General features: G+C 38.9%; 1 protein-coding gene across 7 annotated transcripts; it reads right to left on the bottom strand.

Annotated features, from left to right (window-relative positions):
• Nucleotides 1-50,385: 50,385 nt before the first annotated feature.
• On the bottom strand, nucleotides 50,386-136,947 carry LOC142155431 (transducin-like enhancer protein 4). 7 transcript variants are annotated; one of them, XM_075211025.1, is made up of 21 exons: nucleotides 135,977-136,947; nucleotides 133,859-133,956; nucleotides 132,389-132,452; nucleotides 132,131-132,175; nucleotides 117,666-117,728; nucleotides 112,104-112,178; nucleotides 95,731-95,935; nucleotides 95,586-95,602; nucleotides 74,569-74,688; nucleotides 72,645-72,698; nucleotides 72,348-72,500; nucleotides 70,459-70,588; nucleotides 69,919-70,109; nucleotides 69,467-69,540; nucleotides 68,560-68,809; nucleotides 66,645-66,892; nucleotides 58,774-58,921; nucleotides 58,045-58,195; nucleotides 56,886-56,962; nucleotides 55,343-55,816; nucleotides 50,386-51,127 (listed from the first exon to the last, which is right to left on the bottom strand). In XM_075211025.1, the coding sequence occupies exons 1-20, from the start codon at nucleotides 136,019-136,021 to the stop codon at nucleotides 55,709-55,711; spliced, it is 2,316 nt and encodes a 771-aa protein (XP_075067126.1). In that variant the 5' UTR covers nucleotides 136,022-136,947; the 3' UTR covers nucleotides 50,386-51,127; nucleotides 55,343-55,708. The 7 variants fall into 7 exon arrangements, with proteins under 7 accessions (XP_075067126.1, XP_075067129.1, XP_075067130.1 ...); XM_075211028.1 differs by having other exon boundaries at nucleotides 69,919-70,106; XM_075211029.1 differs by having other exon boundaries at nucleotides 95,731-95,932.
• Between the last annotated feature and the right edge of the window lie 7,232 nt (nucleotides 136,948-144,179).

Genomic DNA, 144,179 nt, shown 5'->3' with positions numbered 1-144,179 from the left:
CAGTTTTCAACCTGCAACCCGTCTGTGTTACATCGTGACTGTTTAGCTGATTCCTATCCGCTGCCTCTGTGCGCTTCAGTCTTCAGTCCTTGTCTACTCTACCGTGTTTCCTTGAGTCTGCTGCCACTATTGCTACCCGCTACTCTCCGTGATCATCTGTTCCAGTTCAACTCTGCTCCGGTGTCCCATCGTTACTGCACCTGCTGGTTGCTATTGGTTACCTCCGTGTTCCCGCAGAGACCCGCTGCTGTTACTTCTCAGCGCTACTCATCCATCTACTGCTGATCCGCTCTCCACGCCTTCCTGTGTTCCCTGCTGGTCTACCTACCTGTGCGCTGCACCTGCTAGACCCCTGCTTCACCCATTCAGGGACTTGTATCCTGCTGGCCTCCTGCCGTTCAGGTATCTCTGCACTCCTGTCTGACTGCCTTCTCCTGAACCACGGTATGCATACTTCCCATTGACTGTGCTGTGTATTGCATACCTTGCTGGACTGTGTTGGTTCTCCTCTGGAGTGTACTATCCGCTGAGTCTATTGCCATCATTGACTGTGTTATCTCATGCTGGATTACTTCAAGAGACTTTCTATATTGGCAGTGTTGTTCAGTCATTTATACATTTATATTGTGCATATTACTGTGGATCAAAGTCAAGGTGCCCGTGTATATATTGTGTTGCAGTCTCTCCCCGTGCACCTCCTCACATATATATTCAGTGGTACAACTTGCTAGTGGCAGACCACTGACCCCTGTTTTCAGTTTCACCTGCTCCAGTATCCTCTCACATAGCAGTGGTACAACTTGCTAACGCAGACCACTGACTCCCCGGATACCTCCACTTGGATTCCATTCCTTCACTCAGACAGCGGTACAACTTGCTATCCGCAGACCGCTGACTCTCATCACCTCCTCGTTTCTGTTGGACATTCCTCCTCACTATAGCAGTGGTACAACTTGCTACCGCAGACCACTGACTACCTTTACGTGTCCTTTGTCCATACAGTTCCTCGTGTATTACTACCTCCATATTGCCAGTGCTGCTAGTCATAGACTTTCCTGAGCATCTCATCATCTGCTATTTCCTGTTCCGTGATCACCCTGCTACCAGAGTACCATATTACCACCTATACTGCTCTGGTAAGCCTATCACCTGGTGATCCCTGGGTAAAGACTCCTAGTGCCCGTGACAATTCCGAAATTTCAAACAATTTAAATCCTGAAAAGCCGCTTTATAAAATGTATCGATAAGTGATCTACAGGCATATTTGGGCTTGAATGTTGAGGCAGGTTAAAAAGATCTATGAAGCCATAGGTTGTGGGAAGGGGTACCATCTCCTATGCTTAATATCCCAAACTCCATCTTGTTTTTCAAACTAAAATATCACTTTAATGTTATTTTGTCAACAAATGTATTTACATTGATGAAGTTTTCAAATGTATCCAACATCTTAGTCTCCTGTCCCTCGTTCGTCCTGTCACCTTTTTTGCTGCACTCTCTGTGAGTCACCATAGTATTACTCACACTCATCTGTGCTGCTGACATGTATTACATCATCTATTTTTTACTTGCTTCTGTATCCGGCGCAACGGAATCTGTTGCGCCTTATAAATAAATAAATAATAATAATAATAATAATAATAATAATATATGAAAATCAGTAAGACTTAATGGTGAAAGCTTAAATATCCCCATATCCTTTAATTCTTTATCGTGAAGCTTTTTCTTTCTAGAGGAGGTATGTCTGCCTCCCCTGCAACCCTTTTTTACATCTAAAGTTTTTTTGTTTTTTTTATATTTTTCTAAAAAAGATTGATTAGTACGATTAGCAAACATCATGCACTGGACCTTCCACTGGAACGTGATCTCTGAGTTCCCCTGTTGGGAAACAAGCTCTTCTGTGTCTCCAGCTCTGTGTTTTTGCAGCGGCACCTGAGCATGTGAATGCCCGCATTTTATAAACTTCCATAATGCAGCTTTGGCTGCTGGCTTCACATCCCTTATACCTCCAGACTATTCCAACCTATTGCTCTGGTAAAATGGTGCCAGATCTTTGTGTCTAGTGTGCTCTCTGGTATCTTCAATTCCAGTATATTTGTGGTATCCATATCATTTCCTGCATCAGTTCCTGGTATCTGATCCAACATTCTTGGTATCTGTTCTAGCAATCCCAGCACCTATTTTAGCATTCCTGGCATATGTTCCAGCATTACTATAGACATCGACATCAGCATTCCTGATATCTGTTCCTGCACAAACTGCAATTCTAACCTGGTACTGCACAAAGGGGCATGACCTGTGTGTTAGAAGCAAAGTCCATATTTCCTTGAGGGGGTTCCTAGCAAAGAACTACACCTCGTAAGAATCCACGTTTCCATTGTAGGCATGTTAAACCAGACAGATAGCTTTGAATCCAGAAGTTCTAGTCCTTGTTTTCCGACAGCAAAATCAAAAGAGAGTGTATTTGCTACTGATTGTGACAATGGTATCAAATTGAATGCTGCTTGTGCAGACAGTAGTGAATTAATTTGTCCCCACTGTATGATATGTATATATATGTATAACTAGATGCAGTTTGTTTGAAAGCACGTGAATTCCTCAAAAAAAATCAGTGCTATTTTGATAGTTTGTTGACGGATGAACTACCCACAGAGTTTTTGATAGTATTTGAAGAAAGTGATATACTAAGGGGCATATTTAATTGTCCGCGGGATTGCCGAAAATCCCGCGGACCGCGCAGGATTACCGTTATTACGGTAATTCTGCCTGGAAAAACCGTTAATACGGTAATTTACTCGCTGGATTTCAGTTCGCAGCTCAGGGAGCTGCGAGCTGAAATCCAGCTAGAGATGACCGTATTAACGGTAATATTTTTTGAGCGCTCGAACTTTGGGACAATTGAATATGCCCCTAATAGTCTGAAGTAATGAGCTATTTTTTGTGAAAAGGGAAAGGTTTAGAATTAGCCTTGAAGGTGGAAGGATTGGAATCTACCATATAATTTTTGCCTCATGCATTTACTCCAAATGTAAAAGTTCTATCTTATTTCCCTTATTTCTGAAGTTATCCCATTTATTTACATTTGGGGTCTTCTGATTCTTTTTTTGTTCAATAATCTCATTTTCCAGTCATGATAAATAATCAAGGACTTCAGGATATAAGTTATGAATTTTTTGGGAAATAATATGGGGTCTCAATATATTACCATCCAATTCTTTCTCAACTCAATTAAGAGCTTTTATCATTTGATCAATCAAGACGTTGTTGAACTGAAAATCACATTGATCAAGGCCACCAAACCAATTATCCATAAATTCCCTTTCATTTTGAGCATGTGCTGGCATTTTAAAAATCCTTTACGCCCTAAGAAAAATATGATTATCATGAAAATTAAAGAGTGCATACTTGTCCAACAACACTTCAATTCTTTCTCTACAAGAGTAGAACATTTTCTGAAAGCACTATCCAGATCTAGACAAAATTCTTCATTGCAATATGAATGAAATTGTTTATCATAAAAAGTATAATTTGCCTTAAGTTCCATATGGGATGTCTCCGAGATGTAAGGTCTAGATCAGTATATAAAGTCTCCAATATTTATATCTAAAAAATACTACATTTTCATTTTCTAAACATCTATATATATATATATATATATATATATATATATATATATAGTAAGAAAGTACAGCATTCACAGGAACACGACACAGGTATACTGAACCATTTAACTGTTTATTGTCAGGATGGTAAACAGTTCCAAGGCTGGTTTAGCAATTGTATTCAGTAACAGTACACGAAAAATCCCCACCGCCTACATCTGGCTAGACATAACTTCCCTGTCTGCAAGCCGGCCACTTACTGGCATCGGTGGTCCCACCCACACATACAGACAGTGTCTTTATCCTCCACCCCAAGCTGTGTGTGTGTGGTGAAAGAGGAATCTAGGGAACCTTTAACCCTGTCTGCAGCCTGCTGCTGCAGACTGGCTGTGTTTTTAACTGTTCCCTTATAAAGTACTGTGGCAAATATAACTCTTTGCCACATACCCATCCCCTTACCGTTGCCAACCTTGGTGACGCTGACACTGCGGAGGGCGTGTCCCCGCCCTGAGGACAGATCATTCCTTTTGGGAACTTTGTTTCAATGCACAACTGCATTTACCAACGCAGCTTGTGGCTCCTCCCTACCATGTCAAGGTGTCAGCAAGTTGACATGATATGTCTGAATAGGTTTTCTCCTGCCTTCCTGCCTATAATAAACAGGCCACTTAGCCTCAATCAGCTCATTTGGCCCCTCCACACAAGAGAGCTTACTCTCCTGTGTGGGTACCAGGACCAGAACTTTGTCACCTGGTTGGAAAGCCCTAACTACAGCTGACTTATTGTAGTTTCTTTGTTGTCTTGCCTGTGCCTCATGCATATGGTGTTGCACCATAGGGATGGGAAATAGTGGGGCCCGGTAGTCTGGCTTTGGACATGTTCACTGACATACTGGACATGTCCGGAAAAACCTTTTTATTGCCTTGTACACTCCTGGCCAATAGAACTTGAGCAATATCCGCTCCTGTGTTTTATCTTCCCCCCAAGTGCCCCCCCACACAGATGTGTATGTGCAGCTTTGAGAACAAATAATGTATGGATTTGCGGCACCAACAATTGCTCTACAGTTCTACCCTGTACATTAGCAACTCTATACAACTGATCATTCTTTAAAATATAATAGGCAATACATTCTGCAGGCTTTTTAGCCTTCTCTTTCCCATTAATCTCAACCACATTCTTATAGGTATTAGCTAAGGCAACATCTCCAAGTTGGTCTTGGCCAAAGTCTCTTAGTGGAAACAAGTTAGACAATTCTGTCCAGTCCTCATTGGGAGGCGTAGACTATTCACCTGAGGTCTCGCCAATGAATGATGCCGGGGTCTGGTTCTGCGTTGGCACTTGTGCAGCTCTCCTTTGTCTATGCTCCCACCTCTTGGAGGTGCATTTTCCTGAATTGTCTGGTTCAGGTTTCGCAGTAGATCCTGGCGCTTTCCATTTCCTGTTCCCTCAAGCTGCTCCATCAAGGCTGGACTTTCGTCCGGTGCTTCAATTGCCGGCGTGTCCGGCTGGATTCACTCCTGGAGGATCTGCTTAAACAGTGGAAAGTCTCTGCCCAGGATTAAAGGGTATGGCAGTTTTGGGGCAACAGTCGCTACCCCTGTTACTGTCTAGGCAGTACCATGGACACAGAGTACCTTCACTTTGGGCAGATTATGCATCAGTTTCTCTGGTAATATGGAGCTGGAAACCAAGGACAGTTCACTACCCGAATCTACCAGAGCCAGCACCAGATGGTGATTCACAGACACAGTCATTCGGAACAAACAGGACTTCCCGGTAACCGTACTCATTGTACAGCGGCTCAGATAGCTTGGTTGTGTTTGCGCTAGTGAACAATCCATAGGCTCTACTAACATTGGTAACTGAGCCCTCAAATGTCCAGGCTCTTGAAGCAGATTGCACTTAATGCAGGTTTGGCTGCCTTTTTATCAAGCAATCTTTCCTCACCAACCTTTGTTCCACTGTTCCATATGCCAGATTTTGACCAAGGCACAAACTTTGGAGCGGGCAATGGAGGTTTGGGCATATGCTCAAGGCGCTTTATCTCTCTACTACAGCAGCCAATTCCTCATATGACTGAGAATCTGCCTGCAGTGCCCACCTTTAGAGTCCTCGGTCCATACCCCGGATATAATGGTCAATGGCCAGAATTCTGTGTTCTACCAAGTTCAGCAAGCTGAGCGCGAACCATCTGAGTTTTACTGAGTCATGACTGCTATTTTGGATCTCATAGAAGGAAAAAAGGCTTTTCCGGGAACTTTTCCATGCAAAATTCATGATATATATATATATATATATATATATATATACACATATATATATATATATATATATATATATATATATATATATATATACACATATATATATATATATATATATATATATATATATATATATATATAGCCCTCCATCAGTTTCTCCAGTGCCATTTTAGAACAGACAACATGTAGAGAGGGGGTTAGCTGCAGTGCTATGCTCTGAAAATAGTGTTCAAGGTAAAAGAGGGACATTAAAATCAATAGAATTGTGTGATAATTGTAGAGCATTACTATAGAGATCAGTCAGCTAAAAAAGTTTGCTGATCAATTGCTTTTAACTCAATCTTTCAGAGAGATGGACTAGTGGCTACTGATTATTATTAATGCATATATAATTATACTAGTATATAGACTGAGTTAGATATCATTCTGAAGTACTATATTTAGTGAAGGAAAATAGTTGCTGTATGATTATTAGCAGCAGAATCCAAAAAACAAATTTATTTACTTATTTTAAAATTTGAAATTTTTCTACTGAAAGTAATCTTGTGTGGGGCAGTGACATCTGAAGTTATTTTGAAAAACCTGTATGTTTCCTTGTGAGTGTCAATGCAGCTGCACACCCCAAAAACTGCTATATATTCAAAAAATTTTCTATTTTTGCAATACTTGTCAATTTTCATATATAGTGACATTTTTATATATAGTGACATCTATATATAAACTGGGCAATTGCGTGAGAGGGCTTTTTCTGGGCATTTTCAACATTCAGCGACTGCATGTAGAACATTGCAGCGGCTGCTAATAATATGTCCTCTGCCATGCCACCAACGGAAGCAAACCCATTGGATGAATTGAACAACAAAACCAATTTAGTGTAAGGTGCAAAAGATAAAAATGTTGAAGCGCTATGCACACACTAAATGTGGAACATTAGACAGCATACATCATGCAGAATGAATAGGCAGTAACAATTAAATGTCATTAGATGGACAGTGGCATCAGTAGATATTTAGACACCCAATTGTAAACCACTGCGTAATTTGCTGTATATAAATAAATGATGATGCTGATAGACGAAGGTGGCCTGCACCCATACCAAAACCTTCAATGACTAGTGTGACGAAATAATTTGATAACACTAACCAGCTTGTCCTTCATTTCTTACAATATGTGGATTATAGCATGTACTTTTTAAAGCCCTTGCTTTTATTCCCCAGCTCAACAGAGTACAACTGCAGTGTCTAATTACATTTGGATAAGAGGACATTGTAGCTCCTTGTAAATATGTATATTGTTTATTGTACCTTGTTGATAGTGCATGGAAGCTGTTAGTCATTGTCCCTAAAGTGAAGCCAAGTGGGTTATGGGTAAGGATCAGGTTGCAAGATACTGGTGACGGGGAAGGCTAATTAGTAACCATTGTTCTCACAAGACTAGTCCAGACGACAATTGGTCTACAATCTAGCAGAGGAATTTCTGTGGAAAAACAACTCATCTCCACTCTCCTCTCCAACCCCCAATTCAGAACTCACAAATGTTTAACAAGGAAAGGAAAGGGAAAACACTGTGTAAATTTGACCCTAGATAAAAGGAGCCACTCCAGGGGGGAGGCAGGGATGGATTAAGGAAATGGAGGCCCCTGGGCTAAGGGTGCCACCATTCTCCTGTGAGGCCCCCCCCTGAAAAACCGCTCCTCCCCGTGGGCCCCCCACCTGTGAGCCGCCCGCCGCCCTTCCCCAAGCACCTACCTTTTTCTGTATTCCACCTGTCACTGTAGTCCTTCCGAGGTGCGCTGTATGCTCCTTACTGAGATCTCGTGAGAGTGAGACTCATGAGATCTCCTCAGTAAGGAGATCACTGACGCCGCAGAAGGACTACAGTGACAGTGCTTAGCAGCATTGATTGGGCCGGGGGCGCCCATGCCCCTGCACTGATCAATAATGCCGCTAAGCACTGTCAAAGGCCCCCTGGATGCCAGAGGCCCCTGGGCTGTAGCCCAGTTAGACCTCGGGTTCATCTTGCCCTGGGGGTAGGTGATGGGAATTGATGACTGGAAGCTGCAGGGTGGCTGGTTTCTGAGTTGCCATTCTCTACCAGTGAAATACATCAGCAGATCCATGGGTCGTTAAGTCCGGACAGCCAGGTGACTAATTCCTTAAGTTAGTAGAGAAAGGGACCGATTATGTAGTAAACCTGACTGCCATTTATTTACTGTGTGTACATAATACTCTAGTGTTGCAATAAATATACTTTCTAACTGCATTTTCCTGATTGACTAATAAAAATCATAGACGGTACTGCTTAGGCTTCCCTGGCATAGGAAGCACCCCTGAGTGGTCTGTCAGAGTGAAATGTGTTGCACTGGGCCAGATAAACCCGGTATTTTTACAACTAGTACTATGCAGTCCCCGATGGGCAGAGAGAGCATTTATTGGTATCCAGGAGCAAAGCTTTTGTAACCTTGCCGCTATAGAAACAAATAAGGATGATGATACACAAAGGTGGCCTGCAACCATATTACAAAAAATACACACACAATACATTTTGAATGTTACAGAGCATGCATCACAGACAGTGAAGCTACAGTAACAGGCAAAGGTCATTGGATGGACAATGGTATGAATGAATAAAGTTAGACATTTCTAACAGTAAATAGATGAAGGTGGCCTACAAAATTTCAAAGACTAGTACTATGAACTTCTCGATGGGCAGAGCATACGTCAGTAACAAGACCAAAACTTAAAAAAAAACCTTGTCGCTATAGAATAAGTATAGATGATAATAGACGAAGGTGGCCTGCACCCTAACCAAAAACTTCAATGGGTAGAGTATTCATCTGTAGCCAAGAGCAGAGCTTTCATACCTTGTTTTACTTATATGCTCTGTGCTCTAATGCTGCCCTTCTGAATCAAACCATCAGTCCGGAGACTGGATAGGAGCCCAGTAGCAGGGAGGAAGGCTGGCTAACAGGAGATGAGATGGAAACAAGGTCAAACAAGCCGGGTTCGGTACACAGAGAGGCGTAGAAGTCCAAAGGTTGAGGCAGAAGCGTAGTGGAGGGCAAGCCGAGGTCGGTACACGTGTAGTAGATGCGGGTAGACAAGAACAGCAACAGGAGCAGGAGCTAGATCACAGGCACAGAGCACAATAATCAGGCACTGGAGACAGGAACTAGCTAGGCTTTTATAGGAAGTCAAGGGGTGGAGCTAAGGCATGCTGGAAGATCAGGAGATCACTGGAACTGATCTAGAGCACTGAATAAAGGCAAGGAACTGTCCAGCAGCCAGAATAGCTCAGTCAGCAGAGCAGCAGTCCACAGAGGCAGAAGCCCTGGGTTCGAATCCTGACTGTACTCCCCTCCTTCCAGTACGTCCTCTGGATGTCTCAGGCGCTGGCTTACCAGGATGTCTCTGGTGATACAGTCTGGTGAATCTGGAGGCATGGACATTATCTGCAGGCTCCCACGAATTTTGTTCTGGACCACATCCCCTCCATTTTACCAAATATTGTAAATCTATTTCTGTGCATTCTGGAGTCCAAGATCTCTTCAACAATAAATTCTTCTTCTCCTTCCACCATGACTGGTGGTGGTGGGGCTGAACTCCGGCCAGCGAAGGGGTTGTTTCAAAAGGGTTTGAGCAGAGAAGTATGGAACACCGGATGTATTTTCATAGAGGCAGGAAAATCTAAGCGGAAGGCAACTTGACCAATTTGGGATAGAATTTTGAATGGCCCAATAAACTTTTGACCCAATTTTGGTGAGGGTATCCGCTGTTTAAGGTTTTAAGTGGATAGCCAGACCTTGTCTCCAACATGAAAATTGGGTACAGCTCTACGGTGTCTGTTGGCAGCTTGTCTGTAATGCTCCTGGGCTTCTCTTAAAATTTCAATAAGCCTTTTTTGAACTTCTTGTAATGTTCAGATTCTATCAGTCACCATTGGAATTGATGTGGAAACTGGGAGATTTGGAATAAACGTTGGATGGAGTCCAAAGTTGGCAAAGAAAGGTGTCTGGAAATTGAACTGTGTTCAGAGTTATTGTAAGAAAATTCAGCAGTGGGTAGAAAATTCATCCAATCATCTTGAAGGTAACTAATAAAACATCTTATATATTGCTCAAGTGTCTGATTAGTCCTTTCAGTCTGCCCATTAGACTGTGGGTGGAAAGCCGAGGACAGATTAATTTTTATTCCCAAAGCGGTGCAAAAACTTTTCCAGAGTTTAGAAGTGAACTGAACACCTCGATCAGAGACTATGTCATCAGGGATGCCATGAAGCCTAAATATTTCCTGAATTAGAAGCTCTGCAGTCTGTCCAGCAGTGGGTACTCCTCTAGCAGGAATAAAATGAGCCATCTTAGTTAGACGGTCCACTAACCCCAGAATTGTTGTCATCCCTTTCGAAGGAGGTAGATCAACTATGAAATCTATCAAGATAGAGCTCCAGGGACGAGATGGAATGGGAAGAGGTTGTAGCAAACCTAGTGCTGAGGAGCGAGGAGTCTTTGTTTCGGGCGCATGTCAGACATGATGAAACATATTTTTTAACATCGCTTTTACACTTTGGCCACCAGAAGGAATGTGTCAACAATTCTTGAGTCCTGTATACTCCTAAATGTCCAACGTGTTTGGAATCATGAACCAATTTCAATACTTCAATTCGTACTGACTCGGGTACATAAAGGCGATGAATCTGAGTCCAGTAGCCATACTTAAAAGTTAAATTAACATCTGAAGAAGGACTTCTGAGGAAAGGATCAGTGTCATAACCTTTTGTCAAAAGAGAGAGCAAATCCGTAGGAACAGTTGCCCCTAAGAAGTTGTGCTTAGGTAGAATAGTCTTTCCAGAATCTTCTTCTAGATGCAGCTCGGAAAACATTCTTGAGAGTGCATCTGCTTTGCCATTTCTGTATCCGGGTCGGTAATAAATTATGAAGTTAAAGCGAGAGAAGAATAAAGTCCATCTGGCCTGTCTAGGAGACAATTGTTTAGCAGTGCATAAAAATTCAAGATTTCTGTGATCAGTAAGGACTGTCACGGGATGGATAGAACCCTCAAGAATGTTTCTCCATTCTGAGAAAGCACACTTAATGGCCAGTAATTCCTTGTTCCCAATATCATAGTTTTTCTCAGCTGATGTCATCTGGCGAGAAAAATAAGAACAAGGATGCAAGAACATCTTCTCGCCAACACGTTGAGAAAGAATTGCTCCTACTGCAGAATCAGAGGCATCAACTTCGACAATAAAGGATAATTCAGGATTTGGATGTATCAGGATTGGTGCTGATATGAAAAGAGTCTTAAGTTAGGTAAAGGCTTCTTGAGCTTCAGGTGACCATTCAAAAGGAACGCCTTTCTTTGTAAGTTGCGTAATAGGAGAAATGATTCCAGAAAAGTTTTTTATGAATTTTCGGTAAAAATTGGCAAAACCAATAAACCGTTGTACTTGTTTTTCGTTCTTAGGTACAGGCCAGTTAATGACTGCATCGATCTTACTGGGATCCATGCTCAGACCATCAGGGGAAATTATGTATCCCAAGAACTGAATCTTGGCTTGTTCAAATTCACACTTTTCCAAATTGATATACAATTGGTTCCTCCGCAGTCTTTCAAATACAATACAGACATGTTTGCATTGTTCCTCCAGATTATCAGAGAATATAAGAATGTCATCCAGATAGGCAACAACAAATTGATCTGATAAGTCTCTTAAGACATCATTGATGAAATGCTGAAAAGTTGCAGGGGTATTACATAGGCCAAAAGGCATGACCAAAAACTCAATATGTCCATATTTTGTCCAGAAGGCGGTTTTCCACTCATCCCCGGGTCGAATACGAACAAGATTGTATGCCCCACGCAAATCAAGCTTTGTAAAGATCTTTGCTTTCTGTAGCCTCTCCAACAATTCAGGAATTAAGGGGAGTGGATAACGATTCTTGACTGTAATCTTATTGAGTTCCCTATAATCAATACAGGGGCGTAAGGTAGAATCTTTCTTTTCAATGAAGAATAAGGCGGCACCTGCAGGAGAAGTAGAATGGCGAATGAAGCCTTAGTTTAAGTTTTCATCCAGAAATTCCCGAAGGAATTTTAACTCCGGTTCGGATAGAGAATAAAGTCGCCCAAAAGGTATGGATGATCCTGGTAACAGCTCAATGGGACAGTCATAAGGGCGATGAGGAGGTAATATATCTGCATTCTTTTTATCACAGACATCTGAGAATTCACTGTATTGCGGAGGCAATTTCAAATCTTTAGATGGAAGTTTGGTGACCTGCTGTTCTACAGATACCACAGTTCTAGATGGGCAGTTTAGTTTGCAGTGCTCAGAAGGAAAGGATAAAGTGCGAGTATCCCAATTGACAGAAGGATTATGGGTAGACAGTCAGGGGATTCCCAGTATAATGGGAAATTTAGGTGAAGCAATCAAATGAAAGCTTATAGCCTCCTGATGCCCTGGTTTAATAGTCATTTGTAGCTGGATTGTTTTATGAGTTACTGGCCCAGAAGACAAAGGGGATCCATCTACAGTCTCCAGATTTACAGGAGCTTGTTTACTCTTCGATTCAATGCAGTTTTCCTGTGTAAAGGTGATATCCATGAAATTGCCACCAGCACCCGAGTCAAGCATAGCCAAACTGCAAATTAAAAGAGACCCGGATGAAAGCGTTATTGGGAGAACAAAATGTGATTGTTGCAGCAGAGGATCTCCGTTTTCATGAGCCAAGGGATTAAGTGATTGCGAGATGGAACTGGATTGACTAGACTCTTTGGAGTCCATTTGCTTTAAGTCAGTCATAGCGATGGTCTGGCGAATCTTATTTGGGCAAGTGAAGGCATAATGTCCTTGATCACCACAATATAAACAAATATTCTCCTCCCGACGTCTCTGTTTCTCATTGAAACTGAGTGGTTTCCTAATTACATCAATTTGCATTGGTTCGGGAGAGATGCTTGGATTGTCTGATGGTGCAGATTTGAACATTGTAGGTCTATTAAACTGATGCAAATTACTGCTCATCCCGAAGGCTCTTAATCTTTCATTTTTCCTCTCACTTAGTCTTTGATCAATATGAATGCACAGCTGGATAAAATCATCCAGATCATCAGGGGTGTCTACTCTGGCCAGTTCATCCTTTACTTGCTCAGAAAGGCCGCGACGGAACTGACTTTTTATTGCAAAATCATTCCATATAGTGACTGTAACCAAGCATCGGAATTCAGCTATATATTCAGCCACCGAGCGTCTTCCTTGTCGCAGTCTATGGAGTTTAGCTTCAGCGGTGGGCACATCGGTTAGGATCATCAATGACTTGCCCCATAGCAGACGTAAATGATTCCAGATCTTTCAGAATAGCACTGTCTTGCTCAATGTAAGGAGAGACCCAGGCTAGGGCTTCCCCTATCAGGAGATTGATTATGAAGATCTTCATCTTATCATCTTTGAACTGTGTAGGTAGCATGTGAAAATAAATATTGCACTGGTTTAAGAAGCCTCTGTATAAACGACGATCGCCACTGAATTTTGTAGGCAATGGTCGACGCAAAACTTGTGCAGCAGTAGCGTCATAATCTTTAAATTCTTGCTGCAATTGAGCTATTTGTTCCTGCTGAGCATTAGCAAGGGCTTCTAGTTCTCTGATCTTGTTCTGAGAAATGCAGGCAAACTCTTGCAACTCCTTTACTTGGTTTTTCAGTGTATTTAGCGCAGCTACTCCCGCGGGATCCATTTTTGGACCTGATTATTCTGTCACGGTCTGGAGACTGGATAGGGGCCCAGTAGCAGGGAGGAAGGCTGGCTAACAGGAGATGAGATGGAAGCAAGGTCAAACAAGCCGGGTTCGGTACACAGAGAGGCGTAGAAGTCCAAAGATTGAGGCAGAAGCGTAGTGGAGGGCAAGCCGAGGTTGGTACACGTGTAGTAGATGCGGGTAGACAGGAACAGCAACAGGAGCAGGAGCTAGATCACAGACACAGAGCCCAATAATCAGGCACTGGAGACAGGAACTAGCCAGGCTTTTATAGGAAGTCAAGGGGTGGAGCAATGGCATGCTGGAAGATCAGGAGATCACTGGAACTGATCTAGAACACTGAATAAAGGCAAGGAACTGTCCAGCAGCCAGAATAGCTCAGTCAGCAGAGCAGCAATCCACGAAGGCAGAAGCCCTGGTTTCGAATCCTGACAGGTGTAAAAACTGAAGAGCTCAATGACTTCAAGTGTGAAATTTCATCCCTGCTGGATATTCCATGGTCAACTGTAAGTGATATTATTGGGAAGCGTTTGGGAACAACAGCAGTTCAGCCACGAAGCGTAAAACCACATAAAATCACAGAGTAAAATCACAGAGTGAGGTTAACGACTGCTAAGGCGCTTGGTACTCTGCTGATTCCATGGCTGAAGAGTTCAGAACTTCCGTTGACATTAATGTAAGCACAAAAACTGTGCCTGCGGGAGCTGAATGGAATGGGTTTCCATGGCCGAGCAGCTGCATGTAAGCCTCACATCACCAAGATCAATGCCAGTAGTAGTGTAAAGCACTGGACTGTGGAGCAGTGGAAATGTGTTCTGTGGAGTGACAAGTCACGCTTCTCTGTTTGGCAGTTAGATGGGCGAGCCTGGGTTTGGTGGATGCCAGGAGAACGTTACCTGATTGACTGCATTATGCCAACTGTGAAGGAGGGATAATGGTATGGGGTTGTTTTTCTGGGTTTGGGCTAGGCCCCTTATCTCCAGTGAACGGCAAGCTTCAGCATCCCAAGTCATTTTGGCAATGCTATGCTTCCAACTTTGTGGCAACAGTTTTGGGAAGGCCCTTTTCTATTCCAACATAAATTTGCCCCAGTGCACAAAGCAAGGACTACAAGGACATGGTTTGATGAGTTTGGTGTGGAAGAACTTGACTGGTCCACAAAGTGCCCTGACCTCGACCCCATCGAACACCTTTGGGATGAACTGAAGCGGAGATTGCGAGCCAAGGATTCTCATCCAACATCAGTGCCTGACCTCATAAATTCTCTACAGTATGAATGGACACAAGTTCACACAAAAACACTCCAACTTCTTGTGGAAAGCCTTCCAAGAAGAGTGGAAGATGTTATTGCTGCAAAAGGGGGTCTAACTCCATATTATAGTATATGTATTTGAAAATAATGTCATTATAGTCCATGTTGGTGTAATGGTCAAGCTTCTGAACACCTTTGTCCATATAGTGTTTGTAAAACAGACAGATCAGATACACCAATAGTTTCCCTTCCCACACAAGGAAGTATGTATAATATTAACATTGATGCAGATTTGGTTGCCCAAAAATGTCCTGACAATTCAATTGTCCACATTCTGAGAAATTAAGAGGACACAAATTTTGGCCATGGCAAAGAATACATGTAGAGATGGAGATAAGATGGCTGACGATTTACATTAAGTGATGGACTTAGAGAACCATATAGACTGATCAATAATTTTGAAATTAAATTGGTGAAAGCAAATGCAATGATGGCAAAATTACAAAACTTTTCCTTAAGACAGCTTGCTGCAAAGTCCAGACTTTGGCCAAAATTGGTGACAATCGCAACAGAAAATAGACTGGAAATGACTGGAAAAGAATGCTAATGCTGCAAATAATAATATAGGAGCAAAAACAGCTCAAAATGACATTATTTTACCTATTTTTCACAATTTTTAATTAAATCCAGCTGCAAAATCAAAACCTTTCTTAATTTTTTTGCAAAACCTGTCATAACACCAAGATGCAAGCAATTGGTTTTAATGATAATTTTGATTTTAGTTTTTTTCCTGGAAGGATAAAATATGTTTATTTTATTTTATTTTTTTATTATTTTTTCTGATATTTTCATATCTATAGATCTCTTAACTTGTAGTTGAGATGTCATAAGTTTGGTATATTTTATCACATGCTGGGAATTTGTTAAACACATGTTAATGTTAATGTAAATTAAGATCTCACCTTGTTAATTGAATTACCTGTAGGGTTGCTATTTAAATTGTGCTTGTTATAGTGTTCTCCATTTGCCTGTTGAAGGGAGTCATATCCAAAAGGTGTAGCAGGAAGGTGCAGAGAGAATTACCCCACTACATGCTTGTATTATTACTGATTTTGTTAGCGCAATTTGTTAATTTTTCTTTTTTTGTAAATTGTGAACCCGCTTGATCTATTGGAAGGTGTCCTCCTGTTTTACAACTCTGCCTTTTCTACACAAATGAGTATTCAATGACAAAGGCTATTGGCAACTCCTCCTCATCAAACCCAAATCCAATTCTTTCATTCAGATTATGTCAACATTTGTGCATTCCAACTAGCTGTTCATGAAATTATACAACTACAGCCCCTAAAGCAATGCAGGCAGTAAAAGAGAAATTATTAAACCTACTATTGTTTTTTACATGTCATAGTTGAATATGATAGTGGATCTGGCAAGCACACAAAAAATTATAGACTAGTAAACCCTACTAATTCATAAAATTCTTGGCTTGAAGTGAAAATGATTATACTCCACAAACATTGTAACATTTAATATAATGTGCAATAATTAATAAATTTTTGTGTATGTGAAAAAAATATATTAAATATAACTAAGAAATGAATAATATATTAATAAAACAAATACATTTAATTATAATACATTTGGAAATATAATTATGCTAATAAGATGCCAACCACAAGATGGGAAATTATGAAATAATGGATAATGGAGTAGCCATCATGATATTTGAACTTTTTGTAGTGTTTAGGACTATTGTGGGGAATCTATGAGCACATTTATTTCACATTGCCATTTTTTGATCTTTAATATACAAAGGGGACACCCAATATATACATAATATACTTTAATATGAATGTACACTCCCTCATTGTTTTCCTTTCTACAATTTGAATAACATCACACTATTGTATGACCCCTCATCCCTTCTTGTTTTTCTTTTTCCAATTCCTGTTACTCAATCCAAACATTTTTTTTGTTGTCTATTTTTTTTGTCTTTGGATTTAATTATTCCACCTCTGACATCTTTCTCTTTGTTAGTACACTTCAATTTTTTAAAACATGTCATATATAATTTGTGTTCTTTTATGACTTGTCTATGCTTTCATTAACTGCTCTTCCTCCAAACTACAACAATTATCTATTCATTTATTATTTATATTTTTGCAAACTCATGCAGATGGTATCCACTAAGGCTGTTTACTTATCAATAACTGCACAATATAATATATATATATATATATATATATATATATATATATATATATATATATTCTGTTTCCCTGTTTTTTTAATTATTTAATTAGGCTTTTTCATCTTCCAAATGTATGATGTATAATGTTAATCTGTAATTGTATCTTTTTTTTCTTCTTTAGGTTTCTCTATCGGGATGTAAACATTTTTCTATTTCTTGTCTTTTTTGATAAAGGTAGATAAAACGTGATGCCATTTTTGTCTGAAGAATATAATCACTTTTTAAACTTAAATCTTGTCAGTATTATCATTCTATTTTTGCAAACATATTTATCTACTTGGAAATATTGTTCTTCTTGCCACATGTTTCTCAGACCACAATTCTTCAGTCTCTTATCTGATGGCAGGAAAGCACACTTGACTGCTTCTTTCTTGTGGTACGTGAATGGAGGACCTAGTTCTGTTTATTCTACTGTATATATCTGAGTCACATATATACTATCTGTTAGTGGGATCACTCCAGCTTATGAATATATGCTCTTTACTGCTGAAATCTATGACATATATTTATTATTTTATTTTAAGAAATATCATGCCACATAGTAGAGCCCCCTTTCATATTATGCTAAAGTGACATGATCTATATTTTATCTGTAAATAATAATATATTAAATACATACACATATAAATAAATATATAATATAATAAATAAAGCCATCAACAACACTACTGCTGCATACATCGCAAATCTCATTTCAAAATACTTTCCCTCCCATCCCCTTAGATCTACCTCTGACCTGCGCCTTGTCTTGTCTCTGGTAACCACCTCGCACTCCCGCCTACAAGACTTCTCTTGTGCTGCTCCCCACTTATGGAATTCCCTACCACGTCCAATCGGACTTTCCCACAGCCTTCAAATCTTTAGATGCTCTTTCAAAGCCCATCTCTTTTTTAGAGGCGACTTTATTCCCAATAACATTATTTACACTAATGGACCCTCACAACTGTCCCAATCTCCACTCTGAGCCACATTTCCTCCTCTTGTTTCAGCTGCGCCCTCTTCCACGTAGAATGTAAGCTCTCTAATGAGCAGGGACCTCCATACCCTTTGTTTTCATGTCTGCATTTATTTTGTCTACCTTGTATGTCCTTGTTTTATGTGTGTCCTGTTTTCCCTACTGTACAGCGCTTGCGGAGCACTGTGGTGCCTTACAAATCTACAATAATAATAATAATTGTTGGGCTTTATCTCTTACATTAATTGGATAATTATCAGAGATAATAAATTAAGTACCTGTAAATGCCAGACATAGAAGGATAAATATCTGATGTACATCTGGAAATAGTAAGGTAACTTAACTTTAAATTAGAACAATTTAGGGACATTAGCACTTTTTATGAAATTATGCTGAATTACTGGATTTGTCAAACTATTTATGAAGGAAGACTGCAATCCGTTTATAAAAGTAAGACATACTCAAGAATAAACATAACGTATTGAAAATAACACTAAATCTAAAATACAAAATAATTTAATATGAAAATGCTACTTACAAACAGATTTAAAAATTACCATAATAACTGTATGTCAACGATTCTATGTTAAGGTAAGCTTATTTTAACTGTAATCATCATCATCACCATTTATTTATATAGCGCCACTCATTCCGTAGCGATGTACAGAGAACTCATTCACATCAGTCCCTGCCCCATTGGAGCTTACAGTCTAAATTCCCTAACATACACACACACAGACGGAGAGAGAGAAAGACTAGGGTCAATATTGATAGCAGCCAATTAACCTACTAGTATGTTTTTGGAGTGTGGGAGGAAACCGGAGCACCTGGAAGAAACCCACACAGGGAGAACATACAAACTCCACACAGATAAGGCCATGGTCGGGAATTGAACTCATGACCCCAGCGCTGTGAGGCAGAAGTGCTAATAGAAGTCCTTGAATTTATTACTTACTCTCTGGTTTGTATAAAAAGTGCCTCCCTGAAATATCTTTAATTCTGATTAGCTTGAAACACATGTACATATATAGATGTCTTCTTACTAAACATTTTTTTGTGATCTGCTATTGCATGTTGCTGCTGATTGCTGCTCATCTCTGCTTATCACAGAGCTATTTTGTTAAACAAGTGACAGCACTGCGTTAAACAGTGATGTGTAGTGATCAGCAGCAAGTTTAACCCTGGTGACTTAAGGATGATCAAAAACAAGATATGGCAGTTGCTATGGAATCCTGAAAAAGAAAGCCGTTTAATAATCTGCTATGTATGCTGCCTGCTGAAAAATTAAAACTGATAGCATTAGGCTACCAAAGGATTTGGGAAGATATAGAAAGAGCTCATTCTTTGGCAATGAAGAGACTCCACTGGTTCCCAGTGAAAAAAGACTGCATTCTAATGAATATTGGTTCAGATCACAACATGGCTGACTACATGGTGTATAGGTGACAGGAGTACTTTAAATGGTTTTTTTTATCTTTGTCTACAAATGAAAAAGAAATGCAAGAAAATTTAATGTATTATAATAACCTAAGCGCAATATTTGATATTCTTGGTCTAGGACAGGAGGATATGTATGTACGACCTAATAAAACTAATATTAACAATGTAACTGCCCCAAATAGCAACCATCCACATATTCTAAAGGAGTCATAGATAAACCATTGGTTCCCATATGCATTGACTGCTTCATAACCAAGTCAGTGCAAGACTGACAAAAGACAAATGTAGCTCAAATTTAAAAAAGTGAGCTCATTAGATAACTGGCTGAAGGGTAGGAAGTACACAGTTGTTTTAGTATATTTTATATTAAATTAGGCTAAAGTGATTACTGTGTGTGTCAATGATAAGTATTTTATTGTGTACTTCTCAATCATTGACTTATTACATAGATGTAATCTTATACTCAGGGCCGGTGCTAGGGTTCTCGGCGCCCTAGGCAAAATGTCAAAATACCGCCCCCCCCCCCCCCCCCCCCACCCACCCCAAGACACGCCAAATACCCACTTCCCAGACCCTCACACACTTCACTTTTGGTAAAAAAAAAAAAAGCCTTACCTCCTACAGCGGTCTGGCTGCCGTGATGTTTCATAGCGAACGTTGTCCAGACTCTACTGCTGTCCAGGGGCAATCACAAAATTCCTAGAGGGGAAGTATCCAAGTATTAGATATGGGAACAAAAACTTGTGAGAATGACCCATCACACTGCTCCCTGCTCCCCCTGCAGCATACTGCCCCCCCACTGCTTGACCATGTCTTCTCCCCCCCCCCCTGCAGCACCATGTCCTCTGCCCCCCCCTGCAGCACCATGTCCTCTGTCCCGTCCCCCCCTGCAGCACCATGTCCTCTGTCCCCCCCCTGCAGCACCATGTCCTCTGTCCCACCCCCTGCAGCACCATGTCCTCTGCCCCCCCCCCTGCAGCACCATGTCCTCTGCCCCTCCCTGCAGCACCATGTCCTCTGTCCCCCCCCTGCAGCACCATGTCCTCTGTCCCGTCCCCCCTGTAGCACCATGTCCTCTGTCCCCCCCTGCAGCACCATGTCCTCTGTCCCCCCCTGCAGCACCATGCTCTCTGTCGTCCCCCCCCTGCAGCACCATGTCCTCTGCCCCCCCCTCCCCCCTGCAGCACCGTGTCCTCTGTCCCGCAAAGTGGAGTTCACTGGAACTACTTTGGAAAACAAAGTTCTTTAGTGTTGACCTACAAATGCAGCATGATTGATTTAACCCACTGGTGAGATTGAGAGTCTGTCACTAGGCATGCCAATAATAGCACACTGCTCTAATATTGCCTCACTCACATAGTAAAGGTTAGTGAGACAGTAGTCTGCATTTTCTTCTCACTTAAATAGATGCCCAAAACATGCCATTAGTCTATTTGAACCAGGCTCCATATGTAAGTAATATTTAAATAGGTTCCGGGTAATACAAATATTTATCTAACAACCTTTTTTATATTATGGGCTGTACTGGTGACAAGTGAGCATCCATCATTCCCTCTCTACTGATGTGCTACACCGTTTACCTGTACCGCTATCCTACTCACCTCCCCTCGCATTTATTCCCCATCTACATTCTTCCCCACCACATCCTTTTCCTTACCCTCCTCCTCCTACTAGCTGGTGATGTCAACCCCAACCCTAGCCCTTACCTTATCCCCATGATTGACTGCTACTCCACTACTCATACTAGAAATCCACATCCAAAATGCACCTCTAACCCAACCAACCACATCCCCATTACCACCTGCACCTACCTCCCCTTCTTTTATGCACTCTGGAACGCTCCTTTCATCTGTAACAAACTCACACCCATTCATGATATTTCCATTTCTCACTCCTTCAATCTCCATACTATCATTGAAACCTGGAGCTCTCCCTCCAACACTGCCCCTTCCACTCTCCTAGTGATCACCATGGTCATGGTGTGGGCATCTTGCTGTCTTTTGCTGTTTTTTTGGCTGCACCACCAGCATCACTTCCCTTTAACACTCTCTCTCATTATCCTCTTTTGAGGTTTATTGCATTTTCCATCTCTATACCACCCTTGCTCCCCATTCCAATTCCTCAACAACTTTGCCTCCTGGCTCTCTTATTTCCTCTCCTCTGACATTCCCACTCTTATTCTAGTGACCTTCAACATCCCCATAGGTCTCCCCCTTAACTCTACAGCCCCTAAATTCCTCACCTTCACTGATTCCTATAGCCTCTTCCAGTGGAAGTCAACCCCACCTACTGTTCTGGCCCACTCAATTGACCTCATCTTTTCCCTTCTCTGTGATCTCACTACTTTCTTCAACTATGTCTTCACACTCTCCAGCCTTAACCTCCTGCCATTCCACCTCTCACCTCCCACTGCATCACCACCATCTAAAGTTGCCCATACTCAGCATCACTTAAACAAAATCAACCCCTACTCTTCATGGCATCTCTCAAAATATTCCAATCTCCCATCTCCTCCAAATCCTGCCCCAATGCTGCTTTCTTTGCAACACTTAACTCTCTGAAGAACATTAGCTGATGCCTTGGTGACCTCACTTCTCCTCCAATGATCCAAACCCCAACCCTGGCACTCCACACTGACTTGATACCTAAAATGGTGCTCCCACTCTGCCGTGCACCAATAGAGGAATTCCCAATTTATCGCTTCTTAACCCTCTATAGTCCAGCTACTACTCTTAGCTAAACCTAAAGGCCACTTCTTCATCCTAATACAACTTGACCTCTTCACCTCCTTTGATACTTTCTCCACCTTGACACTCACCAAGCAAAAACTTGGCATTTCTCGCACAGCCCTTTAAAGGATCTGTTCTTGGTCGTCTACTGTTCTCTTTCTACACCACCTCCCTAGGTAAACTCATTCAATCCTTCAGCCTCCATTAATACCTCTACGCTGATGATAATCAGATCTATCTTTCCTCTCTCCCCTGCCTCAGCCAATTTATAAACTGCCTTTCAGCCATCTCCGAATGGATGTCCCAACGACAACTTAATACTTTCAAATCGTGTTCCATCGCCTTTAATCCAAAAGCCCCCTCCCCACCATATTATTCACAGTTAACACCATACTATCTTCACAGTGCCCTATGCTCACTGCCTGAGTGTGGTTCTCTATCCTTAGTTTCTCTTCTCACTTCTCACATCAAGACCCTCTCTAAGACCTGTTGCCTACCCCTCTGAAATATTGCAAAACTCCGACCCTACTTCACTCAGAAAGTAATTAAAATTGCTCACCATTTCCCACCTCAACTACTGTAACCTTCTCTTCATTGACCTTCCCTCCTCTTGCCTATTTCCCCTTCAGTCATCATTCTCTCCCAATGTTACTCAACTCTTGAACCCATTTCTTCAAAGCTTATCACCTCCTCCCACTCCAGGCTTCAAGACTTCTCAAGCCCCTCAACACTAGAATTTCCATCCTCTATTCCCCCAATTTTAAATCCTTAAAGCACTCCCTCAAAACCCTCCTATTTTTGCTTCCCTACACTTCTAGACCCTTGCCTCACCATCAAGTCCCTTTCCTGCATATCTGTCCTGTCTCCACCTTCTGTCTTTTACCTCCCTCTAGAATGTAAGCTCTCATGGGCAGGGTCCTCTTTACCCTTTATTTCCTGTCTCTCAGTCCTGTCTGTATATCATTGTTATGGTGTGCTGTTTACTATGTTAGCTATGTGTATTGATCTACTTGTTTTATTCTAATATCTACCTAGGTATTATTTTATTTATATATTATTGTATTTGTGTAGTATAACTGTATGTATTTGTTTTGTTTTGGTGCACTCTCACTGTATGGCTTTCTGCAATCTGTATTGCCCTATAAATAAACATTGATGTTATATTTAGTATAATGTGTTTTTTTCCCCTACCCCTGGTACAAGTGTTGGACTGAGTATGCTGATTAAGTTGTGTTTTTTTAAAAAAACAGGCAGAGTAACGGGAAAGTTACTAGCACATATCCAGTTTTTTGGGGTTTCTTATTGAATTTTCAGAATTATTACAACTACAATCGAGTTAAATCACTATTACATTTAAGCATAAAATATATTTTGAATGCATGTATTTACCTCCTAATAAAAGCTGTTTGTGCTGAAAACAAGTATTGTAAATTATTTCTGTACACTAAGTAATAAAAATAGTGTCAGTAGTTTAATTAAGGTCACTAATTAGTGCTTTTCTGCCTTTTCTCTCTTTTACTACAAGAGTCCAATGTGTTGAGTAGAAAAACCTCCTTTTGCTTCATTTTAGATAATTATTATTAGAACTCAAAAAAGACAAATAACTCTAAGATGTCAAGGTTACTACTAATAAAGTTCATGATATGTAGTAGATGGCTTTTAGCATTTTTCACATTTATTTTGTCAAGAAATCATTACACTGTAATGTAAAATAAACTATAACTTTAAGGTTTTTTTTTTACTAACTAATAAAAAATAGCCAATACTTGATTACATTAGAATGCCCACATTTGGTGAGATGTAATTAAATATACCTTTGTTTAATCAGTTGTTATTATTATTATTTTAGTTGATTTAAAAATAAATGCTCATGCCTGTGAAAGTTCCCATAGTTGGTTAATAAATCAAACGCATCTTTCACTTACTACTCTCTAAGCTTAGAGAGGTGGAATGGGGGAGAGAAGGGACATTTCAACATAGGCCAAGTACAGTAAAGAGGTGTTCTTCTACTTGCTGCCTATGTAGAAGTGTAGAAGTCGAGACAATAGCACATACACCTGTCAGGAAGTGTATCTGTTGCGGATGCTCGACCCCTGATGTAGGAAATGTGCTAAGAATGATGATCATCAACATAGACTTTGCAAGTATTTTAAAAACCGTATTAAATAAAGTTAAAAAATAAAGTCTGCATGCCCCCCCTCCCTATCCCAAAGTGCTACAATAGGAGCAGCACAATCGGTAATAGCAAAGGCTTGTAGCAATTTCAGGGGGACATACATCGTTGGGTCCCCTGGAAAAAGCCACCACCAGGACTAGGCTATGACAGGTGGGTAATAACCAACCAACCCTAGCACATTCAACACTGTACTGAATATCCTAGGGGATCGGGCCAGCTAACAACATCCTCATAGGAAACATCAACCCAGTGCTGAACGCATTAGGATTCTTCCCACACACTGATGTGGTGGGTGTGGGACAGTAAAGAGTTAATTGATAAGAATATATTTATTTGCTGGAACATTGCAGGACCTGGGAAACCCTGTCAGCCATACACCAACTATTTATTAAAGGGGCAAAAATAATTAATAATTATCTTATAGGGTCAAAATTATTTTTTGAATATTTTAGGGGGAGCAAATTAATGTATTAATTCTATAGGCATATAGGTATGCACATGTCTGGTGCATGCACAGTGAAAGCTCAATTGGACTGGCACAGTGCCAGGTTTGGCAGCGGTAGCTCTGCCACTGGGAGTCAGATTGGATGCTTCATCCTTCAGGGATGGTACTAGCTCCTAGTGAATTCAGAGGAGGCTTTAATTAAATATTATTTTAGCCAACAAGATGCCTCTATTGTATGTAGGTAATTATATACTTAAAAAATAATCTGGGGGGGCATAGCCTGGTGGCTGAAGATGGCGGATCATTTGCTAAAAGGCTCCATCCATCAGCTGCTGAATATTGGGCTACATTGCAGTGTGAACGACCCAAATATCTGTACACCCACGGGCAACTGCTCACCATTCTCTGCCCTATCTACTGAGTCGGCTATTTCGCTCTGGGGTCCACCCTGTGCCTCCCAGCATCGACCTCCGCTCTGGAACCACATTGTTGGTGCTACCAGCCTGAACAACTCGGTTGCCCAAACTTACCTCTGACCACATCGAGGACCCTCATACGATACCCGTAGGGCCACTACTCCTATTGCCACATAGGCCTAAGACATCTGTGACAGCATCCTGTTTCTTCCACCCTGCCAGGTATTTGTGGAACTTGCCTGGCACCCTTGTCATACTATAGTCTGTACACACCCAACTGCTGCTAACTTAATGATTGGGCTCCTTTTCTACACCTCTGGGAAAGTCCTCACCACCCGTGCAAAGTAGTCCAGCATTCGAAGGATTTTTTGTACCCTTGGACTGCCTATCTTATTCTAATCTGCCTGGGGGCCCCTTCTGCAATTTATCTATCATTGAACTGTTACTATCTGCTGTCAATCACATTCAGCATACTCAGTCCTTCTCAGCCACATGTACGTCTACACTGATAGCTTGAGGACATCTCCTAAAGCACATTCCTTGTAAAAGAACTAACACCCATGCCTGTGGACATTGAGTCCTACTCACTGTCACAATTCCGTTCCAATAATTAGAATCTTGTATTGATAGCTATAGAGCCAGAAGTATGATGAAAACATAAACTTTTTATTGAAGCAAAACTCAATCCAGATAATGCAGGGAAGGTACAGACCAGGTAAAGCTGAGCATAATAAACAAATATTCGGGTGCCTGGATAACAGGTAAATAGCAGTGAATACAAACAACAGGTCAACTTAGCTAAGAATAGTAAATAGCCAGGACCTAGGATTCACATAATGGGATGTAGTTTGCATGATGTCCAAGGGAACAATCAATGACCAGCCAGGTGCATTGAGAGGAGCAGGCATAAACAGTCAGTGATACAGGTGTGATAATTAACAAGGGACAATAATACAATAGTAGCACCTCTGGTATGCCAGAAGGACTGCAAGCCAGGTACAAATAATAACAGAGTCCAAACATAGTCATAGCAGACATGAATTGCAGAGGCTAAGCAGCACCCTCATAGAGGACGGTGCAGTGTAGCTGGAGGTAGATCCTGACACTCACTACTAGATATCTGTTGTGGAGCAAGCATATTCTTCCACCTTGTATAGCAGACCACTGGTTTCTCCTGCATCCTGTTGATTGTGTCCGCCCTTTGGAACCTGCTCTGTCTTACCATATGGCTGGCTACCTTCTCATGGCTCTGCCCTGCGGAGATTTCTAAAGAATCCTGGTCACATGACCACTTCCATGGCAGACGTATGAACTATACTTTTGACTTCACTATAACCATGTAGCCCAAAACAACACCATCTCTTACTGTATGTGGCGATTCCATCCATCTGGCGACATTATTAATCCTAGCTCTGTGACTTTTTCTTAATTAAAAATTCCTGAGTAAATCCTAATCTAAACAGGCAAAATCATCATTTTTGTCCACTGAAGGGCTGTCCAAGCTTTCAATCTAGTGACCCTACCAAGAAAAAGGCGATCTCTAAAACCCGTCAAATCCACAAAAATGAAGCCGTCTAATATTGCAATAGTCCTTGAACCCTTGCTTGATGAAAAACTAGCTGACATTAAAGAATCTTAGATTCAGCTCTTACACAACTCAACCTGCATGCTCACCACCTTGACGAGACGGAACAACTCATCTCGACTGTTGAATATAAACTTTGCGCTGCCGAGAACAACATCGAATCGCAATCAAAATTGCTTCAGTCTTTTGCTGATAAAGTCAATGACCTGGAGAACTGCAGTGGATGGAATAATTTAAGAATTGTGAGCCTCCCTGAATCCATCTAGGGTCCCAAACTGCTTTCAGTTCTGAACACTTGACTTCCTCAGGTGTTGGCGATGAACACTAAAGGCAGTTTCCTAGCCACTGGACAAGCATACAGGATTGTCCCTCACAGGTGTCAGGACTCTAACCGCCCTAGGGGGGTAATTTGCAAATCTTGAATTATGCAGTGTGATAAGCGTGCAAACGGATGGTTCCTCACACAGGTTTCTGCTGAAGCACTTTGACATTTATTTACTTGTCAGGATGGATAAACAGTCTTGGCAGTGTCTTCAGCAATCAAATGAAACATTCACATAAACAAACAACATAGCCCTAAACTCTGGCTATCACAGTTAGGTCCCTAACTGGTCACTGGCCACTTGTTGGCTTCAGTCTCCCACCCACAACACAAGATAGCTATTCATGCCTCCTCCCTAGCACTGCTCTAGCTGATTCTTTGATTGCTTAGACTTAGGTGCTCCACCTGGTCTGCTGTGCAGTATGTGTGTGTGTTTGTGCAGATTTAACCCTCTCTGCACCTATAGACTGTGGTTTCCCAGGTAACCATCACTCTTTCCTCCACTAAAAGTATCCCAAATGCCACATACCCCTCTTCTTAGCTTTGTCTAGAGCGACTCTGCAGGGAGCACAAAACTGCCCTCTTTGTCATACATCCGTCTCTTTGGCTTCATCAACCCCAGTGAAGCAGATACTGCGAAAGTGCATGTTTATGGGAGAGAGCATCCGCATTTTTATGCATAGCTCCTGGCCTATGCTCTATACTGAAATGAAAGGGCTGCAATGCCAAGAACCACCGGGTCACTCTGGCATTAACCTCCTTATTTACCTGCATCCATTTTAATGAAGCAAGGTCCGTTACTAACGTGAACTCCCTACCCAAAAGGTAATATCGAAGGGCTTCCACAGCCCATTTGATGGTGAGGCAATCCTGTTCAACAGTTGCTTATTTATTTTCTCTTGGTAAGAGACAGGACGGGTTTTTCCTCTCCTTCTACTTTTTGTGACAGCACCCAGACCTACTCCAGAGGCTTCGGTTTGCATATAAAATTTCTTAGTGAAATCGGGTGCTTTTAACACTGGTGCTGTACTCAAAGTCATCCTTAGGTCTTCCCAAGCAGCTTCTGCAGTTTCAGACCACCTTAGTCTGTCGAGACAGGTTTTCTTGAGAAGTTCTTTCAGTGGTGTAGCCCAGGTAGCAAAGCTCTCAGTAAGTCAACGATAGTATCCTACCAAGCCCAGAAATGTCCTCAACTGGGCTTTCCTCTCTGGCTTGGGCCAATTCTTTACGGACTCTACTTTGTCAATCTGGGGTTTGACCTTCCCAGGTCCAACTATATATCATCAACATCATCATCAACATTTATTTATATAGCGCCAGCAAATTCTCAGGTATTTGGCCTCTGGCATGGCTAATACGCATTTTTAGGTTTAGGTCCTAATCTATGCCCTCTCATCACGGTCTCCTCATGCCAGGTTTTTAGTAAAGCGACATGTTTAACTTGTCGTTTTTGACTTCATCCAACTGGTGGACACTTTATCTCTTCTTTCTATTCAAGAATGGGGCCCTGTAGTCAGGTTTTGGAGAGGTATTTTTATACTCTGGGTAGAACAAACAATAACTTTTTACAGCCCTATGTATTCCTGGCCAGTAACAGAGTAGTAAATCTCTTTCCCGATTCTTATTCTCTCCTAAATGACCCCCACAAAGATGTGTGTGTGTGTGGTTTCCAATATTAAAGGCACGTGTACCTGCAGTATTAACAGCTGTTCAACTTTCCTTCCCTGAACAACCCAACCCTATACAACAAATCCCTTTTAATAAAGAAAAACAGTACACATTCTGCTGGCCTGGCAGCTTTCACCATATAAATAATTTTTACCACAGATCTAAATGTCATTTCTAGGTTAGCATCATTATGTTGATCCCTAGCAAAGTCCTGAAATGAAATGAGTCTTGGAACTGGGAACCAGTTCTCAGCTTCCTCTGCTGACCCCAAAGTCTCCATGACAGTGTCACTGGTAAATGATTGGCTCAATTTCACCTTTTGTTTCCTTGGGTGAGACTCGGGAGGAGTATCGGTCGTAGACCCGTATTCAGCATCCATAGGCAACAGTTCTGTTGTCACTTTTCCAGTGCCCAGTGAGAGTTGGACAGGTTCCTTTAAGAATGGACTTTCAACTGGTGTGTCAGTTGCTGATATATCCAACCTGATCCGGTCACTAATAACCTCCTGGAAAATGGGAAAGTCATGATAAGGGGGTTTGGTAGTTTTGGGGCTTTAGTAGCCACTACCTCAACTAGCTATTTAGGGTAATTGGAAGTCTGCTTGCACTCCGCAGTAGCTCCATGAATGCACATCACCTTCACGTTAGGTAATCTTGTAGACACCTCTTTTAGAACAAAAGAACTGAAGACTAATGTCAACTCGCTTCCCGAATCCACCAGGGCCGAAACAGCACGCCTATTCATCAGGACAGTCACTCGGAAAGATAAGGGACTCCCCATGGAGGGAGACCTAGTACAGTAACTAGGAAAGGCTGACCTCTGCTGAACCATAGTACAGTCTATTGGTTCCTGTTACTTTGGATATTCAGCATGGAAGTGCCCAGGTTCATCACATTCAGAACAAGCAGGTGGAGAAAGTTTTCTTACTGGCTACGCCAGCCGTGGTGTCCACTTTGGCTTGAGCAATAGCTTCGGATTCTCTTCTGGAGTCTTAGACATGCATTGCAATTCTGAGTAATGGGCTATCGCCATAGCAAGTTGCTCATAAAACTGTGGATCCGCTTGTAGCACCCATCTCTGTAAGCTTCTTTCTAGCCCACGGACACAATGGTCAATTGCCAGTATCTCCACAGTGTGGCTAATTCTATTGGTATTTGGCTGCAACCAACTCTTTATCACTTTAGAGAAATCAGCCATCTGTAAGTGAATCGATTTACCTGGGAGGTAACGCCAGTCATGGTAACGCTGAGCTCTCCCTGCTCCGGCCACACTTATCCGGGTCAAGATTTCAGATTTTACTTCTTGATAGACAGTAGCCTGCTCATCAGATAAATCATCGTAAGCACGCCGAGCTTCATTTCTCAAATATGGCACCATCTTCTCCGCCCAGGTTCCAGGTGGCCATTTTAGTCTCAAAGGCGAAGAGATATGACACCACATCAACTGAGGCAATCATTTTCTGCAAGACAGGCACATCAGAGAGACCTTTGGTCTCTCCCAATGGACAATATTTCCCACCCACTGTGATGGACACTCCTTTGACCTTGTCTTCTCCAACTACTGCATCATCTTTACTTTCTCCAATTTAGCCTTCCCACTATCCACTCTCCAACCACAACCTCCTTTCCTTCAACCTCACTTTACTTCATGCCCTTCCCCCTGCACTCAAATACACACGTACACAATGAAACCTATTTACTCTTAACCCAATCCACTTCTCATTTTCATTAAAACAACTATTTTCTCCATTGACTGCATTGTCCTGTCCTAATCAGGATACCTCTTTCTATAACAAAACACTCACTTCAGCCCTAGACAACACTAGCCATGGCACAACAAATAGACCCGATACTTTCGAAAGTGCTCCCGCACTGCAGAGCGCTACTGGAGGAAATCTCATTCCTATCCCGATTTCCTCCACTATAAATTCATCCCTTCATCTTACAACACTGCCCTTTCAATTGCCAAACAAACATTATTCACATCTCTAATATCCACCCAGTCTTCTAACCCACATAGCCTCTTTGCCACATTCAACTCACTTATCTGCCCACCTGCACCTCCTCCTCCTTCCTCCCTCACCACCCATGATTTTGCCACCTATTTCAAAGACAAAATTGACACCATTCGACAAGTTATTTCCTAATGCCAAATTCCACTCACTCTACCCACCTTTACCAATACTCTCCAATCCACCTTTAATTCATTCTCTCCAGTAACCGAAGACGAAGTCTCTGGACTCATCTCACCCTACAACCTGTCCACTCAACCATATTCCCTCCCAACTACTCTGCTCCCTCTCCTTCACTGTATGCCCACCTCTGACTCACCTCTTCAACCTGTCTCTCTCCACTGGCACATTTCCATCCTCCTTTAAACATGCGCTCATCTCACCAATTCTAATCAAACCATCTCTCGATCTAGCCTCTCTCTCCAACTACCGCCTTATTTCTCTCCTCACCTTTGCCTCCAAATTACTTGAGCAATTAGTGTACAAACTCCTGTCTACTTTCTTTCCTCTCATTCCATTCTTGACTCTCTGCAATCAGGCTTCTGCCCCCAATATTCCACTGAAACTGCTCTCACAAAAGTGACCATTGATCTACTTACTGCAAAATCTAATGGTAATTTCTCAATACTCATTCTCCTAGACCTCTCTGCTGCTTTTGATACTGTTGATCACCCTCATCTCCTACACACTCTTCACTCCATTGGCCTTCATGACACAGTCCTTTCCTGTTTCACTTCCTACCTATCGAACTGCTCCTTTAATGTTTCTACCTCTGGCACATTCTCCCCTCCACTCCTACTATCTGTTGGGGTCCCACAAGACTCTGCTCTTGGCCTTTTACTTTTTTCATTGTACCTCATGGGGCACTAATAGCTCATTCGGCCTCCAATACCACCTCTACACTGATGACACGAAAATCTATATCTCTTCCCCTGACCTCTCTTCTTCTAGCGTATCTTGTGTAACCAACTGTCTTTCTGTTATCTCCACATGGATGCCTCAATGCTACCTAAAGCTCAACATGTCCAAATCAGAACTTATTATCTTCCCTACTGTCAGAGTCACCACCTGCCCTCAAATCTCCCTCACTGTCAATAACACCACAATTTCCTCAGTCTCCCAAGCAGGGCCGCCATAAAGTGGGTACGGGGGGTACTGTTGTACCGGGCCCAGGCTCACCAGGGGGCCCGGTACAACAGCACAACATATACTTACCTGGGGGCCCACCGCTGGTCTCCGCTACTGTTTCTTCAGCCTGGCTGTCACCGTGACAGCCAGGCACCAGGATGCGATCGCAGGGGTGGAGGAATCATTCCCCCTGCGATCATGTGATCTGTCACAGGCAGATCACATGATCGCAGGGGGAATGAATCCGGGGGACACAGGGGGCCCGTACCGGGCATGATTATTTCTGAAGGCGGCCCTGCTCCCAAGCCCGCTGTCTTGGTGTCACACTTGACTCCGCCTCCCTGCTTTATTCCTCACATCCAGACTCTCTCCCAGTCCTGTCGACTCCATCTTGCCAGAATACGCACTTTTCTTACTCAACATGCTACCAAAACTCTTATCCATTGTCTCATCATCTCCATTCTTGACTATTTCATCCTCCTGCTAACTGGCATTCCTGACACCCATATATCCACAGTTCAATCCATCCTAAATGCAAGACTGATCTTTCTCTTTCACCACTGCACATCTGCTGCACTACTTTGCAAATCCCTACACTGGCTCCCTGTGTCCTCCAGAATCAAATTCAAATTACTCATCCTTACCTACAAAGCCCTCAACAGCAACACTCCTGCATGAGTGGTGCGATTCAGCCGGTTCTCATCGGTTTGCCAGAACTGATACCTAATTTTAGGCTCAGTTCGGCGAACCGGTGACTACGGACTGAGTCCACTCTCTTCGTTGGTGGGGGGAGCAGAGTCCTTTAATAGAAAATACTCACCCTGCTCCATCCGCACTGATTGTCAGGCGTGATCGATGTTCAGTGACGAGTGGCGCAGAGAGAAGTTGGCAAGCAAGAAGAGAAGAAAAGAGAAGAAAGAAGCTGATAGAAAAGGTAAGTGAAGTGATGGAAGCAAGGGGGAGCAAAGACAGCATGGCACAGTGTGAAGAGGGGCAAAAGCAGCATGCTAGGGTGTGAAGAGGATCAAAAGCAGCATTGCACAGTGTGAAGGGGGCAAAAGCAGCATGGCCCAGTGTGAAGGGGGGTAAAAGCAGCATGGCACAAAACTCTTTCTTATAACATAATCTAGTTTTGTGTACCTCTCTTATTGTTCTTATTTTAGTATTAAATGCATGAAATATTAAACTACCTTTCGGTATATCTGTTTGTATACTTAAAACGGTCATTAGAGCAGAGAACCGGTTGTTAATTTATTTGAATCCCACCACTGCCCTGCATACATCTCAAATGTCATATCAAAATACTCTCCCTCCTGCCCTCTTAGATCTACCTCTGACCTGTGCCTTGTCTCATCTCTGATAACCATCTCTCACTCCTGGCTACAAGATTTCGCCTGTGCTGCTCCCCACTCATGGAATTCCCTACCATGCTCCATCAGACATTCCCACAGCCTTCAAATCTTTAGATGCTTTTTGAAAACCAATCTCTTGTTTAGAGGTGACCTTATCCTCGATAATACTATTCACACTAATGCACCCTCACACATATCCCAATCTCAACTCTGAGCCAAACTCGCTCCTCTTGTTTCAGCTGTGCCCTCTTCCCCTTAGAATGTAAGCTCTCTAATGAGCAGGGTCCTCTATACTCTTTGTTTTCATGTCTCCATTAATTTTGTCTGTCTTGTCTGTTCTTGTTTTATGTATGTCCTTGTCTTCCCTACTGTACAGCGCTGTGGAGCACTGTTGTGCCTTACAAATCTACGATAATAATAATAAGAAAAAAAAGTAACAATACAATTGGGGTAATCTATAACAGAGCTTGAGTGAAATTAACGATTTTAGTTTTTGTAAGTCAGATCCTTAAGTGGAGAACAATTTATTTATTGAGACTCCTAAATATTATTGGGCATATTAGTTCAGCCTGTCAAGACCAAAAATACATAAAATTGTTACAGTTTTCTCCCTCTTATTAAATTCTGCATTGTTGGATCACTAAGACTAAATTATACTGTTGTGTTTTTAAATTTGCCTTCCAAAGATGAATACCACAGAGATGATTAAACAGGTCTAGGGATCATTGCTTCTCACAGCCACATGCATTGTCTGTTTCCATATATAGTAGTGCCTAGTGTAGCATGGACAAATGCATAATTATATGGATGTATTATTATTATTTATATAAGACCAGAATATGCTGAAGTACTTTACACTTGGGAACAAATACAGTAATAAAACAAGAGTGGTTATTAACAAACACACAAAGGAGTAAGAGGGCCCTTGCTCTGACACTTAGGGCTAGATTTACTAAGCTGCGGGTTTGAAAAAATGGGGATGTTGCCTATAGCAACCAATCAGATTCTAGCTTTCATTTATTTAGTGCTTTATACAAAATGACAGCTAGAATCTGATTGGTTTCTATAGGCAGCATCCCCACTTTTTCAAACCCGCAGCTTAGTAAATCTAGCCCTAGTCTATATGACTTACTTAAACATACTGAGATAGAAAGGTCTTTATGAAGTATCAACATCCACTTTAGCAAGGATGGTTTAGGAAAGGATTTTCACAATGCAAATAAAACAATGTAGATCAGTAGTTAATGCCTTTCTAACTGCCTCATGAGAGGAAATCTTCACAAAATAGGACAATTGAGAAAATACAGTATATAGGGGTACAAGAAATCATTGAAATGAGACAGTCCAGCTGGCTGCAAAGTGTGACATTGTAAGGAGGAAGTCCAGCCCTAAATGTTATCAGACTGGATGAGCTACTCTTTCCTTTTCTTATAATGTTATTTGTGAAAAATTGTAATGACATGATAAATATCCCCATGTATATCAGATAGAAACAGTTACAGCTGCAAGTTTTGAAATGTAATCATTATGGGCTCCAACATTGAAGATGGTGGACCCTGAATTTGCTTGAAACTGCATTTACATGAATTTATTCATGATGCTTCCAGCTCTACAACAATAACATATGTGCCAGGTTTACCTCTGGAGCAACAAGTGTGTATACCAATGGACTATAATTGCGTAGAGAAAGAGATGAGGCAGTATAGAGATGTGGCATGACAGTGTTTATAGTAAATGAATAAGTGGCATTACCCTATTTGTATACAATATAACAACGTCATGAAGTGTCATACACAAGAGAGAATATTATCTTAACAGTGTTATTCATAAATACAAAAGTCGCAGTTACAATATAAAAGATAATTATATACAAACACAAATACAAAATGCAAATTTAAATTCAATTTAGCTAAGTGAAATGAAATACAAACATCTGTTATTTTCCACTTCAAAAGTCAAACAGACTCTTTACTAAACCAGTCCAAATAAAAATATCAATTAAGTAATGCGAATAGATGGCAGCAACTTCATATTATATAGCAGTCACACGGATCAATAATGTTCTATCAGCTTGAGAGGCCATCTTACAATCAGTGAATAGAAGCAGTGTGTACAGTAGTGTTGCACTAGCCCTCCAGCACCCACAAGAGATACAACTCTTGACAGTTGTATCTGCATCTGCATCCAAGCCTACCTCATTTGCAATTATGATAACATGCCCTTACTGTACTTGGCATACCCTTACCCACCTCTGCCCTTCCCTGTTCTTCCTCTCCAGTCATAAGGTATGTCTGAGCAGAACAAAAGAGCAAATTGTAAAATTGGCTGTATTTCTTCATGTGTCTATTTCCAAAACATAGTCTTATTGTTATTAACATGCACTTGAAATGAAGTCCTTTTATAAGATCCAATATTTTAGAATTGTAGTCAGACTTTTAGCTATTAGAGATGCCAGATATTTTTTTAAACTTCTCCAGTATAGCGCAGTATAATCTTACGATGGCTAGAATATGATGTATCATGTATTTATGCTGAAAACATTTTGTCAGTTTTATTTTTAATGAACAGCTTCTCTGTGGGCAGTATTCACCAAAGACTTCAACTGCTTAAGATTGGAAGCAAATCTGCAAACATGTTCATTATTTCAGAGCCCCTGTGTATGCTGTGCCTCTACTAATATAACACAAGTGTTTAAGCATAATAAACAGCTAATATACTTACTCACATGTACAATTTATATCTGTTGAAGGATCTGAAACATTGCAGTGTAAACAGTTGTGAATTTTCCTATGGCAACGGAAAGATTGTTTAATAGTCTCTAGAAGTGGGAGAGGAGCACAGAGAGGCTTTTGTGTCTGGTTAATATCACTGTTTAATTCCCAATAACAAACCTGTTTTATTATAAGTAGAGTTTTTTTCCATCACTGGAACCTTGACTTTGACAAAATATTTATAAAATTGGCACCATCTCCAAATCCAGTCCTCTTGCAAGCAGAGTTTGCAATTAATCTTAATGTATTGAAATGCACTTCAGTTATCCGATAATCTTATTAAGATTAAAGTGAAGATACCTGGATTACAGAAATCTATTAGAGAGGATCATTTAAAGGGCCAATGAACCTAAACCACAAGTTGGTCTATTATGAAAAGGCATATTTTAATATTCCCAAGTATATTTTTATTAGTGTAATATATTTATATAGCACCAATATGCCCTAAAATACCGTAGTGTTTATTCTGGCTCTGCGTCTACATGCACTGCTCCACCTACTGCTACTTTAGCTATTCCTAAAGGAATATATTGGAGTTCAGTTCTTTTCCATTTGATGAACTCCAATTACCTTTTCCGGAATCCACTATTACTGAAAAGGTAAAATAGTAGTCTGCAGAGTTAGGAACAGCATGTGCAGCTGGCCATGAGTTTATAATAATGGATTGATTTTGGCACCATATAACGTTAATGGAAATGTATGGGTGCACTTCTACTATAGATTGTGGGGTAGGTGCACACTGCTAGTATAATGTGTTGCATGTATTAATGGAGTATTGGCTGGGGAATATACTCCGTTTATCATTTCTACAAAGGGATCTTCTACAGTCTTGGCCCTCCGATCTCCACTGAGAGTGACAAGTGCATTTGATAGTAAGAGTAAAGTAAGTATTATAGGCAGGCTGTGGAAGAATGGCTTAAAACTGGTGCTGGACTGGTTTATATTATGGGGATACCCAGTGGTCGAAGTGGATATTTAGAAGTGGTGTTATGGAAAACGCAAGTAAAAGGAATTTGATAGTTTTACAATGAAGGCAATAGCAGAAGTGGCGTTATGGCATACCACCGTAGAGCAGCCCACTTCCACTAGTAGTACTTAGGAACTTGTAAGAGCACCAAAGCTATTCAGTATTATTTTGAACCATGCCTTTTTAACCTCCCATCTTGGTCTTGCTAATATTTAGTTCCATGCACTGATCCTCCATACTTGCCTTCCAGACTAGTACAGGACTGGAAGTTATTCAATTTACAGAGTGTTACAACTCTGTCTGTTGTTTGTACCTAGCAGCAGTGCCTCATACCAACAGAGGTGCTGCTGTTCTGTTCCTGAACTCTTCTACTTGCCTGAAGGAGTTAATCTCCTTGCATTATGCCTGATTAGAACTGCACATGTCCCACTGCTTTTAGTACCTGCCTCTAGCTGTGCTCTGTGCAGTTCATCCGTTTGTTCCTGGCTGCTGCTAACCTGCTCCTGTGCTATTTGTTTTATACCTGCTGGACTGAACTTCTGTGTATGACCCCTGCCTGTACCTTGGACCTTGCCTGCTTGCCTGAGACCCCGAATTGTTTGCCTGTACATTGGACCACGCTGTTTTTCCTGTTGCCCTGACCTTTTGGACAGACTTCTGGACCTCGCTAATTTGCTTGATCTCTGCCTGGCTATTTGGATTTGTTTGTCTGATCACTGCTCTATCCCTGGACTCTGTCTGCTTTCCTGGACAGCCTTGTGCCTTCTGGACTGGGGTAAAACTTATAATACCTGTTCCTGCCATTTTTACTATACAGTCTCCTTAGGAACCTGTTCTTATCAGTGGATCTGAGTAATCTTTGTTTGTGTATTTACCTGAATAAAGACACTTTGCTTTACACTTCTGTTGCTCTTCGTGAATACACTGGGATTCATAACACAGATACCCAACTTTTGGATTTTGCCATTATAACCAGGCAAGGTTATTTTAGTGCTAACTTTTGAGAATAAAATTGCCAGTTATACCTGTTTATCCACTTTTTACCTTACCAAAAGCAATGGGTGCTACAATAATACACTCAACTGAAATTTTAATGGATTTTAAATGTCTCAGAACTTACACATTTCTGTAACTAACAAAACCTATTCATGTAAAATGATGAGCAAAGACTTATTTGCCGAGAAGATATTTAGTATAGCTTGTTTCCATTATCATGCCAAGGTGAGCAGCATAACCAAAGCAACGAAGCATCAAAAGCACATCAATGTAATTCTGCATTTCAATGTCCTAACAAGACAGATGAACTTTTCTCTACATTATAGCGTTATATTTCATATGGAGTCTAAAGCTGTTACAACCTTGCTGTTCAAGCTATTAGAATTAAATACATTGAGGTTGTGGCTTAATCCATACATGACATGTAAAGTGCATCTGACTGTGAGTCAACCAATCTAGAAATAAACGCAAATATTTTTCAAGGGCTCAGTCGTTACTTCCAAGAAAACACCTGAATTAAAGGCGCCAAAGGATAAAGCAGAGCTTAGTGGTATAATGAGTATGGCGTATACATAAAGCAAAAGCGCATATAATGAGACATTGTATATTTCACACTTTAGTCCTAAAAGATAATAGGAATATAACAAGTAACTGAATTCTACCTGCTGTTTCCGCACTAGTCCATGATCTATAAGTAGAATGAAGGGGTGGGACTTTATGTAAGGGAATGCATTTGCATTCAGAGGGACAAACCACAATTGTGGAGTGATTTAGAGAAGTGATAAAGTGGGGATGAAAAGGAGAGAAGTCTTTAAAGAAGGTGTCTGTGGTACTGATAAAAAGAAGAACAGAGAAAAAAAAGAAAGGAAATGTTATAACTGTGCAGAAAGTGCAAATAGGGTGTTGCAATGGTTTGATTCCAAAGGAAAATTGCAAGGAAGGTGTTCAAAGGGATGATGTAAGGTAGGGGAGTTGATTGACAGGAAGTGGGATAATAAATTATTGAGTGGTAGAAAAAAAGATTTGAAGAATGAGAGGGGTATATGAAAAAGGCATAAAGCTAGTATAAGAAAGCAAAAGGTGGACAATCAAAGCATGCAATAGAACAAGATGTGTTAAGCATAGGGAATGATAGGGGGACATGTAAAGTAGAAGTAAAGATGTATAAAGAAGAAGATTATGGAGTGGTGGGAGAATGATTTTTTTCCAGTCAAACAGTGCTCTATCATGCTGGAAAAGGCATTGTACGTCACCAAACTGTTCTTGGATGGTTGGGAGAAGTTGCTCTTGGAGGATGTTTTGGTATCATTCATTTTTTATGGCTGTGTTTTTAGCCAAAATTGTGAGTGAGCCCACTCCCTTGGCTGAGAAGCAACCACAGACATGAATGGTCTCAGGATGATTTACTGTTGGTATGACACAGGACTGATGGCAGCGCTCACTTTTCCTTCTTCAGACAAGCATTTCGTCAGAGAAAATGACTTTACCCCAGTCCTCAGCAGTCCAATCCCTGTACCTTTGTAGAATATCAGTCTGTCCCTGATGTTTTTCCTGGAGAGAAGTGGCTTCTTTGCTGGCCTTCTTGACACCAGGCCAACCTCCAAAAGTCTTTGCCTTACTGTACGTGCAGATGCACTCACACCTGCCTGCTGACATTCCTGAGCTAGCTCTGCACTGGTGGTGCACGATCCCACAGCTGAAATCAACTTTAGGAGACGGTACTGGTGCTTGCTGGACATTCTTGGGCACCCTGAAGCCTTCTTCACAACTATTGAACCTCTCTCCTTGAAGTTCTTGATGATCTGATAAATGGTTGATTTAGGTGCAATCTTACTAGCACCAATATCCTTGCCTGTGAAGCCCTTTTTGTGTAAAGCAATGATGACTGCACGTGTTTCCTTTGAGCTAAGCATTTTTAACAGAGGAAGAACAATAAATTCAAGCACCACCCTCTTTTTAAAGCTTCCAGCTTGTTATTGTAAACTCAATCAGCATGACAGAGTGATCTCCAGCCTTGTCCTCGTCAACACTCTCATCTGTGTTAACGAAAGAATCACTGACCTGATGTCAGCTGGTCTTTTTGTGGCAGGGCTGAAATGCAGTGAAAATGTTTTTGGGATAAAGTTCATTGTCATGGCAAAGAGGGATTTTTAAATTAATTGCAATTCATCTGATCACTCTTTATGACATTCTGGAGTATATGCAAATTGCCATCATAAAAACCAAGGCAGCAGACTTTGTGAAAAATAATATTTGTGTAATTCTCAAAACTTTTGGCCATGGCTGTAGTAATAAGCTCTATTATAACATGATATTATAGTAAACCACAACACAACCTATTACATTATTTAATACTTTCATAATAAGCCATTCACATAAGTGACTACGAGTATATATTTATTACAAATGGACATAATTAAGCTAGCACAAAAGGTACTTTTGCCTTTGGATGATACATACCAAATACTAAGGCCTCTATGCACTAGCTGTTGCAGTGCTCTATTTTTAGTAGCAGAGTGTTGTTTATTGAGCAGTAATTGTTTCATTTATACAACACTGCTGTCCTCCAAACATGGAGCTTTCTTGGCCTCTGCCACCTCTTAGGTGATGGACCATTTTGGGTGTACACTGTAGCTCCATCCCAACTCCTCCACTGGTCACTGGGACACTCTTTCGTACATACTTGCCATAACAAATAGACCCCAATATCTCCCACATTTTTCCCTCCTTTACTTCACATCCTCTTACGTTTAATCACACTTCATACACTTAATTTTAATCCTTCATGTCTATGAAAAATAAGTTAAGGATTTATATTGACTAAAATATTTACATTTTAGTATTTTAAGGTATAATGTAACCTATACAGTTTACATAATAAAGATATTAAAAGTCCGCTAAGAGTACCATAACCTGTATAATGGTATTCAGATTTTGGACTATTTATAAGGTCAAAGACCTCACTGGTGGATTCTGATATCGTTATAAATTACAGTAAAGGAGACATCATATCCCATATAATCATCACTGCATACTTTATCATAATAATGCAGAATGACAATTTCTGTGATCGGTATAAGTCAGCATCTGATTTGTTTTGAGCAGGATTGTCATTCATTGTGTCTCTATATTGCAATGATGCCACAGTTATAATTTACCTAAATGGATTACAAACTTTGTACAAAATTCAAAACAATACAATTTGCAGTATAAAAATGTAAATTTCACTAAATGTTTATTTAAGTAAACTGCTTCTATTATTAAATATATATTTAACTTATGACTGTCTCTTTAAGATCAGAATTTGTTCTTCAGCCAAATATACCAAATATCAATTCACGTTTGTTCTGCTTTAAAAAACAAAAAAGGAAGGTGTTATGTGCGTATTGTCGCTAACCAATAACGATTGTCGAACCTCGATTTGTGTTTCCAAAGCACAAAGATTTATTCGCAATAAGTAGAATAATATGCTCAAGCGAAGTAATAGTAAATACAGTCGTTACTTATCGCAGGCGCTCTGGATCCAGTGCAGTCATTCAATCCTGAAGTCTGGGGACAAGATGTCTGCATACTGGATCACAAGCTGCTGCTTATATACACAATCAGATACAGTAATACAATGAAGATGGTATAGCTTGCATCTATTGGTCCAGGTCTCAGGAATGTCCAAGGGGTTGTCAATCATTGGCTGGTTCATCCTAAGGAATCCAAAGAAGGGGGTCATCTCTGCAGGGGGTATGCTCTGCTCTTCCCGCCAAGATTCCTTAGTCTTGAGTAGTTCATAATTCCCTATCATTCATAACTTGTGTATGCACTCTGCGATTCCCTCGCAGGGTGAACCAAACAGTAGGATATGTAACAAGGTTCATTATGATACCACTCATGATGTTATTCTTTCAACCCGTTCTGTGTATTTCACTAATATGCATGTAACTCTGATATAACATATAAATACTACATTTCAACATAACTGACTATGTGTTGCAACTACCATTAATGTGTACTATTTTATAAGTATGCGTGTTTGTGCGAATGTATGGTAAAAGACCAATTACTGTTGCTGCCACGTGTCGTGGATGCGTACGCCCTTTCACGCCGTAGCGTGCTCTTGTACGTCATAGCGTACCGTACGCATCTTTTCAGACAAAGACAACCAAGGTTTGCTAGACTTTAATTGAAATGACTTTATCCAATTTGCTGACTTCGACAGAAGGTGATCAATTAAACGGGAAGAAGTGGTCACAGCACTTCCTTATTTTCACTAGATCTTCATAAATTGTTAGATTTACATTTATTTATTTTGTAATGTACAGAAATATATATATTTTTATATAACGGAGACAGAAAATCTTTAACAGTAAGAACACTTAATGGCTCCGACTTATTATTCTGAGATAATACTTGCTGTGAGTTGGAAATGTTGTACGCCAAATACCGGAAGAAACAGGAAATCTCAGGGGTTGTGTTCACTAACTCTTCGGTCAGGAAACAGACAGTGCAGGTGCATTATTTAAGAGCTTGTCAAATATGATATCCTGCAGCACACTGCTCCAGAACTGTATGTGTGCTTGCAGTAAGTGTGATCATTTATTAAATGGTTTCCCACTGCACAGTTTAGCACATTACATATACATTTTTATTGATGTACATTATTTATAGGAATTGAATTTACATCCATCGTTTCATACGGTTACAAGTAGTAAAATGTATAGTTGTATATATCTCTATATCTATCTATCTATCTCTATATCTATCTATCTATCTCTATATCTATCTATCTCTATATCTATCTATCTCTATATCTATCTATCTCTATATCTATCTATCTCTATATCTATCTATCTCTATATCTATCTATCTCTATATCTATCTATCTCTATATCTATCTATCTCTATATCTATCTATCTCTATCTCTATCTATCTCTATCTATCTATCTCTATCTATCTCTATCTATCTCTATCTATCTCTATCTATCTATCTCTATCTCTATCTCTATCTCTATCTATCTATCTCTATCTCTATCTCTATCTATCTCTATCTATCTATCTCTATCTATCTCTATCTATCTCTATCTATCTCTATCTATCTCTATCTATCTCTATCTATCTCTATCTATCTCTATCTATCTCTATCTATCTCTATCTATCTCTATCTATCTCTATCTATATATATATATATATACACACACACACAATTCTATTAGCATATAGGAGACTTTACAGCACACCATGTAAGATCAGAAAACATCAACTAGAGTAGTGGTAGTATTAAGGCAGTGTGGGAGAGATACATGCCCTCATAGCCTAGTCTGCACCAATGACAAGCACAAAGTAATTGGTTAATCATGGTTTAATTAAATACTTGTTTGTGGGCATAGATAGTTCTAGGTCATTGGAGACCCCTGTAAAATATATTCACAGGTCTGCTATGGGTATTATCAGGTACAGTGAGACCCCAACAGATAGTGAGCAATTGTTAACACATCCTATTTTACAGTGCTCTGTCCCACTTGTTAAGTAGCCCCCACTGATCCACATCATTCTCTCATTATTTCTATTTCCCAGGGAGCAGTGCAGCCATAGCAGCAACTGTTCACATATGTGGCTGTCATTTTAAAACATAGTTATGCTGCTTTCACTGAGCTGTTATTGGCTTCTAGAATTTATAAAAGGCCAAAGCTAAACAGTGCTTGTTTAAAGGAGAGCGGCACTTGTGTGACTAAAGATGCTCAAATTGTTTCAAAGTGGTTATCGTCCCCAGGATCACAGGGGCGTTTCCTGGTGCCTCGTACCCCCTCCCAGCCTGGGGCACTGTATGCTTGAGGTAGCTGGCCTCTTCCCCTGGGACCAACCACTATATACAGCTTGCATCTGCAGATCATTTCTATCACTGCTGTGTCTCTCTGTCCCTTCATCTCCCACTGCGAACATGTCTAGTGTGCAGCAGCAGCAGGACACAAGACACAGCACTGAATGAGGAAGGTGAGGGTGGGGGGTTCTCATGTAAGTTCTTAATGCAAGTGGGGGCATTTCATGTATACGTACAATGTAAACAGCCTTCAGCATTTGGTTCTGTTGTGATCTCCATAAAACAGGTAATATTTCTACTTGCATATGCACTTCCAATTAAAAGTTATGACTAGACTTATTGTCAAGAACCCATATTAAAAATGGAGCCTGGCTTGGAGGGACTTTTAATATAAGTGTGGGTGAGGTTAATGTAAGAGTTGGATAGTGTATTTTATATGATGTGGGTGGGTTGTGAGATATTAATTTCATAGTAGGGTTGGAGTGTGAGCTTTAATTAGTTGGGATTGGGCAGACCTATTAAGGGTAGGATGATGGGACTATTCATTTAATGCTGGGATGATTTGGGAGCTATTAACTGATTGTGTAGCTGAGTTTGGAGAGAAGGAGAATAAATTGGAGAAGAGAATAATTTCTTAAAAGTGAATAATTATTAAATGTTTGGGAGTAAATACTATTAATCTAGTGTTGAGGTTGTTTGGGGGAAAATTGGTCTTTTTATTAAACGTGAATGACATTAATTTACTGTGCAGGTTGGTTGCTTGTAAACCTCATTATTAAACTTGGGTGCTTTTGATTTAATATTGGGCTGTTTTGAGGGAGGAAGGGCTACTGTGTTCACCCACTCATTGCTGGGATTTCTATGTCATGTACCTGTCCTTTTTACAAACAGGGACCCAACATTCCAGGATCCAGACAAGCAGCAACTGAGCTTAGAACAGGAACTGCAGCAACAAATAGTGAAAGGAGCAAGAAAAGGACAGTCTGACAACTGTCCTGATTCTGGTAGGTCAGACCCAATCTTAGGGATGGACAAAAGCAGTCATGTCTTTGTCCATGTAAGGACTGTTGGGAGGTATGTCCCGCTTCACATATCACTATGCACCGCTCTCTAGAAATCCTGCATTTGCCCCTGAGACCGGTTAGATGAATTGGCTCTAGTTAAAAAAAAAAACAAAAAAAAAACAAAATCAATTTTCAAGTTTTAGCTAGACTAAAAAAAAAAAAAAAATGGAGCTAAATTAGAGCATGGAGAACAGGTTCAAACATTTTTGGAGCTTAAATGACTACCATGCACACTATTCGGGTTCAAATCAGCATGAATAATTTAAGCATCCATAAAGAAAAAAATTCAAAAAAGTTTCTACAACTTGTTTCCAGATGTCGAATGAACACTGTGGTACACTGCAATCTGTACTATAAACCAGTGAGGAAAATAACAACTTCAATGGTCATGGTCTAAAACAAGCTTGTCTGGTGCAGTGATAATTGCGTTATCGGTGCTATAAACACAGACACTGTTTACTCCTACAAAATTATTTCGATAATGAACAGAGCGACATAGAAAAAATAACTACTTACCAGTAAAGAGACAGAGGAAATCCAATGACAGGACATCGCAACACTTCCAAATGACGTCCGTTGCGTGCGCGACTTGGAAATATTCAGCATTTAAAGCAGCAACGCATGGACCCAGGTAAGTTACCTTTACGTTAGTGGTTAGGAATAAAATTAATATTACAATAGTATGTGCTTTGCCGCTTAAAATAAACAAAAAACAGTTGCGCACGCAACTGTCATTTGGAAGTGTCGTGATGTTCCGTCACCGGATTTCCTGTATTTTTTTTTTTTTTTTTTTTTACTGGTAGTTATTTTTTGTCACTCTGTTCATTATCGGAATAATTATGTAGGAGTAAATAGTGCCCGTGTTTACAGCACCGATAACTCGTACTACACCCGTCTGGTGTTGCATCAAATGTCCCAATGCAGTGATCAAGCAGTTCCAATGAGGCACTGGCAATTGCACAATGCTCTGTTCATGCAGTGTGCCTCCCCGATGTCCCTGTGAAGCTGCACAGGTACTCGTTTAAAAACTCATGAATTTGTGGGGCCAATGGCTGTGCACTAATGCTTGTGGAGTCCCTTGTTTCTCTAGCTAGTGCCTGACAGGAGGGCTCACTATCTGCCTCTGCACTTCACAAGCAGTTACAAGAGAAGCTGGACAGCAGGCAAAACCGTAGTCGTTAGATATACAATCTAACAGCGTATCTAAACATGAAAAATTGAAGAGCCTTTTGTTTTTGGATAGTAACCATATCATATACTATTTATGATGTTTTACCATGTACTAGAGCAGTGAGTAACAACGTCAAATAGCTGAAGGGCAATGCCTTCAAAGGGGCCAGATAGAGGAAGAGCACATGTAAACTCTTTCCATTGTGCAGATAAGGTCACGTTACGTGGAAGTCAGCTGCCCCCATTCTGATAAAATCCAGAGCAGCCAGCTGGCGGGGGCTAGGGGAATGCTCGGCAGATCGCCCATTGCCCACCGCCCACCGCTGTACTAGATAATTGATAGCTAGATTAGGGTTTGCTATGGGCAACACCTCCACTTTTCCTTTTTAGAACATTTGATAAAGCTTCCTCCTATATGTCAGGGTACTGAAATTAAAAATTATTCCACCTCCTCTGTCACAGGAGCCTTGATTTTTAGAGGTGCTGGTGCGGTATTTGATGAAGGGCTAGATATTGTTTCTAAACTGTAATCCTTAAAGTATTTTTAAATATACAAGCACATAGAATATTATTTCAAAGTATTTATCATGATTGTGACAGTACTTTATAAATAAGAGTATAAACCAACCTTGATATCTTACTTTACTTAAGTAAAGTTATACATTAAAAACCTAGGTTCTTCCAAATCAGCATTAAAGTAAATGTATAATACAAATATGCTCAGAAAAATTTTCAATAGGAAAGCAGTTTGTGAACTAGGTATCTCCATGAGGGACACCAACATAAAAAACAAAAAAACAATAGTTGTATTACAAAATCTGTGTTACAATGTATTTTAACATTCTTTTGTCCACTGATAAATAGAAGCCCTGCATATTGTTCATTACGTCTCTTCATCAGCCACAGTTGAAGGGTAAGTTTTACCAGATCAGTTCAGCAACATCTCAACACATGAAAATTACACATGCAACATAGCTGCACTGTCATTAGATCAGATGAATGTTCATTCGTGCAGATTTTACAAAGGCATGCAACATATGAAATTCATATGTCTGGATTTACATGGTCAATCTGATAATCCCATCATCACTTGAATGTGTCTAGAGATTCATGTACTACTCACAAAAACAAATATTCCTGAGATCAATAACATGTATCATTCAATTAAATCTACTAAATCCAGTATGCCAGGTGTCCAAATGACAAATGTGGTTTGTAGACTTCTTTATCTTGACAACCCTGAGACAAAAATAGGGACAACACACAAATTTGCTTGCAGTCAGATAGGTAAATATCTGTAAAGATGCTGGAGTAACAAGTTTGAGATCCAGCAGTTCCTTGCACTTGCAGTCTACAGTTGAGAATAGAAAATTACATTTACAGTGTCAGATAATTTTTTTCATTGCTGCCCTTTATATAAACATGGCACACATTGTCAGGATGTATTCTTCAAATATATATGGGGTGTGTGTGAGATATTATATATAAAAAAAGATAAGCAAAGGGCACTTAGTGAAAAAGTTGCAACACCACAGAAACTGTAGCAAATTCAACCCAAGTATATAAAATACATGTACATCAGCCACATATGATTAAATATGATTAAACATACAATGTTATGCAGTAGGCAGCTCCTTATTATTTAGAACTTATTTGCAAGTGCCCATGTATTTCTAGAAGAGAAAAAATAGAAGTGCCACACATAGTGTATTATAAGAGACAAACGGATCTCTAGATTAAAGGAAAAGTGGGATAGCCTCATACCAAAAATCAAATAATAAACAGCTTATCTGTTGTTAATTCCCAGATGTATGTAGTGTACATATCCCTGATCTCTTGACAAAGTCGGTTGACGAAACGCGTTGAGGGGGATAAGGTTCTTCTGTTCTTTTCCTTCTGGACTACCATACCTACCCTGGCCAGGTGGACTTGTGAGATCCACAATCATCTGGGTAATCTACAGATAAGCCTAACTATGTTTTTTATTATGTACGGGCATACTTTTAACTATTATTAAATTTTTATTATGGACCAGATCCGTGTAAGAGTTCACTATAGTTCCCACTTATAGTAATATCAACTCAGCCTTGTCTAGGCATACTGCACCATAATAGTTTTCTTTCTGAGCTTTTTCAATCCTTTTACTACGAGAAGTTATAAAGACAACACATGAGAGGACTCATACAGACGTCTGGGATTTAACAACAGATAAGCTGTTTATTGTTTGATTTTTAATACGAGGCTATACCACTTGTCCTTTCAGCTAGAGATCAGTTTGTCTCTCTTATAATACACTATGTGTGGTGCTTCTATTTTTTTTGAGTGATATATATATATATATATATATATATATATATATATATATATATATATAGAGAGAGAGAGAGAGAGAGAGAGAGAGATATAGAGATATCTCTAGAGATATATATAGAGATATATAGATATGCGCAACACAAATGGCTAATGTGAGGATACCAGGGTTTTAGAACCAAAGTTCACTAGGTTATCCGACCAGTCTTAGGTTCAGCAATCACACGGGCAAGGATGAGAATGGAAGATACAGTAAGACAAGATAGCATTGTAAGAAAAATAAACAGAATATAAAACTGCACACTTTAAATAGGTCAGTGGATCACCAGTGTCAATAAGTGCCAACACAGTTCCCAACCGACCTTAGCCACGCAAAAGTTCCACAGGCAAGAGTGTGTCAAGAAAAGGTCCAGGGGTTCTTGGCATCTTGATGTTTCTGGCAAACTCTCCACTAGCATGATGGGGCACTAGGTATCCATCTCCCTACTCCTGTGAGCACACCAATTTACCTAGAACATGGTGAGCATTTCGATGGAGTAAGATGATGACTAGTCCCAAGATGGAGCAACAGCCCGCTTCCCCAGGTACAGGACAGCAATGATTATTGGGTCTGCTGGCTGAGAACAGAACCTTAGCACCCGTCAACCCTGCACCTTTTCAGGAATCAATCCTCAGAATGAAAACCCTTTTTCCCCTGGAGTGGCTCCTTAGAGCCATAGCCAAATCCCCACTGTTTTCCCCTCCACAGGCAAACCTCTGGGTCTCTCCTCAAGTATTAGAGGGCCAGAGGGTTGGAGTGGGAGTGGAGATAAGCTGACTTTCCACACAGTGACTCTCCTGCTATGTCCCTCCTACAATGCAAGGCCAGTCTTGTGGAAGACAATGGGTAATACTTATCTTTCCCCACCTTCAGATCTTGGATAACACATAGTCCCTCCTGATATTAACCTCTGTCACACTTTTGCTATGCGTCAAGGCTTCCAGCTGTCCCTCACTTCCTGTCCCCTTCCTTCTTACTCCTCTGTGTCTGCAATAAGTTCTACCCCTTTCCGCCGGGTGCAATTTAAGAATTAGTCCTGAGGAAATCAGTCCTGTGGATTGGCGGGACGTTGAGAGGGCATCACACCAATAGTTTATCGACAGTGTGTGGGGTCAGTTCCAGACTACACCAAATGGGCCATACAGGATGTGTCTATTTGGCCAAAATGCATACATCTATTCATTCAACACTCGGACCACACTAGACATAGTTCTGAACCACAGGATGAATGTGCATCTACATGGGCACCATTATCTAGAATATCTCTTGTTCTTATCACTCTATGTGAGGGTACACAAAACATTATGAGACAATATTTTCCAGCACAGTAAAAAAGTAATAAGCCATTCAGTCTGAATGACATATCTACATAATGTATGGACATTTATTCCAGCAATACAAATACACATTTTGTTCAAAATATTATCTGTACAAAATATACAGTGCCAGAATATTCTGCTCTGTCCTGCAGACAAGTTTAATTGTTGCATCACTTAAAAAATAAAATAAAAAAGGGGAATATACAAAAAAAACAGAAACAAAACACTTCACAGCTTTTTGGCTAATGAAACAATTGTATTATATGAAGTGAGTGGATTCAGTTTCTTGTTGACGTATACCTTCTGTCACACAATGTTTTAAACCACTTCAACAATTTAGAATGATTGGGTTTTACAATGTCCAGATGGACTCTAATGATGTAGGCTAATTAAAAAATTAAGACCAAAATTTCCCTGGGAGATGTTCCAGATAATGTCAAAGGAAAAAAGTGCAATTAGTGGAGGATTTATGGGTGAGTCTTCCAATGCTGTTACGTGTCCAAAAGACACAGTATAATGACTAATTATTTGAAGGAGGTTAATGATTACATTATTTTTGTTAACAAACACGGACTCATAGAAAAAAAAATAGAAGTTACTTAAGTTTAATGCTTAAAAGTCTGAATGCACAAACAATCTAGTATTATATATGTACTTATGGTCAACAATGTTATATAATTATGTACAATGACACAATTTAGTATCAAAATCTTTCTACACTGTAGATTATTACGAAACTGTTAATGACATCAAACACTGTGTACTTAAAACACCATTTTTGCTACCACATTTTGCAACTTCAGTAAGACAGTCCAACTTTCAGTATTGATTAATTTATAGTAGGAAATTAAGTATTCTCTACATATACGGTAAAATTTATCTACAACGTCCTTTTGATTTTGATCCATAGCAGCAAAGGCACTGTACATCAGCAGATCCACAGACTTTAAGAATTTTTAAAGCATTTAAAATAAAGTAAAAATACAAAAAAAATAAAATCACATATTAATTAAACAGCAACAATGACATAAAAAGTACAGTCTGAGGCGTGGCGGCTCAGTTTGCCTCAATTTTGGGACGTTCAGGAAATAAAAGTTAAGAAGTGAAGCTCATATCTGGGGAGGGGTTACATTCATTTGCATCTCCTCGTATGTCATCAGTTGTTGGTTGCCGTGAGCAATGGTGAAAATGATCCCTTTGGGTTTGTTGTGGCACATCTCATTCAGTGAACCAGCAATGGCAGAGTACAACAAAATTCCTGTGTAAACTGTGCATTCTGTAAGTGTCCAGGAGGAAAAAGGCTGATCTGCTTGGGCGAAGTTAGGCTTTGTCTGCAAAATAATGAGAAATTGCTTTCAATTTAGTCTCTGTACTGTCTTCTTATGATTACAACAGTTCTTGCAGATCTGACAATCACACCTAAATTATCATTTTTTAAAACCTTAAATGAGGATTGGCTTAGGATATCAGTTCTCAAATCCAGTACTCAATGATTGTATGAAGTTGGGATATAAGGCTAGGCGGCTCAGTGATGAGAATTAGTGATTAAGCTCATAGTAGTCCCAAAAGCCTTGTCTGTGTGCCACCACCCAAAACCAAACTTGAAAACCTGTGATCTAAATAACTGTTGAAGAGTACCTTAGTAAATCCTTTTTAATTCCTCATTTTTTAAACTTCTAGAACGCTGCTTGAATGTGTCTTGTGTCACACAGTTGTCAGTGGTAATTAAAGGAAAGAAAATAGTTGGGGAAAACGTAAAACTATGCCTACACAGAACAAATAAACTAATGTATAAATACTACTTAAATCACAAAACATGAATTCATCAGGACAGGATTCATTTTTATTTTAAACAAAAAAAGCAATATAATGAAACACTATCAGGGCCTTGTTGTATAATAATAACTAGATGTAATCTACACCCTGCTAGTTAGGGCAATGCTGCTGGCAACAGAATATATTTTGACACAGGCTAAAAATGATTACACATTATGAAGGCTGTATATTTACATAATTGTAGCCTAGCACGTCTCTCTTGTTTTGGAAATACAACATAACACAGTAACAATCTAACATGACACGGCTGAAATGTGGCCTTTGTGCTACAGCTGCCCCTATTGGCCTCTAATCCTCAGTAATAACCAGTATGAGAATCTTTCATCACAGCAGTGGTTTTTCCAACTGCAGATTGAATGGGCCAGAGGGGAATTTGTGGTAGTTAGTCGAGAGGAGGGAGGTCAGATGTTGGAACTATTGTCTAAGAACATAACCCTTTTATTTTCTTTGTATGTATGTTAAATATTGGCAATTGTTTGGTAATTTCTGCTGTACTATTATTTTTTTTAAGAATTAGTGTTTGATACATATTTTCATATTTACAGATCGTTGTCACAGGCCTTTTCTTAGGGTAGCCCATTTGTGTAAAGTAATGGAACACTTGATTCAAATCTTTTCGTGGCGCCAGCTATTTATACAAATAGGAGCACTTTTACTAGAGATTTAGTAGTTTAGCTCTCTTAATTATAGCGAAACGTCTCAATATTAAATCATACCAATGTTTCCTTGCTCCCCTGGTTTTCCTACCTCATACATGTAGAGGACCTCCATTATGGAGCTCATTGCTTATTGTCTTGGTTTAGTACCAGTGCTCCTACATAATCCACTAAGTGTGTAGAAAATGTGAAGACTTGGAGTGCACTAAAAGTGCCTCAATTTACAGGGAGATGGCAAACATTTTGCAGCACCTTTTCAGTTGCACTTTGAGATTTTTCCATTAGAATTATGGCATGACACCTGATCTCCGCCAACTAGGAGTTGGTGCAAAATAGTGTTTTTGTAGCGTAAAATGGTAGTGCTCCCTTTTGCTAAGTGAAGGCTGCCCCTAAAAATGCACTCTCCCCACCAATAATCTCACTCCGAAAAATGCAATTTTCTTTTGCACTGCATTGTGATGTCCTTGCGTCATACTTTGCAAGGAAAGCCTTTGTTGTCCAATCAACTCATTCATAATCACTGCCATCTTTACCGGCAAACCCATGCAATCTAGGCGCACCTGTGTCAATCATATTGCACAGCAACAAAGGTGATTTCATGCTGTACCTTGGCCCATTTGCACTTCATAAAGTAACTCCAGTAAGTCTCAATTATGTTATTAACCTCAGTAAACAGTTGATATATCAAAGATGGACATTAAAGAGACCTCAGAACTGAAAGTGGACAGATAGGGAAAATGACTAAATAAGTGACAATACAGATATTTTAACAAAATGGCATTATTTATTTAGATGCCTATAGCAGAGCATGCTGATCAATTCTACATTAGGCATATAGGACATGTTAAGAATAGTAATTTTGGTCATCCAAACGTGTTGTCACAGATCCGGTAATGTGACACACCGTGACGTTTGAGTGGTATTTTTCAATGAATTGAAAAATCATTTTTAATCTAAAAAATTTATATCATATGGTTCTCTATATAAATTTAAATATATGGGGTTACAAAATTCATAATACAAAAATAATGTATCATGCTTAAGTGTATCCTTATATTAACCATCACTTTTGGGTGTAATTTTGCATCAAGAGGAGAAACAGAAAAGGAAACCCTGATAAAGATAAATAAACCTGTTGCTATTGGTGATATTCTAACTAGCAATTTAACAATTTATTATTATTATTATTGTTTATTAATCTATTGAAATGAATTATAAGTGGAATACAAATGCAAAATATTATCATATATCAGATGCCTCTTGTGTCTGCTGTGATCAGTAATCCTTGCTCCTGCTGACTTCATCATAATCATTTAATCGATAGAGGACATTATTGCTGTATAATAAAAGCCTGCCTCAGCAAGACCTAGGAGAGCATCCTCGGACTGCAGCAAACACCGGACTCCTCAATCCAGCAGACACATGCAAACACATGCAGCCAGCAGGAGCATGTACCATGATCATGGCAGACAACGTGGGGGCTACCTAAAAAGGTGGATCACAGAGAAATAATAGCTTGCATTTATATATAACTCACATAATTCCACTGAAAAAATATTTAGTTTTAAGTGGAATTATTCTCTAAGGGCATTGATATAATACAAATGTGAAAGTCTGTGATAGCAGAATATTGGCAAACTCCTTAAATAAAATATTATATTTATGCAACAAATTACAAGCATTTATTCGCTTAGAAGAAAATTCTTCATTTATATTTTTGCTTTTACGTATGCTTTCCAGATGAATACCCAGAAAATAAGTATGTTTCAAACCGGCTGTAATAGTATCAAAGTTGTGTCAGTATATGTACAAGGGTGCCGTTTCGTTCTCGCTCATTGACCTTTAATAAGGTTAATAGTTTTTTAAAAAACAAAACAAATTAAGAACTCTGAGCATCTGTTTCACTGCAATGCTGTGGAAAGCCTTTAAAAACTATGAAATCAGGAAGCCAATGTCAGAGATTTGTTAACCTACACTCCCAGATAAAAAAAAAGGAATTGGGCTAAATGTTAATCAGACTATCCAGCCAACTCTTTACACATGAGCGTTAAAACCCAGCTCTTCCACTTTGACAGGAGAACAGATTTGAGATGGAACCTCACACTGAGATTTCTATGGGGAAATGCTGATGCAGTAAACGCAGTGGTTCTAGCAAAGCAGATGGGGAAAGAAGGCAGTTGTGAGCACTACACCAGCATCTCAATGACCTCTATGTGAGCTTCTGTCACCTCCATTCACCTGTCAAAACAAAACACGGATGGTAGATGGATCTAAATAACACCCGTCTGCAGAAGTGTTTACTCTAACCATCTATCCAATCGTTAAAGGGTGACTAAACTAAAAATGCTAACTATTGCCGAAATGTGTCCTTTTATTTCAAACTGAAAGTGATTGGAGCCATTTAATATGAAAATGCATCATGTAACCCTCACATGGTACATGCGAAAATAAAATCCCATTCCATGACATCCACAAACTGCACTATGTTTCTTTCTTAGCAGGTTAGAGATCACGTTTTTGAAAAAAAACCAAAAAAAAAAAAAAAAACCTCAATCATATACTACTCTTTGGCTTCAGTATGTCATACTTGCCTAGTGTCCCGGAATGTCTGGGAGACTCCCGAATTTCAAGTATGCAGGCAAGTATCCAGCATCCTATCCCCAAATGGCCTCAATGACGTGATTCATGGTGGGGCCAAAATGGCGCGATTTACCATGCCCCACCCCACCTCTTGGCGATCTCTCAAAGCAGGCAAGTATGCAGTATATACAACACTGTACCACTCACTGCAAAAGCCTCCAGTAGCCGAGACCGTTAAAGGATGCAAGTCATTATATAACACCCATATGAATTCACACAGCTTTCATTTTGCTTTACAATAACAACTTTTCTTCTCCTTGTCTAGTTACATGTTAATAAACTATTTAAAAGGGAAATGCATTTTTGGACAATAAAATACCAATGTTTATCCATCTTTGTTGTTCGTTAATATACAAACACTCATAGTATGGAAAAAGGTCAAACCTTTCAGCAATAAAACAAACACAGACTCACCTTCATTTCCATGGCCAGGACAGGCCATTTTTCTTAAGTCAGTTCATTTTTTTTAGAAAGTCTTCTTTACACAAAATAAATATGTTACAACTATAATACACAATCCAATGGTTTGAGTCTGATGTATAGTATAAGTTTAGGCTTTCGGTGTAACTTCCACACACACGTTATCAGAAGGATTTGGTTTCAGGTTCCTAGTAAGCATATACAACGATTAGGGAATCCAGGGAGCGCATTTGGCAAAGAAAAAGAAAAATTAGAGATCTTCTCGTGGTGGATATTTCAGGCCCTTAGTTCCAAAAGAAGATATTTTACAGAAAAGTGCTACTAGTAAGCGAACGTCCCATTGGCAGTCTGAATTTGTGTCTAATAAATCACTTCATAGACTGTAGCCTTCTTGTCCCCTGATCCAGTAACAATGTATTTATCATCCACGGAGATGTCACAGCTCAGCACTGATGAGGATTCTTTGGACTGTGGGAAAGGATACACAATGAACAGTGAAAAGTAAGGTTCTCTTCAGGCAATGTATGTGGCACTCTTTATTAAGACTCTCACAATGAACAAAAACTGTGTGTGTGTGTGTGTGTGTGTGCTCATACGAATGCTTAGCTGAAAAATATTCCCACTTGGCACACTCAGCTGACGGCTAGTCAAGTAGAGCACTGTAATGTCTTCGTGTAAAACCCATTTCTGATGGAAGTTTAGAAAGAACCATTAACCCTTAATGTAAATGTGCGCATGGACATATGTACACATGGCTATACTACAGCCTTCCCTCGCATTTTCAATCTAAAAATCTCTGGATAAGCAAAATAGATATAAAAAAAAAATTGCAGGGATCCAATGTGTGACAATACATCATATTACTGCCTATCTTAGGCCTTATGTATTTTCTCCCATACTGGGTATAATATTCAGAGATGAGTCTTAGTAGGGCTTTGAAGTATTACATCCCTAGATCTTCTTGTTAATCACAGTACAATGCAGTTTATAAATAGCAAATATTTTGTAACAATAGCTTGGCAGTGCATTACTTCGTTGCCATTTACAAAAGATTTATACAGAAGTGAAGAAAAACTACTGTGCTTTTCAATTCGTATTTGGATGCACAAATGTGGGAAGAGGTTGGACTACGGAAATTTGATAATACACATTTACAAATAAGTGTAATGCAAAACAATTAAATAAAACAAAAACAACAACGTTAGCAGGAATGAAACAAAGATGTTAATACATGTTTGTCTTTTTAGGGTTTATATATTAACTAATGGGAATATTGTCTTGCATCAGAGGCTTTATATCTCTGAAACAATACACTAAAACTGCATAAGTATTAATTGACCATTTCATTAATATCAGGTTCGTATTATTTAATCCTAGTATCACTGAAGGCACATTTCAGTATAAATTCAGTTCGAAGTTTATCTACAGAAACTTCTGCTAGACTCTTTACGAGATAGTATCGTACAATCACAGTATTATATAGAAAGTTTCCATGAGCATCAAAATATATAAATGCCTATAAACAACAAGACCATACCTGGAATATACTGGCTCCATAAGGTGTTCTCCAGGCATTTAGAAGGTTGTCCTTTCCAGTGCTCACAAACCATTTACCTAGAAACAAAGCATGTGTTACTGTTATCTATAGGCTAGTCTGATTCTCATGAGTTCTCTGCACCATTGTGACCTTTGTTCTGTGTGTATGGAGCATAACTGGAGTAAATAAGACAAGGTGAGAGGGATCATTGAACCCTATGGAAAACGCAGCTCCATGTTTGTACATTCATACTGCTCTCAAGGTACTTGCTCCATGTATAGCTGCATATCCCATAGGAATCAATGATCCTGATGTTTATTTTGTTTCACAAACAAGCAGCACAAAGGAATAGAGGGTTCATTGCCTCACTAGAAAATTGTTAATTACACACACATTGAACAGTTTTATTTTTCTGCTACACACACATATACATACACATACATATATATATATTAAAATAAAATCCTGAATTTTGTAATGCTTCAAAATTAAATAGTACATAATATTTGTACTTAGTTGCAGTGTTCGGACAAACCCATAATAGTGTGGTAAGGTGCGTTTAACCCTGTTTTACATGGACGCCGGTATGTGCCGTTACCCGATAGAAAACAAGAAAAACTGCACAGACCTGTGTCTCTGTACAATGGGGTTTAGTTAACCAGATCACAAAGAACATTAAAAGGATAATTATCATTAACACTGGGCCCTAATAAGTGTCATTTTGTACCAATAGCAACAGTGTCACTTACAGGCTTACAGTAAGATTACACTGCATCAGATACAGTGTTTGACATGAATCATTTCAAAGTTATGCTAGATTCTCTAAAGTAATAAAAATTTGTTTTAATTCACATAAACAGGGTCATTTATAGCTGCATGAGAGTTTGCTAAAAGGAAACATACCTTGTAAACATTTTTTCCCCTTTAAATGGATAATATATCAATGCATAGATGTTTATGCAATGAAAGGTTAAAAGGCCCTTTAAGGTAACCTTTTAATTGTGTTACAGTAACTCTACAGTAAGCCATCTTATCCTCTATAATCCTCTGAAAAATTCATGAGTAGGAAATCAACACTTTGGCATTCGTAGTCCACACCAGGGAAGAGTAACACATTCAAGTGGATCAAATCAGGCAAAACAAGCAACTAAATACTTACCACAATGGGCAAACTTGAGGGAGAGTACGCAGCTTTCATGAAGATGTAGCTGGTATTTGTCTGGCTTGGTGACATGCAACACTTCCACATTGCTATTCTCCATGCCCACAGCTAACCATTCGCCAGTTGGACAATATCCAAGTGAGAAAATCTGTAAATTGAAAAACCAAGAAATGTCATCAGCTTACTATATATCTACATCCAGAGTTCGCAGCCAATAGGTCCATAAACTAAGGTCTGCCTGCTCTGCTCGTGCATATATAAAGAAACAACGTCACCAAATAGACATGAAAGCTGCTTTGTGACATGTAAATAAACATGCATATTTTAAAGTGCACGTCTATTTCCCCCAAAAAATATCTGCATCACCATGGTAATATTTGTGGCAATATATAAAATGTAAATTATTTTTTATGTGTTTCTATGCAAATCTGGAAATTGTACCGCACTATGAAATATACCAGTCTCTTTGAAAATAAATTCTAATAAAAGTATGCAATAAACAAAAAACATATTACTAAAGTAGTGCTGTTGCGAGGTAGAAATCCTCAGAAATTTATGCCACCTGCGAGAGAGTACCGCAGACCTAGCTGTCTTTAATAAAAGATTAAGCTGTTCTAGTGAATATAAAAAGAAACCCTGTTTAAAAGTAAGCTGCCTTTAAAAATTGGAAGTTGTGGATGACATGAAAATCTCTACAGTGAGGTTGAACCTCTGAACACATTATACCTGTGATGTGAAGTCATGTTGCTGGAGCTGTCGTCCTTCGCGCAGGTCCCATGACCGCACTGTGTTGTCCAAACCTCCTGTCCAGAGCTTGGTACCATCATTAGAAATGTCAATACAGCTGGCTCCATCTGTGTGGCCCTGGAATTGCCTGAAATACATAGACATCTTTATCAAGTACATGAAAAACACACAGAAATACTCAAATGTAAACACACAGACATATGACACAACAGAAAATGATTAGTATGATTAAAATTACTTTCATAAACAACAAACAATCCTGTCTCTGAAGGCTTGTCATAACAAATGATGAGATGTCGGAGATGTATTATTGTATCCTCATACACAAAGACACCTCTCTCCTTTGGGTACGTTTTAGCTATTTATACTTATTTGACAATAGTTTTCGTATCTTTGTGGAATAACATTTACTGAAACATTCAGCTTTTATAAATCAACACAAGTATCCTCCAATATCTCATATTATCAAATGCTAATCTGCTTGCAGGATAAATTGAGTGTGGGGTGATGTCCTGATGGTCGCTGCTGGCATAAGGCAAAATATGATTGGTTGCCAGCTGATCACAGAGACATCATACTAATCCCCTCCTCCCACACATGTGCTCTCAAACCACCAGCTTAGTTCTACTGTAAACTTTTCCTACAGGCCAAACACTTTGAAGCTTTCAGCTACTTCAGTGATAAGCATGTGATCTAACCAGATCCTAACACAAGACAATACTGAATGTGCACATTATTATTACATACAAAATATGAATGGCAAATTTGGTACTTCCCAATAATTACATTTGTGTTACAGGTCAAAAGCTGTAAATCACTCCTAACAGCAATGCCAGAAAACAGTACAATACTGTGTGATGGACCATATTTAGTTGGTTTTTGCCACAGTGTCTGTCCATATGTAATAATAAACAAAACCGCGAGAGACCTTGCCCACTTGTTTGGAATTCCATTTGAAAATGTATTCAGTGATGGAATTATTAAGATTAATGCAAGGTCAAATACACCTAGTCATACATATCGTCTTGTGTAAACAACTCCTTAAGTGGTGCCAAATAAATTTTTAAATAGGCTGCAACATCTTTCGTTTTTTTTTTTACAATAACTTTGTGTACATGTAATTACAAGGTAATGCTTACCCTTTATACCAGTGCATATGAACCTAGTCCCCAAGGAGCATTAAACTGTGCAGAATTTGGGACTAGCAGATTAAAAATATATAGGAATCTCTGAAAATCTTTGACCATTTAGGTCTTTAATATTTTTTTGTTAGAAAACATTATCTCGCGTTAGGAAAACAGAACACAAAACACAAAACTTGCAATTCAGATTAAGTGAACCTTTAACACTACAGCTGTGTATCAACCTACTGAGGCTGGGTCTGTTCAAAATAGGTCTGACTCAGCTTCGTCACCCACTGTTCTGTTTTTTTTTCCCCCTTTATATACATAATTGGGGACAAAATATTTATACATAAATGGCTTGGTGTTCAATGCTTTGTGTTTCAAATTATAGGATAAGAATCTATCCACTATTGAAACTGAGAGGATGACAACAATACTTTACATAACTCCACTTTTGTTTATAAAATAGAAATATTCGTTATTAAAGCAAGTCAATAAAAGTATTACAGATTAGATCCACACCATTGAACAAGTTACATTATAAGTTAGAGTTATTTTAATATTTTCCCTTTCCTTGACAGTGGAGTGCACTTAAACATATGCGGCCTCATTTAGAGCAGGACACATTTTTTTTGCACATGAAAAAAATTAATTTGAAAGAAAATCACACATACATGTGTTGAATCACATCTCAAGATACGGCCAACTCAAACACAGTATTTCTCCATCAGACATGTAAATGTCCACACGATAGCATAGAGATGTGGCTTGATAGTAAGTTGCATTACCCTATTCCTACACAATTTTAGGTAATGCATCATATTACACAAGAGAATAATGTCTTGACGGTATTATTAATAAATGCAGGTCGCAGTTTCTATATAAAATGCAATAAAATACAAGTACCCCCACATCCATCATTTACCGCTTAAAAATAGTAACCGTTTCCTGCAGTAATTCAAATTAAAATGACAAAATGGCGAGATTCAATTGCTGCCGATGTGGCGAGCGGTCATCACCACAATGTCCGGCTGCACACAGTGCCAGCCATTACAGTAAGAATTTCTTGCACACATATATGGGGTGTGAGAAAAAGAAAAAACGAGTGGATCTTCCTGCCATAACATCAGTACAATGTAACTTTATATAATAAGGTCGCAACACTAATCAACAAAGTACTATCAGCTGGGGGGGCAATACGTAAACAGCCAAACAGAAGTGGCTAAATAGTGCTGCTGGTATCGTCACCACTACCATATATCTTTATGTTGGGTGTATCTTTGCGGGCACAGGGGACCTCCTAAAAAACATTAGGTTGCACCCAGGGAGCAATTTCACTATCTTTTAGAATACTTACTATCTTTAACACACAAAATATGACAAATACTGCAAAAATAACTGAATCTCCGTGGGAACACAACCAAACACCTTCTACGTCTTTACAACTCTACCAGTAACCTTAAATCTTTACATAAATCAGGAGTGTCTGGTGAACAAACGAAAAATACTGGAGGGGAATTCCTGAACGTAAGTGTGGAAAGTATAAAGATTGAAATACATAGCTGAAACAATGCATGTCAAGTTATGCGGGAGGCAGGCAGTTTATCACACTACCAGATTGTGGTGAAAGTTTAACTTTATAGCCTCCAAAAAGGGTGGTAAGTAGTTAAGGGAAAGTCAAATAATCCCTCTTCCTATATAAAAAGAAAACTTCTCCATCAGGTCCATGGACCCAATGCCCACTGGTGTCAAAATATAGGGTTTTTCGTTTTTTTTCCCCATGAAACGGTGTGGGAATGGAAAACACTCACACCCATTGGAATTTGAGTTGGGGAGCAGTTATGTTACAGCTTAGCCTTTGCCTTGCTACTTCATTTATTTGTGCTCACTGCAAGCAAACACACAGAGTTGTCACATGAAGTATCCTCCTCTGACCCGGCAACCCCAAGTACTCCTTACAACACAAAGCCAACCAGTAAAGGTCATAAATCAGTTTGAGGTATTATGCCCTTTAACCACTGGTGTTGTGTTAAAAGCCAGTGTATGCCAAATGCAAGTGAATGGAGCAGGCATCGTCTAAAATACTCCTGACTGCAAGTGCAAATGTTAAGACATGGGGTAATTGGAACCAATGGTCTACATTCCTATCTCTGTTTATAAGCTATTTAGAATGTTAAGTAATTGCATCTGAATTTTGAAAGGGCAAATACCAAAAACAAATAAAGCAGAAGCCATTTTATTTGGGGGACCCCCATCTAACATTGTATATTTTTCTAGGGGAGTCTGAAACTATCGTACACAATACAATTATTTCTGACTATCTAGAAGCAATATAAATTCTTTATAAATTCTTTTTAAATGGAAAGCCCCCCCAAAAAAAACAAAAAAAAAAACATGCTCTTTAATATAAGTGGTCTTTGCTATATATTAGCTGGCTATGCGGAGGAGGAATGTAGTACCGATATCACAGTCTAAGCTAATTGAAATGAAACTTTATTAAGGACAAGAGACACAAAGATTTTCAAAGGCAACATGGCAGGCAGGTGTTCACCAACAGAAAAGCCCCAGATCTTATTAAAAGTCCTGACCATGGGCAATCTACTAATTTGTGGAAACTAAAGGAATAATTAGACTTATTGCGTGCTCATCGATCGTGTAAATGTAAAAAAGGATTTGTATAATGAGAGAAAACATGCTTTGATATACACATCAACCTGGCTTAAATTTCATTTGCTGGAAACCAGTTTTTCTTCCGTCTTATCAACTAGGACATCAAATGATGAGGAAGAAGAAAAAACAGGTTTGTGCTGACCTAGAACATCCAGGAGCTAGTGGGATTAGCCATTTCAAAGCATGTTAGCCTCCCAGCATCATAAATCTCTCAGCATGCTTCATTATTCTGAACTCCACTTAACCATTTCTTGCACGCCAATGCCACAATGGAGAAACACTGGGCCTGATTCATCAAGGCACGTATCTGCCGATTTTGAGCATATCGTACGCAAAAATTACTTTGCGCATGCCAAGAACTGGGACATACGCCAGTAAACACAGCCCTGTCGGTACAGTTTTCAAACTCAAAGGATACTTACTTCAGTCTACGATATCAGGGAGTAAACGGGACGGGGAAGGGGCGCTTTGCCATAGTCAGTAAGGGTACAGTATGGATGTGCCAAACTCAAGCACACACAGCCACGTCCAAATCAAGCTCTGGGCACCTCAATGTTACAGCAGAAAAAAAGTATCTCTTGCTTGTCTAAGTCCTGAGAACTGCCCGAATTCAACAGTGCACGTATCTTGAAAACCACACCTTTAGAATTCGGGCATGCGCAAAGCTGACATACGTGTGTTTTAAACCAAATGCATGTTGCGCTCAGTATCCGTACCTTGATGAATCAGGCCCACTAACTTTGCACCAAAACCCACATAGCACAATGTCTGAAGGCTGAACCTATAGGATTTGGGGAATGTTCCATCGCTCCATGATATTTAATGGGACGTGGTCATCTCTGACCAAAGTGACCTGCTTCAACTTTTAATTGTGTGAAGTCCTGTAATAGATAATTGAAATCCTACTGTATTCACCAATTTTAAAGTGTATTAGACTTGGAGAGAAGGAGTGTTGCAGACTTGAAAATGGTCTTTGGTTTACTAAAATTGCTGCACTACTACTATTTTACATGTAGATTGTAGATCTCAAAAGAACCATCAAAGCTTCATCTCATTTACAATGTAACAAACAAACTGTTTCTGCCAACATTGTTCTAATTAGTAAAAGAAGCTGGTTATAGTGGAATGTGATTCTTCCTGTTGTGCAGAACAAAAGCACTCTATAGTGGGAGATACCTTGTGCAAATGTAAGCACTTTATGGTTTTACATGTTATTTTAGCCATTGAGTGTCAATGTATTGCAGTCTATGGAATATTTTTTTTTAGTTATTTTGCATAGCACATTAACATGCAGATATGTAAATATATAATGCTAACTTAACTCCATGAGGTTTAATTATAAAATAAAGTTATCTTAACTGTGAAATAAGGAACATCTTCAATTTGATGAAAAATAACCTCTCCCAAGCAGATAAAAATATTGAGCAATTGTGACTAATTTTAGCCCCATTAACCTGATTATTTTTCATATGTTAATATCTATATTATTTTTAAATAACATTTTTACAGTGATTACAATTTAAATTCTGCCATACATTGCTTACATTTTCAATTTGTTGGTGTTACATGGTGATATATTTATGGCTTTAGTTGTGGAAGAAATCAGGAGAGTAAATAGTGCAAAACATGTCGTTTCCCTTGCAGAAACACTTCGGAAACGTTGTGTGAGTATTTCTGCTTGCACCTACACATAACAATGTCAGACCTGAATGTTTATTCAACTTAAGTGGTGTTTAGTGCCAAGCACCGCCCCCTCCTTGGCCTGCAATGACTCTGTACCTTTTTAAGTGTCAGTGCCATCAGCATTAACCCGAGCAAAGAGAGAAATCTTTACTAATCAAACGCTATATAATTTTCTCTTTCAGTATTACTGCGCAATAATCCCAGGAACAGGAGAGACCAATCAGTTGCTTCTTCAGGTTACAGCACCTTGGGTATTGAAAGGCCTGACTGCTGGAAAATTATTGCATGTTCATCGATTTGCAAGACTCAAACTTACAAAGCAGAGACACACAAAATGTAGCATAGATGGGAATTGGAATATACAAACCAAATTATTGACACGTTAATCAAGAGAGCTTATTTATATTGCAAGGCACTGAAACATATTATTAAATGATCAAAATCACAGTCTCTGATCCTGGGTCAGTGTTTGTCTGGTCCAGTGTACTTCTATGAAAGCATCTATTCTATTAACATTGTGCATAATAAATAAATACATACATAATATATACATATACAGACAGACACACAGACAGATATATAGAGATCTATCTCGATATACACACACACACAGAAAAAAAAAGTAGTTTGAAGAGTAATAGTTTATAAACACACACACACACGTATGTAGGGAAGAAAAAAATAAATACATGATGGAAATACTAGAGTAAATTAGGTATATCAACCATCTTGAAAGCAAGGGCTTCCACACAGATGTGGGGGCTCATGTGTTAATTAAGCAAATAACATCCCCACAGAACCATTCATAAAATTACTGCTCTAGTTGCTTATAATTATGGCTATAAATATGGCTGCAAGAGGAGAACTTTGTGACATTGAAGCTCTTTCCAAACACACCCAAAACAATTACCCCTCAGTTACAAAGATTGCTCATTTTGCTAATATTTTATGCGCAGTAGTGTCTAAGGTAAAGCCAGCATAAAATTATGTGATCAAATCATCAATAGCCAACTGTAGTATACGTGTTCACCACCAGGACCAAGCAAATATCAACCTGTGGAAAAAGTAGCCAATTTAATCATAAATGATCTAACAAGAACGACAGTGTATGATATCAAAGTTGGGTTTGCCGTACCTGGTAATGTGCTTTGCAAGTTCAATGGGGCAAACAATACAGGCAATGAACTGCTAAGCAGTGGATTAAGTTGACATGGTCCGATGAATTACCCTTGACCATGTTCTTGGTAAATGAATGAGTGCACATTGTGTGTGTGGAAAACTGTGGCTACAGTGAGTCTATTGGATTCAGATCTGGTGACTATGGAGTACACCGAACTTATTGTAGAATCCCTTTGGGTTGTGGTGGAACAGGAGATTCACATCATGAATGTGCAGCCGACGAACCTCCAGCAACTGCGTGATGCTATCATGTCAACACGGACTAGAACGAGTAACGAAATGTTTCCAGCACTTTGTTGAATTCATGCCACAAAGAATTGTACCCCCAGTTCAGTGCATGAATATCCCAGATACATTGTAATGACATTCAGGATTCTATGGTCCATTTTCTACCCAGAGGGTTTTTTTTGTTTTTTTTTACTTGTAACTGCTGTGGACTACATTGTATCAATTAAAACCAATTGCAGGAGTGTAGATTTTTTGCAATAATATATAAGGTAAAACAGCCAAGTAGTTGTATCATTACAGCATGTATTGCACAACAAATCTGTATTATAAAAAGTAACAGCCTCCTTAGAGTAGAGGAATTTTTGTGTACAGTGTGTTGTAGAGGTTGATGTATTATGCTTTCAATTTCAGCTATGCAATTATAGGGCCTATTTCTTGATTTGGGACCACCTGATTAGGGTCCTTTTATTGTGGCTTCCCTAATGGAAGACAACACGGAAAGCAGGATCTCTTGTAGTTACGTATGTGTGTCTATCCCCAACTACAATATGTCTGCATCTAGACGCCAGTTCCACAAAAGCAAGAAGTCTTGACCTAAAAATGCTTATGAAACTCAATTAGATGTTTGTTTGGGATAGCATCTTTGGCTTCCAGAAACAAATTAGAAGTGTGAAGAATCCTGATCGACGTTAGATAGCATGTTACTAGTGCAGTGGAGGTCATGAGATAGCACAATGCTTTGACATGCAAAGAAAGCAGAGCATGGCAACATATGTTAATCTGTTTCATTTCAGGTTATGTGTTACAGAGCGTAAAAATATGGCAATATATTTGTTCATAATTTCACACAAAATCATCAAGTATCATGCATTACATATTCAAAGACATATGGACTAAACAATACAACATACGATAGGTGCCATATGGTGCGGTTAATAATTGCGAACACAAAGCTAATATACATACCTCACGAGAGTCTGGTTGTGCAAGTCCCACACTGCAATGTTGCCATCACTACAACAGGAGAAGCAGACCTTGGAATCAGGGCTTATAGCCAGAGCATAGCAGGCAGGAGCAGATGATGTCAGCTCTGCTTTTATACGTGGGGTAGGAGCTGCCAGGTCCCATATGGATAACGTGCTGGCTTCCCCTCCGACGATCAGAGTGCGCCCATCAGGGAGTAGTCTGCAGGAGCGGATATAGTTATCTCTGTTCTGTAGAGACAAAAACCATCAAGATGTGAAAATCGGTACTGTAAAGCTAGACCAATAACAGTTACAGGGTCTGTTGTCAGTTTCACATACAAGTATTTTCATGGGTTTGTGAGACTAAACAAAAAGTTGTAAGGGTTAGAGGTTACAGAAATATCCTGTGTACTTATAAAAGCAATCTCTAGCTAGAAATCTCACGGATGATGGGTTACACACTACACTGGAAACCTCTAAATGCACAAACATTCCCTCCTGATTTTAATGAGTCATTTTCAGCTATGACAATGATAAAGTGGATTAATGCCTGAAAATTACATGACATTAGGAAAGTACTTAAACTTAATCTACAAAATTTAGTGTTGTGAGATAATTCATCTTAATTAGCATCAAAATGCGGAAAGCCATAAAGTCAACCCGAACTTTCCGAAGCTGAGCTGCACATCTCGCTCTACATGATACAAGTTCAGTGCAGAAGTCCATAGCTAATTAATGAAATATAGTGCCCCAATATTGTGTCCTGCTGTTTACCTTGAATACATATTAATTTAATGCCCTCACTTTATGCAATGAATCAAACAGTTACCATTCAGTGTAGCTATGTAGGGCTTAAGGTCAAAATAGATTTGTGATAGCTGTACTGTATTTAAGGCTTTTCTTTTAATAAAGATTTTATACATGAAGATTCTTAAATTCTACTTGAATTCTAATTTACTCATTCCAATAATAGTCTTATGTATAGTAGGTTAGTGTTGCCCTTTTTTTTGTCAGAGCGCTCAGAACGGTGTTCCGGCACCATTTTCCTATGGGTTTTCAATGTTTAATTAACTTTTTAACATTTTTTTTTTTTTGTTTGCGGTGCTGCTACAGTGCAGCACAGCATCTTAGAGTGTGTCCTGCTTTTGGCTCAGGCAGAGTCGTGACGTCACGAAGCTGCCAGTGAGAGGAGCCGCGATCAAGCAGAGAAGCGAGAAAGAAGCATAGAAGGCAAGTACAGACTACAGAAACCGGGGGAGGGGGTGCAGAAAGAGAGGGCTGCAGAAAAATAAAGGGGGCAGAAAGAGGCGAGTTCCGGCTGCTTTTTTCTTACAAAAAAACACTGGTGTTGCCAGTGGCAGAACTACCACCACTGCAGGGGGTGCAGCGACTATGGAGTTGTATGGCAAAGAGAGGCCCGTAGCCTTTACCTGCACAGCTATTACCTGTACTCAAAGTCATAAGAGCAGGCTCAGTAATGCCCAAGCGGAGCTGATAAAAGCAAGATCGATGGGCAGAATTTTGCTAAAGAGGCTGGTCATGTAGTGTTCCACCCCAGATTGTTGCAAAGGAACTTATGCAAACTTATTTGTGAAGGTTTCAAAATGGGCCTTCTTACTGGATCACCTTGTCTCTTTTTCAAGGGCCACTAAACCTATAGTACACAGTCATATGATTTTGTATTTTTGAAAACCAAACAAAAGAGAAACATTGATACAGGCTTCCTAACATCCACACACGTGACTATTAGTAAATGAAACATATGGGTCATCCTGTAGCAGGAAAAGAAGTAAACACCTCTGGGCATGTTCAATGTTTAGAAAATACACCAGAGCATGCCAAGCTCATTGCTACACACAACGTTTACAACATGCCAAAATAAATAAAAAAATACAAAATATTTTCTGGGCACTTACCAGGCAGTCCAGCTGGGAGACAGGGCTTTTGTTCCCTGGGTGACTAATGTCCCAGACCTTGACACATCCCTTCCCACCAGTGTACACGTGTCTTGTGGGGTTGCTGATGGTAACAGCACAAACCACTTCTCCGTGATTTAGAGTATTTATCTGTCGTGCGTGCCGAGGGATTCCTGGTCCAATCAGAGCGTCAGGGGGGAAAGGGACGGGCTGCATCTGGCCATCAGCACTTACATGGAATGAATACGCACTAAATAGAAAAAAAAATTATTATAAATAAAACAATGGTACAACTTTATCTAGAAGTTTATTTCACAATTAAACTTTAATGCGTCACTCAGCTTCAGCGATGCACACAATTCTAATCATAACATCCTCTCAACTTAAACTGGAAGGGTTATTATTGCTTACATTATTAATTTAAGTTTAGTGTTTAACTTGAACGGCCAAGTTTAATTTGCCTACAGGGTCTACAAGTAATACATTGTATGTGCAGCAAAGAAAAATAAATCATTGTCTTTCAATTCTTTTATAAGTTCTAAAACAATGATCGTCATTACTTATAATTAAGGTTTCATGCTGCACTCCTCTCTAATCGTAGTTTAACCATCATGAGTCTCCATCAGCTCTTGTTTTGATTTATACGTCACCAATTGGTGCTTAATAGATGCAATTACTTCTGAAATAATATATTAAAAAAATACATAAAAAAACCTCATCTGCAGCGTGTGCAATTTCAAAAGCTAAAAAGGATGCTTATTTTTTCTAAACAGATGGCATGATGAAATGGATGACAGCTACAAAAAGCCCCGGAAGTATAATCCTCCTCAAAAATGTGATTTACACTTAAATATATAAAAAGGAGTAAAATATATGACAGGAAGATAACGAATATAAAACCACTTACGGTTTTCCACCTGGAATTCCCGTCAGATTTGGAGGGATTCCTGGAACTCGCATATGATGTGGATCAAAGCCAACCTACAGGTTTATTGAAAAAGAAAATAATTATTTGACTAGAAACGCCATTTCTCATATGTACATTCAGATTAAGTGTTACTTTTGAATATTGATTATCCAGATTACTAGTACCAAGTCCATATCTTTCACTAAACTGCAGGGTCTATGCATTCAGTGATTTTAAAGAGAAAATAAACTATTACTACTATTAACTTTTCATACAAATCCCCCAACATTGTAGGTTTAATAATTCGGTTTTACCTTTTTTCAGAGTAGGTGTAAAAAAAATATATAAATAAATTAAATGTCCCAATATATAACACATAGCACAGAGTATGTGCATAGGAAGCAACATACAGGAAGAAATAATCCAGCAAATACAGTAGATAACATTCTTACCACGGGGGATCGTCCATAAGCTGCAGCCGCGGCAGCCGCTGCTGCCGCCGCACTCATCTGGGGGGAGATGTTGTGGAGACTGGCATATGCAGCTCCTGGGCTGGTCAGCTCCCCGTTCATTCCAGCATGTGGAACTATACCGAATGGGGTTGGATAAGGACAAGGAACTGCCATGGGAGTCCTCAGACCTGCTTGATGAAACAGTATACAAGTCAGTCACCATGGAAAATTATGCTCAAAAGGTGTTTAACATGCATGTGTATGCATTATTTATTTAGCCTTTACTTTGATCAGTAATTTATAGCAATGTGTTTTATATATAGTCATTTGTATCCAAGACCATGCTTAAAACATACACAACTTTGTCAGTAGAGCATAAACGAGGTGAAACCACATGTAATTAAAAGAGGAAACTATGAAAATATGAAGGTCACTTCTAGATTCTAGAAATCCCATTATTGGAGAGGAGACATTGTTATTTATAGGACAATGCTTTCGTGGTTTAAATGTAAAAATGTAATTAAATAAGATCCATCTTACTTAATGGGTCGACTCCTGGTGGCTTGCCAGGCATAGGCCGCAGTCCAGTAGAATTACTGCCAGGTGTGGGGGCGTCGGATCGTGGAGTGGGTGTGTTGGACTTTGAAACAGGAGTTGTAGACTTCTCATTCTACCAGGAGGGGAATGAAAAATGGAAGTCAGAAGGAGGAAGAAAATGAAAAGGCAAAAAACACTCATTCATTCTGAATTGCTGACTGCAAATATGCTTGTCTTTAAATAGCAAAAACAGGTAAGAGTTACATCAGCACTACACAGCCACTAACAAAATGAATCTCTGGCTGAACCAAAAGATACAACATGCTAAATGACTTGAATCCTCCCAAAAGTAAACAACTTATTGACTTTATGGTTTACTCTACAGCGTACCTCAAATACTCACCCTGCTAAAGTCAACATCCCTAATGGAAGAGTCATAACATATGTGCTTTCACAATCATATCTTTCAAGTATCTATTCATAACATAGGAGTGTACAGCAGACCTGTGTAACCAGAGCAGCATGAATGGAAACACACCAGTAAGGAATAGCTTGTGCAGGAGATCACATCAAGCTGCAATGTTTAAAGGGAACATATGCCCCGAGAGTTTATTATCCTTTTACTTTCTAGCAGTTTCTATTAGCGCAACATATTGACAGAAGTTATTCAGCATTCTGAACCTTCTTTATCAACCTGTTAGCATTTCTTTTTTGCAGTGGGAGTGAACATATTGCTTAGTAACCCCTTCCCACCACATTTTAAGCATTCAGTGTAAGCCCAGAAAGTTAATCGCCATTTGATTAAAAGGATGGCAATTTACTCAAGATTTTACTACATTATTGGATTGTAAAATGCACAATTATTTTAATAATCTGATGTGTTGTCAACCAACATATTGTATGGAGTTAAGGTAGGTAAAAGTAAAACTGGGTACACACTACAGGTTTTTCACCAGATTATCGTGTCAATCACACAATAAATGACCATTGGGTTAAATATTGCATTAGTGTGTACGTCTGTGTGTAATCTGATTTGACAAGTGGCAAATTGTGAAGTGTGTATGCACTCACGACCAGCTGTGTAGGCAGATCTCTATGAAGTTTATAGAGTCATGACATTTTCAGCAGATGGTTATGACATATCTTAAAGGTAAATCGTGTAAAAGTGTGTACGCATGAATCAGCATGCTGAACCGGACTTTCAGCCGTTGGTAAAATCGTTAAAGACATTGCATCGGAAGAAATTTCCTGTTGTGTGTACGGTCACAGATTGACCTATTTGTCCACTGGAGGCACTGTCTCAGCTACATTAGTGCTGTTGATTAAAACAGCAAGAAGAGATGTAATGTTTCATCAAAACGGACCTTTTGAACATGGAAAATTTGCTCTGACTATGTTGAGCTAGATTTGGCTTATGAAAGAGATAATAAAAATTGGAAAAAGTGGATTAATACCGAAGAAAAAACAAAAGTCAGTCTACTGTTATAAATTAAAAAGTCAAGTTAATATCTTCTTGTTTTTAACATGGGTCCACAGAGTCTTGTACAGCAGTCAGGTCCCTCTTTTTTTTAAATCTGTTGCTCAATTAACTCAACTTGTTTTGCTAAAGCTTCCTATGCTACAGACACTAATATAAGCAACCAGTAGTAATACAGTTACATATTATTTTGCAGCACAAAACATAGCTTACAACTACAGCTTTATTTTCCCTTGTCCCTACAAAACAATTGCTACTTGCTCTGGTAAAACCATTTCCCCATCTCCCTATAAAGTTTGCATTTCTCTACATTGAGATACTAACTAGCAATGAGCACAAATTGGCAATAGAACAAATGGAAATGCTCACACTCCCCTGTACCCGATTTAGTGAAGCATATATTAGGAAGTCTTACAAGGCTGAGTTCTTTGGACTTTGAAGACGGAGTACTGCTCGATGATGCAATAGAGGCAGGACTGATCGGAGGATCTTTCTTTAAAAGTCGGGCTTTATCCAAACCGTTCTCTCTTGGAGAATGTGCCGGGCTTCCTCTGGGTGAAGAAGGGTCCTTTCAACAAAAAAGGAAAACATTGCTATATCACTGCTATTAATATGTTAAAGGCATTGCATCACTCAGAACCTACTCTTTAAGCAGATCAAAAGTCATTCAAAAAATACAGCAAACAGAATATAAAATAAGCAGAACACACACCTCATTGGAAACATCCACCACCAGGTTATCATCACTTTTTTCACCATCACTGTCCTGCATGGAAAATAAAATACTTCTTATCAAATGGTGCTGCGCATGACGTTACCAATTACACAAGTGGAGGGTGGGGTGTGGTTTACTTAGTTTTACTAGTTATTTAATACTTTAACCATTTAGTACCAACACTTGCTTTTTCTACATCACAATACACCCAAAAGTCAGGGTCAGAACAGTCAGGATCTTTATGCACTAGACTTCAATAACTAACAAGACTACAAGGGGTACAACAAAATAAGGGTGATGATCAATCCTTAAACCTTTGTGAACCATATTCGTTTAAATATGTTCTTTGCCAGATATTGTAACATACTACATGGTATACAGACCCTTCAAAGGCACAATTATATTTGTGTATTAAATTTAATGCAAACTGGATGATTTTAACAATGTACTAGATAAAAATAAAATCAGCTCATCTAGCTCTAATTTTTAACTTTCAGCACTCAAGCACCAAGCAAATCTTTGTATAACAAAATGAATTCTACTTTTTAGGTAGTCTAACATCACCCTGAGTGGTGTGATCTAATGGTCAACTTCGACCTTTCGAAAGAAGATACTACTCTATCAGTGCACTGGTAACATGAGGACTAAGAGTCATGTCTCTGCAGGCTTGTGACATTCAGAATAATAAATAGTTTTATGCCTAAGCTGGTAAGACACTAAATATCTGGCAGACTATAATGACTCAACATTAAAATTTAATACAACTAAATTGCTGAATATTTCAATAATTTCAAATTGTTTGGTTACAAATTGTTTTTCAGCAGAACTCGCATAGGGTTTGTAGAAATCATCAAACAGTGTTAAGTGGCACTTTTTCGATATAGAACCAAGCCAGCAATATACTGCATTCCCCCCGGGTGGAGTTCTTGTATATGGTAGAGTGCACACACAAAAAAAAAATCTTTATATCCTTATGGTGATCTAGATTCCAGGTGGCAACAGTGACATACGCAATATAGTCAAGCAAATTGGATAGATTCAGCAAAGCTTCAATGTGAACACTAATACAGGCCTAGCCATCCTGTGGCTCTCCAGGTTTTGTGAAACTACAAAGCCCAGCATGCTTTGCCAGTGGATAGCCAGATGATAACTGGCAGAGTATGCTGGGACTTGTAGTTTCAAAGCACCTGGAGAGCAACAGACCGCTGGGCCTATACTAGTACCTTTGTATCATTACATTAATGTAGGATAATACTTGGTAGCTTGTGGGAAAATTACCTAAACACCAAATTACAATGCTATTATAGCATGTAAGGAGGCTGTAACAACATTACGCTCTGGTGAGTAGACAAACACTCCACAAGCTACCAAGTGTTATCCCTTGTTGGAAAGCTATAGGACTGGCACTGTAGTTTTGATGAATCTGTCTACTTCACTTCATACTATATTGTTGGTATGTATTTCACGGTTAAGACCTGGAACCTAGATTACCATTAGGATTTACAGATTTGCATTTTTGTACTCATGAGGGAATATCTAAAGTTAAAGGGAATACTTAAAGTTTAAATTGGTGTTCAAGGTAACAAATGTTCTAAAGCAACATATTGATGGCTAAGCAAACAGATAAACCATATGAACTTTACTAACTTCTCACTAAACAAATGCTTGGCTACGTTCAGACCAAACCAAATACACCCTTAGGAAATATTTATGCTTCTTTATGATCCATTAAGCATATTTGCTTGTCAAATATAAATTTCACCAGCAGTCACGTTCAACTAGGAACATTAAATATATATGAATGTCACATAACAGAATTACTGTAATAGGTGTGAGTTTGCTTTACCTGTTCAGTCCGTGACTCTGAATACGGAAGCATAAAATATTGTAATATAGTTAAAGGAAGTCCGTTGTTACTTACATAACGAGTTGCTATATCTTTTTCTTCAGTCTTTTGCTTTTTGCTGTCTGAAGAATAATCTGCTGAATTCCGGTGTTTTTCTGCAGCTCTGAAACTTGCGGATGGAGACACAGATGAGCTCTGCAAAAGAGGTAAAGACAAAAGTTCATGAGACGGTTTGTTACAAAGTATATATTCATGAAATAAAATAAAAACACATCACTCATTATTGCAAGGTACCCATTGGTATTTGATTTGCATTTTAAATACACAAACATTCCAACCAGTGAAATCTCATTTACGAAATGTAATCGTACAACGCAAGAAATTGATACCACCGGATATGAGGCCTACTGTACAAACATTTTCTCATATGTCTTTTATAATATAATCTACAGGTATACACTTACCATAAATTTTGTTACAAGGAATGAGCACAAGTTATATACTGTGTATTACCAAGCTGTAAATGACTGGTATTACCATTAACACTGGTACTGTGTTGGACATCTGGTGTCCGTTTACTAGTGGCATAACTACAGGGGGCTGCGGCTGCTCTTTTGAGAGCATAACAGAGGGGGCGCCTAACCAAATTTTACTATGGGGCTCTGTGATGCTTGTCTCGCCCCTGCTGCTAACAGTTGATTTTCCATATTGAGCTGCATGCTGCTCATTCACATTGCTCAGAATATCAAAGCTAAAATGGAAAGAACCAACATCTAGTAAGGTTTGATGACAGTCTAGACTGACATGCATGCCCTCACCAGCAGGGCGCTATCTCTTCCTATGCGCCTCCTTCGTCAACCTCACCATCTAGACTATTATTGAAAATAAAATATGTAACATTTCTGTAAATCTCATACTTTAAAGGTTTACTCCTTTTAAGAAATGTAAAAATATGTCCGTAACCTATCACATTAGCTATTAGAACAGTACCCTATTCTAACGGTTTCAAGTTCCAATACATACTTGTAGTAGCCTAAATTATTTAAACATTTCTACCCAGTTATCCCATACAACAAGCAATCTCCCTTACACAGCGTCACTACTCTGGTTTGCGCTCTACTTGCAGTTTGAATTATCCGATATCAATATTCTATAGCCAGAGAGGCTGGCAACAGTGTCCTCTAAAAGGCTTGAAACAGACAAATTATTACTGAATAATAAAGGCTTGATCTCAAATGTTTTCAGTTTTGATACCATCTTAACTTTTACATATATTGTTGTAGCTCTTTTATAAAAACCCAACAACTTGTTCTCTAGGCTTGGTGACCTTTCAAAAGGACTATAAGCAAAATTACAAAGAAAAGGAGAGACTACCAGTGACAGAAATAATGATCATTAATCATAATCCTTAAACACAAACTACAGAGTAAAGCTGGGTAGAGATGATACACTGTAATTGGCCAATATAATTTTACTTAGGCCTAAAACTAAATCCTATATGGATAAAACAATTGTCTGTCAGCTTCAAAAGGTGATCAGCATTTTAATCAGGCTGTATGAAAAACTGTTTGCCAATGACTGCGTCACAACCCGTGGGTGTGGTCAGCAGCCGCCAGAAAACGTCATGCCTTTCCTAAATCTCCCTTGATGCAGCTTGAAAATATCTAAATAGGTAACAGACTTCAAATGAGAGATGTCCACCTTTAATATTATAAGTGCCTGAAAAGGGGGTGTCATGACAAGACAATGTACTTCTAAGGCTAATACCCAACTTAGGATCATTAACATTAAAAGAGCGATGAGTCACAGGTAACATTACACATCTACCTGAAAGACTTGTAAACATAAAAGTATACTATTACAGCTTGAGCAAAAAAACAAAAAAAAAACAAAACAAAAAAAAACACAAGTTGAACCCCAAGATGTCTTAGGATTTGGGAAAGTTATACCCCAAAACTGTTTTGCAGTCCATGAAGGCAATTATCTAAAGTAAACCAAATTACCCATTTCACATTCTTGGTGCGAATGTGTAAATCTATTATTATAAGCTATTATTAATAGCTGATGGCACACTCACTTTTAGTGGCATTATATCCTTTTAGCAGGTTCTGTCACTCTCCTGTACAAATTGCGGAACTGATAAAAGAATGTTGAAGTCTAATGAAGTGCAGTATTGGTGACATAATTCAGCAGGGAACATTATTCATAATGGACTGAAAAAGATGTCACATTTCTTCACTGATCACATTGTGAAACTGACATGTTAGAAAGAAGTCTCTGTGCTCCATTTAACATGATAAAATAACACGCTGAAATGACCACTTCCAATTTGTTAAACAACATATGCTGTACTCCATTAAGTACAGCAGAGCACACATTCATATGGGAGGTAGAATATGGAGCAGCTCACAAACGTGTACTACAGACGTTAGGTAAAGACTGATTAAAAAGCCTGAAGAGACTGTTGGTGTTTATGGTTTCTGTAATTATTCTCACTTACAGTATTTTGCTAATAATGGTCCATAAAATTGTCTAAATTCCAGGAAAACAAGTATTATATGACTGTTAAACATTCCAAGAGCAAACTGTTAGGGCTTCCATAAATACTTTTTCCAAGACAGCCCATCAGAATTAAGAAAAAACGCAAACTTAAATCTGAGCATCAAAAAATGCCTAGACATTATACATAACTTGTATGCTAGAGAACACCCAACAGTATCGTTGATGGGCAAAATTGCCTTTAGTTTATTTGCAGTGATGTAATAATACCTGTGTGTTCTCATTTTCACCACCACCTACATCATTTACAGTATGATTTCTATCAAATTAAAAAAAATAAAGATCATCTTCCACTAGGAGACAAAGATACGACAAACAGAAACAAAATCTTTTATATGGAAAACTGTAAACTTTTTTCTGGGCAGCAGCTAGAAATGTCTATCACTTTGAATTACAGAACAGAATACCATTACACCCTCCTTTGCTATTTTTTTTTAGGGGGGGGGGAATTCAATTGGTCGCAAGATGCCACCAGACAAACTTGTTGCCCAACTGCGCACCTTGCCAGAAAATACGGTTGTAAAATCTCTGCTCATTTTCCTTTTGCGTCCCATAGATATGCAGGAGAAAATGAGCAGAGATTTTAGTAAAATCTTCACCACAATGTGTCTGTGGACTATTCTGGAGACACAACCCGGCCAATTAAATTCCTCCCTGAGAGTTGTGGGAGAAGCGTGCTAAAAAGTATCCTATTGAGAATGTAGGGATCACAGAGAGGAAGTGAAAGATTAAGGAAGGTGACTTGAAGGCTGCTTGGCTGTGTGTGGTCCAAAAGACTGGAAGGCCTTCAAAAATGAATATTTATATAAACTAATACTAGGGCTCATTCACAAAAATTCAATGGAAAAAACGTATGGAAATGATTTTGCGCTTTACTGATGCATTTTAAGCATTTCACAATCACCAATGCAATCTATTATACATTGTAGCATGCAGTATGAGAAATCATGCTTGAAATTTTAGACCACAATGGTGGGACTGGCACCGCTGAATCTAAATTGGCCTATTTTTAATGAGCTTTTCAGGTGTGAATCAGAGCAGGACCATTCATTAGGGCAACCTAGGCTCTTGCTTAGGGCCCAGTGGGACCCGATTTCAGTAACCCATTTTTATGTGCTTCTTTTTGACAAACAGAGGGGAGTACCTTGTCTAGGGTGCCATGGGATCTTAAGCAAGCTTCAAGTGGAATGTACACCAATGTAAAGGCAAAATACCTAGATTTAAATACTCCATCAACAGACAGACAATCAAAATGACCATGGGATCTCTTATTATGTTTATCCTTGCCAAAACTTCACACTAAACCTTTCTTCACCCAGAAAAACAAACCAGGGTACAAGATTCCAACAACTGAATGTGGTTGCTGTGGATGGGGAAATGGGATGTTCTCACAAAAAGGTGTTAAGTGATAAAGTTGTAGCTACAAAGAGATATGAGCAGCTACAGATAAAAAAAAAAAAAAATTAGATAGGCCCCCGGGACAACATAGGAAGCAAAGGGAGAAAGATTACGGAAAAGAAATTCCGTTCACAATCTCCAAATAAATTCAATAGTGCAAGGTTAAGAGAAAAAGCAAAAAAAACATATGGTGCCATTCAGACAACATAATCATAGTTCAAGACTAATTGGTATGCATACTACCTTGGCTTAACAAATGTCTTTTCTCCAGAAAACAGCAGTAAACCATAGATTCGGGTAATGGAGAATAAAACTAATTTCCAGGAGCATAGACAATATATACAAAACAGCACCAGTCTTATAAGAAAACACACATGCTGCACATATTTCTAGGACAGTAAAAAAAAGGTGAGAGCAAACATTTAAACAAAAATGTACTGTCTACAGCGGCGGTTCCCAAAGTGTGCGCCGCGGCTCCCAGGGGTGCCGCGGCGCTGTCACTGGGGTGCCGCGGGCCAGCCATAAAAAAAAAAAAAGAAACTTACCAATCCGCCGGGCGCCGGGACCCAGCAGCCTCCTCTCTCCCGCAGCGGTGACGGAATATAGACGTCAGTGACAGCTGCGGGAGAGAGGAGGCTGCTGGGTCATGGCGCCGCGTGGATTGGTAAGTTCCTGTGTTCCTTCTTTTTTCTATGGCTGGCGCCTGTCGCGGGGCAGAGTGAGGGGGGCAGAGGACGGGGGCAACGTGAGAGAGGGCAGAGGGGGCAACGTGAGAGAGGGCAGAGGGGGCAACGTGAGAGAGGGCAGAGGGGGCAACGTGAGAGAGGGCAGAGGGGGCAACGTGAGAGAGGGCAGAGGGGGCAACGTGAGAGAGGGCAGAGGGGGCAACGTGAGAGAGGGCAGAGGGGGCAACGTGAGAGAGGGCAGAGGGGGCAACGTGAGAGAGGGCAGAGGGGGCAACGTGAGAGAGGGCAGAGGGGGCAACGTGAGAGAGGGCAGAGGGGGCAACGTGAGAGAGGGCAAAGGGGGCAACGTGAGAGAGGGCAAAGGGGGCAACTTGAGAGAGGGCAGAGGGGGCAACTTGAGAGAGGGCAGTGTGCCTGGTTGCAGAGGGAGCAGTGTGCCTGGTTGCAAAGGGGGCAGAGGGGCATTTTTGCACACAACTAAATAAGTATTTCTGTCGTGACCTAAATACTTATTACAATTTTTTGACCCAACTACTTCTAAAACAGGACTGCTCAGTAATTATTTTGGAGGGGTGCCTTGAAAAAATTTGGAGACTCTAAGGGTGCCCTGAACTGCAAAAGTTTGGGAACCACTGGTCTACAGTGATTCCCATGGAGATAAAAAAGTATCAAGGTCTATTGTAATGCCCATACAGATAAAATAAAACCATGAAAGATGGAGGTAACAGTAATACAGGAAACATATTGAGAATTCACTATGTCTTTAGCTGTTTTGTGTTCAGGAATACAGAAACTCATAGTATACAGAAAAAAAACACATGGCCATGTGCATTACCAAGACAGACTGTAAAATCTTGTTCAGAAAGGGAATTGTATTTAAGCTTAATTGCTTTTAATAAAGGTGGCATTTTTAAAGTGCGAGATTCTGCTATTTATTAACAGTCAATAAAGCAATGTTTACTGCATCAAAAGTACATTACTAATTTTTAACAGACATAACATTTGACCTACATTACGGTGGTATAATAAATATTAAAAATAGTAATTCCACTCAATTGCCTATAGTTTAGAGAGGGAGAGCATAAGTGGCTTATGGTACAAATGTACCACCTTCTGCTTAGATTTGCTGGATATGCGACGGAACTCAGAATTAGCAAATCACTGTAGGCTTCAGTCAAGATTTCTTGTGGAAATGTCACGAGAGGTTGAAGTGACAAAAAAAAAAAAAAATTCTGTTGAAAACAAAATAAATCTGCTGAGTGAACCTGTGCTTCATTAAAACCTGGTATTGCAGGAAACATCTCACAACCAACATATGCTATTCCTGTCTGTGACAGTAATCATCTAACAGACATTTTACAATAGACATACATATGACAAGAAAAACCTCACCAGGGACATTACTAGGCTCTCAAAAGACAGGTCTAAAACCAAGGTCACCATATCGGTGGTAGTTCTTACTGTTGCATACTATATTTACCATGTATATGGTTTAAACTCAACAGTGAAACTAATAATGGAGAATATTGCGTATTGTGTAGTCATGCTGCTGTTGTGGGGTGGAGGAGGGGATATTTTTAAAAATTACCCTAGGCACTATTGCTCAAGACCAGAGTTATTGATGCCAGGGCTCAAAAATGTCAATGCATTACAAAACTTGTAATCTTAAAATATAGCCTGCATGGTCAGTATTTTGTCCACATATATATATATATATATATATATATATATATATATATATATATATATATATATATATATATATATATATATATATATATATATATATATTTCAAAGTCTGCAATGATTGCATTAAAATTGCATGAGTAGGGCAAACTTGTAGGGCCCAGAAGAGATCAGGCCCAATAGTGTATTGTCTATAACAGTGTTGGCTAACCTGTGACACTCCAGGTGTTGTGAAACTATAAGTCCCAGCATACCCTTCCAGCAATAAGCTGCTATATATTGGCAAAGCATGCTGGGACTTGTAGTTTCACAATACCTGGAGTGTCACAACACTGCTCTATAACCTACCACATTGCTGTAGAGCAATGTAGAGCAATGATATTGGCAAAATCTACATGATATGACATAAGAATTCAGGCATAGCAGGAAGAGTCATTGAGGAGGCTTTGAAGTAGAGTATAAAGACACCACATAAACATAAGCTGGTAGATGACATCTTAAAGTTTGCATTTATATTACAAACACAAACGGGTCTTCTTGTAAAGTGTTTACCAAGCAATACTTCCTTTTGGCATCAGTATGGCCATTTTTTACAGTTTTGATGATCTACACGTTCATGAAGAGTTTTGTTACCAAATGACATCAATCAATATGGCAGCTTCTAATATTTATAAATACACAAAAGACATGCAGACAAGACATCAGCACACATGCATTTACTGGCATATATGGCACAATAATGGTTTCCTTCATTTTGTAGTAACTCATACAGACCATTCTGGAAATGTATAACTGTCTCGGAAGTCAGGCATCACAACGCCTGCTTTGCACAAAATGTGATTTTGTAATTTAGCAATTTGAAATAAAGCCTCATAAGCAAGAGCAGTAGCTTTATTTATTAAATAAATAATAAAAAAAAGTTCTTCAGGTTTTTTTGCATTCATAAACTCCAATGTTTTCTTTAAATGAATTCAAGATTTGTTTTTCTTAAATCATCATATTTTATTGGTAATTCAATTAACTGCCAAAACCTTACAGCACTGTGACATTACATGGTTAATGCAGTCACTCCATGAATTCCTGGAGTACAGATTATTACATTTTGCCCAAGACAGCGGGACAGCAATATCAATACTTGAAATTTCAATGCAAGCTGCACTTCCATATTAAGTGGGTTATTAAGTTTAATGTAAAGAGATCAAGCTGAATAAGGACATTTTTTTTACCACTGTACTTAAAAAAATAATTCTTCAGAAATTCAAGATGAGAAAAAAAAATCTTGTAAAGCAATAGATCGAGAGATGGGTTATATCCATCTAGAGAGATTATGGGTTTAATACATAAAATTCATAAAGGAGCTCTAGACTTGCAAAACAGGCACCACTACGTCACAAATATTGATGTGGCAATAGACAGGAGTTAGTTGTTACATAGTCCATCTATAACCATTTTATTTTGAAAATCTCCCACAAGGACTGTCCAGCATCCAGGGAACAAATCTGAGAAGGCTTACTGTTGTTGAGATGACTTATACACATTGAGGGGTACAGAGCTGCCGCTACACCAGTGGTTATCCATCATGTACTACATCAGCGTTCAACCAATATTTACCTGTAATCTGTTTACAAACTCACTATGCAACAGTGCAGAATGGCTGCTTACAGCATCAGTGGGATCGCTATTAATTATTAATATATTGCATCTATAAAAAACACAATACAGTTTGTGCCCTTAAAATATCAACAAAGGCTGTATCTATTAAAGAGCACCAAATATAGAAGGGAAATTAGTCTTGAGTGGAAGGTGTCATCTTACTTTTTATACCATTACAATGACTGCTGAATCTGTCTTCTCTGACAAAGTGGTCTGCTAACAGATACAGAATACATTAAAAACACTGAATAATAAACAAGCATTGTGGAATAAATGGCTAGCATGCTTTATAGGTGCCCATATCAACAAGAATCCGTAATACAGGATTCCTTTGAAGTGTACTGGCGTACTTTGAAGTATAAACAGATGAAGTAGCCATTTTGCGAGATGAGCCATAATTATCATCAGCTATTTATATAGCGCTACTAATAACGCAGCGCTGTACAGAGAACTCACTCACATCAGTCCCTGCCCCATTGGAGCTTACAGTCTAAATTCCGAGAGACAGAGAGAGACAGAGAGAGACAGAGAGAGACAGAGACAGAGAGAGGTCAATTTGATAGCAGCCAATTCACCTACTCTAGTATGCTTTTGGAAAGTCGGAGGAAACCGGAGCACTTGGGAGGAAACCCACGCAAACATGGGGAGAACATACAAATGCCACACAGATATGGCCATGGTTGGGAATTGAACTCATGACCCCAGTGCTGTGAGGCAGAAGGGCTAGCCACTAAGCCACTGTTCTGCCATAATTGAGGAGAAGACAGAATACCAATTTTTAGGAACTAATGAAATCACTAAATGCCTCAGTGATGTAATTATCTTAGTAAATTGATAGGCAGCAGTCTAATATTGATTGAATCCACAAAACGTCTGCTTGCCATGATGTTAGGTGACATGTTTTATTAAGACTTATTTTGGACAAGAGGAAAAAAACAAAAAACAAGAGAACTACCAAAACATTTTATGGAACATTGTGATGAAAAAATGGTAAGTAATTATGTTTTGCCAACCTCTGTTTCTGCAAGCAAAAAAAAATAAAAACCAATCCTACTACAGTTAGTCTGTTATACAGTACATTAATTGCTTGGTTATTCTTAGGCAGCTGTTTCCAATGCATACAATGTACATGAGAGATTGCATCACTCCATAACTGGCAGCTTGTAACACTCCCTAAATCCTTCAACCTTTCAATAAGAGATGTGGGTGGCAACATGAGATTGAAGGCCTGTAATTCAGGAACATCCACTTAGTCAACAGAAGTGTTAGCTGGGAGGATGGGTACATTGTAAAAGTGTGTGTCTGCAATCTACGCTTCAACCTAGAGCAGCCTAGAAAATGAATACAAATTTTTCATACCAGCAATTAAATGCAGGGAGAGGAATTATCCAAGCATCTCAAATAACTTCTGCAATTTACTCTGGGAGTACACCAAGCTTGTCAATATGGTATCGTTTTATATTCTCACTCATTAGCGGTGTCAAAAGGACACTCAAAAACATGAACAAAGCTAAGCCTATCACATTACAATGAGCTGCTCTGCCATGTTATCCAGACATGTCAGGACACACTCTGTTCCCCTGTGGCAACACACTAAACTGACACTGCTCCTACGAGCCTCTCTGTCAAGAGCTTTGTGGTGGCTATAATGAGATATGCTGAAGTATTTTCGTGAAATTAAAGAAGCAGCTTTGCTGCTATTACCTCAGGCTCTTTACAACAACAAATGAGCGGTGTGGCGTCAGACCAAGGCCTGCAACACACAGGGTAAGAAAGATCACATATATCAGATCTACATACAAACAGATTCATGACATGTGCATATTACATCAGTCTAAAGTACATTGTGATTGTAATCAAGGTAATATTTACATTCCTTGGTAACTACCAACAATCTATTTGCATACAGTAAACAATGGCTGCTCATGACTTGAAGTGTGTCAGACATATTTTTAACCGATTACAAGCTGTTAATGAATACATCATTTAACAGATGTGTACACAAGTATACTTTTATATAAACAAGTTAATGTACAGCGAACAAAGTGTTCTTTCCTTGACTTCATAATGAAAAGTCATGTTCTAATTGCCACAGACAATTACAAAATGTTAGGTACTTTTTCAACCACAAATAAAAGCTCTCCTACCCTCCCTTGTTTCCTAACGACTGATGCATTCTGAGTTTATTGTACGAAAACAGTTTCCCTTAATGCAAATTAAATTATGTTCCAGTAAACGACTTCTAATTCAAATGGCTATTCTATTTCAGGGTATACAATTTCATTTAATCCTTAGTCACTTATTACGTTGACAACTGCCTATACTATTTTTTGCTTGGAAAAGCCAGCCTTTCTTCTAGTTAAGTTAATTAGAGAACATTTCCCTTAATGAAATGTACAACCTGATGATATTTAAAATGATGCATCGGCCTCTCTCAGTTTAGAGAACATTGTTAGAACTCTGGAGAAGAAAAAAAAACAGAGACTTCCTAAGTTAAATAAGATTTTTAGTGCAAAAGATTTACTGGTCAATCACATCACAGCTCAATACACTAAAACAACTCACGTGACAAAAAATCCCCAAAAAAACAACAATATTACAGGTAATTGAGAAAATATTGATCAGCATATAACACACTCTTTATGTTGTTCTCCGAGTGAGGTATATTTATATCTCAATTACACTGGCAGCTGGGAGGCTGTAAAAGGATTAATTCTACTTCCTACATTAAGCATAGCTTGACTGGGCATCATGAATTTATCAAATCCAGTGAAGAGGAAGATAAGGAAGCCCTGTGAAGGCAAGTTGCTGGCCTTCAATGTGTTTTCTTTCAACAGTTTGAAAATGAAAGTAGGACACTATCACCAGGCCTTTCTGGCACCGCATCATTTCAGCTTGTTGCCATTTGTACCTAAAGCCTATGTCAACAGCTCAACAAGAATAAAGAGCAAACAACCCACTACAAACAGACTGGTGCGAGTGTGAATCGTTCACTCACATTCCAGCTGCTCAATGTCTGTTCAAACTCCTCACTGACAAGGTTAAGAGGGTGAGGAGGATAAGCACAGGGCTAAAAACATGTTGGCTGAGTTAAGATGGATAGTGCTTCTAAACCATTAGCCAGAGGGCGAGCTTTGGCACTACAATAACAATATTCAGTGTCAGGAAGTTTGACAACTTTAAAAATATATATTTTTTTTAATAATCAGCAGGTGCATGTATTTAGGTTAGTGTCTCCTACAGCCTGAGTTTTTCTTCAAGACTTGCAGCAAATCAACACCAAAATGTATCAACATAACATATGCACAAAAATGCAATCAAATACAATATTTGCTGTTTGCTTTCATGCTCTCTCTAGATGCTATGATGTTGTTATATGGACAGCTTTTAGTCATATGCAATTAAAGACTAGAAGATGATATTACTAAACCATGGATCATCAGCTATAAAGTTGCCATTTAACACTACAAAGCACTTTGAAAGCTGACCACCCACATATGGTGCAATTTTGTTTCGTAAATTTGACAAACCTATTGTACCAGCAACCTGTGGGCTCCAAAACGATTGTTAAACCTGATCAAGACCGTTTGCAATTCGTATAATAATTTCATGTCAAACACACATGCAAAGCATTATAATACCGTTAACATGTGGAGTCACATTTCTCAGGCATCTGGTTGTTTGGAGGTTGTACTGAACAGCAAGATTGCTGTGATCAACTTATGACCATAACCCTGCTTGACAGATTCAATGATCAATGACTGACCTAACTGTAAGAAAGGTTATCATCTGGCCTTTAAGTAACCTTTTAATGGACATAGCATTTAGTATAAAGAATATGATATGCCTTCTAATTGACAGAAAGCTAATGAAATCACCAATATCCTTATACTCAAAGGCCAGACAGAGCAGGTAACACTTATAGCTTAGTTACAGCTATATGGAGAAAAGGAAACCCTTACATATTAAAGCAAGATATAGTTCCCTGGTGTCATATAGCGCCTTTGGATCAATACAACAGTTCTTTATTATAAACATTATCGACACTCAACATTAAGAGTGAAACATTCAGATAGACCATGCTACAAATACAAAAACTACAAAAATCTCAACAAGTTCTTGTGTTTTTTGGTGGACTTGCCCAACTATTAAATGTTGTGACTGGACACAAATATATTTCTTACATTTTGTCTCTTGTTTCAGTTCATTGACCAGCCCCTTCTTCATGCTTCTATTGCACGACTTACTAATGCACAAAGTAAATGCCAGTCATGTACATTCTACTCCTAAAGGGTGCATTTTGCTTAGATGGCTCTTCCCAGATTTACCAGACCTAATTCTATTAGGCTTAATGAGAAAGTTAGCTTGGGTGGGTGAAAGACCACCTCATTTTACAAAGCTTTATGACCTGGGAAATCTTGAGAGAGTGTGAGAGGAGTTGTAAAGATCTGATTAATTTGCTTCATCTTTTGTTGTTTAGGGTTTTTTCTGTGGTTGTTCAATTTTAAAGGGGAATTTTGTAATCCCTGCTTCCCATACAATTTATTTTTATCTGTACCCCTTCTAACTTTCACCATCCAAATATTGAGAAATGGTAAAAAATACAGCTCCAATTCCATACATTTGTTGTGTTTCCATCTAAACATTCCTATTTGTTAAATAATGGCAGCTATAGAGTAATGCAAATGAAAGAACAATTACAAGTGAACTCAATTGTTAACGAATCACTGTGAGGACTGTCTGCGCATACATCGGTTTACTACAGTAGAGGGATTTACACTCATGTTTAAAAATAAGCAGCGATTTCTGGCCAGACATCGCCGTGGAGTGTCTTCACAAACTGTTATGGAGGCACTTTGCAACACATCAATAGGAATATCATCCTCTTTCCCCGCATATGGGAAACAACAACATTAAGAATTTACAATTCACTAACATTGCATTAAGGTGCAAGATTTGCACTGAATCATACCAATCAGGCACTTCATTGGAGTAGAAAGATAAAAACCACCTGCTAATTGGCTGTTATGGTTCAGTGTAAATCTTTAGTAATTGCAATGTTGCTGAATGAGACCTATTTTATTTCTATTGTTGGCTTGGAATTAAAAAACATTTAAAACATTTGTTTTCAATGTATTCAACTTGAAATGCAGCAATATTATTTTCCTTTTAGGAGGGGCAGCTATATGAGCTAAACAATCCTCAGAAAGCTTTCCAGTGCTTCTCCTCACTATTACGATCAGAAATTGCATCCAAATGCATGTACTCAGATATCCTGTTACTCCTGTCAGACACGTCTATCCGTTTCTGTATTTGGGGGGACAATCTACAGAGAGCTTAGCTCGTCTAGTTCCATCCAAATAGCAACCAAAGGAAACCTAACTAAAGACCATAAAATTACACGGCACTCGTATGCAATTGCTTCCATTTTCCCTGTAGATTATTCATTCTGCGGCACACCAATAAACCCAATAATTCCTAGATTTACCAGATCATTTTTTATTCATATCCCTGTGTAGCAGTAGCAAGCTAGTAACATCCCACTGAGAGTGGTGTCAGGCCAAATCCCTCAACCACTGAAATCACTGCCTGGATAAATCTCACTTCACTTTCCATCCTGCCAACCACTTAGGGCAGGGCCCAGGGGAGCTCTTTAGCTTATCCCTGCTCACGCAATGTCACAGGCACAAGCCAGAGTGGCCCAATCAGTGCCAAGAAATAAAAATGGTTTAGAAAAAAGAAAATCACAGATGTTCATGCATTTCACATACCTTGTGCCCTATGGTCTGTTGCTAGGGCAACAACAGACCACCAGTGAGCACATTATTAGCTTTATAAAGTCAGTCTCTGGGGCCATCGGTACAGAAGCACTGAATTACATTGTTGAAGCTTTCACTAACCACGTCCTGTGTATACATGCTTAACTCTTACTATAGCACAATGTACAGAGATGACTTGTCATGCAAGATATGACGAGATTGCAATAAGCTGCTTTAGTTTAGACATGCAAAATAAAAGACAGGATTGGTAAAACTATTATACATTTAAAAAATCTTAAATTTTCCGTTGGAATATATAGGATCATGTAAGATATTAAAACCACATTGCCACCTACAGAAAATATTTTATTAATCTGTCACAATCAAGAGATCATAACTTGTTATTTGTCCTTCTGCTCACCACACTCTATTGCAATTTCAAGTTCGTTAATTTGGCCTAATTGTACTTTAATTGATTTGCAGGTTCTGGATTATAGAACCAGCAGAGCCCTGGGAAAGAAAAGCTGCATGTTGCACTCTGGTCTCTGGCTAGGCGGAGCAACAATTAGTAAAATCTTTTTCTATAGGCGTAGAAGAGTAAAAAGCCTTTAAGCTTAAAATACACTAACAGGTCTGGCCAACCTGTAGCTCTCCAAGTGGTGTGAAACTACAAGCCCCAGCATTCTCTGCCAGCAGATAGCCAGCCCTTAGCTGTAAAGGTATGCTGGGACTTGTAGTTTCACAGGATAGCCAGGCCTGTACACTATTAAAGTTACAGTGGAAAAAAGGAGAGAAATTAAAGGAATAGGAATCCAGCAGCTGTATAACAATAAATGTTGCGTTATTGCCAGAGCTTTCCTACCCATTTGAATTATAGGAAAAACTATACAAAATACCAAGATGCATGTCCGCCATTTTAACATCACAGGCTGCCTGCTACTCCAAAAACAGCTGTAAATCGAACTTTGTTTTTTTTTCCCCTTATAAATAAGACCAAAAATAGATAATGAAAATAAAAATTTAGCTTGATACTCTTTTAATTTATGTGCTTTAATACTCAAATAGAAGAAATGCATTTAACAAAGAAGTGGGAGGTGGGGAAATGACAGCAGAATGAATAACATCTTACATTCAGACTCCAAGAGAATGAACACACTGAGAGGCAGCCATTTCCTGGGAAAAGATAAAGCACTAATGAGAAATGACTTGCTGCTCATTCAGACAACAGTTCCCTTTGTGGTCGCGGCTTCCTGGCTGACAGGAACCCAGTGCCTCTTAATAGGATTTCCATATTATTTCCAACACCTGCCTACAAGTTATTTGTTTACATTGAAGGAGGCAAAATACTCAGATCAGACATCTGCTTCCAGTTCAGCTATATCTTAGCACAGCATCGAGAAAGTAGCTTTGTTACCATGGCGACTTCATTCTCTCCCAGTTGCCTGCCACACATTAACATTTCCAATTTTATTTGCTATTCAGTAGGTCGAATGGCTTGAGGTAGATGGGGGGAAAAAAAAAGAATTAAAGAAAAAAAAAGTTTTTAGATTGTATTACAAAGTCTGAAGTGTATATAAATCAATTTAGTGGGCTGTAAAGTGAGTGTTCCTTATGAATGATTTCTGGTTAGACTTGGGTGAAGGGAGCCTCAGCTTTGGAATCAATGTGGTTAGCGCTGTTCAAACAGAACAGGCTACCACTCCCCCTTGTACTTCGCTTGTGTGTTCTTTCCATAAAAAAAACACACTACTTCAAACAATGGAATACTTTGCATAACCAAGGTCGAATTTACCTAGTCATTCAAATTAGCACATCAGTCAAAAAGCAGCAAATTATGTATGGCTTCTAAGTGGCCATTTTACCACAATGCTGTTTCAAAGCCAATCTCTGTTAAATAATGTTACCTCATGTTTTTCAGCCATAGCAACATCTAAAAAGTAGAAAGAATCAAACTAAATTCTTTAAACTAAAAATAGTTCATGCAATTGTTCTATAATGGACAAAGTAAATAAGTAAACGTAAACATCTTATAAAATCAGACACAACTGGTGGTTAAAGCTTCTGAAGAAACAAATATTAAGATATATTGCTATATTTGGTATGCTTTCTATGGATTAAGCAGTTTTAACAATACAAGTCAAAGGTGAACAGTAAACAAAGATATCTTAATGTTAAACATGTTGCAGATAACAGGAAAAGATAAAAAGTAAGTATAAAGAGTTTAATTTTCAAGCAACACATACACCATACATTACAGCACATGAAACATTTCTAGAACTGCAGAGGCCCAAAACGCAGGGCCATAACTAGGGCTGTGCGATAGGGGCGACCTGAAGGGGGGGGCGCAGTTTATGAAGATTTTCGGTTCATTTGATTAAATTTGAGGGCTAGGGGGGCAGCATTTTTCTCTCTCGCCCCAGCGCTAAAATATGAAGTTACAGCTCTGCCAAAACGTTACATGACCGTCTTCCAACTGACTACTTGACAAAAATGTGATTAATAACACCAGCCAGAGATAGCATGGGAACAGATTATAGCCAGGTAGTGATGAGGACTAGCTTAAGGACTTTTGAATTCCAGCAACTGAACTAAACCCTCAGAATCCTGTAACATAGGTACATAACCAGATTGTTTACACAATCATTCACCTTCCCTATCTCTCTCTCTATATATCTATATAATAAATATTTATATAGTGTCTACATATTACACAGCACTTTAGAGAGAATATTTAATTATTCACAACAGTTCCTGCCCCCAGTGGAGCTCTATCTTACCAACCTTACAGACACTCGTACAAACATGGAGAACATATAAACCTTAGTTGCCTACTCTCCCGAAAAGTCCTCCCGCACTCCTGGGAGAGCAGGCAGACCTCCGGATTCCTGGCCTTTCATCAATCTAAGCTGCAGGGGGCTGGGCTTATGATGCAAATCGCTGAACCCTGCCCCCCACATGCCCACCTCCCCCACTGATCTCCTGGACAGCAAGTGGCCAAAGTTGGCAAGTATGATATAAACTTCCATATATATGGAACCCCGGTCAGAATCAAACCCATGAACCCAGCACTGTGAGGCAGCAATACTACAGACTGTGCAGTGAGGACAGTGTATATGTCCCACGGAGGGAGAGTTTTTACTGAATCTTAAAACAGGAAAAAAAACGAAAAAAAAAAACCCCATCTTTAACTTGACTCCCCTACTCACTCCATGATTGCTTCCCAGACCTGTAATGCACAAAAGTCCCGTCCCCCCCTCATTACAGCACGGATATATTTACACTTCCCACCTGTGAAATCAGCTGCATCCCAAAGATATTTATTCTTCTCACACACAATTATAAAACATTTATTGGAATTAGGGCACCTGACATACGCATACCACATAGTTTTAATGCCCAGAGGCAGATATCAAATACCCAACAAATTACTATATCACAAACCAGCAGAATGAAAGCTCCTAATTATTCTTTGATAAAGCTACAAAAAATATCAAAAACGTAGAAAGCAAACATCTTTCCAAGCAACATAGTCTAAACTGGGAATTTGTATAAACCAAATTATCTCTCAACTCCTTCCAAAAGTAAACAATAGGTTAAAATGTAAATACAACCCAGGCTCTATCTCATAACGGTAGCACACAAGATGTTTCCCAGAGGAATCTTAAATGTAGCTCTACTTCGCTAAATAATACCTTTACTTCTACCATGCAGGTCTACAGGGAGTGAGGAAAGATGTGCAACACAAGGCTCAATTATGGATTATGTCCCTGCAAAAATTACTTAAAAAATGTACTCAGTACAATATGTGTAGGTGAGATTGTGGAGTATATAACACGTTCTGAAAACAGAAAAAACACAACATGGTTAAATGCAGTCGATCGAGTTTTTCTTGCTTTGTTGTGTTTAGTATAAGGGAAATGTACATGCTGAGCTGACCTCACATAAGGGGGATCCTGCCACTCTGGCTATAGAACTAATATCCAGTTTGGTCATACATGTAGAGCCCGGGGAATAAGGTAATTGCACATATCAGTCGACAGCCAAAAACTCCTATCTTTAGACTGCATTTAACAACATGCCTATTAATTATTCAATCGAATTATTATCACAGGCATTTTCAGACCATACACAGTATGCTATTGAAACAACTTCCCCAAATTGGCAGTGATATTGCAGCGTGTTGCTCACAGTAGATGCAGATATAGGTTATCTAATTTTAAGACTGACTGTGAAAGTGGCAAATCCATAAACTAAACATAAGAGCGAAAAATGACTTTATTCAATGCCATCCCGCATGGCTACTAAATTGACAAGTGCATTATACACATAAAATGACAGGAGGGCTTTGGCAAGGCATATGGCACAGAATCTCATTTTGGGTTTGACTAGAGCAATGCAGGCTGATGACACCATGATGAAAGTTCTGCACTGGGATAGAAATGCTGGAATCATGTCCAATATTTACATTATATGTATAGACACACCATGTTTTAGAAGGCATAATACATATTTAAATTATCTTATACAATTGACAAAAATAAATATCTTTACAAATTAAGCATTATATATTAAAAAGTTCCTATACCATGACAAAACCTGAATATTTAGCATATTATCTACCCTTGCCATCTGCCTGACTGCAAGCTATATAGCCTGACATTTTTAATATCAGGCTAACAAGGGCTCTCTGCAGTGCACTTTGACATACATACAAAATATTTGATGTGCATAGAAAAAAAATGTTCCTCTGTGAATCTTAAATATCAGCAATTCTGACTATTTCCTTGAAGCTCACAAAAATATTTTGGACTGTTAATAACGACGATTTCAGCCAAGACACACGCTAAGTAACCTTTTGCATTCTATTTATTCTTATATCTTGTAACACTTCATTAGAGCAGGTGTTCAATATAGTAATTTCCCCAATTGTCATGTTGCAAAATAAAACAGTGGCAGTATTGTGTCTCTGGGCCTAGTTAATTAGAATACTGTATGTTAAAACGTAACAAGTCGAAAAATCACCAAATAACTGACAGTGTTTTAAGTGGAAATCAATACAACAGCAAAGGGGATGTTCAGAGAGAAGGAAGAATGTTATGACAAGTGTCTAGAACTGCACCCAGTCCACATGAACATAGATATACCACTTCCTCTTCTAGCCACAAATAAGCATTTGTGAACTTACTACTCATCCACTCTCCGGAAATTACAAGCAAAACCAAAAGATAGGCAGATGTTGATAGCTAAAATGAAAACCACACAGCTAAAAAAAAAAAAAAAGTGCATCTTTATTAACAACATTACTAAAAAGCAATCAATTTCTAAGCAAATAAATTAAATCTATAAAAACAGATGATTAGTTTTGTATACAATGCCCCCTTTTCACCAATAAGCAAGGCAGCTTAATTACCCTAGTCATCCAGGGAGTTCCAATTTACATTTTACAAGCACTCCTAAAAACCACCCTTCCACCAAGCACCTTCCAAGTGCTTCTGACAATTAGACCTGCCTTATGCCTTGTATAAATCAAGATTTTGCTACCATAACAAAATTGTACACGGAGGCCTGCAAAACACTGCCCATATTCTCATTACATGCAACACTAATTACAGCCAGCAGATCTAAAATATTCTAGACATTAGAGGCTTTTAGAGATGCTACGAAAAAATTCAGGCACCATTAATTTAAACTCGTATTGAAATCTCCTTTTGACAGATGGCAAAAAATTGCTTATTATTTAGATTACCAAAATTGTCCGTTTGCATATTAGAAGCACATGAGAAGGAAATACTAAAAGTAGAATATTTCTCGCAGGTTCATTAACTGCTAAATGTTAAGGAGCAGACACATCTATGAATACATTCTCTCTCCTAAATGGAAGAAAGAGAGAAGCCCCAAGCTCTGGCAAACAGCAAAGTTCACTGAGAGTCACACAGCAGACAATTCTATAACTAGAGAACCCTCTTAACAAGGAGACACTTAAGGGAGGGCAGATCAATAGAACAAGCAGTTAACTGCTAATCTGGGCATTGCTGCAAACATTTAAGGAAATTAGCAAACTAGCTCACCTTGTAAGGCTGGCAGTCAGCCTCGGATGTTGACACAACCTAACTCACAGTTTAAATACAATACAGCAGAAAAATCTGTCAAACCACAATTTCCCAATCACCGCATGTATCTACATCAACTCAGTCAACTGGGGGAGAATGCTTATGGCCATTTATAGCTGCACAAACACATACGGAAATGAAGCAGACTGGCTTCTCTGCAGAGGTCATTATCTTATGTTACATCTGTCCAGGTTTTGCCTATTTTACTTTTAAGCTGAAGCGCTGTAAACAGATTTACACATCTATAATGCAAGACAGCAATTTGAATAAATACTTTATCATCATATTTACAGCTCTGCACCAAAGAAAACCTGTAAAAGGTTTTTTTTTGGGCTATTAGGTAGACATTTTTACACATCAACATTTCATCCCGAAAGTCCTGAAAGTAGTATGCCCAGTAAGGTATAATAAACCATCTCCTCCTGAACAACAGAGCTTTCAGTAATCTTCCTTAGGCTAGAGCAGTGTTGGCTAACCTGTGACACTCCAGGTGTTGTGAAACTACAAGTCCCAGCATGCTTTGCCAATATATAGCAGCTTGTTGCTGGAAGGGTATGCTGGGACTTGTAGTTTCACAACACCTGGAGTGTCACAGGTTAGCCAACACTGACTACAGACATAAAACAAGGAAAGTGACGGTGGGGAGGAGCTCTGCCAGGGCTGATTATTAGGCTTCTTTCCAGGTTCATTTCAGAACAAATTGTGAGGGGTTAGACACATTTTTGGGGAAAATTCAGTGCACTAAATAAAAAAAAAATAAAAAAAACCTGTCAATTTGTGACAAGTCCTTTTTAACCAATCTTTCCCAATCTCATTTTGAACAAAAACAACCATTCTTTAGCAAGTTTTCACTACACCTTTAGGAACTGCATAAGTTGATTGGTTGTGTAACATACATACACAGAAATCCTTAAGGTAGCCAATATGTGTCCCAGGAAAATGAATCCTTAGGATTGGAATTTAATACTGTAACAAAGAAGCCGGTCTAACGGTACCTAAAAATGTTTGGCCATCAAAGGTTAGGTAGAGGTGTATCCAGCAAAGACACAGCTCTTTCCAATGAGATACAATATATAAGTGGTGGCTATCCAACTTTGTTCAACAACCACCCTACACATAGGCATGACAAATTGCACCTTTTAGTTCCCCAATGTCACTCATGCTGCAATGTAACTGTTGTAATTTGCATTAGCCAATTAAGTACACAAATATTAATGCCTACAGTCAAAACAATTCTTACCTTGATGGAATCTCTGTCTGCAAGGAGATCATGCAAAAAAAACAAACAAAAAAAAAAACACAAATAAAAAAAGAAAGTTAGTCACAAAAGCAAAATACAAAATGAAATCTCATTTGTCATGGTATGACTTTTAATACTTTCTGACCTCTTTGATGGTCACTGTCATGGTGCTTTTTTTCATCCTTAATAGAAAGGTGAGACTGTCCGGAGAGGGCACTGGAAAGAGCCAGCAATCCAGCGCTGCTGCTGATTGGTGGGATGGTGGGAGGCTGCAGGCCGGATGGGTGTGGAGTCAGGGGCACTGGGAGACCGTGCCCGTGAGATAAATGCTGAGCCTGGAGTTGTTGCTGCTGTGAGAAATTAAACATAGATCTTGAACTTGCTCAATATAATTAAAAACAAAAATAATTACATAAAACAAATCATAAATGCTGCCAGCGGAAAAGAACAAACATATAAATCAATGGCCATGTGTCACAAGGAAGATTCATAGTGCTGACTTTCATTACCAGAATATTGCACTGCATGATGCACTGACAAGGACCACTGACAGCTAGTTTACCCAGGTCAGTCAAGCAGGGTCCTGCAGTTCAGTCTCTAAACTAGGAAAGACTGAGGTCTGTACTATATTGGTCACAAATAGAGTTTGTGCCTTAAATTCAAATGGTAGTCTCTGCATATTAACCCAATTTACTATTCTAATTTCTCATAAGCTGTTAAATAATACAAATTATCCAAGTTATTGTTTTACTATATAAAGAAACAAAGTAGTAACAACATTTTGGGTAATACATTTAATGGAATTTGGGGGAGGAAAAAAAAAAAAAAGACTAATGAATATCATAAGACAAGAGGTATCTACACCAAGGGGAATATTTGATTAATATATGTCTCCAGAACAGTCCACAGACACATTGAGCTGATGTTGGGGCCGAAACCTCTGCTCATTTACCCTCACACCCTATAGAGAATCAAAGAAAAATGAGCACAGTCCCCTTCCTGCAACCGCCAGCAATGTGTGCAGCCGGACACCTCCCCCCCCAAAAGTGGGGAAGTGGCTTATTTGAGGGTTAAATAATAATATTTTTTACTGTAAATTTAAATGAAGTACTTTCATAGTCACTAAACCTTGCCTCTATGCGAGCACTTTAAAAAGCACTATCAAGCCTTTTGTTTAATCCCATAATGGCAAAAGTCATGTTATTTTTTTTACTCAGGACTGTCTTTCAGAGGCATAGTACAAAGCAAGTTTTCCTACTTTAAACATCCTGTCTGCCCATAAATGTAATTATCCACGGAGCCGTATGGACTACTGCACAATTCGCATGCACGACTCCTGCAGGATGGCTAGCAGGTATATAATGCTGACAAGCTTACAATGCAGCAGGAAACATGGGGTGTAACATTCTGAACAGAAGAACAAAATCAAAACCTGTAAAAGTTTTCCAAATAATATATATTCCAGATGTAGCGGTGAAAAAAAGAAATGCCTAAATTGAGAAAATTAGTGCTGAACAGTTTTAGCCCTGTTGCACAGCATGCAGAGAGAGTTAATTTGAAAGCAAAAACCTGAATTAACAACTCAGAAAGAGAACTGGTTGCAGCCACCGTTTTAAGCTCTTTAAGTGTCCTCAGCGGTACTTGAGCAAATTACTAAAGAAAATCTAATGTAGCAAGGCATGGGTTCTCCTGTAGGCTTGCTCAATAATGCTGAAATAATTGGGCACTCTGTGCACGTTTAGTGATGCTCGAATGAAAAGCTAGAGGCCTGCCCTTGTACTCTTCTCTTGCTGCTGACTCTGTGTTGTGACAGGTTTATTTGAGTGGGACTGTGATGCATGCACCAGTAACTGTGCTGACAAGAGTTTAAAGTCATTTTTACCAGCACACTGGTAACACATACAGAAAGCCCTTGAGAGGTTAGAATTGGGAGAGCTTGACCTCAGCCAATACTGCATCTGCAAGGTTTCAGACACTTACACCACCATATAAAACTATATTGCATATAGTTATACAGCATAAAGTGTGTGTTTATATACGTATAAACAAAAACACATATGGAACATATTTTATTCTCTTATACCTAAATGCCAACCAAGATTCTCCATGTTTGTATTAATTCGGCCATTGTGTAGGCCAGTTCTACTTTTAATGATATTTCAGCAAAAATGCAGGCTGGCAGCTCCCAGTCACATTAATAACCAGGATTTAGAAATACTGGCAAATACAGTGAAAATAAATACCAACTGTAGCTGTGGTGTATACATTTCAATTATTGAATTGTGCTACCCTTTGCTCAAGGTCAGGAGTTATTTGAGATAGGCCCTTGTGATTACTAAAACACTGATTACCCTTCACACAAACTGGAGGTTTTACAACTGCTGATCAATATTTGTTTATTTATAGGAGAACTCTTGGTATACACATAGGCTTGTACACAACGTGTGTATGCATATTAAAACATACATTTGCATTTGTTTCATTGCTGTAATATCTGGCAAGGCCCAAGCAATGAGAGTTTACCAGGGTAACAAATTATTTCAGTTCTATAATCCAGCGTTTCATACACTGCTGTCGTATGCTGAATATTGGGTACTGACATTTGACACCAAACACAATGACCTGCATAAAACATAAGACACATCCTGTTCTTGTATGAAACATTACCGAGAAATGATTGACAAATTCATGTACAGTATGTGGTGAAGAACATGATCTCTGCACACTTCTTGTACACATTAAACCATACACTTGAAATATCTATTTTAAAAAGCTCTAGGAAGTTGTAACCTGCAAAGCACTTAGAGATGACTGTATAATATGTTTATTACAGGACTCTGCTCACTATTTAAGGGGTTATTACAACTGCGTGCAGAGCTCACCACTTAGTAGACAGTCAGTTTTTCTCTCTCTATGCATGATCCACTTACTCTGTTCAGAGCCCCCCTGTCAAACTTATTCATGCATGAATATGTGCCAAAAATATGACAGGCAAAAGAGGTGGCAGATAGAGAATTTTATCGTAGCTGCAATCCTGCACATGGGAATGACATAAAATGACGTCTAAAATATCAATATGCTTCCTACTGTACTACCCACAATTAAGCAAGCAAAGATAATGATGCCAGAATCAAGAAAGTTTCCTTTAATTTAGAGCGCCCTTTTAACAAAGCGTACTCTACATTGGTAGACTGTTATTTAGTCTTTTTGTAGAAAGGTATATATGGACACAAGTTACTCTATGATAGAGGAGAAATTATCCAAAGCAGAGATAAATCATTAAGATAAAAATAAAAAAAAATTATTATATATATAAAAAATTATTTGGATGTATTTTAAATCCACTGGTTTGTTTGGTGCTGTATTATTTATTGGTGGGATATCTAAAAAAAAAAAAAAACCCCACTTCACTTAGATATTCAGCCATGGAATGGATAATCAATTTTGTGTGATTGCCTGAAGCATTCTTAAAGACTACCACACTGCATTCTCCTTGTTAATTCCCACAACAAAGATCAGACAACAGGAATCTCCAATAGTGCCTTTAGCATTTGCATTTTTTGTGCATTTTTTTTCCTAACACCATATCTGTTTTAGTCTAGAAAGTGCTCCTCTTGTTGCTCATCAAGAGGCAGTATGCACCCTCCAAAAGAATACTCCAAATTAGAAGCATCGCCAAAGCACACTGTGTACGCGTGAGTGTATACTACATATCTATCAAAATGGGGGTGTATATGGTACCACCACTTCTCCTACTGCTTTCACGGTATAGCTATAACATTTCATTCACTTCCATTCCCATACTAGCACTTCTAAATTTACATGTGCATGCATATATATTACCTATACACACAGAGACGCACACATTCTATGCATCATTCATATAGAGAATAGGTCACTAAAAGATGTATATAAGAGAATATGCTGAATACCATGTGTGGTGCTAGGCAGCTCCAGAATGGTTTACAACATCTCAGACACTTGTTTTTAGTAGGCTAGTCCATTGTAAGCCCCCCAAAAACAGATGAGTTCAGTGGCGTCAAATGTCATATGAATTGATACAAAGGGGGAAGGGGGATGGAGACAAAACAGTACACTGAACCTGGGGTGCTTATGATAGCATACCTGTCTCACCAAATCAAAGAAAACATGTGAAGTTCCTAGATATCTTAAAAACATGTGTAATGTGATATATCCGGTGATGGCGGCTGGTAGTCCTAATGATGGCACGCCTCAGACAGAAAGCAGCCGCTTCACTAATACGATAAGGAAAAAACCTGTGTGTTTTTTTTTGTTTTGTTTTTACATGTAACTTGTCCCATTTAAAATGTGTGTGTTAACTCAGCAATGTTGGGTTAAGATTATATATTTATAGGAATAAAGTGTTGTCACAGTGTTATCAAAACCAGCATAATCAGACATTTGTACCAAAAGTAGTTTGTTCCTTACACTCAAATTATTGTGTTTTACTGCTACATAGAGCCCTTATAGAAATCGTCAAAGTTATTTAGCAAAATGCAAATTTGTATTTGTTCATAGCAATGATACACTTGCTTACACATACTAGCTTGCATCTGTTTGAAAGTTAACAGTTAGATGCTATTGTAAGTGTACATTGGTAATTAAGGAATCAAACGAACATTTTTGTTGGCTGTAGTTGGCAAATGAATCAAAATGACCAATAGACATGGTTGGTTTGACAGATCCAAATGGCACAGTGTGGGGTAATTGCTTGACAACTGGAACACTGACAGTTAATTTAGTTATTAGTGAATCATAGTGAATATATTTATCCAGATATCAAATATTGCTAGAAAACACCAAATGTGGTCAGTGCTAGGTCTTCCATTTCAAGTTTATGCTCTGGTTTGGGATTTCAAAGCAGCAGATGGTAACCATAAAGCAAACCAGTTTGTTTTTTAAAACAAAATGTGGGGCAAATGATCTTCCGATAAGAGATCTACAATATGCCTACCATTAGAAATAAAAAATAAAAACATTTTTTTTTATTTTTTTTCCCCAAGATCCCTTTGAACTAGGAATTAGAACTACTGATCTTTGAAATTAAAGTTTTTGTAACTATATAGAGGGAAACCTTGGGTAAACTTTGTAAGAAAGAAAAAAAAAAAGTTGATACAATAACAGCAGGAATCAGTACCATGGGATTTAAACATTGCAGTTGTTATGGTTATAGTGTGAATAGGATACATAGAAACACACAGCAGCTTGTCAGCATTAGTTGTCAGTCAGGGGCAGGAGAAATTTTTTCTGTTTTTCATGACAAAACAGAAACAAGAAAACAAACAGTGCAATTTTATGATGTGATTTATAGTATCTCCACAGAGCAGATTTGCTACTACCAAAATAACAGTTGAATGTATTGTTTCACACCTTACTATGCCTACCACACAGTGTGTGGTACAATTATGCAGCTAAATGCATATATTTTCAATGCTGTGCAGGCTTGTAAATCATATATACTATAATAAAAGTTTTAACTGGATACAACTGGTTCTGTTGTAGCATAGTAGGGCAACAGCCCACATGTTATGTTTTCTCTCTCTTTAACTGGCAAGTATATTTTAAGCATGCATCTGATGTACTATTTGGTTTCGCTGTCCTTTTACAAATCATTATATTTTAATGCATGTCATGTGAAAACAGAGGGGGAGGAATTCAGAGCGGACAAATCTTGGAGGGGCATTCCTTAGCGTCTGTGCTAACTATATCATGTGCAATGTGACTGTGGTTGTCATGGTAGTCCAAGTCACTAAGCGTAACTATAGCAGCCTGAAGGAAAAATGGCAATAATCATACTTCTTATAGCCTGCCACAGTGACAGAAATATATAATATATATACACGCACATTATCTTCACCTCATTTTTCATGGGATGGCTGTTTAAATTAGATATCCAACATGTATACATACTCTAAATAAGAGAGGTTTTTCTTTCATTGGAAAGGTGATAGAAAACCTGTTGCATAAATTCATTTGTAGCACATAAATTATAATTTTTCAACCCTCAACTGGAACACATCTTAACAAGCAACATGATGCTAGAAAAATTACATTTTTAGGAAAACAATGTAAAATTTAAGAATAAATGCTAAAAAATAAAAAGCAAAAATCATTTAAGTATCCACCTAAAAATTATTTAAATAAACTTAATATATGCTGCTCCACCCCAATGAATTATGAGTTTAAAGCCTATTAAAATGTAATGTTTTTCCTGAGCTAAGAGGAGAGAGATTTAAATCTACTGAATTTTAATATTTCAGGTTGAGCTGCAGGAGGTATGGAAAGTCCAAATGAACTATTCCATCAGCCCCATTCAAGCATGAACATTTTAATCAGTTTTACTTCCTTGGAGTTCTCTAACACAGTTTACGCTGTCATTCTGAAAGCACTTAACACAGAGTGTGAGAAAAACCACCAAGGCTTGTTATTGCCTTCACAATTGATGGCAAATAATTTTGCAGACTTTCTATCATTAAAATGTCACTGCTAAAAATGGAGGTTCAGCATGTACATGGCGTTAAAATTCCTCCCCCTCCCACTTGGGCAGCATGATCGTTCAGAGATTGTTTTTTTTCTGTAAATGCATAAAAAGAAATATATTAAACTATAATAATTTTGCCAAATATGCATTGGCTGGTCAGATTGAGATACCTCAGAATTTGAGGTGGTCATACTTTGCACACCTAAAATCTAACTGTAAAGCTTGTCTTTTACTTAAATAGATAGTCAATTGTAGAGTCCATGGAGTACTTTAAAACGTATATGGGCAGTAGTTAACATGAAACAGAGGCAATGCAAATAAGCACACGTCATCCTGCTTTACAGGAATGCAAATTAACCAACAGGATTTTTTTTCTTAAAGAAATGAAAAATATATATACATATACATATATATACACACACACACACACACACATATATCCTGTACCACTTAAGGCCACGACATTCATTTCCGTTGGTTCCAGTCAATACTTTTTGTTCTGTCATTCCAAAAAAATAAATGTAACGTGTGTATTTAGGATCACTGTCATGCTACATGACCCACATTCTGTTAAACTTCATGTCACTGACAACCGGACCTTATTATCTAGGTGTGCCATTTAGAAAAGCCAGATGCTATTTTAGATTTCAAAACTTGACCATAAAGAAGCATCCACCATAAGCCATACAGTAGGTACACATGTAAGAAAGTAGTTTACTAAATAAAAGCTGTTTTATTTCAAATCAAAATTATATGACAAAAAAAAAATTCTGGATCAATTATTTGTTCTCTCAATGTCGGGGATCTGTCCGGGTCCTTATATTTTGTTTTTTTCTCCAAATATAAAATTCCTGATGAATGTCAAGAAGTTCCACTTTCATCTCATCTGTTCACATCCCAACAGCCTTCTGGATCATCCAGGTAGCCGTTGATAAACCTGAAACGAGCGACAATGTGTTTTTGGAGAGCATTCTCCCATGCACCCCCCCCCCCCCTCCACCCCTCTTGTAGGGTTTTTATATGGTGGACACAGGTCATAAAGACTGATTTTAGAAACTGCAAAGAGGCCTGGCCAAAACTTTAGCCACTATCCATAAACATTAATGTGGTGTTCTGTGTTACTTTCTCTAGAGTCAGTCGCCTTGTTCTTGGATTGATTTTTGCTGTATGACTACTGTTGGGAAAAGTAGAAAATCCTCTTGATTAACCCGTTTCCACAGTATCTGCATACTAAAGTGGTTCGGTAAGACTTTACCGTTTCAGGGGCATGAAAAACTATCTAGGGTCCTCAAGAATCTTTTGAGGAAGTTACGATTCTCTTTGACAAGTCACTATGATGAAGAGCAGGCACAAATTATATCAACCCAAGAGGAGATTATAGAGGGATTTGTATTTAGATTTAAAAAGTAAAGTGCGGAGATTTTGCTTATTCATAGTCTTAATTATTAGGACTCAGATGAAGGTCTGGTAACATTTAAAGTAAAATCAATGTAACTTTAGAAAAAGATTTTGCCCAGTCATCTCTCCACAGCAAAAACGTTCTCTTCCTGCTTGATGTGTCATTGTTTAAACCGAGCATATGTGTAGACCATGTATACTCAATCACTGCTCTGTCAGCTACGTAGGGGAATATATCAATGTAATCTTGGGGATGGTGAAGGGGCTAGGAAGGGTAGATGGGGATAACATTGGGAAAAGGGGCAAAGGCTGTGATTAGTGCAAGGATGTAGGGGGTATAAAAAAAAAAAAAAAAAGTTCAAAATGGTTAATATATATTTTTTTAAAGCATTAAATATACAATCTAAAAATTAAATGCTTTTACAATATGGCAACAATGAAAGGGTTAAATCAGCAAGATTCTATGTACTGACTGGCCTGTGTGTGTGTGCAATGAGTGAAGACAGGAAGGAGGGGAGGAAAGCGGACGCAACAGAGGAGAAAACAGGAAAAGGTAAGTCTCCATCAAACATCATCCAGAGAAGGCGTTAACTATGGAGGAAAACCTATTGGCAGCGAAAAAGGTCTATTTTTCGACAATTAATAAATTAAACATTTTCGCCACCCTAGAGAACTCTAAGGGAAAAGCGTTACATGTTGAAAACTTGTTAGCCACTGCCATCAAGCTACGGATAGTGAGAAATGGAAAAAAAAAAGTCCTAAATGGGACATTTGATAAATACGATCCTCGGTGTGCCAATATCTCAAACTTCTCCTCTTTGAGCTTGAGGTTACACATGCCCGTTTCCAAAATAAAAAGAACTAGGCAATATAGATTAGAGAAAGAACCATGTATTGTTTCTCCAACATAATTAGTTGGATGCAAATAGCAAAAACAAAGTAAAAAAAAAAAAAAATTATAGCTGTACTAACAAGGCTAATGATCATTTTGATCGGTCACAATTTTTGGAGTTTTACCATCAAAACAAATAAATATAGAACTGATGTGCTAAATACAGTGAAGGCTGTCCGTGGTTAACGCCAATATACAAATGTGCCGCCACCACCACCACCTATTTAGGGCAGTCGATGGAAGAGATTGAGCGTCACAAACACCTGAGTAACTTGCTACTATGTATAGTTTGCCATAACCATAGCCAGAAATGTCACCATCATGAAGCAACAGAATTTTAACATGTAACGTCTCCTTTTTGCCTTTACGTATTTGACAATTTATAGAAACAGGCATTCTAGAAAACAGACCCACTTATACTGTACAAAGCTTTCTACACAACGTCAAAGTCCCTGCGACATCCAATAAAGTATCTATTATGATCTTTAGTTTTCTATTCTATTTGCTGGCAATGCGGCACAGATATTATTCCCTTGACCATTATACCAGCACACTCACCCCCGTTCTTAGGGGAAAACTTACTGAAAGCAGAAAAAAAAAAAATACTGCACAACTATACATTTGGAAATAATGAACACCACCACTAGTCCTTGCTATAAACTAAGTGCCTGATTTAGGTCTGCTATGCAGTCTGTTTCAAGTATATATAAAATACTGTGATTGAGACATTAGCTCAGACCTGGAAAACAGTCAATAATTCTGATATTACCGAGAGAAAAAAAATATGATAAAGACCCATTCACTACTGGAAAGCTTCCCTCAGCTTCATGTACAAAGGCAGACTGAAACAAGATTTGGGGAGAAGAAAAAAGTTACAAAGGGAAAAAGGGGCTCAAATAAAATCATTATTAGCATAGTTCGTGTTTAGCATGTAAAATGCTTCTCAATGATCTGATGTAGAATATTGTGGCTGCATAAAGTATTGACTTGTTCTAAAGACAAAAATGTTGCCCAGAATTTCTTTTTTTTTTTTTTTTGCATAGCTTTCACTTTTTGACCCTCACCCCCAAAATTGATTTTATTTCACCATTCACACTAGATATCAGTGATGAGACTATGAAGCACCTAGGTTCCCAAGACAGTCAAGTTACAAGTGAGCAATACCTCCCATGCACAGATTCAAAACAAAACATAAATGGACTACTTGGGAAATGTGTATATTAACATAAATCAAACAGTGGGGCCACCAAACATTAATATTTAAAAGCACAAATTCAAATAGCAGTGAAGTTGCATTTCAAAAACATGATTACTTCCATTTGGGGGGCACCAATAACTTCCTAAACAGTGCGTTTAACAATAAATTAATTGAATGAATTCTACTCCTAAACAAAGGCAACAGTCAGTGGATACAGTGTAATTGGAAACAATGGCCTAAATCGGGTTGTTACAGGTAAAACTAAACTATTGTAATGCCTTGGGCTATTCACATGATCTATGTACTTATAACTCCTTTACACATTACGAACGGGTATATTCTCTGCACAAAAAGTGCATTAAAACATTACATCCTTTATATGTCACTCTTTATAATGACACCATTTTTCGAATGCTGGTTTTGGTCTCTGTTTAATCACAGTTAAACTAACTTTGGACATTGTAAGAACGTAGGAAATTAGTTCCTTCAGACTCGTGGAAGAGCTGGAAAATCTCTTACCAGCCTGTGAGGACATGTCCTGAGTAAGCAGATTGCCCCCACCATAATGACCACTGAGGGGGCAAGGACATGATGACAAAGTGTCATAATACACTGTCACACACTTGAGGAAACAAACGGTCTGCAAGTCAAACCCATCTCTTTTCCACATCTTCCAGAAGTGAGGTATGAAAACTAGGAAAGTATGATGTTAATTTGGCAGTATACACCCGGAGCACCATACATATTACAGTGCTCAGTATCAATATAGAATACACTGCTCATTAAATGTAATAAAATAAAAACATTTCAGAAATGTCTGGTAAGAATGTTAAAGCCAACTTAATTAACATCTGTCAGGTGAAAACAATATATTATACTAACCAATACAAGCATCACACAAGTCAGGGTCAGTAATGAGGCAATGTTTATGATAGTTATGACAAACAGGGATAAAGAATGCACGTTTAAAGTAGCAGTCCCTTATGGGAGGGAGGGAGAGAATTTTTATTTTTAACATAAATCATTGTGGGAGGTAATGAGAAGATTATTAGTATTTAACATTTCCCCTTAATTTTTTCTTCAGGTTGCTATTAATGATTTATGATTCTGGGCTACCAGAGTCACATGACACATGACGTAGTGAGCAGGAGGCGGCTTTATAACTTCCCTCTGAGCTCTGTCTGCACTGTGAAAATCTCCTTCTATAATCCCTTGACTTGCTGATAGCTGAAGCAAACCGACTGACTCAGGTTGGTAAAACAAAAGTGGCTGCTAGACAGAGCTTTTGAAAAGGAGATAGCTATCATCCTACAAATCAGCATCTAAGAAAAATGTTCCAGAGGCATGCTTAAATTTTTTTAAAAAAAAATATATATATATATATATATATATATATATATATATATATATATATATATATATATATATATGTATATATATATAAAAAACACACATCTTCCACGTGGGATTGCTGCTTTAAGCAATCTAGCATCTTTAAGCATCTAGATTGCTTACTGTGCCCCAAAACAAAATAAAAAGTTTACTGTAGCAGGTTTTTATTTTTTTGTTTTTTTAAATAACTTGCATACAGTCTCTAAATGTTTACTACCCTGCTGTATTATAATACTCAAACAGTATGGTCTATTACAGCTAAAAAACAAAAGACAAAAACAAAAACAGCAACAACAAAGTCTTTACAAAGTCTTTACAGGTTTCAGGAAAACATTCTGGTTTTTAGACTGTTCACCGCCTGCAAACAAATTGTTGTTTAAGATCTGCAGTATGAGAATCAACAGTGCAGAACATGCAATCTGTTCCAATTGCAGGCTCAAGAAGAAAAAAGAAAAAAGAAAAAAAACAAAAAACCTCATAGAAATAAATACATATTCACAATGTGAAGCATGATAGCTTGTTGGGAGCTAAAAGCAAGCAGGAACTTAAAAATGAGCCTTAAAACATTGGGATGGGGTGGTATACTAAAGGGCGATTTGTAGAAAGATAAAAAAAAAAATTAAAAGTAAATCTCTAATAGCTAAAGCACAAAAAAAACACCAGACACAAACGTGACAAAAATGGGCAGCTTACCCCTTACACCAAATCCTGGACGGTCTGAACACTATCAGAACCACCCACCCTAACCCCAACAGAGGCATCAGGGCAAAAGATGATTGAAGATACAGGCTGGGGGGACGCTCCGCTTGTTTATTTTTTACGACGTACTGTGAAATGGGAGATATTTTTCTATTCATTTTAATGGGGCTTCAACATTCAACACACACTGGCAACACAATTAAGGTAAACATCCTCTGCGACTTTCACGCACAACTGTCTGTAGAGATTCCAGAATATGGTGCGCAAAACAAAAATATCCAGTAATCATCAGTTCTGTAGGGAAAAACACAGCGTTAGTGAGAGAGGAATATGGAGAACAACTAGACTGGTTGAAGGTGGCAGGAAGGAGACAGTAACTTAAATAACCTGCCATTATAACAGTGGTGTGCAGAAGAGCATCTCTAAATGCACAGTATGTCAGACCTTGAAGTGGATGGGCTACAACAGCAGAAGACCACACTAGGTTCCACACTCGTGTCAGCTAAGCAACACCAAAACTGGAGACTTGAATACTGAAAAAACGTTGCCTGGTCTGACCAAGCTCGAACTTTATGGCAAATTCTGACCCTGCATTTCGCAGCAAACCCTGAATCTATCCTGTGTCAATGGGGCAGGCTGGTGGTGTGGGGAATGAGTTCTGGGCACACATTAGGCCCCTCAATACCAACTGAGCACTGTTTAAATGTTACAGCTTATCCAAGTATTGTTGCTGACCATGTGCACCCCTTTATGGCCAAATCTACCCATCTTCTAATGACTACTTCCAGCAGGATAACACGCCATGTTACAAACCACCCGTAATCTCAAGCTGGTAGCACAAACATGACAATGAGTTCAGTGTACTCCAACGGCCTCCACAGTCACCAGATCTCAATCCAATAGAGCACCAGTGTGATGTGGTAAAACAGGAGATTTGCAGCATGAATTTGAAACAGACATATCTGCAGCAACTGCGTGATGCCATCATGTCAACATGGACCAGAATCTCTAATGAATATTTAAATCACCTTCTTAAATCCATGCCATGAAGGCTGATCTGGGGGCAAAAGCAGGTCTTACCAAGCATTAGAAATGGTGTACCTGATAAAGTGTCCACTGAGTAGGAGATAGATGTAATATAAATTATAAACACACACATTCTCTCGCTCTCTCTGTCTATATCTCTCCATACAGGCACATACTCAATGATTGCATTTAGCCATTTCAGCTATACCCACTGCTAACAAGTGCATAAAATCAATCATACAGCCATACAATATCCAAAGTCAATTAGCAATCAAGTAGGTCATACTGAAGAGCTCAGTTATTTACAATGTTGCACCGTCATAGGATACCACCATTCCAACAGGTCAGTTTAGCAAATTTCTGCCCTGCTAGAATTGCCTTGTAAGTGTGAGGTCAACAAAATGCTGTTATTTTAAGTGGAAACATCTAGGAGCAATACCCGCTTAACCACAGAGCGGTAGGTCACACAAGCTCACAGAAAGGTACTGCAGCGTGCTAAAGCACGTTTAAATAGTCTATCCTCGGTCAAATACCCACTACAGAGTCCCAAACTGCACCTGGAAACAATGTAGGCACAAGAACTGTTTGTTGGATTGTGTTTTCATGGCCAAGCAGCTCAGATCACTGTGCGCAATGCCAAATGTCGGCTGGAGTGGTGTAAAGCTGGACTCTAAAGCAGTGGAAACGCGTTCTCTATAATGTCAAGTCATACTTCATCACCTGGCAGTCTGACACGAATCTGGGATTGGTGGATGCTAGGAGAACCCTTTCTATCAGAATGCATACGGTCAACTGTAAAGTTTGGTGGAGGAGGAACAACGGTCTGGGGGAAGTTTTTTTTATGATGTTCGTTCTAGTGAAGGGAAATCTTTATGTTACAGCAACAATTATATTTTATAATGTGCATCCAATATTGTGGCAAGAATTTGAGAAAGACCCTTTCCTGTTTCACTATAACAATGCCCCTATGCACAAAGAGATCCATAAGAAAATGGTTTCAAGAATTTGGTGTGGACGACACACACACAGGGTCTGATTCATGGTCATGCACGAGTTCATTTGCGTGCCATATCTTTTGTGCAATAGCTCTGTATATGTTCAGAAACTGACCTTGTACCAATGAATGCAATTTCATGCAATTCATGTCTGAATGCAAGTGACACTTATGACTATCTACGGCTTGAGTGTTGGAAAGGGGGAGGGAAGATGAACTTGGGCTATGTACAGTAAGGGGCATGCCAAGGGCATTCGGACACCGATGCGCCATTTCAAACCCTGTGTTTCCCTTAAGTACACCATGTTTCAGCAGTTATCACTTGCACCAGCTACAGAGCAGGTGTGAGTGCCGGCTGAAAGTGATGACTTACACGGCATAGTCTTTGTATTAAAAACTACATGTATGCATGCCATTATATAGCAAAGGATATGCGTATGCATGAAAGATAGACTATATAAATGCATTGTATGTATTAAAAACAGCTTTATGTATTTAATGTAAAAAATATATTTTAATCCATTATGTTTATTAATGATTATAATGTTAAGAGTTGTTCATTTATTTTAATACACTTTTGTATTGAACAAACACTTGTGCGTATACTGCAATTTGTGTGCATCTACATACGGCAAGTACTGTTTAGGCAAAGCCTACTAACACCCAGCTACAAATCAAAACCTGACTTGAGATATGTTACGATTTGAATACAATCATCATCATTTATTTATATAGCACTAATTTCGCAGTGCTGTACAGAGAACTCACTCACATCAGTCCCTGCCCCGTTAAGGCTTACAGTCTAAATTCTGTGAGAGAGAGAGAGAGAGAGAGAGAGAGAGAGAGAGAGAGAGACTTGCTAGTATGTTTTCTGGAATGTGGGAGGAAACCCGAGTACCCGAAGGAAACACACGCAAACACAGGGATAGAACCATGGGCGGAATTGAACTCATGACCCCAGTGCTGTGAGGCAGAAGTACTAAACACGTAGCCACCGTGCTACAGTTAGAGCACGGAACTTGAGCACAGTGCCTATAAAATATATATCTATCTATATCTATATAAATATATACACACACACACACAAGGCTCAGAAGGAAAGGGGGAATGGCCTTCTCACCTACTTGTGCTTGAAGAGCTTGCAGCAAATGCTATTCATGGCTGAACACAGCTTCCTCAGATTTGTCTTTTTTATTGGGGAACTTCACAGGAAATAAAAGGTTACTCTTTCTCCATTTAGAACCCTTAATTGACTACCAGTATTCTCCTGCGGTCAAAGGGGCACAAAACAGAATAAGAAATAGCCCATTAAATGCAGACCACAATCAGAACATTGCACTCTACCTCCGTCAGCAAGGATCAGAGAGTGCTGATTTCCTTGTTAAAAGACAGAGGCATAATTGAGGCAATATCTTCACTTCAGATTGATTATTCGGCGACCCTTATCCACATCTTCACTCAGCAATTTGAATTTTAATGAAAGTAAATGGAATAATTAGCATTTCAAAGTGTGTTTGATACACTGAATAAAAGAGGAAAAGACTTTTATGTATAATCTATACACAAAAGAAAAAGCATTTGGGAGGGGGCGAATAAGAAAAGTACAGTTGTAGTGTGTTCATTAGAATAACTTAGCGGTTTGGACCAGCTGTATAATTATAGATGTGAATAATGTGTTATTAAACCATGATTTCTCACCTCTACATAGGTGATGTCAAACAGACAATATTTCATTGTTTCCCATCTTTTGTAGCAAGTGTAAACAAAATGACTGTCCAGATCCACAGTCTAACAGAACATGTTACTACAGCTGTCATTAACAGCACTAACATATGGGGGAATTTACTTTTCATTTTCTGAGGTTTTTTTTGTATTCAAGCAAAGAGAGGAATGGGGAAGGGGGGGGTGAAACAGGAACACATTAGCCTATTAATGTTTGTCTGGTTTTATTTAACTTGTCTGAGAAGACATTAACTTTGTCAGGAAAGAGTCCGTAACTGCTTTTTTTGCTCAGCAGTGCTTGTGTTCAGATATAATAAATATATATATTATTCATTAAATTGCAGAGGGGATGCAAATAAGGGTACTGGAACACTGGCACTTTCCACGCTTACACATCTGCCATAGAAAGCCGACATCATGTCTGCCCATTCCCGGTAGTGTAAATGCACTTCCATGGATGTACACGAATACTGTAGACTGCACAGGAGTATGGCGGGAGCCTGGTGTTTGATGGATTTCCGTAGCAAATATAGGCTGAGCGCAGAAATTGCCGATCTGCCATTACTGGCAAGTCAAGGAAACCTTCCCTTTAAATTAAAGTTTCTATGTTAGCACTGTATGTCAAGAAAATTCAAACAGTATAAAAGAAACAAGGACAGTTAACCGTAGTAATTCACGTCAATAAGACAACATACCCCAATGATTGCATTCAGCTCTGCCATGGTCACTTGTTTGGCACGCTCCACAGCCTGTACCACTTGTTGTTGGTGCTAGAAAGAGAAGAAAATAAAAAAAAAAGTCAGAATAGATTCATCATTTTTTTATTATTTTATTCTCTGATTTTAAACACACTTCTATACACCTACTCACTTCTATTAGAAGTATGGTAAATCAACGGGCATCTTTCCAGTTGCCGGCCCTTAGAAAAGCCTCAATCACAGTACAGTACAGCTACTGTATGTACCTCTGCAGCACTCTCTCTAACCTCTCAGTGTTTACTTCTTGAAATTCCTCCCTGCAATGTGTATACACACTGGTGACTGCTTGTTGGTTTATACTTTTATTGCAAGATACTGCAGAAGGTGTGGGTGAAGGATTCTGCCATAAGGAAATAATTATAGAACTTTAATCAGCATTACCCTCAACCTTTCCTCTAACTAGTAACCCAAAGTAAACATTCTTCTGCAGAAACTACTGCGTATATACAGAACACTATGCTGAATATACACATCCCTGCATGGACAATTTCCTTCATGACCTCATCAAATAGCAGAGCTATAAGTGGTTTACCACAGATCAGCAGGGAAGAGAGTAAATGGTTTAATTGCTTCTATAATGTATGACCGTTGTATATTCTATTTCTGTCTTGTGATTTCTGTGGAACTTTTATTCAGCCTTTTAATACAGATCTACAGGTCTCAACTCAAGAATCCAGACAGATTAAACATCCGGAGGACTGAGGTCTTCTACACGGTTACAGTGATGTGTCCATCAGAATACAAAAAGAGTGGAAACAACCTGACAGAGATGCAAGCCAGTGACATGTCAGTATAGCAGGAGTACAAGACTTTGGTTAGCCCATTGCTTAATCTCTCACTGTACAAAATGGAAAAAGCATAAGGAACTCAAAAAACAACATTTGCAGTGATTCCAATTAGGTGTTTTTTTTTCTCATTGCAAGGTTATCTGCTTTGCAAGCATATCAGAGTTGGAAGCAACGGGATTGAAGTATTGGTTAATGAGGCGGAATTAAAGTCAGCATGGGCCAATTAGGAGAATTATGGTACAATCTGTTCAATGAAATTCACAGGGAAAAAAAAAAAACCATATCATAGAAGAAAAGGAACAAATACCACTAAACAATCAATAATGCATATAAAATACAGAGGCATAGGACAGGGCCATTTTCTCTGCACTCTCTATAGCACTGGCCTTTTCATGGGAGTTGCCAGATTTGTACCACTCTCTCTTTTCAGTCACCAAGCTGTGCTTTGTAGACAAATAGGCTCTTATTCACACACAGCGATGGAAAGTAAGTTGTTAGACACACTGTAGACTCTTGAAAGCAAATATTATAGCATGCTGGTAGTCCCTAGTAACAGGATGTGCTGTAACCTCAGAAGAGGCATTTAGAGACAAGCAGTTCTGCAAAGCATTCATTTTGACTCTAGAGATGATGGATTAAAAACCCAGCAATCTACTTGTTCCACTCCTATAAAATAGGGCGGAGTGCAAACTGCCCTTGGGGCATCGCATGGGGTTTCCTACTACTCCAATGGGCTGCACGTTGGTTTGTAAACTTTGACACTACAGCCAGTGTGGCCACATAGGTGAAGAGAATGTATAACTCTAAGGGCTAGATTTACTAAGCTGCGGGTTTGAAAAAGTGGTGATGTTGCCTATAGCAACCAATCAGATTCTAGCTGTCATTTTGTAGAAGGTACTAAATAAATGAAAGCTAGAATCTGATTGGTTGCTATAGGCAACATCCCCACTTTTTCAAACCCGCAGCTTAATAAATCTAGCCCTAAATGTTTAAGAGCCTGTGAAGGTTGGGAGTTGGTTACGAACAACTAAAATTGTCATTGCTTAATCATTTCCAATACATGTTTATGCTGGACCTAATCTTTTCTTTTATACCACTACATAACTGGCCCCAATGAGATCACATCACAACCCCAATAATGCCAGATACATGTATCATCACAAGGTTACACCCTAAAGCTACATATCAATAAAGGTAACACATTTTGGGTCTGGCTGTTTGTTTAACCTGGTTGTCCAACAGTTAGATCTGTATCTAACCTGGCCATTCACATGAACAGCCAAATTTGACATATCCGACTGTTGGGCTGGGTACACACTACAGAAAATTTCTCCCGATGTGATAACGTTAAAGATTTTACCAACGACTCAGTCCCAATCAGCATGCAGCTATATGTGTACACTATACATGTTTTACAAGATTTACCTTCAGATCTGTGCTCTTCATCTGTCATAACCATATGCTGAAAAGATTGTGACTCTAAACTCTATGAAGATTTGCCTACACTTCTGGTCACCAGTGCATGAGCACTGCAGAATTGGAATGACAGTTCCATCGATTTTTAGTCCGTTTATAAAATCAAATGATACGATGCGCTTTGGAACTATAATAGTTCATTGTAGGAGTGTACACACTTGAGATATCTGACCGAACGGCTATCTATCGTGTGATTGGTCCGATAATCGGGTGAAACACCTGGGAGTAAATGTTTCAACTGCCGATTTTTTCAACTCGCCGCTATTCAGTGAATTTGCAGTGAAAACTTAAAGCAGCAATTGCTTTAAAGCCATTGCCACTTTAAATTTTCACTGCAAACTCGCTGAATGGCGGTGAATTTAAAAAAAATAGCAGTTGATACATTTACCCCCCCGATGTTTGTACCGAGCCTTAGGCCAAGTAGATGCCATGGACTGTTTGCCAATAGAATCCCAAATATGCTGCAATTTCAAGAAAATTAAAATAAAAAGAAACAGTTTGTCTTTAAAGTAATGTTTAAGTAAAAGTATAACAGGACATAAATAATTGATTACAGGGTCAATGTAAAATTCAAACTATATGCACACAATTTTAATTGCTTTGTAGCAAAATGCATCTTCCACATGTTTGAGAAATTCACTACAGACAATACCATCCCAGTAATTTGCTGTGTAATACCCAATATCCCCAGGTACAAGTACTATTACAAAAGGAATAGATTGTTTCCTTTACCATTTAAATATCAGCTCACCAGCAAAACGAACCTTGTAAATGTACTATTCCTGAACCTCACTTCTCTATTTACAATGCAGTATCCCATTGTCTTAATTATTAAGACTAGATATCGAATGGTGTCTATGACCAGACTAAAAAGACGCTGAATAAACTAATTTGGCCACAATTTCCTAATAATAATTTTGTGTATGTCATAATTTCATAATCATTGTGTACAGATCTACAAACTGCTACTGGACAAATCTCCACGGTGAATTAAAAAGATAATAATAAAAATATATGTGCACTGTGTGGCCCTTCCAGGATGAGTGTTCTATAATGCTGCACAATCCCAGCAATTACAAATACACCTATACATTAACAGAACACCCCCTCACCTGATAACCAAAGTCTTTCTATGTTGAAATGAAACGCGTGCTACATTAATAGCATTGAAGGCTGGTATAGATCATGTGTGTGTTTATCATTTACTATATCAGAACATTTGGCCCTGGTGCCAACTTTAGGACAAAATGAGAAAGGTACATTTAAATATAGATTTATGCAAAATCAGTGACAAAGGTCACACACAGGTTGTAATTTATGAAATATACAACATCTGAGGTGCAGTGAAAAATCAGCTATGGTCTCACCGTGTGCCTTGAATTGTACAGTGTGCCTAGATTTCCAAAGCAAACAGCTTTGCACAGCAAAATGGCAGCCTTTGCTGAGAAGCACAAGTTTGGTCAGGCCTACAGGAGGAGTTGAGCTAAATGAGGGCTTTCCTCACACAGTACAGGTGCACCACCGTGCCTAACTTTGCAGAGCAATCCAAAAACAAGTGTTGTGATTATTGCCATTAGATGGAAAGGGCTTAATATTAAAGGGCTTTCCTTCTTGTCCTTAGGGGGGCACTGTCATTTACTTTTCCAAAACAAGACTCATTTTGCACCAAGTCAGACATTAAGGTCTTCGGATCTTGTCCTACACTTTTAATGGTGGTCATTTTGTGATTCAACACCTTAGTGGAGAAGTGCTTCTCTAGATGCACGCCTAGCAACGTAATAAAGCTTTTCACACACAAAAAAAAATAAAAAAGGTGCAGCAAAGTAATAAAAACAGTCCCCATACTCATGATTAATTTAAGCCATAAATTAAGTTAGGAGAAATAAAGAAAGGTTTTATTTATAGGAATGGTGTGGTACTAAAGTGGAAGGTGGGTGGACATTGAGGTTTACACTGTGTGGTGCTGGTGATTTTTCCTCCTCTCCTCACACTATTTATGGTTTATAGAGGAATAGACATGCACCTGAACGTACTTTGGTCAGACCTTCAAGATGCATGGATGGTGGGGGGGGGGGGCACCAAATAAAGCATAAGCACTAACCCGAACTTACCAATCTTGGCAAGTAAGGTGATCCAGTGTGTGACTAAAGCAGGGCTAGACAAACTTTGTGAACCATGTTGACAGAGTAGGAAACTTACTAAATAACTACTAGTGTCCAAATTTTAGGAGTCATTTCTATTGATGTCAGATACAAATCTTCCCTGGCTCCATACAAGACACTGCTGGCTCTCTTAGATTTCATGGACTAGCTCCTTAACTGTACATTTCACCAACCCCTGGACTAAAGAATTTTCATAGAACGACAGGCAACACACTGGTTGCAAAATACCAAATTGGTGGCAACCAAGCTCCATAAATGTACAATTATTTCATCTAGAGTGTACGGAATTTTCTGTTACCATAAAAACCACCTTGCAATCATCACCAATCTCACTATTTATTTAAGGTTCTAACCTGTGGCTATATACAGTTTGATATGGAAACATTTGCAAAGTCATAAACAGGGTTTTAAAGAACATGAACCAATTTATCTATGGTTTTTAGAGTAACAAAAAGAAACATTGTCCTCTTTCAGACTGCCCACCTGTACCTGGGTTGGGGTCTGAAAAAAATAAAATAAAAAAATATTTCTATATATCTACTATACATCTACTCTGAAAAAGCAAAAAACGTACTTGCTGACAACTTTATTTCTTGCAAAATGCATAGTTAGCCAAATCTGCATTCATTTTGTTTACTTTCAGCAGCACTTCAATTCGATATGCCAAACCACATTCCCGCTAGCATTTAATGCCTATCAAGAGAGGAGTACGATCCTCTGCCTATTCTGGCAATTTTTCAATCTACTCTATTAGAAGCCATTCTGACAAACAGTCATAATTCTAAGCAACACTGAGCGTACATGACAAGAAAACAGCTGCATTACGCTTAGCGCATTATAACATTTTCCACTATGCAAGTGCATTTAAATTATATTGCTCTGAATTTTAATAAGACGCTGAGGTAGAAATGAGTGAAGCAGCAAATAAAAAAAAAAAAAAAAAAGTAATCCAAGCGAGATTCATAGATCGAGGAAGGGAAAAAAAAATACTGTAGTTTTTTTTCATATATATAACACACATACCATTTAAATTGCATTACTTAGCTAGGTGACTATAAATGAAGCTCACTTACCTCTTGGGACAAAAAAGGAATGACTTGTGCACAGATAGCATTCAGTCTTTTGACAATTTCAGCCTGCAGAAGAAAAAAAAAATATATATAAGAGCATTTCATTAAGCACAGCATTTCCCAGAGACAGAATGTATTAACATTTGATATATTGAATTATGTATACCAACTGCACAGTCTCTAAATAAACACCTAGGAAGGGAATGCAAAAGGACTGTAAGCTACTGAAGGGACCACAAATCTGCAGTAGGTGGGTGGCTTTAGTCCAAAACATTCAGCTCAGCAGTATGTTAATATGGCCAGTTCTCAAAAGTTTTTGTTGCGATGAAAAGCACAGCTAAAATTTCCATTCATAATTTGCATTTATTTTAAGTCTTTACAGCTAGATCAGTAGACCATGGAAACTTGCAGAGGTTGCCAAGTCAGCCTTGAAACCTGACAGTGACTCATTAATGAGCACATCAGCATGGCATCTGACACCATCTAACGAGTTAACTGCTCAAGTATCTATAACTTATCTAGTATGCGGCTAGTAGATTGAACACAAGGAAAGAGGTCTTAAAACACGAAGACAAAATAAACCCAATACTCGCATCAAGTGAAAATCTGACACTCATTAAAGTTTATTGGATACATGGGTGAAATATCTTGTGTAGAGCATTTTTTGTACAGACAATTATTTATATTGTATGGAATTGTGACAGGGCCTGTAAAAGCAATATATTAGCATACAGGAAGCCACTAATTTAGATTCACCAACTTTATATGGTGTAGTCTCAAGAGAATGTACAACTATTGAAATCAACTCTTCAACTACCCTTCTACGCACACGCGCACTACTTCAATTCTCCCCCAGTGTATAATGCAAGGAGAGTCCCCTTAACTGGAAATAGGTGTGTGGGGCTAAAGAGGACCACACCTTTAAGCCAAATTCATTAAAAAGGCCGACATATGTTCTCTAAAGGAATTTCTTTAATTTTAAGAAGGTAAACAAAAAATAAAAATAAAAAAAAAGATGAAAGACAGTGTTCAATGTTCGATCAAACAAATAATTTAACAGTTGTAATGAAAATTTAAATAAGATTGGTGTTTTATTTTTAAAAACATTAATGTGAACCTCAAGTTTGAATTCTACCGAGTCTACTGACTGTTGTGCTGCGGACATATTCTATTTCTCATACATGTGAAATTCAAAATCAACCATCGAAAAGATCCTAAATAATTTTAGCCAAATACATTTTATAGTCACTTCTGACTACTCACATATTCAGTAGCTTTCTAATGTATTCAGTGTAAGATAGTTTGAGTGAACCAAGAATCAAAGTGTAGCCAACCCAAGCAATAATGTTAAGCTAACAGCCATCCAAAGTGGCAAAACCTAGGACTATTCTGGGAAAACTGGGACAGAGAGAGCAATTTGGAACACTCCATTTCAAGATATTTTATTCAGTTACATGGACTGTGAACCAATGTCAGGTAAATGGGTGGCACTGCTGTACATTATCCAGCATTTTACAATATAGAGAGCCGACTCTTGATAGAGATAGAGATAGAGATATAGATAGATAGATAGAGATAGAGATATAGATAGATAGATAGATATATACACACATATACACACACACACACACACACACCATATTTTCCATGAATATTCATTGTTGGACCAGGGGGCCCATTGTCAACTAGTTAAAACCTATAGCCAACCATAGTTAGCAAGTCATCTGGCAACAGATAACTTCAAACACTTCAGCAGCACGCGAAACATATACAAGTCATTCTTCCACACGTTTGTATTACAGAGCTAGAAAAGGCAAAAATTAGGCCATTGTCTTAATGTGAGCTTTTCATCAGCAACTGAACCTAAAGTAGTAAATCCAGATATTTTAGTATGTTCTTGAACTGTGTGTGCGCATCCCATAGGGCATCTCAGCTTCTCTCAAAGAGATTCTACAAAGCGAAGACAGTTCCAGAAGGACATCCCACAAAGAAGAACCAGCTTTGTGTTAAGCTGTACAAGACAGCAAGAGGGATTGCAGCTTTTTAAACTTACATTCACTCCATTCGACAATATATATTTCCTTAGCAACAAAGCTCTCGTATGGAGCAACACATTTGACATTGCTGCCCCAAGTCCAAGCAACAGAGAGGCATTAACAGTTCTTACTACTGGGCTTTAGTTCCTGCACAATAACACTATGGAAACATGTTCCTAATGGTCTAGGTTTTAGAAACAAGGCTAAACTAATGGCGCAGAGCCCAAACTCCTTTTCCAGCACAGCCATTAAAGGATGTAGGTTATTGCTGTTGTCACCATTGATATTTGTCATTGTAATGTAATTAAGGCCCTAAAATGATGCATTACAGCCCTTGGCACAACTTCTATTAAAATCTTTTCTTCTGCTCACTGAGCTGCGACCTGCTTTCTGATGAATAACAGACAGACAGCTTTAGGGAGAGGAGAGGATTCATCAGATATACATATATTTTCTCTTCCCCCCCTCCCCCACACACATAAAACCTTACCACTGAATTTTGTATTGGGGAGAGGTGGAATAAGAAAGAAAGAAAAAAAATAAAAACATTCCAAAAGCACACTTTTTTTTTATCTGACCTCTTGAAATTCTGATTGCATCTGATAAATCTAGCTTGACAACAAATTTGTAGCCTGCAAACCACGGGATTCTAATCTGCTATCCATCAGTCGATGCCAACCCAATCAAATTTGTAGGTTATGTGGGTCATGCATCCCTGAACACATACATTCATGAAGATTCTGTTTATCCCGCTACGGATTTCAAAAAGCTATTAGGCCGAGCTACATGTTATAATACTATTCAAGGCATTAAGAACCTTACATATCAACAGCTGCTAAATTATTGTTTCTAGATGCAGTGTAATGTTAGAAAACCTGACAATAACACATTAAAAAGCAGATGTCCTCCATTTCCTTCATGTAGAAAGGAACAAATGTAAATCAGCCTTTATCATCAGGCAGGGAGCAGATACAATACAAAATGGCTACAGATTTTATTTCACTATGCGTGTGTTTTGCCATTACAAAAAAAAAAACAAAAAAAACACACAACCACAAATATCACACCATTTGGAGATTAAATAGGGAAAAAAATATTCAAACAAAAGCATTGCCAACTGTTCAATCAATGCACAATGTCTGCATTGAAAATGCACATCACCGCTCAATGGCAAGTCTGTTAAGGAGAACAAAATATAATACAAGTTGTAGGAAGGGAGGGGGCAGGGAGGAGAAAGAAAATCAATAGAAGGAAATGGCAATGCTGTTACATATACTACAGAAGCCATCCAGACCCTGATCCTCACACCTCTAAATGTGACAAAGGATGAGAGCAGCATGGGTCAAATCGATAAGAACCATCTTCCTTTAACAAGGAATGTTTCTACTGGCTGATCACTAAGAGGCTGAAGAGTGCAGAAACAAACACACTTCTCTGCTAAAGTGCATGAAATAAACGTCCCTTTGCTATTTTGCACTTCCTAAACTATGACACCCTTGCATTTGCGTGCATCTCCAACCATTACACTATACTAAACTACAATTAAGCATTTCATACTTTATAATTTAATACAAATCAAATTGTACACATAAGTCGGTCTTATGCAGCATGTAAAGCAGCCCATTCACAGACATCTGGCCTCTCTGAACCTCAGGGGCGGACCCAGACATTTGCCCTACCCGGGGCGATTTTAGGGGGGCGATTTAGGCCCCGCCCCCTTTCTGTGTTCAAAGGCTGCCGGCGGCTGCACAGTATGTGCAGGTCCGTTCAGCAGTGAAAGTGTGCTGTCCCGCTGCTCTGATTGTGTTTAAAACACAATCAGAGCAGCCGGGCAGCATACTGTCACTGCTGAACGGACCTGCACAGTGTGCAGCTGTCGGCAGCAAGCCCCTGGTAGGGGGGGCGATCGCCCCCCCCCTGGGTCCGCCACTGCTGAACCTGCATTTATGTCCTAGTTCACCATATACATCAGTGTTCTCCCTAGCACCAATTCCCCGAGTGGTCCACCCAGCTGTTTTTACTTGCTACTCGGCTCCTGGAGCCCAACAGACCTATTGTAATAAAATAAAAAATAAAAAAAATTGTTTCTCCCATTATAACAGGCACTATATGAGCACTTTAGCTAACACTACTATGTGTATGTTAGACCACTGACCACCGCTCTGATCAGTCCCGAGAGGTGTGGGGAATAACCTCCAACATTTTTCATTATTTCACGTATTACACTGCCCTCACCCGGTTGCTTAATCACACCCGTTTGGCAAGATTTTCTGGGGAGAACACTGTACATGTGCGCCCAAATGCCAGATTTGGCACATTTTATGCTTATACATCTGTTTCCACGAATCCTCTAGTTTCCTTAGGCCTCATCTTTGCTTGCTCTGTTGCCTTATATCTACTCATAACTTTTTACCACCCACTAGAAGTAGAGGTCATATAACCGTATACTAGAATGAAAAGGACGTTGATCCACAAATTGTAAGCTTGCGAACAAGGCCCTCTTACCTCTCTGTCTGTATGTATTACCCAGTATTGTTTTATTACAGTTTGTTCACAACTGTAAAGCGCTACGGAATCTGCTGACACTATATAAATGTTGATTATGATGATTTAATGCAGAAGGATGGCTAAAGTGTGAAAAGCCTATGAGTTAATATGTAGTTATACATTATTCTTCAGGCCTCAGAAATTGTAGACTACAACCTATTTGTAGGAACTATGTGCGTAAATGTGTGAACTTAAAGGATCACTTATACAAGTCAGTGAAAATGTGTTGTCATGAAACACCTAGATGCAGTGGAAACTGAAGGGCATAATTGAACTTTCTAATCTGACAGCTTGTTGGAGTGCTTGAGCAAACTGATTAAACTAAGAATGTTCAAGTGCTTTTGTCTTTGTTTACTTATGAGTCAATCAATGTCTAAGAAAGTAGAGGGGGGGGGGCTACAAAGCATATACCTTTAATCGTGTAAGATTAACATACCATAAAAGCTGATAAGCTGAAGTAAACTGAACACGTAAGCCATGTTACTTTTGTCAACAATTATATGAAGTTACTTACAAGTAATAAAGTTCAGTTAAAAATTACATAAAAACCAACATTTATTCCAATGTCATAAGAAATGCAATAAAAAAAAAATACAATATGTTTCACAAGGTCAGCGATTTGCTTAAGCAAACATTCAACTAACTAGGAGGTAAAAGAGCAAACATTAAAGTATCTTGGGGGAAAAGAAAAATCTGTAAAAACACAGTGATTATTTAATGAAAGGAAATGGATATGTGGATATTGGCGATAGTGATAAGTGAATAATGTTAAATACTTTTTAACAGCTCCCTATTTACATTACATATATGGCTAACCTTCTCATTCCCCATACTTGTAGAGATCTAGTTGCCTGGCCAGACCAGCAAACATCCCGAACTGTGGACACACACACATATTCAAGCCAGTGAATTGACAAACATGTGGAATGACAAGTCTTAAAATTGAAAAGCTTAGAGGCACACATTACTATACATACATGACCTGTTCTGAATAACCATCTAAAAAGCTGCAAAAATGCAATATTTTATGGATATGTACACATATATAATATATATGGGACAACAAAGTAGAAAATATAATGTTACTTGCTACGCTCCCAACACCACTTTGTCAGCCATGTCAAAGAGGTGGCCGTGGCAGATCAGGCAAAACAAGCATGCCCGCACATTCTCAGTAGTTACAGCAGCCTGAAGAGACTGCCAATAGAATGCCAGGACAAGCAGCTGGCAAATTTTATTTAGTTTTTTTTTTTTAGTCAGGTCACTACGCAGGCATGTACAAATAGTAACCATGCCATCTAGCAGCCGTAACGGGCGACTGAGGCAATGAAGAGCCGAAGTACTACAGTATATGGGAACATGGAAAGTACAGATTTTTCATTAAAAAAGTCATATTTTATATATTATACATGAGATACCCTAGAATACGTTAAGACTGAATGTTCGCTTTCGGGTTTGTATATCATTATTGACAAGCATGGACCTGTGGAATTGGACATGGTAACACACTGCTGAGCTTATCATAGGGGGCCAAGATATGACACGCCGCACATAAGTAGATAACATTTCTAGGTAGATTTTTCTAGATGGAATAAAAATAGTGTTCAAACCCATAGATCTGAAAAACACTCAGCCACTGTATTTCATTAAAAAGACCTTTATTACTTTAAGTACATCCTTGATACTATGGTTACAATACTTTAATGTTGCTGCAAAAGGTTAAGAATGATTGAGTGTAACTCAGAGCATTATCAAGGTTAAGAACTATGAAGTTTTGTGCCAGCGTTACTAATGCAAGGTCAAATTAGCTGAACACTGAAGTATGAACAAAGTGTAGCCAGTGTCATGACAGCTACTTATAGCTAAAAAACAAGGTGGAAAAATGGAATCAAGAGAATCCGGCTGGTGTATCTATGTATCGTATGAAGACCACAAGCTACCAATGTTTACCTTGAGAAATCACCAATTTAAACTAAAGTACTAAAAAATCAGATTTAAAACCCTTTTGTTTTAAGATTAAATGGGATGCATCCGTGTATAAGTTTGGTAGACAGATAACCATTTAATGTTTTAAGCCATAAAAACATTACAAGTTTTTTTCAGGCACGTTTAAGTTTACTATACGGTTTCCAATCTAGCAAAACAGCTGTGGGCCATTCAATTGTGATCAGATTGCTAAATGTCACAGACCCAGGTTGACAGATTGTTCAGCAATCATGTCTTACCGCCAGGTTTTGCAAGATGTGGAGGCCTCCAGTATAAAAATCCTTCCTTATGTTATCTATAAGAAAACTTCCTTTCAACTTCACATTATAATCCTGTTATCGTGACGTTACATCACACAGTGACACAAAAAGTAATTAGCACAACATGTAATTCACAAAACCAGTGCTAACAAATATGATTAGCATTTCTGCTAACACTGTTGTAAGAAGTGTTATGTAATTTTCTCTTCTATACAGAGTTAAAGCATACTTGCCAACTCTCCCGGAATGTCCGGGAGACTCCCGCATTATGCGAGAGTCTCCCGGACGAGTGTGGCAATCTCCCGAATTCTGCCCACTTCCTAGTGAAGTGGGCAGAATTAGATCCCAAACGCCGCGATTCCCTATGAATAGCTGCCGAAATGACGCAATTTTGGCCGCCCCGTCCCCTCACGCCCCCCCTCCACTGGCTGGCTCCCGGAAGGGAGCTGAAGAAAGTAGGTAAGTATGAGTTAAAGGACATTGAAGAAAACAGTAATGGATAGGATTCAACATGTTAACATACTTAAGAGCAAGAAATAATGTGCAATACAGTATAATATGCACATTGAAGGTCACATGACTTTTCAACCATTTAAATTTAAACCTGTACATAGCGTTACCAAACAAAAAGTCTTTAATTGGGGGAGGGGGGGGGAAGAGTGTGCTGGAATGACCTCATCAATACATTCTATACATTATCAAACGAGATGGGCCAGTGTGATATATTTCAACAATAAAATAAATTCTAACACTTGCCATGGAGGCTTCCATATCTAGAATAAACGGTGTTACAGGAAAAGAAAGTGTTATGTGCTATGATGCATTCCACTGCTAATGTTTGACTATTGAGATTGTATGGCTGTATGCTTCGTTTTATGCACTTGTTACCAATAGGTGTGGCTGAAATGGCCAAACACACCAATTATAAAAGGTGTGTCCACCATGTAGTGTACAGTTTTACTGATTTTCAAATGCCAGTAGCTATCCAGTCACAAGGCTTAGTCTTTGTAGGAAGGTTTATTTTTTTTTTCGTTTTTTAGGATCACTAAGGCTGAAATACAGGTTGGATTACATAAAATAGCTACTAATAACATTTACAAATAAGTAAACATTTTTAAAAGCCTATTAGAATGGCAAATATTAGATAATGTGACCGAGGAGAGATCTGACACACTGCAGACTTCCTAATCATAAATACCTTTTGCAGAAAATGGCTGATAATGGAACAATAGCTTCTACTATACAGCAAATGTACATAAAATGTTTTGTCAAGGTATGGGAACTTTCACATAGGGCTTGCATAGAATGCAAATTGTATTTTATGTTTTGTAATCTTTTATGAGATAATCATGCTCACAGGCACCACATGACTAATCACTTCAGAAGACACTATTCTGTGTTTAGCGATATATTATCTCACATATCACAGGGAGGGATTTGCAGACAACAGCACATAATAATCAGTGAGGAAAACACCAATTTCCAAAAGCAACATTTTTTAAATGAAATAAAAAAATAAAAAGTTAAAACAAACACACTTTATTAACGTACCACATAGCAAAACACACAGTTTCATATACTGCAGGTTTCTGAGCTAAAAACAGGAACAGAAAGCAAGATCTGAAGACATAACATGTTTTGCTTGGTTGCTGAAGACTGCAAAACCACAGTTCTGCACAGTTTAATGGATGTGGCTCAAAGCCACTGAGTAATACTTTGGTTTACCAAAATGCAGTAAACAGTCTTGTCTGGGTCTCTTAAATTTTCCAGACCTCTTAACGTGTGAGAAATAAAAATCTCTAGATATTGTCAAGAATCCAAGCGATAGATGAACAATGCCCTCTCATTTCTGAAGAGCCTCAATGTATAATCTTTTCCACTATATTATAGCTTATGACAATTGGAGACAGATTACAGTTATTATGTTTATCTAAGAAAGTTGCCAGCATATCAATGACTGTGCTGTATACTTGGTGAACTACTCATTTATAAAGTGGTTTCAAGATAATAAACACTTGCTATTTGCATTTGCTTGATGAACAAACTATCAGACGAGAAGAAAGAAAAACACTTCAAAAACTAACCTTGTTCACTTCAGTGGCTCAATTCCACTCAAGAAAAAAAGCATAATTGATGACATACATGTTATGTTGTATCTATGCGGTCGCCTTGCCTCATATTTGCTGCAGTTTGGGGAATGAATAGTGCTGTGTAGTTAACGTTCCACTGTGGTTACAGAAGCCCTTGCTAAAATCCCAACACAGACTACACAACCAAACCTGCCTCAAATATCTCAGCAAACACAGGGCCTAAGTCATGGTCATTTTGGTTTACCAACTGTGTGCGCTCATCCTCGAATCCTTGCAAATTAACATAGCTTGGTCTATTTAAAGAAGCCCACACAGATATAAATCTTAAAAAGCCAAAAACTCAGTAGTCATATCTACAGCTGACTACATCACCCTTTCAATATCCTCTAACAGAACACAATACAAGAGACAAAATAGAATTGGAAGATCCAATTTTGAAATAGAGCAATGTCTGAAAAAACAAACAGGTTATGTAAAATATTTTAAGATCTAGTCAAAACAGGGCCTGTCACAATCCATGTTGAAAATAGTGTATTAGGTATTATTAAAATTTCTGTTGGGATTGCGACTTGTCTCAGTTGGGGGTAGTTATATCTCCCATTCTTTGTGAGGTTGTAATAAAAGAGCGGAATGGTATCTTGATATGCTTAGTAACTGCGTACAATGATGCAGGTTTATGGTTAATACTCATTCAAGTGCTCAATATCATCAACATTGGACCAGCTACTGATGGGACTGGAAGGGTGCTGGGGGAATGCAAAACAGACAAGTTAGGGCCTTACAATCCCATTCACTAATATATAAGCAATATAAGCATGAGATATTTTACATGGAAACCTCTTATCCAAAAAGTTCAATAAACCGGACAGAATAAAGTAATAATGAATTGCTCCTGCTCTATGTCATACAAAAAGTGACAAACAGAATTAAAATTGAACAAATACCAAAGCAAAGCAAGCCAATAACCTTTTACATGTGATATCCAGGTTCAGCCTTCTATTGTTTCTCTACTTCATAGGATTTAAAAGTACAAACTACTAATTTTGTATATATTTGTTTAGGACTTATCTGGCAAAACGGTGGCACTCATGGATAAACTTATAGCGTAGTAACACTAAGCAAAATATCTGCCATTCCCATGGGGATTTGGCCACAGTGTGGCATTGTGCTAAAGTGGTCTGTAATTTAATATGACATCAGGACAGAATGCAATGTTAGTTCCCATAATGACTGGAAATATGATGAGAAAGGTTATTATGCTGTAGTAGGACAGTATCTTACATTTTAGTTAGCGGCCAGGTAACTGGGATATATACCCTAGTACCAACAGCCTGTGGGGCAGATATAACCCTCCAAGATCTCTTATTTCATGCTGTATCGGGACAGTTTCTACAAAAGGATTACCCTCTAGGTGTTTAGTATATCTGGCACACAAAATAAAAGATTGTCTTGTATGGATTGAGTAAAGGTTGCCGGTCAGCACGGTCACCAAAATGACCAAATCAGAGATTCCACATGCCTTGGTTTTAATCATACAGAATGGTAATCTGATTGGCAGAACACATTAAGGTAAGCAAACTAAGCTGGCTGACGTGTGTTGTGCGCACATAGACTCCTTAACACTTTACATTACAATATCTATATCCACACACACACTTATTTATATATACACACTAGTCGTGATCCTTCAATTAAACCCAGAAGCATGGGTCGTAAGTGTCCTTTAAGACAGTAACAGCATTAAAATTAGTGGCTGTACCTGAACATTTTGCATTTAATTTAATTGAGGAACAGAACAGTGTATCGATACATTTCTTTAAAACACAAACCACAGCTAACATAAGCAATTTTCATTTCTCCAATTTTCCAGGAAATACTGATCTGAACATTTCAGAACCGCTAACAGAAGTGAAACTTCTACGCACTCATTTGCCACATCTGTACATTCTACTAGAGCACTCACTGGTGGTACAAACACAGTACAGCTATTTTACATGACCTATGCATCCTCCCTTGCAGAAAGAAAATAAAAGGGTGTTATTTTTTCTGGTACAGTCTGCTGAATGCTTTCATTACTTAACAGTAGCGCCAACTGTGTAGTGGGGAAAAGGAAGTCTGACACTTTACTCACAAAACATGGGTTTCCCTACTACATAGTTAGCAGCACAACAGCCTTGTGTTAACCAGCTTCAGAAGGAAGGGGAAAAAACAAAAATAAAAAATAAAAAATCCTAGTAAAACCCAAGAAACGGGGCGACTTTAAACAACCACAGGTGCAGATTGAATTACACCCTCGGGCAGTGTGCCTCAGTCACGTGGTAATAACCCATAAAAAGATAGAAAAATAAAAACCATACTCAAACGCTCCAATACACAAGATCCTAAAACAAATTAGAAATACTAGTAAATATATAAGGATCGTTTACAATATTCAATGCAAGTTTCCCTCTAATAATACAGAACACAGATTTACTATAAATCTTATGCACGCCAAGCCTCTGCTATCCTAACTTAAAAAAAAAATCCTCACTAAAAGGCCCAACCTAATTAAAAACAGCTTCTTCTGAAGCCGCGGCTTATTTACACATTAACTTCAGCCTCCTTTCGGAAAATCCAGTCTATTCACTGAAACACGCAGGCCCTTTTATCTGCCCTGGACAGCATTTTCTCCAGCAGATGAAGTAGATGCCGATTGATTTGCTGTCGAGCATGGTAAATTAATAGCAACAAATTGCTGAGGGCCCAGCTCGCTGCTTCACCATGCTTCGCCAGTTTTGCTTTATTTGCTCCATGATGGGCAGCAGTCAGCCCTCTTCAAGTCAATTTCTTCTTAACAACCTGCAATACTTTTCAATGGTGAAAATAGAGCTATTCCTTGTAAGTCTAAAATCAATATCCTATAGCCCTTAGAAAATGCTAAACAAGCAGTATTGGCAATCCACTTGGTACTAGAGGGTATCAGATATAAAGCAAATCCATACAGCCTCCCTCCTTCAAGTTATTACAGTTTGCTAAAAGGATTCTAATGCCATTTATCATCATTTGCCATCGACTGCTGCATCTACAATTATGACATCCTATCAGGCTGCCGAGCCCTTTCATGTCTGCTCAATTAATATTTCAGCAGCACTTCAAAATGGCTGTTGCCCAGGTCTAGCAATAAAATTTACATGGCAAGAGCAACAGATTCGTTTTCAATAGGCAGGGCTGAATTTAACCCCTTATGCGCAGAAAGAAGGCTAAATGCAGGTTGTAAGAAAGGCTCTGAGATTTCCAGCAAAACCACAGTTATATTGGGCGCATTAACTGAATAAGTCAGACAGAAAACAAGCAGGATTCTCTGTCCATAGGGTATAATATGGTATAAAAATATGCAACTGTTAAATTCTAATTCCAGCCTATGTCACAGAAGCTACTACACCCAGCTTTCTCCAACGCCAAAAAAATAAATAAAAAAAAATGAGTCTTATATGCATTTAACATCTAGGCTACAGCTATTTACTCAGTTACCAAAATTTAAATTAATTATGTTCTCAAACATAATTGTTAAAAATTGGCAACATTACACAGGCTTAATTAAGATTAAATCCAATTTACTAAATGTACTTTAATTGGTACTAATTGCATTAGCTTTCCTTTCAGAATGACAAATTCCCCATAGGTTTTGCTTTAATAGTCTTCTATCAAAATCAACACTGGATGACTGATGATGAGCATCAAAACAAGGGGGAGGGCTGGGCTAGAAACATCGACCCCACAGAGTTACAGCCGTGTGTTTATTCTTTCATCAATTTGCCAAGTCACAGAGTTCTGCCTCAATCACAGCCTTCATTTTCTCTTCCAATGAAATAATATACTACAGAAAAAAAAGTGCTTGAATGGGGCCAAGAATAACAAGATAGGATTCACAGAAGATAAAATAAATAAATTAAAACATGCAGGAGGTTTAAAATAGCAGGGTCACCAATTACTAGGGGGTTCTTCCAAGGTCTCTGGAGATCCCTGCTCTTAAACCCCGAGTCATAAATCTAATAAGCCTAACTCGATCTGTAGCACTCTGTCCAATTATGCCGAAGGGTAACTTCACAGAATTATAACCTGCTTTCTGTTGCAAGGGTATCGAGTAAGTACATCTGGATGAGCGCCTGAGAGGAACCAAGGCCGTCTGTCTAGTGGAGGAAAACAAAGACACATATACCCCTCTCGTCCCCTCCCTTTCCTCTACTGCTTTGGTGAAGAGAGGAGGAAGCAGAGATTAAAAGGGAATATAGTAAGTAGGTGGTTTTGCAGGGCTGTCTGTAGTTCTTAATGCGATAAACAGCCTGCAGGATTTTGTGTAAGATTGCATTTAAGAAAGACTGTATAAAGATCAATTCTGGAGTAGAAGGGAGATTATGGAGCTTCTCTTAAGCTGCAGAAATCAAGGCAAACCTAGAAGACTGGGTGGAAATATGACAGCATAAGCTCGGTCATAAAATCCAGTAAATTCCCTCATAAAAAATGTACATATAAATAAATATAGGGAAATGCAGTTGCACAAACATTTGGAGAAAAAAAAAAATACACACACGATTCAACATGACATTAGCCACCAAATCTTAGATCATTAAACTGTTTAAAGCAACCAATTAATTTCCCAGCTGCAAACAGTGACATGCAAAATTCAGATCTGGCATCACATATAAAACACTGATAATTACCAAGCAGATCTGATGCAGCAATTCACTACAGCCATCAGGAATTGATTAAGTCCATAAGTATTACCGGGTTGTTTACATTACTAATTTGAACAAAAATGACAGTAATGGAAAATTATATTCTAATTAAACTTAATCCTCAGTAATCCTCTATTCCAGTCATAATTACACATACAACATCCCCATTAAAGTGCAACCCTTAACAATTGTTTTTACAATGTTTGGAATTAAAATGTCATTTATCTCTTGAATCTGTAATCAACAATAGAGTTTGATTGCTTAGATTTCAGCGCAATTAGTACTTGATAAGCAATGTGTTTTATTTATATTCCTTAAAAAACACATGCAATTTTCAGAGCAAACATTTGTAACCACTTTACTGAAGCAGCAATCTAAATGTCCATATAAGCAGCAATCTAAATGTCCATATAAGCAGCAATTGACAGAAAACCACACAACAAAAATGTGTTGCTCTATAAATTCATGTATGGAACATTAAAATGCAATGGCTACAATAATTCCAGACATTGTCTAACTATAAGTGTCATTCATACAGCATATGAAGGACATTTTTATATACTGAAAGCAAAGTTACAGATATATATATTATATCAAAAGCGGTCATCAATAGCGCTAACATAAGAGTAAAAATAAGCAATTTAAGTTTTAAACAATTTACTAAAAAAATAAAATAACCCACAAATTGCCATACATGCAGCCTTTTAGATACCTCTGTCTTTTGAACCAAACTGCCATACTTCAATGTTCTACAAATTCTAAAACACATAACGGAATCGTGAAACATACGTGCTACACATTCACGGATAAGGAAAGCAGGATAATTCAACGTACCTGTTTATGCATCTCAATATTCAACCCATACGACATTTCATAGTACTGGAGAGAAAATAAAAATAGAACAGAAGTCCATTAGATAGCCTTGGAGCTACGGGTGTTAGAAGTGTTGTAATACGACAACGGAGGACACTGAATTAACAATAGTTTAACCTATAATCTAGCTTTTGCCTCCAGAAACAAAAGTCTGGTGTGCAAGGAGAATATAAACAGAAACGCAAAAGGACATTTTAGTTGGCTCTACGGCTTTCTTACCATAACATAATGTCGCTGCATCTCTGTCTTCTCGCTGGCCAGTTTTTCACATTCCAGTTTCAAGCTGCACAAAGCAATGACAAAAATGGTCATATTTACAGTTACACTGCACTGACTTACCACAGCAATCTGAACAAAGCCATAAAAAAGATAGAATTAGGGCTGGTTTATGTTCCTGTTAAGCTCTGATGAGGTGGATTGTTCTAATGGCTCAAAACAGCTCAAACTCTAGCCTCTGCTAACATGGTACAATTAACTCTTTCATCTCAGAAGGAAATCATTAGTGTATTATAATCATCTGCAGACAGCCTCAGTAGCTCAGATTCAGCTATGAATGTATTCTGCAATGCCCCTAGGTCATCTAAAGCTGGGCAGGTTTTGGCGCCCAGCTATTGCATCACTAGAACCCCCATCATTATCACCCAGCCGACTGCTAAGGGCAGTTGGCATTGTACTGAAAGAACAGCTGTAGAGATGTCGATAGGTTTATGATTAAGTGCGGATCCTTAAAACACATTGAATAAGCAGATGTTTCATCAATTTAACAATCTTACATTTTTCATATTTTGAATAACAAAAATGTAAAAAAAAAAAATATATATATATCTATATCTCTCTCTCTCTCTATCTCAACACACCGATCTATCACAAGGCAGTGTGTGTGAAGAGCATGTCCCAATTCCCTTAATCCTTTCACTATTGTGGTGACATGTATTGCATGTTGCTCAAATGGAAGGGGATTAAACAGTGTAATCCAACATTGTAAACAGAAGCAAGAATGAAAGATTCGCAGATTGTAGTAAAATTTCTTATGCTGGAAATTCGGGTCTACCCATCAACCTATTCTGGTTTTGAATGTGCTACCGTGTCTTCTGCATTTTAGGGACTTAATTTAAAGCCGCAAACACAGAGGTACATTAGATTTTCTATTAAATTGATATACACATAGTTTTACCCACTTAACTACACAAAACCTATCTAATAACATGCTGATGGCAGGTGTCCAATTGAATTCCAGTTAGCAAAGTATTTTATGGCAGATATTTTTCTGCTCATCAGGATATTAACTGCACCCCAATCTTCAGTTGACAAAGGCTGTTTTATCATGTTTACCATGTAGAGCCAGCAAGCATTTTAAACCACTAACCTCTGATCTCAAACACTGGAGGAGGTAATCCATACAGGTGAGATCACCTCAAGGTAAACTTCAGCAGTGCATTTGTACCATTGTTGTAACAGTTCAGCAGTTTATAAAAGCACGTGCTTGTAATCATAGATAATGGGTATACTCTGCCACATATTTGGCTCTAAGGAGTGAAGGTGTTTTAACACGCATTTCCTATAGGAAAAGGCCAAACCCTTTGAACAGTTAACGCCTTATGTACACACACACACACAAAAAAAAAAAAAAAAAAGACTGACAACAAGGGCTAAGCAAATACAGGGATCAGCTAAAGTAAACAGTATTACCTGTGGTACTGAGCCTGTAAAAACTGAAACTCCTCCTTAATCCGATCACACGATTCGGATATGGTGAATTTGAAGGGCTGAGCTGGCTGATGCGGAGCCTAAAACAATAAATATTAATTATGAAATTATCTGGCTAGGCTGCTTCTTCTTTGCCAGAAAGGCGTGGGTTTGTCCTATAAAAAGGAGATGATTATAATCCTTGCACAAAATCAAAGTCCAAGAATTGTAAAGCGATTACAAGCACAAAAGCGGTGTTTCTCAATCATAGCCATGTAATAAATAAATAAAATGCCATCTGTAACACACAGGTGCTTTTGGGGCAGATTGATTATGGAACGTAATTTCCATCTCTGCACTCCTGCCTAATACTAGACGTGCAGAATAGACTTGCAGCTAATAGAGTAAGTGGGTGACCTTCTTACAATAAAGTGCATATATCAGTAAGTCATGACCCTAACATTTTGGTATGAGATCAATAAAAGTTGAAAGTATATTGTAAGTAAACAAAATTGCATATAAAATGTAACGACTTTACATTTTATACAGATAGCCTTATAAAGGTTAAAGTTTCTTTTTTAATCATGCTATAAACACAAGAATAACGCTTGTATTTATTCTCCCTAGTATGTATAATACAATTTAATAATTTGTGAAAAACACAGCCACAAAGACTAGGGCTGCAGGATATAATAGGCCCCTTATGGATCTACATTTTTCAATTAAAGTGTTAAATTAAAAAACAATATATATTTTTTAAAAAACATTAATAAAAGAAATGTAGGGAGGGATGCACTTGCTTCTCTAATTTCAGACACTCTGCAGATTAGTTTTGTCTGAGCCTGGGAGAAAATGTCCACATGAGTATATTTTACTTTACTAAGGTCATTTGCTGGTGGAGAGAAAAGATCAGATCATTTGGGCGGAGGGAAGTCAATCTCCTAGCAGTCTCTTCTCTCTGCATTATAGTGTATTAAAGGATCACTGTGTGTTCCAATTACATTTCAGTTAATAACCGGAAATACAAGGCGATCCAACTTGTTAGAACACAGTCTGCAAAGTCTTCAAAATGGTTTTAATAATTATTGCAATTATTCGACGCCACTAATTCCCAAAGTGGATGATGAATCACACTGCGCACTTAGGTTACAGGGCTTTTTTAGATGAATCTTATCATATATACTTCCTGTTTTGTCCCAGTCACACTAGAGAGTTTTAGAAAAAAAAAAAAAAAAAAAAAAAAGGGTGCATGTCAACTGTCTAAAATATTATATTGTGAGGATGATGTAACATAAATGATAAAGTAAAGCAAAGAAAAAAAATCTGTTCTTCACTATACACACAAAAGCAAGCCAAATGAGGAAACCAGAAGACAGAAAGATGAACACAGGTCAAAGATGAGAAAGACCTCACAGTGTATTATGTGAGGAGGAAAGCACACAATCCAAGATAAGCAAACCAGGGATGGGAGGGAGGAATAGAGAGGAGCGCTGTCCAATGTAAGCATACTAGGGAAACACACAGTCCGAGCAGAGGAAGGGGGGGAAAGGGGGGCGAGTTTCAAACACCAAATGTTACAGCTCACTCGATGTGGGAGAGTCTTATCCATTGACATAATGGCTTATTCAGCTCCAGCATCAACTGTCCCATTTACAACAAATGAGTCTCATTCAGCAGATGACTGTGGTGATTTTTCTTCTTTTAACATAATTATTACAGTGTACACCAGAACACTAACATTGTTTCCCCTCATTTGTGTCCTGAGATATGATTAAAGCTATAAAAAGTAAAGTACAATACAAGGCTCCAGATGAGGGACATGTGAAGCTTAGCATTAGGGGAGGGGTCAGGAATGCACAGAGGACCACACGGCACTGGGAGAGAGGACCGACTATAACACACGCACACACATTACAGGAGGAACAAAGAGAGCGCACAATACAGTACTCTATACTTTATTCTATGGTATATCCGCATTACTATTCAGGGAGGGCTCTGGTTAAAGAGCTCTCCTGGCGTTAACCCTTTCATGGGCACCAGTACATGGCGAAGAGATTAAGTCCAGCAAAATAAAAAAAAAAGGTAAAACATAATAAAAAATATTAAATGTCCTGTACTCACCGGGTGCCTGGACTGGGGATACATCTTGCTCAGGTCTCGAATCATCCAAACCGCTTGTTAGGTGCCTCTCCCAGGAGCACGAAGGTTCATTGACTAATTGCCGGAGAAGAGAGGGGGGTTCCCCCTGCGAGCAGGAAGGGAGGAGGGAGTAAAGAGAGAGCAGAGGGAGGGGGTGCGTGTGATCCAGCTAATGACACTGCTGCCCCCGGGGTCCCTCTGTTAATAGCAATGCTAATGCTGCTGCCCAGCCTGAGGGTATCTCTGATCCCCGGAGCGAAACCCTCCACATTCCACGGGGAAGGGCAGAAAGATCGGTTAGTGTGACGACCCCACTCTCATTGTCTACACACAGGACAAGGGTGTGATGCTCCGTGACACTCTCACCTCTAGCACCACCCCACACAAGGTGAAAGACAAATCACACAGATGTATATCTACAATATCACAGCTAGATTCCCACGCACGACGAGAGAAAAAACACACCAGCAGGGAATGAACAACACAGAGATAAAGACACTGTCAGGTTCCTGTATAACAAAGCAGCTTTCTTCTAAAGAACTTTCTGATGAGTCGGATGAAAACAAGGAAGCAGTTGAAAAGGAGATTTTCCCGATCCCCTCCTATCTCCGGGCGAGCGATAAGTTGTTGGCTGCTAGATCTGCTCTCAGCTATTTCCTCTTTGCTGTTCTTAGAGTGCACGATTTGTGTTGTTGATGTAGCCTCGTCTGCTCTTTTCAACCCTTTAATCCAATCGTACGAAATTCCCCCTCTTTTTTCTTCTTCCCAGCCGGCGAAGGCAATCACCTCGACCGCTCTCGTCTAAATAGCCCCACAGACACACTTGGGGAGAGGAGATAAAAAGAAACAAGGCGATTGTGAAGAGGAAGAACCCCACACAAGCCAGGCTACTGCTCTCGGCAGCTCAAACAACACGCTCTGTGTAGGTGACTTCTATGACCAAATTTAGCAGCAGCAAATCATTAACATTCTGATACATATTCACAACATTGAGGCGAAAATACATAACCCTGCTGGGATATGTAGTCCTTAGCCAAGACCTTCTTCCTTAGTATTGCACGAACAAAACTACGACTCCCAGATATGACTGCGAAACTGGGGACCGCCCGAGGACCCACAGACTGGGTCTCACTAACCAATAGCAAGCATAGGAACGTTAATCGCCACTCTCCAATGACTGCCTATCATTTCCCATTTGGCCAATAAGGGAAGGGCAAAAAGCCTCTGTTATTGGCTCGTCCCCACGTGGGGTTTAAACGTATCCGATAAATTCTTCTCTTCTTTGTCCTATCTATCCCATCCAATCAGCATCATAGTTTGCTCATAGCCCCGCCTAAGGCGGTGTCACAAGGTGGGGAAGAGGGCTGGCGTTTCTTATAACGAGCATTCGAACAGGGGAAACATTTGTCCGGCTGTCAATCAAAGTAACGTGGGACACTTGCTCGCTGCTAGTCTGTGGATGAGCTGCTGCTGCTCTGTGTGGCAATCTGTGGTGAAAACAAGCATGGAGGCATGAGGAGTTAGAGGGGAGGGGGTGCTTGTACGCCTACATTACCACATGTCCTCCTCCCTCCTCTTGCTCCCTTGTCCTATGTTAGCTATCACCCACATCAAGGAATGCTGGCTAATTAGAGTCCAGTGTCTCCTTAAAGAGACAAGACTAGCCTTGTGCAACGTTCTGAAAAATCCATGCTAAGTGAAGACAGAGAGGAGGGATACGGCATAACCTACTTCCCTTGGCTCATACCAATTTTACGCACCACTGGAGCTGGCATAATTTTCATGTGAAAAAAGAGGGGGTGGAGGGAGAAGCTGTTCTGTGCTATTTACAGACCCAACAAGCTGCTTGGATGGCTGAGCCCCTAACCCGCCTCAACCGCCTTGCTCTGCACGCATTATTGGTTTCTAGGATAGCTGTCAGCCACACAATCCTATACAATTTTTTTTTTTCTATTTCTGTGTCAATGAAAGGCTACGTACACACTGGGATTAAAATTCTGTGCTTAAGATGCGTTTCTAACGCAAGTTAAGTGCTCTAAAATGGATATAAATATAAAAAAAAGCCTTGTACAACATTTTTATGTGTGCTAAATTTCTATGGCCCTGCAGTGTGTTTTTTTCTTTTAGGTCTTATTGTTACATTTCAGCATGTATTTGGTGCAGCTGAAAACTTACATTGATCTGAATGTGATCACATTGTAAATGCAATGAGATGTGGTTACATATATGTGTTCTTGTGTGTTATATCCTTGCACAAGATATAAGCTTTAAATAAAGCAGATTGCATGTTTTTCAAAACACATATCAAATACATATGAAACTCGTATTAAAAGCTATGTGATTTATACCGCTTTCATACTGCCGCCCGGCAATATCCCGGGTTTTTCAAGCCGGGTTTTTGCCGGGGCTCGGAGCGTCCCAGCTCAGAAACACCATTCATACTGCACCTCGGACCCGGGAATTTCCCGGGTTGACCCCATTCATACTGCACAAGTCTGTGCCCTGGCAATTTGTGGGAGTCATCACCAAAGCAGTTTTCATTGGCTGAAAAATGGTGATGTCATTGAAAGGTGACTGTTTTTTTTTTCTTCCACGGGCTCCCACCGATGACATCATCCTCCAGAGACAGGCAGACAGCCAATCAGCTTGTTTTCTTTGCAACCCGGGTTGAAAAACCCAGTGCAGGCAACCCGGGTCCGACCCGGTAATTACCCCTCGATAAATCCCGGATTGAAGACCCGGGATTTTTGACTTGTACCATTCATACTGCACCAAGACCCGGGTCGTTTGAGCTCGCCCCGGCAAAAACCCGGGATTTTGGTGCAGTATGAATGGGGTATTATATGCATTTTACTTGTATTTTAACATGCAATAAAAACTCATTGCAAGCTCCTTATGTACTCAGACTAAAGACACGGCCTGAGCAGGCGCGGGCTGGGAGAGGGATGGCCGGGGGGCACATAGACGGCCGCATCGCATGAAATGGGATGCGGCCGCGTCATTGATGACGCGGCCGCATCCCCTGTCATGTGATGCGGCCGTCTGTGCGCTGACGCGGCCGCATATGATGATATAATCAGATGCGGCCGCCGGTGAAAATGTGCCATATTGCACCCGGGGGGCGGCCGGCCGGCCGGCTTAACCCCGGCCCTAATAGCGGTTTGGCCAGCCCGCCCCTGGGCCTGAGTCATTAAGGTAAGTAAAGCATAAAAAAGGAGTAACTGCATCTGAGTAAATCCATGTTGCATTGGAGGGGAGGTAAATTTAAAATGTGGGGACAGATTTATAATTGGGATAGGGCATGTGCTAGATCAACTTTAAATTTCAGTGTAAAAATAAAGCTATCAAGTATTTGTGTGCTAGATGAATAACAGACCGTATTAAATTATATGCAAAATAATAAACTAATTTGCACCCTTTGCATTGAAACATGGTTTGTTCCAGAAAACATCTACTCCTTTTTTTTTGCCTTACTCTCCTTGCTGACTCAGGCCCACTGTGCGTAGGGCCATTGTGTCTTATTCATAGCATTGATTATGGGGTCTTGTTCTCCCAATGTTGTCATATGGGCTAGAAATATCTCATTAGGAATAGAGCTTTTACATCCTTTCAATCATTTTCCTTAGAAGCAGTGGGGGTAGAGGCTATTTTACATTGATAAATATGTCTATCAAGTCAGAAGTTCTGACCTTTATCAGCAGCAGAAATTTAGTTTGTGTTCTCAGTCACATAGCACATATTTGTTACAGCAATAGAGTTATAGGGGCATATTTATCAAAGACATTTTTCATTGAAATCCTCTGAAAACTGCTGTTAAGTATCCCCTTAATTTATGACTAGGCCATCACATCAGATATAGGAGATATCTGCTACTTTCCCTGTCACTTCGAATGCAAAAGGGACTGCTATTTTGCCCCATTTAACGAGTTTCCAAAAAGCAAAGATTTTTGGAACTTGTGCCAGATGGCGCGTTAGCCATTGAAGCCTATGGGGAAAGCAGTTTTTTCGTGACTGCTACTCCAAGTAAAGAATTTTAATAGTAACAATATTTCAATCCTTATCTTTGCGATAAGGATTGAAATGGACCATATTAAAAAAGCGATGCTTAATATACCACATAAACTGTTAAGTCTCAATATTGTGAGAATTAAATATTTTACATACATGGATCATTTGACTACACAGGTAATATTTTAAGCCTAAGTATACTGAATGGTAGAGACCAGGGTTTTGTTTGTTTTACTTTTCTTTCTGAATAAGATGCCACCTATAGTACTTTCAAAACAATCTAAACCATTGTTTACATACTCATGTGTTGGCTTTAAACCTGGAAGTGACAATTTGTATGCGTGAATTGTAGTGAAAAAATGGTACAATGTTGCAAATATTTTTGAAAATGTTTTGAAAACATAAGTCACACTCTCTTTTACCATCAGAAACTAAAAGCAGGTGCAATAGCCCCAGGGGAGTTGGGAAAGGCACATATTCAAATATAAATTTGACAACTTTTGCATCAGTGGACTGACTTGTACCTGGCAGGCAATATGTTGTGTTTCACTCTTCTACATTATTACAATAATATTTTCTGCCCCAATTCTTGGATGTTTTAGGAACTTGGCTTCCCATTTTTAGTACTAAATACTTAAAGGAGGAACATTGATGTCCTGAAACTCATTGGGCTAAACCATTGTGAAAGATACATTTATGTTCAAAAAAACTTCTCTGGCCAAGGAGGACGACAGTCTGAATTGCATTGTGTGGCGCAACATTTCAAATGAAAAGCCAGTCTCTTAATTTCTCACTATCTATGGGGCTGGCATTACCATTATGCAAACCTAGGCAATCGCCTAGGGTGCCAACGTTTAGGGGGTACCTAAAACACTAATTTTATAATGTTTCTAAAGGCGCCCACATTGTACGCCAGAGGCAACATGGAGGAGCAGCAGTCGGTTGCTTCTTACCTTTGAAGCTGTTGCTACTTCTCAGTGTCTGCAATATGCTGGAAGTGTGGCACTGGTTTATGATGTCATAGCCTAACTGCACACCACCAGTCTGAGAAGCAGGAGATGCTGTCCGCCCCACTTCCTGCCTGCAAGGACGCAAGCAGGTAAGTGATGCAGGGGAGGACGCTTTTGGCATCCTCAGAGTTTCTGCCAGCCCTGCCTATGTATGGATTGTTTTCAAAGATATGCATGTGAATGTGTCATATATTTTCATACTGGGATGTATCAAATCAACATTAAATTCCATTCATACTTTGAGCCTTTCTAAATGCAACTCACATGGCAAATACCCCATTGACAACTAGCCCTAAGGGTTATGTTACACAGGTGCTTTGAATGATAGTGTTGTTCCAGATAGAAAAATGCTAGCACACATAGCGATCAATTGCTGCTATGGTAATAAGTTTAAGTGAATAGGAAACACTCTTCAGTCACAGGAGAGCAATTAAACTAACCAAAGACAATGCATGCAATATATTCTAAACTTAATGTGTGCATAGATGCAAGGAGCGTTTATCCTTAACTTCAGCTTTTCACCATGGAGGCAGTTGATCAGCAGGAAAGCTAAGACTTTACCAGTTGGAAAACTGCTATTGTTTAAAGCACCCGAATTACACCACCCTTATGTCACACATGAGCATATTGTAGGTAAATAATTTTTTTTGCCTCATTTCCCTTCCATATATCTATGTAGATTTCCATAGAGGTTTCCAGCTCTGCACAAAAAAGAAGAAATTAAAGTTAGCTGCAAAATGCTTGTGTTTTGTAGGCCTGTATGTGTTACTAACTTTAGTGTTATCATCTTTTTCACCTGGTAAAAAATAGAAGCTATTTGTTCATATGCTGCAGCTCAAGTAGTGAACATCCACCCATTTCTGGTTTTCTTAAGTGTGACAACAGCATACATGAGGAGGCTTGTCACCTAGTAACACCTGATTCGTTAGGCAAGAACCAATCAGGTAGCCCTTTCATAAAGGGCTCAGATTTCCAAAGCTGTGAATCTGACCCAAGATTACAGAGGCCCAGGAAGGTCCCAATGAGGGGGTTTTGGACACAGACCCCAAGACGGTGCGAGAGTGGTAGTGTCAAGTGCCTGAACTTCCATCAAAAAAGGAGAATTTTATGATAAGTTTTTCTCTTTCTTTTCTTCATCTTCTTACTCTCAGAGATACCCTATATTCGATTAGGCTTAAACTTGCCATTAAACAGATTTTAACAAGTGATTTCAGTTCTCTGCTAGGTGAGGTCCTGACCTTAACTCTGGACCAAGTAAAAATGGAACGTGCCAATTCATATTCCAAGGGTTTGGCCAGTCACCTATTCCTACCAAAAAGCAGGATTATTATTATTATTTTTTATTTATAAGGCACCACTATGAGTCCGCAGTGCCATATATGACTTATACAGAAAGCAGTGATTCATAACATATAACATGATACATGAAGAACAAAATACAAAGACCAGACATACTGAATTAATAAAAAATACAGGTAACATGGTAATGAAGATCAAATTATTTGTGGGACAGTGAGTAAGAGTGATGGTAGTAATCAGTGAGAAGTAGTCATTAGCTTAAGTCAACACGGCTGGGGAAGCAGGCCAAGAGGTACACAGGGTGATGGACTATTAGAAGGAGAACACAAGAAAAAAGGGTCCTGCTCGTGAGAGCTTACATTCTTAAGGAAAGTGGGAGACACAAATAGGGTGGTACCGACTTGGGGTGAAAACTGGGAGAAGGGAGTTAGGAGGATAGTTGATAGACTTAAATAAAGAAATGAGTCTTAAGGGCCCGTTTGAAGCCTTTGAGAGTAGAGACTAACCTGATGGAGAGTTGGAGAACGTTCCACAGGTGGGGAGCAGTTTGGGCAAAGTTCCAGAGGCTGAAATGAGAAGAGGTGATTAGTGAAGTAGTGAGGTGGCGGTCATTGGCAGAGCGAAGGGGGTAGTGAAGAGTGTAGGTAGAGATGATGTTGGAGATGTGGGGGGAGATTGATTGAGAACTGCAAGGTATGTGAGCCTTCAATCAATTACACTTCATGGCCACCACCACTTCACAGCGCCACACACACTATTTTATGGGCCCCAGTCCAACACTGCTCTGTTGTTGTTTTTTTGTCACTTAAACTTTTTAAACAATTCTTTAATAGCAATTTGCTAAGAGAACTCTCAGGTCCATTTTCTCGCCAGAGCATTTCCCTAGACGGGGTGGCACTAATAACAATATCTTTCAAAATAGAGTATGCACCTACTAGTCCAGATGTAGACCTTTCTCAAACCTTTCCAATGCACAGACCCTTCACTTTGTTTCCAAAGTATGGATGAACGGAGCGTGGAAAATGACCCCCACTGGCCCTGTTGTTGAAGGTCCTGCACAAGATCAGGATTGAGCAGGTAACCCAAATAGTGTTGGGTATATCAAGTTTAACCAGTCAGACTTTGGTTTCCAATGATCAACCAGTTGTGCAATGGTCCCCAAAATTCATCTGAGGTTCTCTAAGGACTGCTTCCAGGGTACACTGGACATTTTAGAGACCCTGCCTCACTGCATGTGTATGGATGGCATTATTACTGAGTTGTTAAAAGATTTAGCGTTAGCATCACACTCAAAGGGCTAGATTTACTAAGCTGCGGGTTTTAAAAAGTGGGTATGTTGCCTATAACGACCAATCAGATTCTAGCTGTCATTTTGTTGAAAGTACTAAATAAATGATAGCTAGAATCTGATTGGTTGCTATAGGCAACATCCCCACTTTTTCAAACCCGCAGTTTAGTAAATCTAGCCCAAAGACTTTGATTAACAGTTCATTTAGGCCCTGTACTAGGGTTAGATATTGTTTTGTGATCAGATAATTTGACCATTGGTGATCTCAGAGAACTCTGGTCACATCTTGTCCCATCTGCATTTAGCCTTAGACTTCTCAGCTAATAAATACATGGCAATGTTGACATCTTCTATGATTAAATCATATATATTTGCACTTTGCTAGTACTTCCCAACTAAAAAACTGTTGCTTGTATCTACATCTCCAATCTATTTTGCCTATATACTTAAAACATAGGGCATTGATCACATAAATTAGTCTCTCTGTTAGCATTGGTCTTTGCAGCTATACTAAAACATCCTCTTTCAATTAGCCAATTATGGAATTTGATCTTATCCAAGATACTAAGGAGCATAGTCT

The sequence above is a fragment of the Mixophyes fleayi genome, chromosome 1, assembly GCF_038048845.1.
Source record: "Mixophyes fleayi isolate aMixFle1 chromosome 1, aMixFle1.hap1, whole genome shotgun sequence".
Lineage (NCBI taxonomy): Eukaryota > Metazoa > Chordata > Amphibia > Anura > Limnodynastidae > Mixophyes > Mixophyes fleayi.
Note: the sequence above shows the minus strand (reverse complement) of the source record. Positions and strands in the feature narration are given on the sequence as shown.

Excerpts from the sequence above, each read along its gene's own strand:
- LOC142155431 (XM_075211027.1), bottom strand. The coding sequence starts at position 136,021 with ATGATTCGAGACCTGAGCAAGATGTATCCCCAGTCCAGGCACCCG. Across the intron at positions 112,179-117,665 it reads TTCCTTTTTTGTCCCAAGAG|CACCAACAACAAGTGGTACA; the intron begins GTAAGTGAGCTT and ends TTCTCTTTCTAG. Across the intron at positions 70,589-72,347 it reads AGTCCAAAGAACTCAGCCTT|AATGAGAAGTCTACAACTCC; the intron begins GTAAGACTTCCT and ends CCCTCCTGGTAG.